This window comes from Danio rerio, chromosome 2 (assembly GCF_052040795.2).
Source record: "Danio rerio strain M-AB ecotype USA chromosome 2, GRCz13ab, whole genome shotgun sequence".
NCBI lineage: Eukaryota > Metazoa > Chordata > Actinopteri > Cypriniformes > Danionidae > Danio > Danio rerio.
The window spans coordinates 9,299,956-9,444,134 of NC_141022.1; the positions used below are offsets into that span (position 1 = coordinate 9,299,956).

Below are 144,179 nucleotides of genomic sequence, written 5' to 3' on the forward strand. Positions count from 1 at the left end.
GTAAAGAGTAACTGCTGGACGTCAGGATGGGTTTCTTCCATTTCTCAAGTGTAAGTACGAGCGGTTAAAGTTGTTGCCTCGTTGACTCTAGCTTGCAAATGTATTTAGTTGTGATTTGTTACTTGTAACCGCGTGTACTGTATCAGGTTAACTGGATATATTATCTTATCGCGTGCAAAGTCACGTTAAAAACGCGACGCGTGTTGTTTGTTTATGGAGCTCCGTGCTAGAGTTCTGCTCCCGCGATTTATTCGGAAATTTATTCCCGCGCCGCAGAAATCTGGCGCGGGGACAGCCGCGGGAATAAATTTCCGAATAAATCGCGGGAGCGGTCGGTAACGGGTTTAATTTGGGACGGGAGCGGGCTGTCTAGCAATATCACGGATATTGCTATGCGAATTAGAAAGAGAGAGTCTGCGTGGTGCTTGTGTGTGTGTGTTAGTGCGCACGCGCGCGTATGAGAGAGAGCGAACGAACGAACGAACGAGCTTTGTGCTGTGTGTATACAGACAGCTTGGCTGTCTGGACTGTATACTGGGTGATTTTTGGTTGTGTTCTCCGCTCTAGCGGGACCGGGCGCGGCGGGCAGAAAACGGAGCGGGTTCTCAGGCTAAAACCTGGCGGAAGCGGGAGCGTTGTCATCCGGAGGTGTGTGTGTGTTTTTGTGTGTGTGTGGTATGGCGAGTACACGACTGTCTCCTTCGTTCGGTTATCCGTGGCACTATCCACTCGCCATAGTGTGGCAGCTAAAACCCACGTCTACACTATCGAGCGTGTATGAACTGTGATTACTTTTTAAATTGCTGATTAGTTATTGGCCATTTCCCTCTCTGACTGAAGGCAGTCGACCAATCGCGACAGACTGTCATCGGTCCAATCAGCGCAGATTAGCTCCGCGCTAAGGAGGGGTTTGGGAACAAATGAATCACTGGACGATTCATACAGGAGTCGCTGGGATAATTAGCTAAAAATAAATGCAGATTATAAGACCATGAAAGTGTTTTTTGACCTTGCATGCATATTAGACTGTTGTTGGAGACCCTTACAACCAGGATATGACCCTATTTCATGTATAATATGGGCTCTTTAAGGTTTTGGTTTACATAGATAGTTTCCCCCCAAAACATTTTTAATTGATGTTTAACCTTATTATTATTATTATTATTATTATTATTATTATAGGTAAGTTCATTCATTTATTTTCTTTTAGGCTTAGTCCCTTTATTAATCAGGGGTCACAACTTATCCAGCAAATGTTTTACGTAGCGGATGCCTATCCAGCCACAACCCAACACTGGGAAACACCCATACACACTCATTCACACACACAGATACGGCCAGCTTAGCTTATTCAATTCACCTGTACCAGGTGTCATTGGACAGTGGAGGAAACCGGAGCACCCGGAGGAAACCCACGCAAACACAGTGAGAACAAACAAACTCCACACAGAAATGCCAACTGACCCTGACCCTGGCTCGAAACCAGCGACCTTCTTGTTCTGAGGCTATCGTGCTAAACCACTGTGCCACTGTGACGCTCCGTTAGGTAAATATCATATACAAAAAAGTAAATTGAATAACAGAAAATGTATGTAAATCTCATTTAGAGTCTTTAAAAATAGTATCCAAGGAGAATAAGGCTCTTGAGAAATTGTACAAAACTATCTTTTTAAAAATGTAAAAAAGAAACATTTTTTCTCTTGTAGCATACCAAAAGTTTTATTAATATATAGGTTATGTATTAAAATACATACAGTTGAAGCCAAAATTATTAGCCCCCTTGAATTATTAGCCCCCCTGTTTATTTTTTCTCCAATTTCTGTTTAACAGAGAGAAGATTTCTTCAACACATTTCTAAACATACTAGTTTTAATAACTCGTTTCTAAAAACTGATTTATTTTATCTTTGCGCCTCACTGCAAGAAGGTCGCTGGTTCGAGCCTCGGCTGGGTTCGTTGGCAATTCTGTGTGGAGTTTGTATGTTCTCCCTGTGTTTCCCCTCTATTTGTGAAGTAATAGTATTTATTTACTTTCTCCCAGGGCCGTTTTATAATGAAATTGATATTTAGCTGCATATTGTTGTTTCGTAACATCTATTTTTTTGGGGGGGGGTGTTCATTATCCCAACGCTTAACCCCAATCTGGAGGACCAGGACATACACATGCACTACGGAAAATTCACCTACATTGCATGTCTTTGGACTTGTGGAGGAAACCCATGCAAATACAGGGAGAACATGTAAACTTCACACAGAAATGCCAACGGATTCAACCAGCAACCTTCTGCAGGTCAAATAAAAGGTTATGGGCCAACTTTGACCCACACGCCCTAGTTTGGGCATCTCTGCGTTTAAGGAAAAGAAGACAGTAGTAACACTTTCCGTGATGATGAGAAACACAAAGTGTCAGCTCAGCTACAGGTTTTTTTCACCTCAGCTCTAAGTAGGTGTTTGTGGTTTGTGGTGTTTGTTTTACATTTCAAAAACACACAAAAGTTCAAGGTAAGCTTCCTGTAAGAGAGAACCAAATTGTTTTGACAGTTAAGAAATTTTTATTAATATTATTTTTTCTTTATCGAGATAAGACAGAATAGACACATAAGATTTTCGTGAAATTGGTGAAAGATTAAAAAAAAGATTGTTGGCAACCTTCATTTTCATAAAGAGAAACCCCCGTTTCCCTTTATTGTTTGTTTTCATAATACATGTTGTGCTGAAAATAAAATAAAATGAGAATTATTCATATTAAATTATAAACAAGTATTATTACAAATGTTTCAAATGTATTTTAACTAATACTTACAATTAGTATGCAGGCCCCCAGTACAGTAGCTTTCATTTTGACTTGCAGGCTGCTTGGAAACTCCAGCACAAAATTGGCTCCAGGATTTGGTCCTGCCCAATATAAAGGATTGATGATCCTGCCAAATGATCTTTCTACTGCTGCCGCGTTTAAAGGCACCAGCTGTTGTCATCGTGAAAAAAGGAGATGTTTTTAGAAAGCAGCAATGGATTTGTTGAAGTTGTAGTTTACCCAAAATTTAATAGGCTATAGCTCATAGACCAATTTAGTTCATCCAATTCACCTATAGCACGTGTGTTTGAACTGTGGTGTAAACCGGAGCACCCAGAGAAAACCCACGAAAACACAGGGAGAACAATGCAAACTTCACACAGAAATGGCATCTAGCCCAGCCAGGACTCAAACCAGCGACCTTCTTGCTGTGAGGCGACAGTGCTAATCACTGAGCCACTGTGACGCCCCTTACTAATATACTCAATTATAATATAATCGCATAATTACACAGTTAACAATCCTGTAGAATCTACACCCTGCTGAAAAATCCAGCTTAAACCAGCCTAGGCTGGTTGGCTGGTTTTAGCTGGTCGATCAGCCTGGTTTTAGAGGGGTTTTGGCCACTTCCAGGCTGGTTTCCAGCCATTTCCAGCCTGGTCTTAGCTGGTCAGGCTGGGAGATGACCAGCTAAATCCAGCTTGACCAGCCTAGCCAAGCTGGAAGTCCAGCCAAAACCAGCTATGTCCAACTTAAACCAGGCTCGTCAAGTTGGTTTTAGTTGGATTTGAATGGTCATTTTCCAGCCTGACCAGCTAAGACCAGGCTGGAAATGGCTGGAAACCAGCCAGGAAATAACCAAACCCCCTCTAAAACCAGGCTGGTCAACCAGCTAAAACCAGCCAACCAGCCTAGGCTGGTTTAAGCTGGATTTTTCAGCAGGGCAGTTACTTATTGTAAATAAAAATTACTGTATTTACATTTACAGCACCTTTTATCTGGCTATGTATTTACAGTATAGTGCAGGGGTGGGCAAACGTGATACCAGAGGGCCGGTGTCTTGCATAGTTTAGCTCCAACACTAATCAAAAACACCTGAACATGCTAATCAGTGTCTTTATGTTCACTAGAAATCTATAAGCAGGTGTGTTTGAATTAGAGTTGGAGCTAAACTGTGCAGGACACCGGCCCTCCAGGAACGAGTTTGCCCACCCTTGGTGTAGTCTATCTTTATATACTGTAAAACCCAGCTATAAACTTTATCAAATAAAATAAGTGTAGTTAACTCAAAATTTACTGAAAGTTGAAAAGCAATGTGTTAATTAAATACCTCATTACTTCAACTTAAATGGAGTAAGTTCACAGTACTCATATAGATTTTGTTTTTTACTTAAATGGTTGGTAGCAATCAGTATCCTAAAATGGTTTGAGTTGCCTCAACTTATTGGCTTTAACAGTACTCAGTTGGTTTGAGTTCTCTTATTATGTTTTACAGTGCTCAGTTGGTTTGAGTTCTCTTATTATGTTTTACAGTACTTAGTTGGTTTGAGTTCTCTTCATTTATTGGGCTTTGCTGAGCTCAAATTGCCTAATTTACTCAAATGGATTAAGCTAACAGTACTCATTAGTATTAGTTTTTGGGCTTAAATGGTTTGTTGCAATGGATTCATTCATTCATTCATTCATTTTCATGTCAGCTTAGTCCCTTTATTAATCTGGGGTCGCCACAGCGGAATGAACCGCCAACTTATCCAGCAAGTTTTTACGAAGCAGATGCCCTTCCAGCCGCAACCCATCTCTGGGAAACATTCACACACACATTCACACACACACTCATACACTACGGACAATTTAGCCTACCCAATTCACCTGTACCACATGTCTTTGGGGGAAACCGGAGCACCCAGAGGAAACCCACGTGAAGGGAGGGAGAATATGCAAACTCCACACAGAAACGCCAACTGAGCCGAGGTTCGAACCAGCGACCCAGCGACCTTCTTGCTGTGAGGCGACAGCACTACCTATTGTGCCACTGCCTCGCCGCAATGGGTTTCCTCAAATGGTAAAACATTTTGGGTTTTACAGTGTACAGTAAGTTTGACAATGCAACTTCAAAATACAGTAACTGTCTAGTACAGTAAAATATGGTTCATAGTATAGTTAAATACTGTGCAATTTACAAAAACGTTAACAGTGTACTTTTACAATAAGTTTACGATGAAGGGTTCACGTTTAAATTTACAGAAACTATCTTCAATTCACAGAAGGAAGCATAAAAAATGTGTCACCTCAAAGTTCACATCCGTGCAACAGGTCCAGAATACAGACGGTCCCATGATCTTAAATTCGGGTTCACCTCGTTCATTCTCAACTGTGAATTTGGGTAAGAGAATGTGCCAGTTTTGACGAATGTAACCAATGGGAGTTCCTGGTGGAGACTGAACCTCCAGCTGAAATATACATACACCATGTCATATACAGCACAGCATAAGAGCTAAAAAAGTGATCACATGCATACCTCATGGCTGCTGCAGCGGGTGCAAACAGACGGGTGCACCAGTCTGATGACCTCACGGTTTAAGTTGTCAGTAACATTCATAACGAAGAAACGTTCAGCGTATTGGCTGCCACAGCAGTCATCGGCCTCTGTGACACTAAAGACTTTGTTCCCACTGTCATCCTTTACTGAATAACTGCGGTTAGGCTGCACTTCACAGCAAACTTAAAGACATTTAAAAATGTTAAACCTATTAAGGGTAGAATATGTTGATCATGATTATCTTGATATTTTATTCAAGAACAAATACCTTCAATACATTCAGGACGGTCTCTGAAGACAAACAACCGCTCAATCTAAATAATAATACAATTTAAGAAAACAACATTAATCCGAAATTAATGCAACTTACTTAGAGACAGTAATGGTGAACATTACACTTAGAAAAAAAACATCTCTTATCTGACCCTGGTCAAGCCTTCCAGCTGAGAAGGATAGTGATATGGATTTGGGGAAGACAGCATGGCGGTGACCTCTAATGGAGACAGACATGTTTCTGGCAGCATTACACAATGAATATTTCTTCCTTCTTACACACCTTCATGTCGACACTTTCAACTTCTAATACACATTTCTAATACACCTTTTCATGCTGATAGATATCACCCTGGACCTCAAAATCAGTTGTGTCAATTTTATTATGGAAATTAGGATTGATATAACATTTAAGATTTATAATTGTGGATAGCAAAATATTTGGTGGAGATAAAACTATTTGAAAATCTGAGGGTTCAAAATTAAGCGATAAAATTGCCTTTAAATTTGTTTGAATTTAGTGGTTAGCAATGCAAATTACTAACAAAAGTCTATACGCATATAGGTAGGTTCTTTTAAACTATATTATTTCTGTATTAAATATTTAAAAACACTTTATACAAAAATGATAAAGTACACTTATTTTTTTATTAAGATAATCTACAGATTTGTTTAGTAAAACAAAACAGCTTACCTGACGAATCCATATCAATGATCTGGAAAAAACAAAAAACAAATAGCAAACAAACAACCAAACAACTGACAGGAATTGGACATAAAAAACAGGAAATCTTTTTTTTACATATGTATTTATAGATCATTAATGGTAAAAAAAATCATAATAAATTCACAATTTAACATGATTTAAAATTACATGGTTTAAAGATTACACTTTACGTACCAGTGAGAGACTGCGGCAGTGGCACTGATGAATACAGAAGTGTTTTTCTCACCGATCTGAACTACCACCACCCCCACCTGAAGTTTGTGGTTAAGCAATTGACCCACTTTTTAGTTGGACTACTCATGGTTAACAAATATAAATGAGTTTTGGTGATCAGTTAAAACTATTTCTTCAACACTATTACTGCCTATTATTATTATTGTTGTTGTTGTTTTTATTTTTTGAAGTGTATATGTTTTGCTCATAGCCTAAGCATTTCAACCACTAAATTCCCACTTCCTAAATGACGAATAACCGTTTTTTAAAACAGTGCCACAAAATAGCATTAGATGATTAGGTTCTGCTGTTTGTTGAAACAAGCAAACAAATTACCATGTTTGATTAGATTTGGTGCTTTTATAATAAACAATAAATTATATTTTTACATGTAACAGGGAATTACATAAAAAACACTATGCTGTGTGTGTTGTGTTGTGTTGAGTTGTTGTATCTGCACTGTAAATCCCAAAAAGTTAAGGTAACTCATAAAACATTTTGCTGGAATAGTTTGCAGTTCATTACACTGTGGTGACCCCTGATAAATAAGGGACAACCCCAAAGGAAAACGAATGAATGAATTTGAAGATAAACTCTAATTGTGCGAACATAACACCAAATTCACCACATACGGACGCACATTTAATGTTTATTTAATCAAAATGATAAAGACAGCTTTGTCAAATATGCTATTTTGGTGTGGTTTACAAAAAAAGATGTGCAATAAGAAGGAATGACTTTTATTTGATTTCTGCCGACCGGAAGTGGGAGTATGATCAAGGCTGCTGCAGTCAGCCCCCTTTTCCTCATTCTCGCACGTAACAGCCATCTTCCTTCAGCTTGAGAAGACTGTTCGTGCAGACATGGCCGACTACTCTAACGTGGCTCCGCCGTCTTCGAACGCCGGTGGAGGGATGAACGACGCATTTAAAGATGCTCTTCAGAGGGCCAGACAGGTGAGTTCTTCAAAAGAGTCCGAATAGTTCTTATTTTCGCGTTTGGTTATTCAAAACGAAAGTGTAGCTTGACGAACTCGTTAGCTGACGTGCTAATTTGCGGCCTCGTTGCAACAAAGAGCTTTCGGTAGTGCGCGTTTTCTGTTTTTATTTACCCTCGTATTTGTTTTGAGTTTAGCTGAAGTACATGGTCGTTTTGCAAGTAATAAGATTATTTAGTACACCTTAATGTAATATTAAGAGTAAACGGTTAGTTATAACTTCTAAATATTAGTTGTTTACGCGAACCGTAGCTGTTAACGTTACGCACAAACATGTACTCGGAAACAAAGTCGAGAAGCTTGCGTTAGGCTTCAAAATATGTGATAAGTGTTTTGGTGTACTATGTATATGTTTTTATTTGTTTAATTTTATTCTGTTATATGAATTAAGCCTAATTCCCTTTTTATTGTTGGAGGGGATTTGGGTGTACGAGTGTTACCTAACGTTAGTTTTGTGTAGAATCAATAAAGATTCATTGTCCAGTTATATTAAAGAGGTTTGATTGTTTTATTTGACGAAATTTAAGAATGATACATAAAGTTTGTTAAGACGTTTCTAAAACCGTCGAAGATAAAACACACAACAACCCACTGTTTTCCATTGTGGTTCTTGATATTAAAAATAGACGAGGGCATCTTAAATGGAGTGCGAACATTTTTTTTTTCTAAAAGGATATGTCCCGGTATAAGATTCTAACGATATGATAACCTTGGATAAACATATCACGGTGTTGTGATACAACACTAAAATATATTCCTTTTTAAATCTCTGGATTAAAAAAAATATATACTTTTTTCCCCACTTTGAAAACAATATTTTTTTTTGACAGATTTGTAATATTTTGGATCAGTAAACATGTATGGCTAAATAATTTAAATGAATCATTGACATCTGCCATTTTCATTAGTTTCAAAAACACAGATTAATTTACAATTTAAAATGTCATCATTGGATGTATATGATACTGTTGTCCTAAAAAGCAAAAAAAAAAAAAAAGTTAAATTAAAAAAAATCTTACTCGTACTTTAGGAACGGCATTACAGGAAGTTTTAAAACCTTCACTTTTCCAAACCGCTGTATACCTTGAAAACTGTTATTGTCCCATGCCTATAGTCCCTATTATTAGTCCATGTAAAATGACCGTGTATCTCTCTTACTAAAACATAATCAAACCGATACTTTGCTACAATCTTCTTGTAAGGCCTAAATGTAGTGACTAATCTAAAAAATAAATGACCCCTTTTCAACTTTAGAATTTTTTTTTGCTATAATAAACATGTAAATGTGTAAGTGGAGGTATGTTAAAAAAAATTTTTCAACTTATTGTGCGCCATTTGCAATTTATTATTTTTAAACTATTGCTATACGTAAAGGCTGCAGCGTAGTCAAATTGTTGTGATCACATTAGGGATGTGCCGGTATAGGATTGTAACAGTAAGATAACCTTGAATTAAAATATTACAGTTTGACAGTATTGTGATTACTGCTCTAGAATATTTTCTTTTTAAATGTCTGCGTATAAAACTAAAAAAAACTTTTTGTTTGATTTGAACGCAATGATTATGTCCGAAATCACATACTTCCATTCTATATAGTATGCGAGCCAAGTAGTAATACGATATCCCATGATACCATACATGAACCAGATATTTCTGGCGTTTTTTCCCGAACTGCAATATACCTTGAAAACAGTTATAGTCTTATGCCTAGATCTCATTTTCTAAAACTCGTTTTAACTCTGTAATTCATAATGTTGTTGTTTTTTTATAGATCGCTGCAAAAATAGGAGGTGATGGGGTACCGCCCTCTCCAGTTTCCAATGACTTTGGTTATGGAGGACAGAAGAGGCCCCTTGAAGATGGAGGTAAGTTCATGGAAATAATGTTGTTGGATGATGGATTAAATGATTAACTAAATTATTTGTTAGTAAAATAATCTTTAAAACTTTAAAATTTAAGTGTCTAATGTGACTAGGCAGGTTACACATTTCAAAGTTAGCATATTTATGGAGTATGATAATGATAAATGGGATTTAATGTTCAAAAGCAAGCAGATTTATTAGTAAACGCATGCTTATGCATCCTTCCAAATGTTCTGTGCAAAAATGAAAATGTACTCACTTGAATGCTTATTTTTCTACAAATACACACACGCACGTAATTATTATTCATTGTGCCCAATTTGTATAAAGTTACTATTATTTAATTATTTAATTTTTTTCTAATTTCACTTTTAACTCATGCTTATTCCTTTTGACTGATTGCGTTTTTGTTTTTAATCTCACATTTCAAATTCTGTTAATAATACAATTATACACAAACATAGTAAAATGACAAGAGTCTACAGGATGGACTTCTTTTTTTTGCGACTATAATATTTTGTTATAAATAATTTTTTTCTTTTACAGATCAACCAGAAACGAAGAAAGTTCCACCAAGTGATCGTAAGCATTGTTATTGTTTTTCAGGCATAGCTTATTACCTTTTAAATGTGCACTTAAATAAAATAACCAATTAAGCGATATAATTAAGTTGTTCGCTGATCTAATAAGTTCATGCTTTCTTTTGTGCAACAGCTTTTTCAGCTGTAATGGGAGGCATGGGTGGCCCACCAAGGTATATTAAATTGTCACACTAAGTTGTAATGTAATAGATAAACTTCTACATTGCCCATTTTTTTAAATGATGCTATCGCATCTCTGTGCAGGTCTGTATCTGAAGAGTTCAAGGTCCCAGATGGCATGGTTGGCTTCAGTAAGTTGACCTTTTTTTATACATTCATATCAGTTGTTGCCATGAAAATAGCCTTGGTTGCTGACATGGCAATAAATAAAAAATACATTACATCATATCAGTTGTTTGTTTTTGGAGAGTTTTTATTTAAAACTTCAAATGGAATGCTTAACTCTTGTTTTCAGTCATTGGAAGAGGAGGAGAACAGATTTCAAGACTGCAACAGGAATCTGGCTGCAAAATACAGATTGCTCCTGGTGAGTCAAAAGTGAAATGCGTATTGGATGGTGTACACTGAGTGGTGTGGTTCACACAGGTCATGTTTATCATGCTTGTGTCTCCACTGCCAAACGGTACCCTTTTGATAGGCGTAGTGTACGACAGTTACGGTCATTGTTATTTTCGCACAAAGTAAAAACTGTAAGCGATTTTCAAACATTGCATAAGAAGCACTTCTGTAAATGTTTACAGCATTTGGTGATTGCTGCTGATTAATGCTAATGAGAGTTACTGAATGTCTGTAATTATAAAATCTATATGAACACATACAGACCATTACAGTCTCCGAGATGTTACCGGTTACTGAAAAGGCCTCATTTGTGTTTAAAAAATCAATTTACAATCAGTACAAACCTCTCATCAATATCTTTATTCTTCTCCTGCACATGTAACCTCTTGTTAAAGTAATTCCATATTTCTGAGTTCATGATAGTCAAAAAGTCAATCATGAATTAACAATTGCAATTAAATTTTTAGGTTGCTGAAAGAATCAATTGCTCAAGCTTTTTTTTTTTTGGCTCTCCAATCTCACGTTTGTATGTCTCACAAAGGATGTGAGAAGCACTTTAATAATCATACGCAAGTTGTTATTATTAGGCAAGTACACTCAAATAGAGAAAGTGAAATCACTCGCGCTTTACCGCACGCTTTTAGATGCCCCCGTAAACAAAAGACACAAAGCAGATTCTGTTCTATTTGGCATGTGAATGTTTGTCACAAGAAGGCAACCAGGTTTATTTGGCTTAGTCGACCATGGCTCGTGTATTATGGTGTCATGTCCTAGCTGTATATTTAAAAATGGGGCTTTCTTTGTTGCCATTCTCCTGGCTTGTTGCTTACATTGGTGATGATTCTCTGTAAACCAATAGCGTTCAACAGTTAGTCTAGCTTCACTTTTTTTTTGGAATTGTTCTGTTGTGCTAGGTACCCTTTGGAATGGGTACTCAAAGTGGTGTGTTACGATTAAATCATTTAGTGCTATTGACAGTAGAAGCAGACAAAAGAAGTGTACCATACTGTACCTTTCCGTACCACTCAGTGGGAATGGTCTGTATGTCTCATTGTTGTCAGTTTTTTGGCCTGACTGCTTTTTGGTCATTCTTTTCCACAGACAGTGGTGGTATGCCTGATAGGTCAGTGACGTTAACTGGTTCACCAGATGCAATCATGTGAGTATCTCCATTCAAATGTTTTTTTCCCCATGATTATGAGCATTGTGTCATTTTAACTGTTTTAAAAACAAATTCATTGAACTCAATAGGACTGCTAAGAGGCTGCTCTCAGAGATTGTAGAGAAAGGCAGACCATCTCCAGCGTTCCACCACAATGATGGACCAGGGATGTCTGTTCATGAGATGATGATCCCTGCCTCCAAAGCGGGCCTGGTCATTGGAAAGGGAGGGGAAACGATCAAACAGTTACAGGTAACCTTCATAACATTTGTGATTTAACCACACGTAATTAAACGTGCACAAAGAGATGATTTGATTTTTGTAAAGCTTTTGTTGATCTTTGTCTGTGCTTTCCATATGTTTAATAATTTAGATGTTGAATACTTTTGTACAATAGGAACGGGCTGGAGTCAAAATGGTGATGATTCAAGATGGACCCCAAAACACAGGCGCTGATAAACCACTCAGGATCTCTGGTGATCCTTTCAAAGTTCAGGTACGCTATATATTACTTTGAAATTGTTGACCTACGTACAGTATTTCAATTTTTTATTTTTTTGAGCTTGATGTGATTTTAAATTTATTTTATTACTATTTTTTTATGTACAGCAAGCTAAAGACATGGTAATGGATCTGATTAGAGATCAGGGTTTCCGTGAACAGAGAGGAGAGTATGGCTCTAGAGCAGGTGGTGGTGGTGGAGGAGGAGAGAGTTTGGATGTAAGTACTGCTTCATAAGACAGAACCTAATCTTTAAATTATTTAGTTCTGAATGAAAGAAATTGACTATTAAACTGTTTTGCTACTGCTGTAGGTCCCTGTGCCAAGGTTTGCTGTGGGTATTGTGATTGGCCGGAGTGGCGAAATGATCAAGAAGATTCAGAATGATACTGGTGTGAGGATTCAGTTCAAACCAGGTATAAGAGGCCATTTACATGTTTTCAGCCAAGAATATAAACTGTTTTATGCCTTTGGCTGTTTGTTTACAACACAACATACTGCACATGTAATACGTGTTGGGTATGTAGATGTGTAAAACATTGATTTTACAGGAAAGCGCAATCGAACTCCTAGGAACAGCAATGTTGTTACTGCTCAAGAGTTTGCTAACATTTTTTCAGCAAAGTAGATTCATTTCACCAACATATACTCCGCAAATAAGACAGTAGTTTTGGCCATTTTTGCAGATAAAGTAAATATGCTGTTCATTTTGAAAAATGCTGTCTTGTATTTGTGCAAGAGAAACTTTTACACCACAATAATGTAGCCGATAACCTAAATGTAGCCTGAAATAGTTTATTATCAGTTTGTAGCACGTGGCAAATAAACTTTTAAATCAATTTCGATTATTGACACTTGCTTGCTTTTTCTTTCAGATGATGGCAGCACACCAGAAAGGATTGCTCAGATTATGGGACCCCCAGATAGAGCACAGCATGCAGCAGATATCATAACTGATCTACTGAGGAGTGTGCAGGCCGGAGGACCCCCTGGTCATGGTGGTGGTGGCGGTGGGGGCGGCGGCGGCAGAGGAAGAGGCCGTGGACAGGGAAACTGGAACATGGGCCCTCCTGGTGGTCTGCAGGAATTTACTTTTACTGTACCTACCATGAAGACTGGCCTCATTATTGGCAAAGGTTGGTTGTTGTCACATTACACTATTACATTCCATCAGGGAGATATGTTTAGCTGTGAACATTAAAACATTGTCGCTGTTCCTCTGTTCTCTTCATACATAAATGCATAATCTTGTCTCTTCTTGTTCTGTAAATTTATGTATTTTTTTAGAAGCTATTATGCCTTACATAATACATTTTTTAAAAAAATAAGTTAATAGTTTTGTTTTTTTTACAAACCTAACCACATTAAATGGACAATGAGAAACACAAATACAAGCCTGGAAAATGAATAAACATTGTTTTTTTTTTAAAATTATTTTCTTTAGGTGGTGAAACTATTAAAAACATAAGCCAGCAGTCTGGAGCCAGGATAGAATTGCAAAGAAACCCTCCTCCTAATTCGGATCCTAATATAAAGATCTTCACAGTCCGTGGGTCACCCCAACAAATTGATTATGCCAGGCAATTGGTCGAGGAGAAGATTGGAGTGAGTGTTTTTTTTAAATTTTTTCATGTTTCCTTATTGTTATTATTTTTATTGTATTACACTAAAATGTATGTTTTTTTTTTTTTTGCCATAGGGTCCAGTTAGCCCTATGGGTGGTCCTCATGGTCCACCTGGGCCACATGGAGGACCTTCTCATGGACCTCCTGGTCCTCAGGGACCACCTGCTCCCATGGGCCCTTACAACCCTGGGCCTTATGGCCAGGGCCCACCTGGACCACAGTAAGGACTTGTTACATTGTTTACTTTGTGACCGTGTTTTTGCTTATTTGTTGGGAGCCAGTTCAGTTGGATGTGAACTTGGTGTATTTTATTTTTATCCTCAGTGGACCCCCAGCACCATACCAGCCTCAAGGCTGGGGCAATGGATACCCCCACTGGCAGCAAGGACAGCCTGATCCTAGTAAGTCTAACTAAAGTTTGTTCAGAATAGCTTTGTGAAGTCCATATGCAATATTAGTCATCCTTTTCCACTTAAGCTGTTTGTTCCCCAGATAAAGCAGCGGCTGATGCTAATGCTGCAGCATGGGCTGCCTATTATTCTCAGTACCAGCAGCAGCCTCAGGGTCCAATGACACCCACCTCGGCAGCCCCAGGCACAACCCAAGCCAATGGACAAGGTGTGTTTTAGCTGCACTTCACAAAACAACCCTCTATTCACTGTTGACCTACAGTATCTTGAACAGTAGTAAGAGGCCTTTCAGTGTAGTCTTAACAGAGCAGTACGATGTTGCTATTCTAACGGTCTATCCGTTGATCTGGGGTGACCTATTTTGGCTAGCACTTATGGACAGGACAGTTTCTCAGACACTCAACCTGCTTGTGCAAAGTGCATAACCTAGCCAGCGGAGGACTTTCTGCCGCCTTTAAAAGAATGGTTCTCAAATTGTACCATTTTTAACAGGTGACCCGCAAGCTCCCGCTCAAAGTGGACAGGCAGATAACACCAAGGCCTGGGAGGAATATTACAAGAAATTGGGTATAAATACTTTGACAAATGTAGCATCAGAGAGATTTTCTCGGAGAGGTCAGATTAAATAGCAGCAGGGCTCGAATAGCCAGTCAGTGCTGTTTTACTTGGAGTCTTGCGAGGAAAACTAGAGGTAGCAGAATTTTCGTTCTAGTCCATAAATATATTGGTCTCCAACCCTGCTGTTCAGAATGAGGTGCTGTAGTGTCTCAACAGACGTAGAATAGGATTAACACAGAAATATAAAACCATGAATGAGATTACACTGTTCACTTTTCTGAATTTCCATAATGGATTAATATGTTCTACTTTCCTAATTTGTGTTTGATATTCCTGCATTTCTATGACAGTTGTTTTCATGAATATTTATTTTGAATTTACTGATATTTTACTGCTACTTAAAAGTTTTAATTGGATTGTTAACCAATAATATTTATTAGCATTTTAGTTAAGTGTAACAATAGGCTAAGTTGCATGTTTCAATCAGAATTAAGTAAATCTGTGGTGTCTTATGTTAATATTCTAACATGTAGGCTTAAGAATAAAGTCATTTTGGTCTTGTCTCTTCAGGTCAAGGCCAGCCTCAGCAGGACTACACCAAGGCGTGGGAAGAGTACTATAAGAAGCAAGGTGAGCTAAGTATGTGAAAGTAGCTTTCTTCATTTTCATTTTTTTTATGATTTTGGGCAGCTGCAGATCTTTCATAGTCCTCTCTGCAGTAGAGCTGCTATGGATTCAGCTGCCCTACAGTAAAGTAGTGGGTTTCTGTCCTGGCACTCGGAGGTAGTGTGATCAGGGTCGTTCCCCCGCTTACAAACATTCATGAATCGTGCAGAGCATGTTTTTGTGTACAGAGCTCCCACAGGTGCTTATCGTTTTTTCAAATGCTTTGTAAATCATTTAGTGTTAATCTAAAAAACTAATTCAAGGCCCTAGAAAGTTTTTAAGTCTCATAGATAGTTTCTTGAAAATGCTTGAATTGATTTTGTGCAAGATATTTTTATTTTATTTTGTAAAGTTGAGTTACTTTGCTTGTTAAGATCATGTAAACCCATTAAGCAAGAAATAACTTAATCATATTTATATATCTGAAACTTTTTGTTACATCAGCCTAAGCTCGTTTCAATAAGTTAACGTCAGATCATTTTAGAAAACTATATAGGATAAACCAAACATTTTTCAGTTTTGCACAGCAGAAATAAGATATATAGAATATCCTCTCTCTATCATGTGGCCAAAAATAAAGGCAAAAAAAAAAGCATTTGCATAGTTGCTTGACATGAAAACTAAAGTGTCTATCAAGGTAACATGATGTAACCTTGCCCTTAACTGTAATTCGACCTCAGGTCTATGAATCTATGAGGCTATTGGAGCTGGTAATTCCTTGAATTAGAAATTAACTAAATTCATAAAGCAGTTCTGATGTAAACTTTTGGATTTCTGAAAGTTTTCATATTTTCAAAATGTTAGTTGGTATGAAAGACATTTAAACCTGCTCTGTACTACGTGAAAATGCTGTAAAAAAATATTTTTGACAAGCTGATTACTGAATTGATGCACGTTCATTTGGTGTCCCTTTTATTTTAATCTTTCATCTTTTTAAACTTTTTGTTGATAGCTACAAGTTTGGGTGTTTACCCTGATGTCCAATAATGTTCTATTGTACTTGTATAATGACTAATTAACAAAGGAGCAGATTATATAACTGCATTTATGGCTCGTTTCCACTGACTGGTACAGTTCGGTACGGGTCACATTTATCAGGCTTGCGTTTCCACTACCAAGGGTACCCTTTTAGTGGGCGTGGTGTATGACAAAGTTTCAAACAACGTCATTTTCACTGGAGAAAATGTCTACAGTAAAGCTGTACGGGTCGCTCTGATATCATATGAGAAGCACTTCTCACAAAACAGACACTTTATACACAAATAGTTCTGTATAAATGTTTATCACTAACTTTTATGAACATGAGTCGATTATAACTGCAGATCAACAAAATAGCCTACTGTAATGTCTGCAATTATAAAAAATAAATAAATAAATGCAACATATTTGATCACATACAGCCCCTTACAGTCTCCGATATGTTACCACCTACAGAAGAACCACACACAGCACACATTTAGTCTTTTTTAGGTTTAAAAACAACACAAAATATAGCCCACAGTTAAAGCAGACCTCTCATCTGTGTCTGTAATCTTCAGCAGCACATGTAGCCTCTCTTAGAAAGTAACTCCATCATTCTGAGTTCATTATAGTCCAAAAGGTGATGATAATGGTTAAACATGGCAGTTTGTTCACGATTGCTGAAAAAATAATGGGCTTCTTTTTTCTGGCTTCTCCTTTGAAAAATGTGAGAGTGAAACACAAAAAAATAGTATATAACAGGATCAGGTTTCAGCAGCACGTCAATAATCGAGCGCACGTTATTATCATGAGCTCAAGAAGTGTGTTCTTTCAAATATAGACGCGTGGCTTGCGCAAGCAAGAAAGCGGAACCGCTAGCGCTTCAGATGGGCTCGTAAAAACTACAGGGCACAGGGTAAATCTGCTCTTCTTTTTTGCTTTGTGGCTGTTCATTAAGACAACGACAAGGTTTGTTGCCCAGTTCGACCATGGCTTATTATATGTATATATAATTACGCTGTAATCTCTCAGCTGTGTAGTTTAAACATAGCGGTTCCTTTGTTTTCATTCTGGCTTGTTGCGCAAGTGAATAATGTATCTCTTTAAACCAATAGCGTTCAGCTGCGTGTCTAGCTCTGCCTTTTGGTACCCTTTTGAAAAGGTGCCAAAAAAGTGGTTCGGTTTAGTACGCCTTTTAACAGTGGAAACGGCCATAAAAGCGTACCGTACTACTCGGTGGAAACGGGCCATTACATTCAGTAATATTCCTTACATGAGGTAATGGTAATAATTTACTCCCGTGGATTCCATATTATAGTAACCTAAGTGTCTCAACTGGGAAAATGCTATGCCATGAGTGTTAAGCGCCACTAGCTGGAATTTTTTATTTTGAAAAGCTTGACCTTCCGTCATTAATGGTTATGATTCTCTCTTCTAAGGTCAAGCTGCTCCTCAAGCAGCTGCAGCAGCAACGGCAACACAGCCCGGAGGTCAGCCGGATTACAGTGCAGCGTGGGCCGAGTATTACCGCCAACAGGCCGCCTACTATGGTCAAGGAGCCCCTCAGGCAATGGGTGGTGCACCCCAGGCTCAGCAGGTACACTCGCAATTAAATGCCTTTTGAGCTGTTTACTTGAGATGTGTGCATGTTTTTGTTTTTGTTTCTACCACACCATTCCCAACACCCCCCTCCCCCCACCCTTCTTTCCTCCTAACGTTTACTTCCACAGGTTCAGCAGGTTTCCAGACGAGTCGTCAGTGCAACACTTAACCAAACACTTTTCTCCTCAAACAGGCTATTTTTTTTTTCTTTTGAAGGGTGTTGCATAAATGTTTCTGTTCTTAACATGTTGTGTATTTCTTATGTATTTCTTCTGCACAGGGCCAGTAATGTGAAGTGGACATAAAGTAAATGCTACATTGTCAGAAAAAAACCTTTGTTAAATGTTTGGATGCAGACGCCATGATGAAGATCTTTATTTGATTGGTTTGAGTGTTTAAGATAGATCGCAGACCGGCTCCGAAGTCAAGTATAAATATATATATATTTTTCCCTTTTGTTTTGCCACTCTTGTAAATGAACGGTTTGTTTTTAGTCAGGTTAATATTTGGTCATTCCAGCTCCTGTATCTTCTGTATCTCATGTAGATTTGAGACTAAAGTCATTTCCATGTAAATCATCTCAGTTTTAATATGATATGCCTGTTGTGTTTTGCAATAAAACAATGAAACCTCCTGTGTTGGTAAGTGGGGTGCAAAGGTGGGGCATGTTTTGTGAACTTAACTTTGTTTTGGGACGGGGTGGGAGCAAATTTCCAAAACGACAAATGTGTCTCTCGTTTTGTTTTTTTCTCTTCTTTGACCTGTCTATACAAGCCTTTTTTGATTTTAGTTCAATTCCTGGTCTTTAAATGTCACAAGAGATCATTGACTGTTTGACAAATGGACAGCTCTGTTTTTATACTGCATTCTTGTTGTTTTTACTGGTCATTGATGTGGATGAGGTGTAGGCAGGTTATCTAAGGCAAAGTGGCTTGATGTTGGCAAGGTATGCGACTCATGCAATAACTCAGTGCTGTAGTGTTGCTCATTTTTGTACTGCATTTCACCTGGTTTGTTGAGGTTAATGAGAGCCATTTCCTTCCTCACAGGCAAGATTAGGAAGGCGGTAAGCAAGTGTGCGTCTTTACATAAACTGTTCTTTTAATATTGTTATTGCAATCATGCTGCAAGCATTTTAGTTTTTCAGAGTTTGCTGCTTTTTTTACAGTGCAGGTCAAATGTTCTGATCAAGTTATGCTTTGCGAAATTACTTGTCCCCATCTTATATATATTTTAAATGTCTAAATTCAACCATTTGTGTATATATTGACTATAAATATTGCTCAATCGTTTTGATACCATTAAAACACGAAAAGCTCAAATGCGAACATGGACTACTTGTTTTGTCTGCTAGCATATAGGTTTTTGGGAGACTCTGGCCTTCCACACCAGTGAAATGAGCTCTCCACTGTAAGTACAAAATGTACATGACTCTGCGGCTGTCAATGCTTTGTCTTTGACCGATTGAAACGCATTGTATTTTTTAATATTCTCTAAATGTTGCCCTTTTTTGGGTAAGTATGTCAGGGCTGCAATTGATTTGACATGCATTTAAGATAATGACCTGACCCTTTTCCACATTGGACTGTTTCTTTTTGCCATTGTGATATGTACATATTGAGTCGTTGCCATGTTGACACTGCTTTAGTCATTTAGGAGTTCTCTTCTCAAACTGTATCACTGTGTTCAGGCCAGAACAGCTATAGCAACTTTATCCCATTGACTAGACATGTCAAATGTCATTTTTTTCTGCTTTGCCAAGTGTTTTATACTGCAAAGGCTATAAAGACCCATTGTCTCAAATGTCAATTCGCATTATTGTCTAATTTCTAAATTTGTGCCTGACCTGTTTTTCTGATTGAGGTCATCGATTTGATGCACGTTTTTCTTTGATTTGACTTTATTAGTGAGCAGTGCAATGTCTAACTTTGCAGTGCCATCCCTGACCTTGCACCTTAGGTTCTGCAGCAATAACGCACAGGTAAGAGTATCCTAAAAAGTCAAAGCGATTGAACCTGTGATCTCTAGTCTAATGCTTTTCATATTTGAAACTGAGGTCAATATGTGCTGCATAAACGATGTCTCTCGTAGTAAATAGATTGCCGTACGCAACAAATGTTGGAGTTTAGGTCTGCTGGAAATGTTTTTTGTCCATTTTGAATTGCATGGCATTGACCTGTAGCTCATAAAACAATGTTTTTATCTTAATTCTATTAATACCTTTAACTAGGATTGCTGTTTTTTTTCCTCTCTAAATGAACCCATGTTAATTTAATATGATTGCTCATTTGATAACTTGCCGGTAAGTGTTTAGTGTGGTCCTGTTCTAATGTTATACAAAATGCATGCAGATGCAAACTGATTCAGCGTTAGCCCTATGAATGCTCTCAATTATAACTGACGTATACTGTATGTATGCTCATGTTTCACTGGTTTGCAAGCTATAATGATGCCCCTCTCTAGTGCTAACATTTGTCCCACATTGCTGCCTTCATTCTCGCTCACAGTGTTGAAGATGCTGCAGGCGTAGTTCGTAGAATCAGGTCCTGAGCTAGTTTGTCCGTATGGAGGATTCCTTTGAGTCTGTCCCTCCACTGAATGTAGACTGTTCGAGGGCTCCAATTATAAGGTAAAAATATATATATTATGAGGACTGTCATTGCAAAGTCAATGTTTCTGTTAGTTTAGGGTGATGCCGGTTAGTTTTGATTTTAGAAACATGCCATACATTTCTGTATTATTGGCTGTCAGTGCTATGAAATGTTCTTTGAGTACATGCTTTGCCTTTTGTTGATAAGTGTAGGGATTTAATGTGCATCAATGCTGTACAGATGGACCAGGAACGTTTTTTATTTTTTTCTTTGAGTAGACATTTGCCAGATCTTTCTAATTTTCTCTTTTGGTTTGACGGTTAAAGAATATTTTTTAAAGCTAGTCTGTCCATTGCTGCATATCGTTTGTATGCATGCTAGATGTGCTTTCCTTTTTGAGCAAATTGTTCACAACAGAATTCGTGGGGGTCTTTAAACGAAGAGAAAATCGGAGAAATTTGGAGCATGCCTTTTGAGGTAAAAACAAAAAATCAAACAAAAACAATGAACTGTTAAAGCTGTTGAATGTACCTTTTTTCTGAGAATTGTTGGTCTAAATTGACTGTTGCCATTGTCATTAATAAAATTGTAATCATTACGAATGGCTTAAGTTTTTATTGTCCACATAGTGTTGCTTTAAATGATACATTTTTTGTACTGGCGTAACAGGTGAGTTATGAACAAGTGTCATCTCCAAAAGCTTATCACAGAACACAATTTTTAAAATGCCTGTTGCATGGCCTTAGCTTCACATGACTTAAATATCTAAACAATTCATGGGCAGTGTTGGAATATTAATTTCCATAACCCCTAACCCCCTACCTTTTTTGGGAGACTAAGTTTCTTCATCCCTTTTCAAACACATTAAAATACTCTCCAATATGGTTACAACTTTTAGGTTTCAAAACATGGAGGACCCTAAAAGATTAGACCATTCATTGTGCAAATCATTCCTCAAGTCAAAACAGAAACTTGGATAAAAGAACACTGAAAGGCATATTAAATAGACATCTGTCCTTTCTTAACCACTTAATTTTGAACATACATTACATGGCACTAATAGTGACTCTTGGAAGACGAGTCGTGATGAGGACTAGAATCAGCAGCTGTAGGCAGTGAGTGAATGACTGACAGAGGTATGTAGTCACTGAACTTGTGCTTCCAGCAAAGCACTGTGTACCAGATGCACCGAGGTGTCACTACAGCCGTTCAGGTGATGGATCACATCTGTTGCCAGATAGGCCATAAGCAGATCAGATCGTCTGTGAAGCAGGTGTAGGATGTCCTCAGCCAGTGTCTCCAGACTAAAATAACGTACTTTGTCGAGGTCAAAGATGTCCTTAAGGAAGAACAACACCTGCTCCTGTAGGGCAAAAGTCTGAATCAATGTAGTTTACAGCTAACAATGAAGAGTAAACCCTGGCAGTCTAAAAATGACTACCAGACCCCTGATCATTCGTACTAAAAATCTGAGATTGAAATAAGATTTCAGAATTGATTATTGACAGGTAACAGCTGTGAACCTCCAGGGCCACATCTGAAAAAAATGTACCCAGTATTCCAAATTCTTGTCCTGGAGTTCCCCAAACACAGCAAACTTTTAGGTCACCCGAAAATTAAGGTTAATTACTTTCCCTCATGTTCAAATTCCAAGACCTTAAAAAGCTTTCTAATGTTACATAGATGGTTAAGAGACCATCAAAGTCCAGAAAAAGAACCAAAAATATTCCATGTGACAGTGGCTCAAATGTAATCGTATAATGCTCCAACAAAAATTTGCAAAAATATATGTAATATTGTAATGTTTTGTTTCCCAATTTTTATTTATTTTTGTCCATGTTCACTGCGGAGAGTTAGCAGTGCAACACGCGAGCATCATATCTGTACACTACACCTGACAAAAGTCTTGTTACCTTGTCACATGGAATATTTTTGGGTTCTTTTCTGGACTTTGAACTAGAGATCTTCACAGCAGGCACAGAGGGATTCGGGTCTATATTTTAAAAGGTCAGTCAGGACTGTAAGTAATACCAGAGACGATCGGGCTCAGAGAACACCCCATCCACCAGTGATCAATCAAATGCCCTTAGCATGTGTTTTGAAACTTGCAACTTGTAAAATTAGCATGGGGATGTAAACAGGAAATGAGGTGGTTAAAACATGTGCATTACCTCAGCCACACAAAAAAAAAACATTTAATTTTCAAGTGGTTAGATAAGAGATCTAGAATGTAATACTAAGGAATCAGTCATTGCCTTCGTGTAATGTCAACATTGATATGGATGATAATCAGATATTTCTGTTTTTGGGACTTCTTTTTCCCTTTAATAAGTGAAGCTTCACAAACTAATTTCGAGAGGAGCAGGTGATATGAACGACTACAGCTGATCCTTATTGCTAATCATTAGCTAGCCTATCTGATCATTCTAAAACTACTAGAAATATCCTCCCTAAACTTCATTTCCATCTTTGTTTTTGGAACCCCTCCCCCTCCTTCCCCTCTCCTTCCTCCTCAATTGAGCCAGTCGGCATGGAGTTTGTGTGTTCGCGAGGGTTTTCCCCGGGTTCTCCGGTTTCCTCCCACAATCTAAAAACATGCACATAAGCGAATTATAATAACAGTCACAAGCACTTAAGGTATACATACTGAATCAGTCAGAACCACCATATTAGCCATGTATAGCAAGTATAGAACTGGGGGCTCTTAAGAAATACACAATCTCGTATTCTTCCTAATGCTCATTGATTAGACGGTAACCTTGGGCTTATTTATCTCCAAGCTCAGGGTTCTCTCCTGGGACAGCATGCCAAACCTGCTATCACAGTCAAGCATTACCCGAGTGAGAACTCTTGAAATAATCAGTAGATGCCAGTCCTCCGCTTATAGCTAGATGATATGGTAGTCAGGCAATAGTGGCAATGTCTTGCATACACAGACAACCAGTAATAGAGAATAATTCTAACAGTAGTTTAGCAACATAGTTATTCTTGAAAATAGCAGTTTGTGGTCATCATGTGGCGATTGTGTGCAGTCGGACTTGCGTCTGGTTTGGTCTGATACAGAACATTTATTGTCTCCTTAGAAAGACCTTTACTTTAAACATCTCTGGACCGTTGCCATCTATGAAGCATGAATAAGCTCTCAGACTTCATCAAAAGTATCTCAATTTGTGTTCCTTCAAAAGTTCACTCTTAGCTGATTAATTGATAATAAAGCGTGTTTGGCATGCTGTCCTGGGAGAGAGCCCTGAGCTCAGAATATTCTCGAGCTTGAGGCTCCCTCCCGTTTGAAGGGAGTATGAGCTCAGGTAGGTCTCGAGAACTCCCCTGCTTGTGATTGTGTTAGGAATAGCTGAGATTTAGTTGGCTAAGAGTTTGTCCTAAGATGCTAGTTTGGATTAGTCGATTTACTTATGTATGTCTTTGGACGGTGGGAGGAAACCAGGAAAAAACGGTGACTGGCTCGATAAGGGCTCAAACCAGTGGTGTTCTTGCTGTAAGGGAACAGTGCTAACCACTAGGCTGCTGTGCCACCCTAACAGGAGAGGAGTAGGGGAGATTCTTCAAGACGAAGATGACTGAAGTACAAAACTCCGGTTATTTGTAGCGCGTCAGTATTAATCTGATTGACGCAATATGCGGGACCAACCGTGATCAATCATAAGCTTGTAAGCCTCTTGAAAGTAGTTTATAAATTAACTGTGCAAACATAAACTAAGGTCTCGGGATTGGAACAACATGAGGGTAATTAATAACAGAATTTTTATTTTAAGGTGAAGTTTTTCTTTAAACTTTAGATCTAAAGTGATACTGTCCACAAATACGTTCTTGCACAGTCCAAAAATCAGGCAGTTAATATTTGTTGAACTTACTTAAAGGTTACACCAAATTATGCCTTACCTTGAAGAAGCAGCAGAAATCTTGCAGAGTACATTTAGGGCCTAGAAACCCCCAGGCCAAGACAGGACTTATGTGCTCACACACTGCATAGAAATGTGCAATAAAGCCATCTTGGACCTGTGCACACACATCAAATATTACTATACAGAGTGGAGATGAAAATTACAGAACACATTTTCAAAATGTCACTTAGTAATATTTGTATTTATCCTAAAATTAAATGTGCAGATCTGTAAGCATATTTCATGAGTAACTCATTCTGAAGCACAGTATAAAAAATGTAACAAAAAAAACAACACTTATCAAAATTAGAGAACTCTTCCAGATACCTCTGGTACCCCTCATTTACACAGGGCATCAGCGTTTGCGCTTCCCTTTAACTTTCAATTGAGTGACTTGCTGTACCGAATTGCGGATCTGTTGAATCATATTAGGTCAACACAGATATCAGCCAATCAGATTTCTTAATGCAATACAAGTGTTGTCACTAGCCAATCATGTTTGTGCAACACCAGAGAATAGTGATATATCAAAATGGAGGAAACGCGCAATATAATGGTAATCACCCAGTGCTTTGATCAATCTAACAGTCTTCAGCATGAAAAAAAACTTTGAAAGTTTTTAATATTTAGATTAAAAAAACATGTACATTTATAAAGTTTACTTTGTATTACATCATCTGATGTTTGTAAAGCAGAATCATGAAGGGGGTCAGACATTAAATGTGACGTTCTCTCTTCTGGCTGCTCAAATCTCAAATTTAGTCCTTTTTCTTGATAACACCGTTGAGTTTATGATACTCTACCATTCACTGTGTTCTAAGTTTACACAACTACGACAACAACTGCTGCTGAGAATCCTGGAAATGTGAAATGGGTCCATCCTGTGCTTTTATGTTGTGGTCCAAGCTTGATGTGATTGGCTGTTGTCCTTCAAGCGTTAACGCCAACGCCCTGTGTGAATTACTGATGTTAATCTAGCATCTGGTGGTAATTGAATTATCTGACAAACCCTATCTATCTCTCAGTCTTAGGATAGGTCAGGCTAATCTCAATGGTATATCAGTTCAATGCTGCAACTGGAACTGCATGCCATTTCAGAGCTGAACAGGATAAAAGGATTGCTGAGAGGCAAGTTGAAGAAGGGTATAAACAGAGGTCTGAGCCAACATCAACTCTAAACCCAATCTCGCAAAAACCTTGTGTTTTATTAATGTTTACTACACCTACTCAACCCTAAACCAAACCTCACAGTAACCTGTTGTGTTTTGTCTACTACACCTACACCATCACTAAACCAAACCTCACAGTAACCTGTTGTGTTTTGTCTACTACACCTACATCATCTCTAAACCAAACCTCACAGTAACCTGTTGTGTTTTGTCTACTACACCATCTCTAAACCCAACCTCACAGTAACCTGTTGTGTTTTGTCTACTACACCATCTCTAAACCAAACCTAACAGTAACCTGTTGTGTTTTGTCTACTACACCTACATCATCTCTAAACCAAACCTCACAGTAACCTGTTGTGTTTTGTCTACTACACCTACATCATCTGTAAACCAAACCTCACAGTAACCTGTTGTGTTTTGTCTACTACACCTACATCATCTGTAAACCAAACCTCACAGTAACCTGTTGTGTTTTGTCTACTACACCTACATCATCTGTAAACCAAACCTCACAGTAACCTGTTGTGTTTTGTCTACTACACCTACATCATCTGTAAACCAAACCTCACAGTAACCTGTTGTGTTTTGTCTACTACACCTACACCATCTCTAAACCCAATCTCATAGTAACCTGTTGTGTTTTGTCTACTACACCTAGACTAATCCTATACCCAATCTCACAGTAACCTATTTTATTATTGTCTACTACACCTACACCAACCCTAAACCCAATCTCACAGTAACCTGTTGTGTTTTATTTATGTCTACTACACCTACACCAACCCTAAACCCTATTTTACAGTAACCTGTTGTGTTTTAATAATGTATACTACACCTACACCAACCCTTAATCCAATTGCACAGTAACCTGTTGTGTTTTATTAATGATCCATTACACCAACACCAACCCCTAAACCCAAACCCAACCTAGTAAAAACCTCTTGTGTTTTATTGACATCTACTACACCTACAACAACCCGAAACCCAATCCCACAGTAACCTTTTATTTTTACCTACTACCCCTACACCAACCCTAAACCCAATGTCACAGTAACCTGTTTAGTTTTGCCACTACAGCATCTTACACCAACCCAAAACACAACCTCACAGTAACCTGTGTTTTGCCTCTACTGTATCTTACACCAACCCCTAAACCCAAACCCAACCTCGTAAAAACCTCTTGTGTTTTATTGACATCTAATACCCCTACACCAACCCCAAAGTCACAGTAACCTGTTGTGTTTTGTCTCTACTGCATCTTACCAACTCTAAACCCAACCTCACAGTAACCTGTATTGTTTTGTTTATTGCACCTAAACCCAACCTCACAGTAACCTGTTCTGTCTACTATACCTACCTTAAACCCAATCTCACAGTAACCTGTTGTGTTTTATTAATGTCTACTACACCTACCACAACCCAAAATCCAACCTCACAGTAACCTGTTGTGTTTTATTAACATCTACACCTACCAAAACTAAACCTCACAGTAACTTGTTGTGTTTTACTAATATCTACAACACCTACACCAACCCTGAATCCAGCCTACTTGTGGCATAAGTCCCTTCCACTTCGAGGTCACCCAAACTACTTGCAGTCTAATCCCTCCCACTTGGAGGTCTGTGGGCTGCAGAATTCCCTACTTGGCATGTAGTGTGGATAGAGAACTGTTCCAACAATCATTGGTGTTCTCTAATTTTGATCAGTGTGTTTTCCAGCACACAAACATATTTAGTTTGAAGTGTCTTTCTTATTTAGTATGACAATGTTTTGCTAGCATGGTGCGGCTAAAATTCCTTTAAAATAAGTCTTAATTATTTCCGACAAAAAAAAAATGTACAACTTGTTTTAGTGTATATACAATTGTTCAAGTTTGATCATTTGAAACGATTAAACTATTCCAGCTTGTACCAGTCAAGATATGTGCATTTCCAACAGTACCTTCATATGCTGTCTCTTCTGCTTCAGAACAGACCAACAACTTGATGCAACTGCCTACATAAGAGAAACAAAGCCTTGCTGATAAATGGTCAATTTAAATGATATTTAAATGCTAGAGATCCTGCACACACACCGTCTCTTTGAAGGAGTTGCTGAGCCAGCGATTGTTGACCACAGTTTGGATCGATAAAGGTGGATTCTCTAGATCCTCGAATGAGTCCATAAGGATGAAGTCAAGAACAACATCATAGAAGTTCATATGTTTAACCTAAAGATAAAAAGATTACACTTTAAACAACATAATTAGGTGGTTACATTTAGATTTCAGGGAGTGATTTTCTTAAATTATTTCATATCTATAATGAGATCTCTTACCCCTCTTGAGGAAAGCTCATTTTCTGTGTTCTCCCAGTGGTCTGTATGCTCCAAAAAGGAGATCATTTCTTCGAACACCTCCTCGAATCTCTTTGGACTCTGCAAAACACAAGCAGCCATTGGGGACTGTTCAAATGTGACCATTAGGGAAGAAAGAAATGAGACTTACCTTTCTTGCTTTAGCAATTATTGCAGACAATATCCTCTTCCCTGTGTCAGCCAGAAATGCTCTAGTTGCCCTTTCACACAAGATGACCTGAATTAAAATACAAAGTACACTTTAAAAGTATATCTGCAAATCTTACCAACCAGCACCACAGGTATGCACGTTAAAGGAACAAGCTAATTTACAACTTCCCTACATGTAAACAGTCAAGTTTTACCATTTTTGAATCCATTCAGGGTCTGAAGGAAGCACTTTTAGCTTAGCTAAACTTTTAGTTACCAAAACTTTTTCCTATAAAGGGTCAAAAAACCAAAGTTGATTGAAGGCTGTGAGCTGAATACACACCAAACCGTATTACATTAAATTTGCCAAGGGGAATTTACTCATTTATTAAGTAATATTTAAAAACTAGTAAACTTGAAATCATTTACATTTAAATTAAATGCAGCTCAGCAAAAAATAAAAAATAATAATAATAATCAAAAAAAGATTACGTTAAATTTAAATTCCAAATCGACGATTTCTGTCAAAGGTCTTCCCTGCTGAAAAATCCAGCTTAAACCAACCTAGGTTGGTTGGCTGGTTTTAGCTGGTTGACCAGTCTGGTTTTAGAGGGGTTTTGGCCATTTCCAGGCTGGCTTCCAGCCTGGTCTTAGCTGGTCAGGCTGGAAAATGACCAGCTAAAACCAGCTTGACCAGCCTAGTTTAAGCTGGACATAGCTGGTTTTGGCTAGGCTGGCCAAGCTGGTTTTAGCTGGTCATCTCCCAGTCTGAACAGCTAAGATCAGCCTGGAAATGGCCAAAACCCCTCTAAAACCAGTCTGGTCAACCAGCCAACCAGCCTAGGCTGGTTTAAGCTGGATTGTTCAGTAGGGTTTGCCCCAACCACCAACATTCTCCCTCTCTTTTTAGATGGGATGGCGTGCCAAATAAAAACAAAATACCATGGGCCAACCTTGGACATCTATAGATTAGACAATAAGGATCTCGATCAAAAAAAAAAAAAAAAAAAAAGGTGATAGTTTTCTAATTCCAGCTTTCCAACAAGCAACTTACACGTTAAGACAATGCAAAGATCGAATGAGTTGAAAAATCGAAAATTTTGTGGACATTTGCGGTGTGTTAACCAATCAGGAGTTTGCTCTAGTAGGGTTGTGATTATGACTTAGCGCCTGTTGTGGGTATCCTGAAGGGTAATCCTTTGGCCAAAAATTCATTAAACTAGTACTGGCTTAGTCAGAAGTACCACTGGAAGTGGATGTTTTTTTCCCCTCGAAAATGAATGAAAGTGTCCATTTTTTGTCCCGCTCTTGAGTTCGAGATCGTCGACCACAAACCCCCACCCCCTTTCAGTTAGCGACCGCCCCCCCCCCAACTTCTGTTTATGATTGTCAACAACCGCCCAGCCCCCCGCTCTGCAGTTCACGACCATCCCTTCAAAACCACCCCCCTCTCTTTAGTTCGAGATCGTCAATCAAAAAAACCACCCACCCCCGGGGCATCACTGAGTACATGCACCTCCAAACTTGAAAGGTCTCTGCACGGCTTTGGCCTTCGCATTACGTTAACGAAGCTCCACGATCAATTCTGTGTGCAGAGAAACTTCAAAAACAATCTTGTTTGCCTTTGTCCCCTGAGTCAGTTTAAGATGTGTTAACTACAGGTCATATTGCCTGTATTAAATGTGCCCCCTAACCTGATGCAGTAGAGAAGATACAGGTAAACAAAGTCATGTTTACAGTTCTTTTTGCCACATAAAAATGTTCATGGAGCTTCCCATGATTAGAGTTGGACAACTGAAATCCCTCGGAAAGTTTTGACGTTGTTTTTGGTCCTTTTTCAGGAGTTTTTTCTGAATGTCTCAATGCTCAATGCTGTCTAATGCCTAGTTCACACTAGAGGATTTTAAGCCTGATTTGAGGCTGATTTGGAAGTTAACGAGCTCGCCGACAGATCGGGTTGTGATCGGGAAGAAATCTGCGGGCCGCTCTTTATGTGTGAACTACTGAGCAACGCATCAACGAGGCTCGCTGACGCGTCGCCGACACCTCTCAGACGGAAATCCAACATTCAGCATGCTAAATATTCCACAGCAGTCGGCCGACTCAACCCCACGTGTGGTCAGATGTAGTGACGAGCTACAGCCAATGAGAGAGCATTTCAGCATGAGCTGAATGGCTGTGTGTTCAGGAGCTCAGCAGAAACATCTGTGATTGGTCAGAATGGGCATCAGTGCACTCGCTTCATTCTGCGTTAGCACAGACATGAGAGTAGGATATATTAACAGTGGAACTAGAATTCTGTAACTATTAGAATTACCATACTGCTCATTCTGATCGTTCTCATATGAAACGCCATATTGTCACAACATATTTACATTCAAAGCTATTATTGAGATATTAAAATTAAGCTTTGAATGTCTGGCATCATATTTAATGACACCATTACCCTAAAAATATAATCTTTTTTTGGTAATACAGCCTATAAATATGTAGTTAAGATACTAAAACACTTAAAGGCTTGGCTTTCATTTTCACTTTCAAACAGGAGCTATTTCACAGCACAGAATATGCTGTTTTGAAAGATATCTGAAGTAAATTGATGTTTTTGCCATCAGAAAGTTTTGTTTATGTTAGCAGGAAGTTGCCAGGCAAGAAAATGCACACATATTTAAAGTCACAGTGAAAAGTATCAGACATGCATGCAGTCATTTTAACCAATATGGTAATTTAAGGCAGAAATGCTCAGTTCTTTACTGTTTTGTAATAAAAAAAATAACAATGTCAGAAAGAAATACACTGACAGTTAGAAAGCGGCAGGGTGTTATAAATATGTTAGTTTTATTTCAAAGAGTTATAAAATTACAAAAATTAAAAACTCTGTGTATCTATCCACTCAAACTTTGCAGATGAGTGATTAATCCGCTGATAAATCAGCTGATTTGACGATGTTTTTAAATGCTTTCTCCAAAGCTTGAAAAGCTGTCAGTGATGTAATCAGCACACAAGCAGCCAATAGTGTTCAGCTTTTTTCTGACGACTCCTCCCTCAAATTTTCATTGGCTGTGGTTTGGTAGCTTGAATGAGCTGATGGGGAATGAGATGTTGTCAGATCGTGTAGTGTGTGACCCCCCTCTTGTGGATCGTTCACGGAGTGTTGCGTAGTGTGAACACCACAGAGATCAAAAGACACAAGCACAGCGATCTGCTGATGTTTAAAATCCTGTAGTGTGAACTAGGCTTAATGAAGGACGAAAGAGCTCATTGGATTTCATCTAAATTAACTTACATTGTGCTCCAAAGATGAATGAAACACTTTGAAATGATATGAGGGTGAGTAATTAATGACATATTTTAAATTTTGGTTTAATGAACACTTAAATAAACCCAGCTTTCAAATGTTCAGTTTTTTTATCAAAACAGTTGCCTAGTAACATTATAAACAGGCCAAAGAATATTTTACCTGACATGCCTGCCGTACACAGTGCAGCTTCGCCAGGAAATCGGCGTCTCCAAGACATTCAAGCATTTCTGTTCTGATTTTAAAAGAAAAGGCTATTACAATGAGGGCACCCAGCAGTTACTTGGCTATTCATCTGCACACTGATTAATATACCTCATCGTTGAGCTACTGAACTCACCGTAGCACTCGACAGGAGATCTTTCCCTCTTCAGCCATCTGCAGGGCATCCTCATAGAAGGGGTGAGGACACAGTGACCCCAGCGCATGACCACTCCTCATCTCTCTGTGCTCAGATAACTGGAACAGATGGCAAAATTGAAAAGATTTGATTTCTGATATATAGTGGTCCCTTGTTTATCGCAGGAGTTATGTTCTGAAGATAACCCGCAATAGGTGAAATATGTTTTATACAAAGGCTGCCCTTCCTGCTGCAACCAAGTATTGGAAAAAATATCAAGTCTCAAAGACAATCAACAGTTAAGCAGCACTGAGTAGTATAATCAGGAGATGCAATTGAACCCACAGTAGCACTTTAACATAACAGCATTTTCTCACAGAAAGAGCAAATATTGAATTCACTATCTGTGTGCGACTCACAGAAATGGACAAATCACAAGCAGTTTCAGTAGGGAAGTTCACTATATTTTCATTATCCAAAATTGTTTCAGATCTATGTATATTCAGATCGGTTGAGATTCCTTTTTTAAAAAGCGACAATGACTTTCAATCACGATATTTAGATTATTAACAATAACAGAAATTAGAGATATAACGGTATCAGAATTTCACGGTACGATAATACCTCGGTATGAATGGCATGGTACGGTATTTTTTGAATTATTTACAGGAAAAACAAAACTAATGAAAAGACTCGAAAAAAGTGCCAAAAGTGTTTATTTACCTTAGCACTGAACATATCAATGACATACAAATTAGCCATCTATCTGTAAGTTTCGAAACAGGAACTTCAATTTTTGAAGTTCAATCGTTGTCCTGTGGCTGCTGTCGCATCATCCAAGTGGATGCTGCACACTGGTGGTGGTGTGGAGAGACCGCCCTCATGATTGTGAATCGCTTTGGGTGTATGGCCATACACAATAAATGCACTATATAGACACACATTACAAGGTGATTAAACGTTTAAGGCCGTACTCGCACTATGTACAGTTGCCTCGAACCGGGCCAAAGCACGCTTGTCCCCCCTCCCGTCTCCCCCGACAGCCCACACTCACACTACAATCCGGCCTGGGCGCGCTTACGTCATCGATGCTGCGCTGTTCACTTCATTGAGCGCTCTCGCTCAGCACAATGGAGATTTCTCTAGTTATATCGTTTCAGTTGTTTGTTATGCAGTGACATGCAGTCAAATATTTTGCCAAACAGTCCATAGGGATGCGGTGACACGCAGTCAGATATTTCGCTAACAGATCCGCCACTTTTGGCGCTCATAAACAATCCTAAAGCCCTCGTGCTGCAGGAATGAGGAGGTTTGTTGAAGGTGCACAGCTGTCGTGCAGTGAGGGGTTTGCGTCTTTAATAAACTACGGCAGTTTGCGTTCTTTGAACAGTAAGATTGATTAATAAATCTATATGAAACAGTCCCTTAAAAGTCACGTCTCGCTTTCAGTTTCGGGGTTTGGCGCGGTACGCTCGTATGTGAGTGCAAAACGCGCGCAAAGCCCAAGTGAACCGCGCTCACCTCTTTCAACCAGGCCAGGGCTGGCCAAGTGAACCGTGCTTGAGCCCAATTCAGCGAACTCACACTTCTCAAATGATCCGGGAAACGGGCCTGGGCGCGGTACAGATGGCATAGTGTGAGTACACCCTAAAAAGCAAGTGATTGGTCCATATTTTAAATTCCTGTCTAGAGGAACATGTTTTGATCTTCAATTGGTCTCACGCAGTCATGTAATGTGATTTCGCAGGTCAGAGTTTATCAAGCTTGAATTTTGCGACAGCGAACTGCGAAACTTGTCACACACGCTTGCTTTTTAGGTCACATTCACGTGCATATGAATGAAAGTCTATTGGGAGAAAAGTGCAGTGTGATCACGGCTTAAGTAGGATCTGAAGGAGCGCTTAGGAATTAAAGACATGTGCATTTGATCAAGGTTGCAGCTGAACTCTGCAGGAAGGTAGATCTCCAGGAACAGGATTGGGCACCCCTGATGTACCGTGTCCTGTTAGGGAGGTTAGACTGGCACAAAGACATCCCTCTCACCTCTGCAGCAGACACGAAGGAATCTGTCGAGGCGATGCTGATTGAATCTCTGAGACAGGTGTCCTCCAATTCCTCCCGCACGGAAAGATCCATGTGCTTGTCTGCCAGAAGAACTAAGGGAAGATTAGACTTAAGTGCACTTTTTTCTTACATGGCTGAGCAAACTGGTCCGATTCCAAAACTGCAGAGAGCATTAAAAACAAAGTCACGTGGCAAAATTCAATGGCATTAAAGGAGAAACGTGAAGGTTAAGCCTGTCTACAGGTTGGCACAGGATGCTTTGAATGGTGGGGAGGTTGTTGAAGGTACAGTACCGTAAACACTTCTCATGAAAACACTTTGGACTGAGGCCAGCTTCTTTTTTTAGACTGAGAACACGAGATGAGCCTCAGTAATATGCAGTACTTAAGCCATCAAAACAAAGCAGGATGTGCACACTTTTACATATAATGATAGGTTCTTTTTTGATAGAGAACTAATAAGTTACTTAATTGTGTCATGTGACACGATAATCAGTGTTCAAATAACTCCAGACTCACTTGTATTTTATCATGATTGATTAAGGCAACTTTGGCAAAGCTTGTAGGTGCACATGTACTGTTTTTAATAATATAAACATGTCAAGAAAGCCTTTTTAACTTTTTTCACTTATTTTGTGTTTCGAAATAATTATTGCCAAAAGAACTGTACATGCAGGTGGTTGTTTTTGCAGAATAAAGTCCAACGCTTATCTAAGATATGTTGTATAAGACTAAAGGGCTTTATTCTGGTAATACAACCAACTGAAAGTACTTTTTTACCGCTTATTACAAGGCTACTTGCCTCAAAATGTAAAAATTAGACTCAAAACATTGTTTTGAGCCATAATATTTTATTCTTTATTTAAAGCCAAAGCTGACAGAAAGGAAAGTGGTTAAATGGAGCATACACTAATCTCCACATTATTAGTCACTTAGATTAGTGGTCATCAACCACTAGGCCGCATTTCATTTATTATCTAAATCTGAACAAGCTTTTATTTTAAAAAATCTTTTAAGTCTCGTAATCTCTCGCTTACATTTCCGTCACTTGAGCACCCAAATTTAATCCACAAGCAGCGAAATGAGTGAGAAACAGACGTCTTTGGAAAGTTTCTTTGCTAAAGGGAAAAGGCCCAGTGAAGGAACTGCCAACTGCCGAGGAATAGATCCGCAACCCATTTGTCAACCAATCAGGTGAATCCACCGTGTCCAGGCCCGGATTGGCCAATTGGGAGGACCGGGAGAGTTCCTGGTGGGCCGGTCTGTTTTTTTGGCCGTGAGGGCCGGTGTTTCTAGCTGCTTGCACTCTCAGCAATCACACTTTTTTTTCATTTATTTATTTATTTGAAAATAGCCTCACTCTTTTTATTCATTATTTTGCTGCAGCTCCGCTCTTTTTATTTATTGTCTCGCAGCCCCAATAGCAAAATGCAGCCTGCAGGGTAATGATGATATAACTATCATTCCGGCCACTCAAGTATATCAATGCCAATGTGGTCCAGTGGTCAGCACGTTGCATTACGACGTTGTCGATCCGTGTTCGATCCTTACCTGAGTTTTTTCTTTTCTTTTCATTTTTATTGTTAAGACATATAAAACTGTAAGGTTGTTGAACACATGAAGTTTTAAGCAACTGTTTTCTTGAAAAAGACGTCATACTGTAATTAGAAACTGAATTGGAAATCACTTTATTTTAATATAGTAAGTCGTGAACTGAGGTGGGCCGGTCTAATGCTTAAACTCCAGGGCTGAAAAGGAGTCCTACTCCGGCCCTGACCATGTCCGTGCAAGAAGGTCAACTACCGACGATTGCAAATGCCTTTTAGTGGCCATTTCCATATCGCATCTTTTCTGGAGTTTACGTTATTTCCAATGGAGGTGCGCGACTTGCGCGCTCAAGAGGTGTTAACGTGCTCACGCCTTCTAGATGCACACACCTGAATGAATGCCAGGAGTGCACTGCGAGTCACATGACAAGAACTGACCGTATAGAATATACACGTTTCAATAGACTTAATTATCTCAGACAAACACAGAACACCCAAACACTGAAGTGCTTTGTAATTTCCTCCATAAATAAGACTTGCATCAGAGTGTCAGCAATGCTGTCAGCTTGTCATCCTCTGAGAAAATGGTTGATGGTTGCCCGGGTCATATAAAGTTTGGGGACCACTGACTTAGATGGCGTCAACTGCAGAGGGTTGTATATAAGATTGAAAGCCTTTATTCTGCTAAAACAAATTAACTAATGTACTTTATCATGCTCTTTACGTGGCTTTTTACCACAAAACAAAAATACAAAAAAAAATACCCTAACCTACATATTAGTAAGTCAGAAGATGGCGCCAAACAGTCAAAAACAGCAGCAAGAAAGACAAGCTTACATATAGACAAAGACCCTTTAAGGCAAGTCATTTCACTTGGCAGCCATCCTTGAAACACCTCTTGAGCAGTTTGCTCAGACATTCTGTTTGAATGGGAAAAACATCAAATTCTCCAAGCTTATGATAACTTTACATATTTGGAATCACCAATAAAATGAAACAACAACTGTCTCTTCAGTTTTGTTTTAAACATTCGAATAAAAAAAAAAAGAAAAGGGCATTTTCTGGTTGCCCAAGCTAATGCGCACTTGAAAGGAACGAGATCACAACACCAACCTCATTCACGGCAGTTCTACACATGATCATCCTCTGAATAATGACTGTCAGATTGCGCTGCTCTCTAGAAATGACAGTGACTATTTGTTTAAAAGTTTGTGGGCGTTTAAGTAGTTGCTGTCATGTGATGTGCGTTGACAGGACGGAGTGAACCTCGCGTTCATTTTATACAGATTACAAAATCAAAAAAACTTTTGTTTTCATATGCACTTGGTTCATTCAAAAGTAGAGATTTCAAGCTTTAATTGAATATTTTTCTAATGTCTGTGAAGCAAGTATTCGTTGAGATTTCAGTGTGTTTGTTGACCACCAAACTGTCCTAAAAAGAACCTGTCTGATCCAAGCTTCTCCCCTGGACAAAGTCAGCCTATAGTGACTGCTGATTGGCTCCTGTACTAGTAGGCTGGATTTCATTCTCCATATTGACCGTTACACTTTTCACCATTTAAAAACTATAAGAGTGACATTCTGTAAATTCTATAATCTTTGATATAGATCTGAACATTTTTACTAACGGTCAAGATGCTTTGAAAGTGCCCGGATGAACCTGTGTTATTCAACGGTTGTCACCTTGAAATAACATACCATGGAATTTCACCACTGACCAATTACAATAAAGTATTCCAGTCAGCCATGTAATAAGAATCAATAAAAACTAATTTATAGAGCCCATAAGACTATATGTTTGACTCTCACCATTAGTAGGATGTGTAGTAGGGTCTGTCACTCCCAGCGATCCTTCAAACTCCTCCTGGAGGCGATAGGCTCTTTGTAGCAGAGACTCCAGCTTTTGGATGAAATCTGCACTGATGATGTCCTAATAGACAATAAAAATAACCACAAGCATATTCCTTTTAATGAACATTAGCATTGTTAGCTTGACCAGACACAGACCAGCATTAATAATTGACATTATTAGTGTTACCTATTAAAATAGTTTATTAATCTAAATGCAAAAATATGGGAAAATAGTGTAGAAAAATAAATGAATACATCAGTACATCATTAAATAAATTATATTTTAAATGATCACCATAATCATGGTCACACTGCCTTGTAGCAGCAACAGTTGTAATGTTTGCTTTACATTATCATGCTTGTAGTTATTTACCTTCAGCGACTAAAGAAGCAGTCATTGTACACATTCACAGAAAACAAATTGCTACTGAAAATATTTTATTACAGCTACTGTAGCAGTATATATATATATATATATATATATATATATATATATATATATATATATATATATATATATATATATATATATATATATATAAAGTGGATTAAAAACTAATAAAGATGTTAAAAAGAGACCAAAAAAACCCAACAAAACCTTAACCTTTAAAACCTTAAACCTTAAACTTTAAATAAAATTCTAATTATACTGGAATAACACTTCTGAGGACTAAAATGGCTGCTGAATAACACCAAAGTCCTTCTAAGGCAAGTCATTTCACTTGGCGGCCATCTTTGAAATGCCTCTTGGCCAGTATACTCGAACATTCTGTTTGAATGGGAAAACATCAAATTCTCCAAAACTGCTTGCCAAGCTTACGATTAAACTTAATATTAATAATCACCAATTACATTATACATCAACTGCCTCTTTACTTTCATTTCTAAACGTTCGAATCGCACAAAACCTGTAGAAACTCATATCTGGTCAAAGCCCCTCCCCCAGAGAATCGTCAGTCTATAGCAATCATTGATTGGCTCCTGTACTAGTAGGCCAGGTTTCATTTGTCATATTGCCTGTTATACTTTTCCCCAATCAAAACTATACAGATGACGCATCTTGTGTACTCTATAGTCTTTGATACCTCCATGCTTTCCTCTGCAATGGCGTCTCCAGCTCCAAGCTTCACGGATACGCAGCTACCCTCGTCTTCTGCTTGTCTGCTGCGGAACGTTAATGCCTGCTCCCATCGCCGCAAGGCTTCCTCGAACAACTCCATTCCTGTGAAAGATTACATGCGTCCACACATCAGACATTTGTAATGTAATGTGTATTTATAAAGTGCATTTATTGTGTATGGCCATACACCCAAAGCGCTTCACAATCATGAGGGGGGGTCTCTCCACACCACCACCAGTGTGCAGCATCCACTTGAATGATGCAACAGCTGCCACAGGACAACGGTGCCAGTGCGCTTACCACACACCAGCTACAGGGCTGATAGTGGAAAAAATTCCTGAGCCTGAACTTTTTTTCCTTGCCCCTGAGGTGAGTAGGGGTAGGGGTACTATGTATGCAACGCACTTTTAACACATAACTTGTGGGCCCCTGGGCCCAAATATATTAACAGCCTATGTGTAACCCTGATCATCATTATTGTCAAGTGGCTCTTTTTAGACATGCCAGTAATGTCAGTGACACATGCCAGTGTCAGTGATCTTGTGACATGTGCCAGTAGGTGTCAGTATAAGCACGTTATAAGCACATTAATCTTATAAGTCTCTTTGCTTTAATATTTAAAAATCATTAGGCAAATGACACCTGTTATCTTACATGCATATATGTTATGAGTTTTCAACATGCATTTTATTATAACTTTTTAAAGGATATTATTTAAAATACCTTAAAATGAAAATAAGTTAAATAATAAAATAAATGAATGAATTAAAAACATAGAGAAGTCCATATTGTAGGGAACAAAGGAACTGCCAGGATGCAATAATATACAGTACAACAGATAAGTGTAACCCCTCCCATACATAAGCATGCCACAATAAATTTGACTGACATGTACTGTCAAATGACTATATTACGTACGGAAGTATGACTACGAATACATAAAATAAATGCGTTTAAATTAAAACATCGTGGAGTAGCTCAGCAAATAAACTAACTTGCGACGCGTTAAATTAGGTTAAAAGTCGCGTAATGATTAAATATAGTTTTGCTCGTGTTAATTAATGTCATAAGCTTCTCAGGGTGTTGATGTCTCTGCAGTGACATGCAGCGCGACACTCTGAGTGACACAGGTCGCTACACATGCCACTAGCGAGTGACACATGACAGTGGAAAACCGGACGTGCCACCGGAAGTGTCACTACACTCAGTGGCATGTGCCAGTGTCATCTGTACGTCAGATGTCGTGTCACTCCATGTTAAAACTGCCACTGTGAATCCGCGTTCAAGCGCACACAATAAGCTAAAACTCGCCCCAAGCACCGGCAAAAACAAATAATAATGAATGTGTCGAGGGAAGAGTAATGACATATCTTAATTATTTATTAATAAACTTATTCTGAGTCAGTGTCGCAAAGATCCTGACTGGCAATCTCCTCTTGGACTCGCCTTTAGAAATTCATCTTTACGGATTACATGAATGAGTTTTTTTGTTTTCGATTTGTTTTATTTCGTTAAGTAATAATTTAAAGCTTTCTATAAATATATTTATTATGTCTGTGAGGCATATACATTTTGCTTCATTTTGTTAAGTGCTCCTGTTCAAAAACCAGACGACAGAAAGCGCATAGTTTTGGTTTTCTTTATTTTATAAAAACGCTGTAACGTTTTTTGATGTATTACTCGTACTTTGTGAGCAAAAATGACGGATAACTTTAAATTGCTCCCACTGAAAAAATGCAAGTGATTGCTCTGGCGCCGCGATGTCCTGCAAGCTTTTTATAAGCAAACTATGCGCCTAATAGCACACATTCTTTAACGTTTAAGCTACCATTGTTTTATACTTGAACTGTTTTATATGTTTTATTTTAGGCAAGTCGTGATGATCTGAGAAGGCAAACTGATCAAACAGACAATGATGGTCTTCCGCTGGGCGCTGTTCGTTAAAAAAAACTTATTTTTAAAATGCTTCAAACGTTTTTCTAAATAAGCTGAATAAAAAACGAAACTAAATATAAACACTTTGCCATTAGGCTACATACAAAACTGAACTATTTCATAGAAACACTAAGTTGTTTAAGGAGAAGGGGTAAATATATTTTTGTCCCGTCTATTGCTTCACCGTTATTTCGAGAATAAACCCAGCGTAAATATGCAGATGTCATTCCCAAAACATATCAGCGTATATGTGCCGAAAACGAAAAGTTCTTACAAATTCTGAATGGATTATTGCCTGGAAAGTGCAAAGCACGCTCCTCTTATTATCACTAAAAAGCGTCACTAATCTTAGTTCATAGAGATCTCACAAAGATCCGTTATAATTTATAAATCTCTCTAAATTACACAATTAATCTTTTATTTACATGGCGTCTACACTCAAAAGATGATTCACGAGCACACAAAATGGCACTTAATAAAAACCAATCCGGCGCTTTCAGCAGTGAGTGAATTCTGTGAATCTAGAGAAATGACAGATCAATATCCGTGAACCTGATTTTTTTTTTCCCCGCAGGAACAGTACGCCGGAAATCCGGCGTGGTGCCGGAACGCTATCACCCCTGCAGCTATTGGTGGAGAGGAGAAACAGTGATAGAGCCAATTCGGTGGAAGGGGATGATTGGGAGGCCATGATCGTAAGGGCCGATAGAGGGACATTGGCCAGGACACCGGGGTTACACCCCTGCTCTTTCACGAGAAGTGCCATGGGATTTTTAATGACCACAGAGAGTCAGTACCTCGCTTTAACGTCTCATCCGAAAGACACCACTCACTGACAGTTTAGTGTCCCCTTCACTTTTACTGGGGCATTAGGACTCACACAGACCACAGGTTGAGCGCCCCCTGCTGGCCTCACTAACACCACTTCCAACAGCAACCTAGTGTTCCCTAGTGGTCTCCCATCCAGGTACTGACCAGGCTCAGCCCTGCTTAGCTTCAGTGAGTAAGCGGTCTTGGGCTGCAGGGTGACATGGCTGTCAATTCAATTTATTCAATGGATGAAATTATTGGCACATTTCTTAATATTTTCCAAAACTATTCACACAGAACACTCAAAAGCAGTTTGTGATAGCAAAAACTGATGACTTATTTTCATTGATTTAACACAATATGTATTAAATGACTACCCATTTTTTCATTTACACACAATGAGTGTCAAAACTGTGGGTTCCAGCAGGCCTGTTTGCATCTACGTAACGTGCTCTTTGTAATGTCTGAACGGTTTAATGACATTAATTGTAAAGGAAACAAAAGCTTACTTATATTTTCAGATATTCCTATGCTTACAAAAACAGCTATTAGCAATGAGAAGAAACATAAAAGACGACAGATTCGCTTTCGACAGAGAGTACGAAGAGGACAAAGATGAGGTACTGAAGTGGGTCAATTTTCTGCTAACCATATAGGAAGGAATGGCACAGATGACCCTTCTGACCAACTATTACAATCGAAAACTGGAAGAAACCTGGGAGCGTTATCTCCACAAAATATATTCTTTGGCAACTAGGAGCTCTGACCTTGGAGGATAAGACTCCTGGAAGACTGCCCAAATTCTGATGTAATAGTAGAAATGCTTTGATATGTTTGTATTCAAATATGTCTCCCTAGAGAGTGAACACAAATGGATTTCTTCTTTGTGTTAACAGATATACTCAAGTATATCAAACTTTAGATATTGTCTAGTATATTAGAAACTAATCGCAACTTTGCTGTGTATTTACTCAAAGGGTTTTCTATGTATTAACAGATATTCTATATATAGTAGATCAGAACAGACATTCTCTAGTATATCAGACACTAATTGTTACTTTGCTGTGTATTTACTGAGAAAGGATTTCTACGCCTGTAATCTAGGCTGGAATACTGTATAAAAGACTGGAGCAGACAGCCCAGCAGCACGCTTGAACTGACTTCTGTAAACTGAACGTCTTAGGCCCTTTATTCTATGGAAAATCATTCCAATTTGCTGTTCAAGAAATGAACTATTTTGTTATGTTTACATTTTTAAATGTTTCTCATTATTCTGCACATTTATATATGTACATATATAATACATATGTATGTACTTAACATGCAGCAGCATGTTATATTTAATCCTGTAATATATATTTTGCTGTATACACTACTTTTGTCCTATACGTGTGGTTAGTGATGTGAAAACCAAAAGCTAATCTGAGAAAGATATGAAACATTTAAGGGGTTTTAGAGCATTCGGAAAGTTTTACAAAAATCACCGATGTACTGTATAATCTGTGCTAGTGATAATAAATAGAATCGGATTTGACCATTAGCATTTCATTTAATATATATTAAAAAAAAGTCATTTTCCTATTTAGTCTGATGTCAAATCTTTATGCTAAGCTAAGCTAAAAGTGACCCGGTCAGTACAAGAAATCTGCTGAATGGAATAAAAAAATGGACAAAGTCAACTGTTTAACTCAGAGACTTGTAAAATTAGTATTTTTTTTAAAAGTGTTCCGTTATGACAAACATACTGATACTAACACCTAAATTTTTTTTTTAATTCACAGGGATATTTAAAAATTAAATTCAATGCTTTTTGAATCTTGGGCTGCCGCTTGTTTATAATGAGGACAGTGTCAGTTCTGCTGCGTGCTGAATTTACCCATCAGGTAGAGATTCTCTGGGGTGGCGACAGGGAGGCTGAGCAGGTTACAGACGTCAGCGGCGTCTCCTGCTTCTTCCCAACAATTGGAGCCATTAGCACACGTAGAGCTGCTAGAGGAGTGCCTGCTCCTCACCTGAAAGAGCACGTGCCATTATAACCTCTCACTGTGAAACTTATTTTACTCAACATTCCAAAAATAATAATGTTGCTTACAGAAACCAGACTTGGCAGTGAGCCTGAAAGCTTGTTGTACAGGGCCCCGGACACCACATTACACGTGTAGGGGTTCTCTGAGTTCTGAGGCACACTTTGACTGTCACTCTCTGAAATGAAAACAAACGACAGGCAAAATTATATTACATAATGGTATTTTATTTCATATTTTAAAAACATACTTCATTTTAAACTTATTCCTTTTAAATATGTGACACTGGACCACAAAATCAGTCACCAGTGTTGCCAACTTAGCGACTTTTCAAACCCCTCTAGCATCAAATTTTCACAAAAGCGACAAGCAACAAATCTAGCGACTTTTTTGTGTGTTACTGGAGATGGTTAGGCCAAAAACTCTTCTTAGTATGGAGCCTCATGCCTTGAAAGCAATGTCAATAAGCTTAGGGTGTAGGTTTGTCGTTTCCAATGGATGCACATGACAAATACGGAGCGGTGTGCACATTATGCATGTGCATTTTCCAGGTGCACCTAGGTGAAAAACATCAGAACTTTTCAGAATGCTGCGTGTGCACCATGGTTCATGTAAGTAGAACTAACCAATCTGCATCACACTTGGTATGGAATATAGACATTTTAATGTTCTGCATAAACTTCAGCATATCGGAGCTGCAGCAATGGTTTGTCCGTTAAGAGAGATTGCTGCTTAGTTAAGAGAGACGCAGGGGAGTGCAAAGCACATTGAAAATGGTGAAGGAAAACATGCGCTCGCACTTTTCACTTGCGAGTTTTTAGTTGCATCATTGCCACTTCAGGTCAGAATAACAACAAATGTCAAAAAGAGTGCCATGGCTAGCAGCAGTGAGAAAATTGTAATTAAAAAGGATGTAAGTATGTTGCCAGAGTGGCTTTTTTATTTATTTTCTTGCATCCCAGCCACTAGCTCCCCATCTGAAAGTTTTTAGCAAAGGGGTAATGTAGACATTCAACTTCACAATGTGTAATATTGCAGTTTGTATTTGAATTTGATTGTCCAGCATTTAGACTTTACCATTGCGCACACTTTGTAACATTTTATTTATCAAGTAGTAAGGGTGTCACGATCCTCCAAATCCTCGATTCGATTACATTTTCGATTCTAAAGGCACGATTCGATTCAATTTTCGATTATGAATAATTAATTAATGACCAATTAATTATTTGTAGCCTACCGTTTAAACTACCTGACCTGTATGGTCTTTGTTTTACCCATAAACAAATCATACAGTAAATGAATAAAGGCAAGATACACACATAATTACCACCTGTCAATCACTTTTTTCCTGCGGGACTCGTGAATAGGCAGTGATCTGTGTCGTTAAAATGGCGTCGGTAAAAAAGACGCACAACCAACAGGAACCAGCCAACAGTATCTGAGCTGTTCGCTAAAATGACAAAGTACAAGTGAGTGAAAGATTAAAGCAGTCCTCTGCCTGGACCTGCTGTCTCAAGCTCATATGGCTGTGTGTGCATCAGAGGTAGTGAGGAAGGAGGGCTGCTCAGAAATGCCACTGTGGATGTCAAATCGTTGTCGTTCTAAAATGCCATTTAAAAACAAAGACAGTGTAAACAGGGCCTGAGTGTGTACTTTTCGCGAGCGGATTTGCAACGGGGTCGGGCGGAGGATCGCGATGCCGGTGTTGTCTATCGGACGAACCGTACGTAATACGAACATAGCAGAGCTTGCAAAACTGTGTTTTTTTTGTCGACAACACAAACGTTGTCAACATAACTCACTGGAAATCCAAAATGCTTACACAACGGCGACTTCATTGAAAGAGCATCGACGATTCTATTTTTTGATTCGATAATCGAAATTGAGCATAAATTTCGATCGATTTCGATTAAAAATCTAAATCGTGACACCCCTATCAAGTAGTGATGGGTCGTTCATGAACGATTCGTTCATTTTGAACAAATCTTCAATATGACTCGTGAACTACGAATCCTCTCAGGGAGTGATTCGTTCATCCGCGCGTGCGCACATTTGTGCAAGTAGTATCGTTAATTTCAAGTCTTCATCACATTGGCAGAAGCCAATCATATGTGTTTAGAGCCGGAAAAAGAATTGATCCGCTCACCTCTCGAGTCCTCTATTGGGTCTGAGTCATTCGTTGATCACGGGCCAATCATACGCTTTTAGAGCAGGAAAAAGAATTGATCTGTTCATCTCTCGAGTCCTCTATCGGGTCTGAGTCACTCGTTAATCACAGGCCAATCATACGCGTTTAGAGCCGGAATAAGAATTCATCTGTTCATCTCTCGAGTCCTCTATCGGGTCTGAGTCACTCGTTAATCACGGGCCAATCATATGCGTTTAGAGCTGGAAAAAGAATTGATCCGCTCATCTCTCGAGTCATCTATCGGGTCTGAGTCACTCGTTAATCACGGGCCAATCATACGCGTTTAGAGCCGGAAAAAGAATTGAACCGTTCATCTCTCGAGTCCTCGGGTTTGAGTCATTCTGTCACGTGATGAACAAACAATCATGGCTCCTATCGGTTTAGACTGTGCATGGATTAATATTATTTGTGACTGTCAGTGTAACGTGAAAGAACCCCTGACATTTGAAGACATGAAGAGGTGAGCTGAGCAAAGAGACAAAAATGCCTTCATAGACAAAAGAGCAGGTAAACATTGAATTATTATTTTCTCCTTCTTATATTCTATTTATGATTTATTTGTCGTGCAATCAACCTTTTGGGCTAGCTGTGTTTGGAAGCAATTCGTAACATTTTAATAATATTTTGGCAAATTGAACCAAATGAACTAAATGACTCGAAAAAAGATTTGTTCATCTTGATGAACGAGACTCAAAGATCCGAGTCAGTAAAATGATCCGAACTTCCCATCACTATTATCAAGTTTAAGAGTCTCTTCAACACTTATGTTTATTTTACAATAAAGAGATCAGATATTTTGTTTAAATATTTTCCTTAGTAATGTTGGTAAATTATCCTTATATTCTAAAATGGATTGTTAATCAATATTCAATAATTATCGATACTGAATGACATGAAATATGATATTGTGATTTTTTTTTTGCGGTATCGCCTAGCCCTATTTCAAACCTTCAAAACAGTAGAATAAAATAAGAACATTTTGAAGAATTAACAGCATCTTGTTTTGTTTTTTTACCCATACAATGTATTTTTGGTTATTGCCAAAACTATCCATGTGCAACACCAAACATAAAACAAAGAACCGGGGTCACATATTTCAAATGACATTTTAAAATAAATCATATACAAGTTTGGTGTCATCTTTTAAAATATCGTTCCGTCACACCCAAACATTTTAGTAGCCATTACTTCAGTCTGCACTGTAAAATAACATTTAGGAAAGAACTAAAATATACTAAATTGGTATTTTGATGAGCACAAAAAATGCAGCATTTATCTGAAATATAAATATAAAACATTTATCTTGCAACATTTATGTTGCTTTTTACCCGTAAGAATAGTCACACTGTTTTCTTTGGCATAAAATAATATCAAGTTGCTTGCATGTAATGTTTTTACCTTTACTCAGGTGGATGGTGGTGAGGAACTCAAATGTTTCCTGTTCTACTGGAGAATTGGCTTTCCTCCTGCCTTTTCTCCTCCTGAAGCGTCGTGCGATGATGATGAGGGAGACGGCACCGAAGGCGGTAGCGGCAAAAAGCTTCTTGGTGCCGGTGCTCAGACTCACCTGCCCAGAGAGGGATTGGAGAGACATAAGGCAACGTTAAACTTCGGATCAACTGCTCAGCTGACGGCACACCGAGATCAGCGTGAGAAATGCAGATAAGGAGAGAGCGAGACAGTCTAACAGGATGACAGCCAGGATTACATGACTGGAGCTGACTGGCTGGCATTTGGATTTGTGTGCCATCATTGGCTTGATCTGATCTTCAGGCACAAGATTGATTAATGTAGTATCAATAAAGTCCAATATTGTTTGTTTAATTGACATAAACAGCTAAAAGACAAAATTTATTGTTTTTGTTAATTCTAAACAGCGCTGTGTGACATACATCAAAAACTATGTAACGTCGGTGCCAGTGGTGTAGTGGTTAGTGCGTCGACACATGCACTCCGGTGCTCGCGGCGACCCGGGTTCGATTCCGCCTCGTGGTCCTATGCTGATCCTTCCCCTCTCTCTGCTCCCCATGCTTTCCTGTCAATACTCTCTACTGTCCTATCAAAAATAAAGGTGAAAACCCCGAAAAATAATTATATATATATATATATATATATATATATATATATATATATATATATATATATATATATATATATAAAAAAAAAAACGTTTTATCTTTTTTTTTATCGTTTATCTTGGCTGCTACACGATAGCCATCCATGACTGCCACAAATTTTCCTATATGTAATAATATTCCCTATATGCAAGTAAAAATTTAGTTGCCGTTATCAGGCACGTGCAAACATAGGGCTCAACCTGTGCAGTGCACATGCCCTTTTAAGTCATTAATAGAAAATAGAAAGTGCCCTTCCATAATGATCTGAAGTGCCCCAGCGACACACCCAAACCCCCCACCCTGTCTTCAGTTCATATCACCAGACACCCCCCCCCCCCATTCAATTCGCATGCGACATCCACCCTCTTTAGTTAGCGCACGACTTTGTGTGGCTTAGTAATTTATGCAATTCCTACATGCCGCCAGCCAAACACTAACTAACTGGCGAATGACATGAACTAGTGGGTTGTCTGCTGTTGTGACGCTCTGCGCAGGTTTGCGATTTCAGGGGGCGTGGCTCTGAATCACAGTCCCTCCCCGCCTTCCAAAGATAATATGCTAAGCAGTTAGCATATTGGCAGATCACCTACTGCACCTTTAAGTCCATAACACAACACACAACACAAGCCCCTGTACAGGTTAACAACAGACTAAAATGCAATAGACGGAGCAGCGGAGCACGCTATACGATGTTCTTAAAGCTCCGACTAACACATTGGCATTAATTCAAGCATCCTTAGACTGTAAGTTGCTAATAATGGATTTTCTATTTAGAACAACAAAGTATTATTGAGACCAATCTAAATGTGTCTAAACCTTTATCTCTAAACTCTAATACTTTTTAAATCATATGGTGATTATTCAAAGTTACTAATAGTTTATGTAAATCAGTCTGCTTAATTCTATAGTAATGATGATGGTGTGATTAAATAGTTTTGTCTTGATTTAGTAGATAGCAGATCTATGGGGATCTATACATCTATAAATGTCAAACCCCACCATTCCCTATACTAATATCCGGGGTTTGTAACAACCACACAACAAATATTCTAATCTGAGTAAGTAGGGTCCTGCCTTTTTAGAATAATGGTTAATCGCCTCTGTTTAATGACCAAGACTGACATGCTTGTGTTTAAGAGATTGTATACTCGGCCGGGACAAGACTTCAGGATGTTAAAGAAATCTGAATGAACAAGAGTAATACACAATAACGAATCAAAGAGAGTATTGAATCATAATCTAAAGTAACATTAAAAGAAACAAAATAATCATCAATGTTTTATGATTGGAGTCAGATAAATTGAGGATAAATATTTAACAGTCAAGATACGTTTAATCTTTTTCTTTTGCAAAATTCCTGTATTTTTTCTTCTGCAAATTAGATTTTTTTTTTAAATCTGCTTGATTCTTTTAAAACCAAAAGTGCCTATGAATTGGCGTTTTTCCATAAGATACACCTTTGTGAATGCTTTATTTTATGTGTATAGTCTTTAATGTGCTTTTTAATAATTGTATTCTATTCAAAGCAGCACTCAGACGTAAATTTATTCTCCATTTATTATTGTAAATAATTAAAGTTGTATCAGACTGATGAAAACCTGTACATTGAAACTATTGGATACAGTCTCTTCTGTCCACATGACAAACGTGTAAAAAAAAAAACCCTGCTGAATCTCCACGAATATTTGGTTAATTTGGAAAACAAATGTTGTCTGGTTTAGTGATGTTAATATTGCATAGAAAAATGCGAAGCAGAATTCTCCTGAGCTCATTAACCTACTGATGACAGCCACGTTGTGATGACTTTTAAGGTGATTAATGAGTTTTTTTTTTGTTACCTTGGGAGGTTTCGACTGAACAGGAGCAAAGGCTAGCTGATCAACATTGCATTTCTCGAAAAAAATAAATAAATAAAAACACTTGCAATGTAGATGCAGTCCACTCATGCTTGTGATGCGGCATAATCCTTAAACTCCACCCATTAAACTAACGGCTTAATCTTTAGACTGTAAAATTGCGTCGATATTTAATTATTGATCGTGGGCCACAAATATTGTTATCGTGATAATTTAAGATTAATCATGCAGCCCTACTGTTTTTAATAATTTTTCAATAATTTTCTGTTGGCAAAATGATCTCTACGCTAACAATCCTGGATTCAAAAGCATAGTCAGGATGATGGTCAGTTTACCTGTGGAAGGGAGTAATAGACCGACAGTGGAAGGTCCAGAAAGTGCAAAGCTGCCAGCTTTATTGGCAAGTGTGAGCTTCTGAGCACATCTTCATTCATGATGCCACAATTTCTCAACAACAGCCCATTCTTATAATGTCGTTAATACAACCTGAAACAAAACAAAAGAACTTTATAATATCTAATGTCTATGTAGTGTAAAGGAAAAATGACCAACTAGCAAGAATCACTGATTTAAGCTGGGACTTGAGTCTCTCTGTGTGTCTTTCTCTTTCTCTCTCTTTCTTTCAATTCAATTCAATAATTGCTTTATTGGCATGACAAATGTTAAAAAATGTACTGCCAAAACAGTTCTAAAGTTTACATAAAAAATTACATACATATCTAATAAAAAACAGTAAAAACAGTAAATACTAGTAGTAAAAAAATAAAAATAAAAAAGATGATATTTATATATAATAATTAAATATCAACGACACATCATATTATTCAATGTATCATAATAGTATTCAATATATCACATTAATATTCAATATATCATATTATTATTCAATATATTATGTTATTCATACAAATCAATACAAAATAATAATAGAGCAGAATAAACTGTACATTTAACAATCAACATTTTAGGATAAAACAGTAATCAAACAATAATAATCAGTATATTTACAATGATTCATTTATAATCTAGGTGTGTGTGTGTGTGTCTCTCTCACTCACTCACACACACAAATAAATAGTTTTTTAACAATTAGTTTCTTATTATTGTCATATTATAGTGATGGTTCATTATTATTATTATTATATCTCAATCAAATATCAAAAATAGTTTGTTGTAAAACAGGCTTGTACGTAAAGCAAGTGTTTTAGAGGGTAAATACCGGTAAATTTAACAAGGTGGTATATTTGTTTAAAACACAAAGCAATCATGAGAGGCGAAAACAGTCTGACCTTTTTCTAAAACTAACCTGTTTTTTATCGTATTTCGAATCAAATTAAAAACAAGCAACGTCATGTATTCTGACAGAAACTATACTGAATGTGAGTTATAATGTGATCAAAAATATAAACGTGCTGTATTGCTTACATTGATCCCCTTTTTTCGGGAACACAGCATATGTCCTCTACCAGAGTACAACAACTGCGTGTGTCTGGCTGTGAGCTCACGTGGAAACCAAATCTGGAATTCACTTCCGGTGACATAGCTAGGATTTCAAAATAAAAGTTAACTAAACTGTGTAGAGAGCGCATAGGAGTACAAGAACTCATCCAAGAAAAAGAGAATTCAGGCATACAGTGAAAGTAAAAAAATATAATTATATATTTATATATTAGTATGGAGCAAGTAAGCTTATTATTATTGTAAAATTTTAGTAAAAAACATCTAACAGCATTTATTCATCAAAGACCACCACAGCGGAATGAACCACCAACTAATCCAGCATATATTTTACGTAGCAGATGCCTTTCCAACTGGGAAACATTCATACACACTCATTTACACACACACACACTCATAGACTACGGCCAATTTAGTTTACTCAATTCATGTATAGTGCATGTGTTTGGACTTGCATGAACGCGGGGAGAACCCAGCTGAGACTCGAACCAGCGACCTTCTTGCTGTAAGGCAACAGTGCTAACCACCATGTAGCCCTTACTTCATTATTTTGTCAAACTTAACAATAGACCCTTTTCATATGGCGTCACCCAGTGTCCAGTTTGACTCCATGTGTCTATTTGTCTAATGTCTGGTATTTTATTTATGAACATAACACATTTATATCTATTAATATTCCAATTAAATGACATAGAATAACAATATGGTATGTTAATCTAACCAATCAAGCTAAATTAATATAAAAATATTTTATAGATCTATCTTGTCCAGTACAAAGATGGACCCAAGTGTCTTTAGAAAATTTAATTAATGTTTTAACCCTGTATTTACAATTGCAAAAAGAACACTAAGACTGCATTTTTTGCCAAATATATTTATTAACATTTTTGTGCAGATACAATATCATATACATACAAAAAAGTAATACGCTGTTCTGCTTTTTCACAACTAGAACCAATGACCATAAAAATAATATAGTTATTAAATTACAGTAAATGTAAAAATAAAAAATAAAAAAACAAGACTGAATTTTAATTTAGTCTTAAATTATGAAATTATTTGTAATTTATTAATTAAAATGTAGTAGCTACAGATTAAATCCACCCAGTAGGTGATGACAGGACACTGTCTTAATTCATTCAAAAAGAAAAAAAAAATAGATCATTAATTATTAATGATGAAACTGTTTCTCAGTACTGGGATGCAACTGGAAGGGCATCTGCTGCTGTGTAAAACATATGCTGGATAAGTTGCCGGTTTATTCCGCTGTGGCGACCCTGATGAATAAAGGGACTAAGCCGAAGGAAAACGAATGAATGAATGATGGAACTGATTTCTATAGACGGAAATTTACCAAGTAATATGACATTAGATAAATAATTTGATTCATGCAGGAACATTTACATATAATAGTATAAATTTATATTCATAGCAGCATCAAACTAAAAATAAATTAATTATTGAGGAAATTAACCGAATTAGCAAGTGAAACGGTTGCAAATACTTCTTTAATAAACAACAAGCTCATATTCGTATAATTTAAACAATTCTGTAAACAAGGAGGGATTTAAGGATTTAAACAATAGGCTCAGCAAACATTTAGTATTGAAAGAGAAACATTTGGACAAATGCCTAATTATTTAATAGTCTTAAATCACAACGTGCAATGTTAATATTTTCGGTAGTAAATTTTACCGCGAGGTATCCCATTCATTCAAAGGTAAACCGGAACTATCAATTACGTTACGAAAAGGCGAGGTGGTAGAGAAGTGGCATCATTGTGAAGGGTCGAGTTAAATTTGGCAGTAATTAATTGATCAAAATCAGACTGCATTATTTAACATGAAAGCAAGGTAATGATCAATAAAATAAGCGATTTTCATAGTTTTTTATTATTATTACTATTTATAAAGTTTTGTTCATGCTTGGTTCACGTACGTGATTTATTGATTTGATTCAAATCATAATCCGATATGACGTCAACATTCCTGGAACATGTTCCACGTTCTAAAACAGTTAGAACGCGCACAAGCCGAGCGGCCATTTTCTACAGTACTACCGCGATTAATCTGCACGATCGAGGAGTCGGGGTTCAATCTTCAACTGGCTGGCAGGAGCCGCCAGTGGCGGGTCACATGACCTGCCACTGGCTGGTGGCAGCCGCCAGTGTCCAACTGTCAGGTAGCATGACCTGCCAGTGGCAGCCGCATTTTACCCGGCAGTTGACAACTGGCAGCCAGAGCCTGGTTGGTGGCCTTCAACAACTGGCTGGTGGGTCAGGTGTCCTATTAGTGGCTGCTTGGTGGAAATTAACAACTGACTGGTGGGTCAGGTGTCCTACCAGTGGCTGTTTGGTGGACATTAACAACTGGCTGGTGGGTCAGGTGTCCTACCAGTGGCTGTTTGGTGGACATTAACAACTGGCTGGTGGGTCAGGTGTCCTACCAGTGGCTGTTTGGTGGCCATTAACAACTGGCTGGTGAGTCAGGCGTCCTACCAGGGGCTGCTTGGTAGCAGTTGGCAACTGGTAGGCCATATGACCTTTCATTTCATCAAATGTGTTAACAATAAACAATATGAACATTTTTACAGATTTATTCTTAATGATGGTAATTTCTGAATGTTTATTACAAATAAAGTGTGCTCAAATCTACAAAATATGGAGGTCTGAGTTTGCTTCCCTTGCTTTTTTTAATTTCTCTGAAAGTAATATAATGGAGCTTTTCATTTAGGCATTGGGCACATTAAACTAGTTAATCAGACACAGCACTGAAATAGCTGTCAATACAACTGGCTGGTACTAACGTCTACCCAAGCAGCTCAGTTTAACAGTGCTTAAGCCCTCTGAGTGTGGCGTCTAATTAGCACTCTCTTTCTGGGAAATCAAATTATTAATTTATGAAATGTATAGTCTTCATGGTATTCTGGTTTACATACCTTATATTTGCAACAAAAAAATTCCAAACAAGGTTTTCAAATGACCCTTTAACAGACTGGTGGGATATTGACGCTAATCAACTTGCAGTCACCAGCCAGTTAGCTCAGAGTTTAACGCGTTCACTTTCTCTTTCTCTGCAGCTGTTTACATTGATTTACCATCATGAATATAATCTTCTGGACCCTTTCTATTATAAATTGGGCATATTAGTCAGGTTTATTCCAGATACAGTGCTCAAAATTGCCATGATTACAACTGGCTGGTCACGCGCTGCTCCACCAGCGCACGCGCAGGTAATGCGTAAGCGCGATCACTATCTTAGTCTGGCGCGTGTCCTCGCGCTCTCTTCCAGATGAATTACATCTTTAATTCATGAAATGTGTATTCTTTTGTGTACACTTGTTTAGACATTTATAGCAGTGTTTCCTCAAAGAAACGCTTCAAACAGCCCTTAAACTGACCGGTGGGTTTGCAACACTCGCTGCGTCACCAGCCAGTTAGCTCGGAGTTTTACGCGTTCACTTTCTCTTTCTCTACAGCTGTTTACATTGATTTACCATCATGAATATAATCTTCTGGACCCTTTCTATTATAAATTGGGCATATTAGTCAGGTTTATTCCAGATACAGTGCACAAAATTGCCATGATTACAACTGGCTGGTCACGCCCTCCCCATGCACGCGCAGGTAATGCGTAAGCGCGATTACTATCTTAGTCTGGCGCGTGTCCTCGCGCTCTCTTCCAGATGAATTACATCTTTAATTCATGAAATGTGTATTCTTTTGTGTACACTTGTTTAGACATTTATAGCAGTGTTTCCTCAAAGAAACGCTTCAAACAGCCCTTAAACTGACCGGTGGGTTTGCAGCACTCTGCGTCACCAGCCAGTTAGCTCGGAGTTTTACGCGTTCACTTTCTCTTTCTCTGCAGCTGTTTACATTGATTTACCATCATGAATATAATCTTTTGGACCCTTTCTATTATAAATTGGACATATTAGTCAGGTTTATTCCAGATACAGTGCTCAAAATTGCCTTCATTACAACTGGCTGGTCACGCCCTCCCATTGGTCCACCAGCACACGCGCTGGTTATGCGTAAGCGCGAGCACTATCTTAGACGGGCGCGTGTCCTCGCGCTCTCTTCCAAAGATATTATATTTTTAATTCATGAAATGTGTATTATTTTGTGTACATTTGTTTAGACCTTTGCAGGCTTGCAGCAGTGCTTCCTCAAATAAGCGCTTCAAACAGCCCTTAAACTGATCGGTGGGTTTGCAGCACTCTGCGTCACCAGCCAGTTAGCTCGGAGTTTAACGCGTTCACTTTCTCTTTCTCTGCAGCTGTTTACATTGATTTACCATCATGAATATAATCTTTTGGACCCTTTCTATTATAAATTGGGCATATTAGTCAGGTTTATTCCAGATACAGTGCTCAAAATTGCCATGATTACAACTGGCTGGTCACGCCCTCCCCATGCACGCGCTGGTTATGCGTAAGCGCGATCACTATCTTAGTCTGGCGCGTGTCCTCGCGCTCTCTTCCAGATCAATTCAATTTTTTATTCATGAAATGTGTATTCATTTGTGTACACTTGTTTAGACATTTGCAGCAGTGTTTCCCCAAAGAAACGCTTCAAACAGCCCTTGAACTGACCGCTGGGTTTGCAGCACTCTGCGTCACCAGCCAGTTAGCTCGGAGTTTTACGCGTTCACTTTCTCTTTCTCTGCAGCTGTTTACATTGATTTACCATCATGGATATACTCTTCTGGACCCTTTCTATTATAAATGGGGCATATTAGTCAGGTTTATTCCAGATACAGTGCTCAAAATTGCCATGATTACAACTGGCTGGTCACGCCCTCCCCATGCACGCGCTGGTTATGCGTAAGCGCGATCACTATCTCAGTCTGGCGCGTGTCCTCGCGCTCTCTTCCAGATCAATTACATTTTTAATTCATGAAATGTGTATTCTTTTTTGTACACTTGTTTAGACATTTATAGCAGTGTTTCCTCAAAGAAGCGCTTCAAACAGCCCTTAAACTGACCGGTGGGTTCGCAACACTCGCTGCGTCACCAGCCAGGTAGCCCGGAGTTTAACGCGTTCACTTTCTCTTTCTCTGCAGCTGTTTACATTGATTTACCATCATGAATATAATCTTTTGGACCCTTTCTATTATAAATTGGGCATATTAGTCAGGTTTATTCCAGATACAGTGCTCAAAATTGCCATGATTACAACTGGCTGGTCACGCCCTCCCCATGCACGCGCTGGTTATGCGTAAGCGCGATCACTATCTTAGTCTGGCGCGTGTCCTCGCGCTCTCTTCCAGATCAATTACATTTTTAATTCATGAAATGTGTATTCTTTTGTGTCTACTTGTTTAGACATTTATAGCAGTGTTTCCTCAAAGAAGCGCTTCAAACAGCCCTTAAACTGACCGGTGGGTTTGCAACACTCGCTGCGTCACCAGCCAGGTAGCCCGGAGTTTAACGCGTTCACTTTCTCTTTCTCTGCAGCTGTTTACATTGATTTACCATCATGAATATAATCTTCTGGACCCTTTCTATTATAAATTGGGCATATTAGTCAGGTTTATTCCAGATAGCTGGCTGGTGACGCAGAGTGCTGCAAACCCACCGATCAGTTTAAGGGCTGTTTGAAGCGCTTATTTGAGGAAGCACTGCTGCAAGCCTGCAAAGGTCTAAACAAATGTACACAAAATAATACACATTTCATGAATTAAAAATATAATATCTTTGGAAGAGAGCGCGAGGACACGCGCCAGACTAAGATAGTGATCGCGCTTACGCATTACCTGCGCGTGCGCTGGTGGAGCTGCGCGTGACCAGCCAGTTGTAATCATGGCAATTTTGAGCACTGTATCTGGAATAAACCTGACTAATATGCCCAATTTATAATAGAAAGGGTCCAGAAGATTATATTCATGATGATAAATCAATGTAAACAGCTGCAGAGAAAGAGAAAGTGAACGCGTTAAACTCTGAGCTAACTGGCTGGAGACTGCAAGTTGATTAGCGTCAATATCCCACCAGTCTGTTAAAGGGTCATTTGAAAACCTTGTTTCGAATATTTTTGCTGCAAATATAAGGTATGTAAACCAGAATACCATGAAGACTATACATTTCATAAATTAATAATTTGATTCCCCAGAAAGAGAGTGCTAATTAGACGCCACACTCAGAGGGCTTAAGCACTGTTAAACTGAGCTGCTTGGGTAGACCTTACCTGCTACCAAGCAGCCCCTGGTAGGACACCTGACCCACTAGCCAGTTGTTAATGGCGACCAAGCAGTCACTGGTAGGACACCTGACCCACCAGCCAGTTGTTAATATGTCTTCCAACCAGGCTCTGGCTGCCATTTGTCAACTGCCGGGTAAAATGCGGCTGCCACTGGCAGGTCATGCTACCCGACAGTTGGACACTGGCGGCTGCCACCAGCCAGTGGCAGGTCACGTGACCCGCCACTGGCGATCGAGGTAAGGAAGGACACGTTTATTTGTTGTTTTATATGTATTTTAATGTTTACGACTTTGTATATTGCATATTTGATTACTTTTTTTATTTGTAGACTCAAGAACACAGGTGAAAATAACAAACATCTTAGTAGTTTTGAGTATTGCAAAGTCGAGCTAAACTTGTTGGTTGTGTTTGTTTCCTTTAACCAGCTTCACACATCTGAAAACTGTGACCACACAGGACATCTCACCATTGGGAACGGACCAGTGGGTCCCTGTATCCTTTAATTCCTTTCCACTGAGTGGTACTGTACAGTATCCACTGCCAAATGATAGGCTACCAATGGTACCCTTTTGGTGGGTGTGGTGTACGACAAAGTTGCAGTCTCCGTCATTCTTGCTTGAGGAAATTTCAAAGTAAAGCTATTCAGGTCGTTCACATATCATAAACAAAACAGATGCTTTATACACATTAATAGGCCTACTTGTATGTGAATAACTAAACTTTCTATGAACATGATTTAATTAAAGCTGCAGATCAACGATAATGCGAAATAGTACTGTAAATGTCTGCTATTTTATATATAGTGCTTCCCATAGGTTTAAAAATATACTTGCAGTGGTAGCCGGATTGAAACAAACCATATAGTTAACTATATGCGACAAACAAAACATAATTTCATTTTTAATAATACTTATTTATTATGACGCTGTTTCTTTTCAATGGGTTAAAGTAAAAAAAGACAGTTAAAAAAAGACTTATATAAAAAAGAAATACAATTATGCCATTAATGACCCATGTGCACACACTGACAGATAAAATCTGCTTCTCTCTCTCTTTTAAGTTCAAAATAAAATTTGAATGCCAAATGCATTTTAGATAGGCTATTGTATATACATTTGTAATATATTACAATTACCATCATCAAATTAATAAAATAATCGGCAAATGAGAACTAAATGACAGAAAAGTTAATAAAAACACATATCTATAAATTATCATAATTGCATGATTAAAACGAGTTAATTTTTTATATTAGGCAAATGCATTGATTAACCATTACTAATGGTGTACATATATTTTGCAGCCAGTTTAGATGTCATTTTATCCTCTCTGAGTATAGTAACGTTTTTTCTGATTCCTTTAGATTTTAAGAATCTTAAGAATCTATTATTTACTTTTTTTTCTCGTTATTGCTGTTGTACGTGCGCTGTCAGCTGTGAAACCAGAAGGAAAGTAGTCTTTAATAATGCAATTCTTTAGTAAGGCAAAACAAATACTAACTTTAGAAAGCGAAAGCAAAAGTTGAATTTCTGACTGTAATAATGTTCGTTGTTGAGGGAAGAAGAAAACAGGGTCGGCGATTCAGGTAAGCAAATCTTTTATTTATGTTTGGATGTCACCACACATGTATCGCTGTATGTGTGTGTGTGTGCTCTCTCCTCTCTCGACTGCTCCTCCCGTTCTCCTTAAGAAGGGAGTCTCTCCGGCCCAATCACTAGAAAGACAGGTGTTATTTATCATTTCTGATTGACCCGCTGATTAGCCGCCGGGCTCCTAGCATGCTCTCCCCCCTGATTGGGTGTTCGATCACGCTTACCTCTCCACATACCCCCACCGCCCGCGTCAGGCCGGGGAGCCGTCTGAAGTGCAATAGCTGCAGTCTTATCAATTTGGGGCTGCACCTGCCCGTGACCTAAGTGGAAGCCCAGATACCTTACCTCCACTCGCCCAATTGCGCACTTCCGTGGGTTGGCCATGAGCCCGGCCCGTCTCAGCGCCGACAATACCGCCCTCAAATGTTGCATATGCCACTGCCAGTCATTACTGTAAATGAGGATATCATCTAGATAAGCAGCGGCATATGCTGTGTGAGGGCCGAGTATTTTGTCCATCAGGCGCTGAAACGTCGCCGGTGCCCCGAACAGCCCGAACGGAAGCGTCACAAATTGGTGCAATCCAAACGGCGTAGTGAAGGCTGTTTTTTCGCGGGATATTGGAGATAAGGGGATCTGAAGCTGTTAAATCCAATGTCGAGTAATATCAAGCAGCACCTAACCGGTCGAGCAACTCGTCAATACGCGGCATTGGATAAGCGTCGAATTTCGACACAGCATTCACCTTGCGATAATCCACACATAACCGAACCGAGCCGTCCGTCTTAGGTACCAAGACAATCGGGCTGGCCCAGTCGCTGTGGGATTCTTCTACTACTCCCATTTTCAACATATTATTTAATTCTTCCTGAATCACTTTTTTCTTGTGTTCAGGTAGGTGATACGGCCGGGTCCTAACGACCACGCCCAGTTCGGTCTCGATATGGTGCTGAATCAGGTTGGTACGACCGGGCAGGGGCGAAAACACGTCAGAGTATTCACGTTGGAGGTGCCCGATGTCGAGGAGCTGGCTCGCTGAGAGATGATCGCCCCCGGTGACCAGAGCGCTCGGCCGTTCACGGCCAGAGCTCTCCGGCCCCAGGTCATCCTCGTTAGTAACAAGCGTAGCCAGCGCCACGTCCTCCGGCTCCCTCCACTGCTTAAGCAGATTAATGTGATAAATATGACGCGAGTCAGCCCTGTCCGAACGAACCACCTCGTAATTTAGAGCTGGAAGTGGGTAGCAGTACAAGTACTTTATCTCCCTGTGAAAATTTATGGAGTTTAGTGCCCTTATCATATCGCCGGCGTTGGTCATCCTGAGCCTTAAGCAAATTCTCTGTAGAGAGCCGCCCCAGTGTGTGGAGTTTTGCTCTAAGGTCCAGGATTTATTGAATTTCATTTTTACTTTTAGAAGGCTCGTCCTCCCAAGCCTCTCTAACAACATCCAAACCCCTCTGGGCTGTCTGCCATAGAGAAGCTCGAAGGGGGAAAACCCCGTGGAGGCTTGGGGAACCTCCCGCACAGCAAATAATAGAGGCTCCAACCACTTATCCCAATTTTTCGCGTCCTCGTGAACGAATTTACGGATCATTGATTTAAGCGTGCGATTAAATCTTTCCACCAGCCTGTCTGTTTGTGGGTGATAGACGCTGGTGCGAATAGATTTAATGCCCAATAATCCGTAAAGCTCGCGCATCGTGCGTGACATGAACGCGGTGCCTTGATCAGTGAGAATCTCCTTGGGGATTCCCACACGGGAGATGAGGCGAAACAGCGCCTCCGCAACGCTCTTTGCTGAGATGTTACGGAGCGCGACTGCTTCCGGGTAGCGGGTTGCATAATCCACCAGAACTAATGCAAACCGATGCCCGCGTGCAGATCGCTCTAATGGCCCGATGAGATCCATACCAATTCTCTCGAAGGGGATCTCCATAATTGGTAAAGGGCGCAACGGCGCTTTTGGGGTGGCCGGTGGATTTACCAGCTGACATTCACTGCACGCCGCGCACCATCTGCTGACGTCACCGTGAATGCCCGGCCAAAAGAATCGGGTCATGAGGCGATTTAGTGTGGCCGCCTAACCTAAATGTCCGGCCATAGGATTAGAATGAGCCGCCTGAAAAAGCATTTCCCGGCTCTTTGGTACTAATAGCTGGGTTGTATCTTCTTTTGTCTGAGCGTCTTGGGTCACTCGATACACCCTATCATTAATCACCGCAAAATACGGATAGGAGAGGGGTCTATCAGGCTGGAGGATTTTCCCATCAATAACCTGCACTCTTTCGAGTGCATGTTTTAGCGTGTCATCACGCGACTGCTCCAGGGGAAAGTCTTTACACCGGGAAATTCCCAGCCCTTCCCCTGAGTCAACGCGTGACGTCACTGCCTGGGATTCCCCCAGCTGAGCGACAAGTCCCCTATCCGGAGATTTCTTCTTCCAAGAAGCACCCGCACATAAGACTCCCAATAATCTATTAAATCCAGGCCAATTAGTTCCCAGAATTAGCGGGTGTTTGAGGTGCGGGTTAACTGCTACCTCTACTCTATGTTTTTTCCCCCGAAATTGAATGTCTATTGCCGTTAGCGGGTAGTGAATTATATCCCCGTGCACACACCTTACCCTTACCGTGCGGCTCATATCCAATGCCGGGTCTTGAAGCAGGCTTTGGTGGATGGAAGTCTGGTTACACCCCGAATCCACCAAAGCTTGATATGTACCTCCTTTTATACTCACTGGTACCCGGTATAGCCCGTCGCGACCGGGGGCGACGATTGGCGTGGCGGGGACGCGAATCAGCGCACTCGCCTCCTTCACGGAGCAGATTTTTGGTGCGCTATCCTCGTGCCCGCGACGCGAATGCATCAGCCTGGACCTTCCCACTATACCCCCGGGGCCAGCAGGAGCAACCGATTGAACCGGAGAGAATCCTGGCAGTGTCTGGGCAACCGCCAGGGGTCGTTGCTCCACCCCTCTGCCCGAATAGGGCCCCGCCCCTCTTGGGACGTTTGGCAGATCCGCCATTGCGCACCGCCGTCTGGGTGCAGGTGTGGGCGGTCCCCGCAGTCTGGGCCTGGGAACAGGAAGAGAGAGAGAGAGAGGGGGAGAAGAGAGAGAGGTTATTTCGCCGACCCTGGACCTCGCCATCAGGTGATGCCAGTCCGGATGGCCGTCTCCAGATCGTCAGGCCGGTGGCACTGGACCCACTCCGATGTTCGGGAGGGGAGGCGGGTGATGAATTGTTCCAGCACCACGGCATCCACCAGTTGGGCGGTGGTTCGGCCATCCTGTACCAGCCATCTGCGGCAGGCGTCACGGAGCTGCTGGGCGAACGCAAAGGGCCCGCTGGAGAATAGCTCGCTTCAGATGAGCGTATTCCAGGAGATTCTGGGCCGGTAGCTGCTGTACGGTGATCTGGGCTTCGCCCGAGAGCAGCGGGATGACTCGTACCGGCCACTCAGCCCGCGGCCATCTTTTCAAAAAGATCCAGGAACACTTCCGGGTCATCCTCCAGCGCCATTTTCTGTAGCATAATGGGAGGGTGGGCGGTAGATGTTGAAGCGGGCTGGATCTCCTGGGTCAGCAGACTCCGGATTACCTCGCGGTCCTCCCGCTGGGCCTCCATGAGGACTTGGAAACGACGTTCTAGATCTTTCTTCATCTCCACCACCGCATGATGTTGTTCCTGATGGAGAACCGCGAGCGCCTGGATGACTTCCGCACATGGATTAGTAGACGGAGTAGACATTCTGGCAGCGAAGTTTCTTCTTCTTCCCGGGCTTTGGCACCACTGTAATAATGTTCGTTGTTGAGGGAAGAAGAAGACAGGGTCGGCGATTCAGGTAAGCAAATCTTTTATTTATGTTTGGATGTCACCACACATGTATCGCTGTATGTGTGTGTGTGTGTGCTCTCTCCTCTCTCGACTGCTCCTCCCGTTCTCCTTAAGAAGGGAGTCTCTCCGGCCCAATCACTAGAAAGACAGGTGTTATTTATCATTTCTGATTGACCCGCTGATTAGCCGCCGGGCTCCTAGCATGCTCTCCCCCCTGATTGGGTGTTCGATCACGCTTACCTCTCCACACTGACATTTTAGGAGATTTGAAAACTCGGGTCAGACAAATTTTTTAAGTGCCAAAAATGTGGGTCTGAAGAACATGTGAAACTGTCTGCACGATTGTTGACAGGTCTCGTGGGCACAGAACAAAACTGATAAACGAGAGAATATTTTCCACTACTTAATTGATCGCGGATGTTTGGTTATTTTGAGCAGATTCAAAAAGTGTAAAAGCATGTTAATAAGTGTAAAAACAAATGTGTCACTAAATATACTTGGGCAGCAGTTAATATACCTGGGTGGCCCACTTAAGTAAAGTCTATGTGTGGGAAGCACTGTGCCACTTTGGCACGTTGAAAATAATGTTTGAATTGTAGTTTTCTTAAAGTTTTCTTAAAGCAGGTTCGACAATAAGGATGGCCCAATATGCGTGCAAATGTGATCTTAGAATCGAGAAGCAACACGACTGAAAACAATAACTGTGCTCGCGAGAGACAAAGCAGGTGAATACCGTATGAGAGGATGATTATTACTCGCGCGCACAGGTGATGTGATGCGCGTGACTGTTAAAAAGTGTGCGCGCTCCCGTTCACTTGCGATTGGGTTCTCTTTGAAAGACTAGACAAAAAACGATGCTCGTGTACCCACAGACCTGCTGCTTTTAAGAGCTCAAGATTGAAAATGTATATATTTGTAAGCAACAGCAGCAGTCACTGATTTCGTTTTAATTATTCTCAGGCACGTGATCATCCTTTCATCATCACATGGTATGTTTTTACCTGCTTTCTTTTGCTTACAGTTATTTTTGTTAATATAGTTTAATTATTATCCTTTACAATAACATTGCTTTAATAGGAGATTAACTCCCTATTTATGTGTAGTAACTGCTGATCTGGGACCTTTAGCCAGGACAGATTACTGTGCATATTTAAGATACATGACAATAGATCTTTTTAAATGTAAATTAAAAAAAAAAGAAATGTTTTGTTGAATATAAAGTTCATTATTCTGCTTTATTCTGAGCCCTACAAAGTCATGTTAAATAAAAACCATTTGTAATGTGACACAACCCATTTGCTCATGCACAGTGAGCAAGCTCATACACAACACACACGAAAAGTGAAATGAATGAGAAGCCATGTGGACAACACAACATGTAAATCAAGTCATTTTAGCATGTCAAAGTCACATTTACTTTTATAAAATATATTTTCCAAACAATAAAATTGTGGCTAGTGAAAATAGCAAGTGGCTAGTAATGTTGGAAATCTACTAGCCACAGTGGCTGGTGATCAAAAGAGTTAATGTAAAGCCCTGTATATATATATGTGTATGTATATATATATATATATATATATATATATATATATATATATATATATATATATATATATATATATATTTATATATATATAATTAAAACATGTGAAAGCATACAGAGACTGATGCTGCGTTCAACCCAGAAACGGAACATCCTGTGGCGCGATTCGTGCGAATGAAGTGGCGCCAGTTGTAATGATTTGCACAAATTACTCGAGTTGGAAAATCTGAACTTCAGCGGACATTTGCACTGCGTTAACCAATCAGGAGCTTTCTCTTGTAGGGGCGTTTTTAATAGCGTAGCGCCTGTTGTTGGTGTCCCATGGGGAAATCCTATTGCTGACACTGGACAACAGTTGATCAAACTGGCCCTGGCACAGTCTGAAGCACTGCTGAAAGCTTCCATCATCCAGGTTTCTGGAGGATGTTATGAACTCACAGAGCTAGGTGCACCTCTGAAAGGATGTAGTGGACTTAGACACGGCTCCAAACAAATTGACGCTGTTTTTCAGCCTCATAAAGCACATAAATATAGCTATTTTCTTAATAAAATCCATGTTGGCCATTTAGCAACAAAGCTAGAGTCACCAGGCAGACAAAAGCCCTGCTCATCATGTGAATTTGTTACTATTGTGAAGTAAATTTGACGTGCAAACAAGCATGTGCACAGATAGGGTTTAACCTGTGCAGTGCACCTTCCCTTTTTCCTCTTGGATAAAAAGTACCACTCAAAAATGAATGAAAGTGCCCCTCTCTTTAGTTTGCGATTGCCCACCCCCTTACCTGCCCCCTGCTCTTTAATTCTTTCAGCACATACCCCTTGTAAAGTCTCGGCACGGTCCTGCATGCGAATGAATTGGATTTGCCGCGCGTATGAAGCGAGTAAACTCAAAATGTTCATGCGCCTGTTTACACGCGAATAGCGTGATGTATCCATGCGTGCCGCATCTGATATGAACACAGAGTCTCTAAAATGTTACAAAAACAAAAATACTCAAACATACATTTAGGCCTTATTTGGGTTCATATACAATATAAAACATACACAGTCAGTACAAATCTCATCTTTATTACTCACTAGCACATGTAACGTTAACATCTTGTTAAAAAGTAACCGTCATTTCAATCTCATTGGGGGGTGCCAGTTTTAATCCCTTAGGGGGACGCTAGACATGGTGACTAATTTGGTCCCTCTTGTTCCTTTCATTTAGGCTATTTATTAACCTATTTATTAAAACTTTGCATTACTGCCTTAGTTACTGACATATAATTTTAATAGTAATAACATTATGCTGTAACTGATTTTATCAAAGAAAGTTGATGCAACACTACCGTTAGTTTCTGATGGATAAATTATATTTTTTTTCCTTATTTCAGTTTTATTTTGAATAATTTAAATCTTCAAAGTTTAGGTACAGACATAGAAAACTATGCAAACTAACTCACAGTTAGACTATTTGAATACCCTGTAAATAAATATGGTGAAATCAGCATAACCGAGTCATCGCGCTTCATGTAGCTGTTAGGAAAAATTACAAATTAGGTAATGCAGTTAACACTCAGAATTTATTTTTGTAGTTCAAACCAAAAAACACATGAAGTAGAGGAAAAAGAGAAAAATAAAAAGTTCAAAGATCAGTATTAATGATACCCGGAGGAGACCAGTGGAACAGTTCCCAAGGTTGGCCACACGGTGGCAGACTTGCAGAGTGGTGAGTGCCCGTGCTCAGTGGGCAGAGCGGTGTGATTAAACTCCGCGTTAGGCAGACGAAGCGGCAGGCAGGCGGAGGTGAGTAGATGCTGGTGGGCAGAGGATTGCTGATTGTGGCGGCTAAACACCACAAAGGATAGGTGGCGTAATCTGACACCAACACGGAGGTTCTGAGATGACAGAAGAGAGATAAGCAGAAAGGGCAGGAACGAAACAAAAACTAAATAACTAGGAGTCTAGAAGCTTGACAGGACAAGACAGGAAAATGATCAAACTATACAGATCTGGGGCGAGTTGCATAGACAACACACAAAGACAGTCTGACAAAAGGTGAGGAGACAAAAGGGATTAAATAGGGGATGAAATCAACAAACTGCAGGTGACAACCCTGAACGCTAATGAAAAGATAATAGGATAACAAGAAGGCGGGTAAGAAACACGCTAAGGATGAAGCACATGGTGAGCTGTCATAACACAAGGCACGTGCTCCTGAAAAACATGCAGACGACACACAGGGACAAAAACAACACATGGAAACAGGTCAGGACACACTCTTAACAGTACCCCCCTCCCGAGAAGCACATCCTGGTGCTCCCAGAGGGGGCTCACCTAGTCGTCGTCTAAACTCCCCAATCAACGACTGGTCCAGAATATCCTGAGCCGGAATCCAAGACCTCTCCTCCGGACCATAGCCCTCCCAGTCCACCAGGTACTGAAAACCCCAACCCCGGCTCATCAAGGAGACGTTTGAACGTATAGACCGGAACGCCATCCACTTGACGAGGAGGCGAAGGGGCCGGGGGGGGGGGGGGGGGGCGGTTTGACCACAGGATTGAGTTAGGACCTAAATACAGGCTTGACCCTGGATACATGAAAAACACGGTGAACTTGACCAAGCATATCAGGAAGCTTGAGCTGTACTGCCACCGGACTCAAGACCTTAGTGATCCGGTATGGCCCTATGAACCTGGGTGCCAGCTTGCGTGAAGGCACCCGAAGAGACAGGCCCTTAGTGGATAGCCACACCCTTTGACCACAAACAAAAGGAGGGGCAGGAGTCCGGTGACAGTCAGCCGCCCTCTTGGTCTGTCTGGAAGCCCGAGCCAAGGCCTCCTTAGCCTCTCTCCAGGTGCGGCAACACCGACGAACAAAGCCAAAGGCAGACAGGACCGCGGCATCGGTTTCCTGAGCAGGAAATAAAGGGAGTTGGTAACCTACAGAACATTAAAGAGGGAACATACCTGTAGATGCTACTGGTAGTGTGTTGTGGGAGTATTCAATCCAAGACAACTGCTGACTCCAAGAACCAGGATTCTGAGACACCAGTCAGCGGAGAGTTCTTTCGAGATCCTGGTTGGCTCGCTTAGTCAGCCCATTGGTCCGGGGGGTGAAAACCTGAAGACAGACTCGTAGAGGACCCGATCTGTCTACAAAACTCTTTCCAAAACCGGGAGACAAATTGTGGCCCTCTGTCAGAGACTATGTCCATCAGAAGGCCATAGATCCGAAAGACATGGTCAATTACCACCTGAGCAGTCTCCTTCGCAGATGGGAGCTTGGGTAAAGGGATAAAATGGGCAGCCTTGGAGAAGCGGTCCACCATCGTCAAAATCACGGTGTTGCCTCTCGACGGAGGTAAGCCAGAAACAAAGTCAAGAGCTATGTGTGACCAGGGGCAAGAGGGAATGAGGAGAGGTTGTAACAGACCAATGGGCGGCCGATTGGAGGTCTTGTTCTGAGCACACACTGTGCAAGCCAACACAAACTGCTTGTCTTGGGCTATGGATGGCCACCAAACCGCTATTGAATAGTTGCCAGCGATCTCCGGGTCCCTGGGTGACAGGCTATTCTGGATTCATGACCCCACTGGAGGACCTCCGGTCGTAACCGGACGGACACGAACAGACGACCCTCTGGGCACCCCTCTGGTGATTCCTCCTCTCGTCCGGCCTCTCTCACCCGTTGCTCAACGTCCCAAGAGAGAGACCCCACCACCACCTCCCTAGGTAGGATGGTTTCTGGGACAGCATCCTCTTCGGAGGCGTCAGAACAACCGGGAAAGCGCATCAGGTTGGACATTTTTGGAACCAGGCCGGTACGAGAGGGAAAAGTTGAATCGGCCAAAGAAGAGTGCCCAGCAGGCCTGACGAGAATTTAATCTCTTGGCTAAACGGATGTATTAAAAATTTTTGTGATCCGTCCAGGCCAAGAATGGATGTGCCGCCCCCTCCAACCAGTGACGCCACTCCCCCAGGGCTAGCCTGACCGCCAGCAGCTCTCTGTTTCCTATGTCATAATTTCGTTTGGCTGGGCTCAGATGGTGGGAGAAGGCACAAGAATGCACTTTTCCATCCCTAGGGGACCGCTGAGACAGGACCGCGCCGACCCCCAACTCTGAGGCATCCACCTCAACAATAAACTGCCATTCGGGATCTGGAAGAGAGAGGACAGGAGCAGTGATGAAATGGGACTTAATAACATTAAAGGCCTCCTGAGCCCGACTATTCCATGTGAACGTTACCTTAGTGGAAGTGAGAGCCGTTAAGGGTGCAGCGACCGAGCTGAAGTTTCGGATGAAACGCCTATAGAAGTTGGCAAACCCAAAGAACCGCTGCAGAGCCTTTCTAGAGTTGCGGGTTGGCCATACAGCCACGGCCCTTACCTTAGCGGGATCAGCTTTGATCTCCTCCGTCGAGACTATATGTCCCTGGAACGAAACTGACTTGGTGTGGAACACGCACTTCTCCGCCTTGATATACAGCTGGTTCTCCAGCAGTCGCATCACCTGACAAACATGCTGAGTGTGTACCTGCTTAGATGGGGAAAAGATCAGTATATCATCCAGGTACACAAAGACAAATCTTTTTACCATGTCCCTCAGCACATCATTGACCAGGGCCTGAAAGACAGCTGGGGCATTAGTGAGCCCAAAGGGTAAGACCCGCTATTCAGAGTGTCTCGTGGGCGTGTTGAATGCCTTCTTCCACTTACCCCCCTCACGTATCTGGACCAAATGGTAGGCATTGCAGAGGTCTAGTTTAGTAAAGACCTTGGCTCCCTGCAATAACTCAAAGGCAGAAGACATCAAGGGCATAGGGTACTTGTTTTTAACGGTGATGTCATTGAGACCTCTGTAGTCAACACAAGGACGCAGAGAGCCAGCCTTCTTTTTAACCCTGCTCCGGCCAGAGTAGAAGAGAGGTGGAGCTGAGATCAGCTTTAAGTGATTCTTGAACGTACCAGTCCATGGCCTCTCTTTCTGGACGAGAAAGGGAATACAATCGACCCCTGGGCGGAGAAGAGCCTGAGAAAAGCTCAATGGCACAATCATATGGCCAGTGGGGAGGCAAGGATGTGGCCTGGGACTTACTGAAGACTTACCCGACGCTGATTGTGGTATTCCGGCGGGACTCCAGAGAGATCCACTGCTTCAGCTTGCAAGACATGAGAGACAGGACCCAGACACGGAGCAGAACCCAAACCCAAAGCAAGACGAAACGGACTCCAAGATAACACAAAATTACTTGACCAATCAACGAGAGGGTTATGTTTGGTTAACCATGGGTGCCCCAAAACTATGGGAGAACTTGGGGAGTCAAAGACATACAAACTGATAACCTCACAATGATTGCCAGAAATAACTAGACTTACGGGAGGAGTGGAATGAGTGATGGAGGTGATGATAAGACCATTCAAGGAACGAACAGAGATGGGGGAGGAAAGGGGGATGGTAGGAATGCCCCAGGCTTCAACAATACCGCTGTCAATAAAGTTGCCTTCGGCTCCGGAGTCAATGAGAGCAGAACAGGAGTGGACAACATCTACAAACTGAAGTGCAGCTGGCAGTGAGGTGCGGTATATGGGGGTGTCAGAACAGGGGAGTGTGCCCACCAGTATCCCCCTCTTTACTGGTGAGCGGGGGCTTTTAAAGTACACCGGACTGCCTGATGGCCTGGTCTCCCACAGTACAGACACAGCCGCTTAGACAGACGATGCCGCTTCTCCTGGGTGGTTAGTCGCAGGTGTCCTAGCTGCATAGGCTTCTGATCTGAAGCCAGTGAAGGTGGATGGGATGAGCTTGAAACTACCTCCTCCTTCCCCCAGGGAAGACGGGTCATGCGCCGATGTTGGCGGCGATGAAGACGCCGCTCCACTCGAAGAGCCAGGTCAACCAGTGCGTCAAGATCATAGGGAAGATCATGAGTGGCAATCTTATGCTGAATATCATCATCTTGGCCGTCCTGAAACCTTGCTCGAAGAGCTGCCTCGTTCCACGCACAGGCAGCAGCCAAAGTCCTGAATTGGATCGAGTAGTCAGTTACAGAACGTCCAGCCTCCCACACCGCCGTGGCCCAGTCGCGGACCCTGCCCTTCAGAAGAGTTATAACGAAGGCCACTCTAGACTCCTCCATGGCATAGCGACGTGGCTGGAGTGCAAACACCAGTGAACACTGGGATAAAAAGGACCGACAGCAGCTGGGGTCCTCGCTGTAGGGAGGTGGATTGTTAGCATGTGGCTCATGCTCTGGGTGGAGAAAGGAGCTGCCTGTCTGCCGACTCCGACATTCAGCTGGAGCTCCTGGACTAACTTGTTGAGTTCGGCCACCCGTGCAGTCAGAAACTCAACCTCCTGTGACGGAGCTGTTAACTGGGTGGCATGTTGCCCCAGAAGGATGCCTTGCTGGGTCACCGCGTTCTGGACTTGATCGGCACCCGCTGAATCCATAGTCTGGTCAGACCGTTCTGTCAGGAGAAATCTCGGATTCAGTAATGCAGGTAACATTCAGAATTTATTTTTGTAGATCAAACCAAAAAACACTTCAAGTAGAGGAAAAAGATTTTTAATAATAATTTTTTAAATAAAAAGTTCAAAGATCAGTATTAATGATGCCCGGAGGAGACCAGTGGAACAGTTCCCAAGGTTGGCCACACGGTGGCAGACTTGGAGCGTGGTGAGTTTTCAGGTAAGAGTGTTTGCCACTGAATGTACAAATTTTAAGCACAGAATGTTCTAACATTATTTAATCCTTTATTTAATCGTCACGATGCTGTCAATCGTGCGACTGATACTGCGTTCACCATCAATAAAGAGCATACTTTCACTGAGATGAAACTAATATTGCAGCTCATGAAAAGACTGTTACTGCTATTAAGATGACGTATGGAAATAATAAGTTATATGTGAATATCATCTGTGCAATATCAGAAAGCACTGAAGATAAGGTGGATGCAGGTCTTTCTGAAAATAAAAAAATACCTAAAAAGTTATTGAATTATTAATAAATTAAAAACAACTACAAATAAAAAAAATTGTGCATCCGTAATATTACTGAATTACCATAATATTGCAAAAGTCAATCACTTTTCTAGTTATTTAAAGTTAGCATTGCAAAACTGACAAACAGCTGATGATGGCACGTTTGAAGTTTAGTCGACCAATGTCACAATCACCAGAGATCTAATCCTTGTAGATCGATGGTAAACAAGCAGATCGCCATAGTAATACAAGTGCTCTATTATATGGACTACAGATTCAGTCATGCACCGCTCACATGCACCGCTTTCGGATTCTACTGATTGCACACACAAAGGATTGTCAAGGATTGATTACATGGACTTTAAAAACAGCACACACATACATCAGTGCTAAGTCTTGTTTAACTGTCTGTAAAACAATGCGTTTTTGCCTTGCTTTGTCTTTCCGTTGCTGACCTTTGCCTTGTTTTATTGTTTATACTGCCTGCCGTCTGTAATGACCATAGGCCTATTTGTGACTATGCCTTTTGAATGAGCTGCATATACCCGCTTGCCGCCTGTTTTGACCGTTGCCTGTCTGACCATTCTTGTTAAGAAAGCTGCAATTAAATCTGCACTCCTTTGTCAACATCACCTTACATGACAACCAATCAGCAGAGAGGCATAGTGTAGTTCCCGGCCACACAGAGAACAAATTTTAAAGCTGTGTATTCATTTTGGTTTTATTGCATTTTCATTTTGTATGTAACAACAAAATGTAATGAAAACAAAAAATAAATATTTAGATTTTTATGTTCGTGAGAAGGTTTAAATTCGGTATAAATAAACCGTTTCATTTTTTAGATTGTCTGATCGCAGTCTTGTCAGGGATCTTATCAAGGTAAACAGAACAGACAGAAATGCAGGTCCTCCACAGTTTATTCAAATAATAGCAAATGGCAGACTAAAAGGGGAAAAAAGTTATTCTACAAAAACTGCTCCGAAGAGGAAAAATAGATGTTCAATAGTTCTCAGTAAGGAGGATTCTCAAAATTTCAGAGGGAAAAAAACTCTCCGTAGAGGAAAAAGTCTTAGAAAACTAAAGTTAGTAAAAAAGGGCAAAAGTGGAACAAAAAAGGTCAAAAAGATCCAAAAAAACCCAGGAACAGAAACCTCTCCGTAGAGAGGACAGGCTTCTCACAGGGGTGTAATAATAATGACAGCCGACAGGGGGCTATACCGTTGAGTGGCGTTTCCTGGGCCACGACAACTGCGAGGAAGAGTGAGCGTTTCGAGGCTGGAGGAAGCCCAAAAATGGATTGCTGAAGTGGAGAGAAGAGACAGGCGAGCAGCAGGACTGAAACTAAACAGGAACGGGCCTGGTAGCAGAAAAAGGCAAAATCAAAGATGCTGACCAGCAGTCAGATACAACAGGAAAAAGGCTGACTGGACAAGACCGGGAGATCGTGGGATACACAAGAAAGGCAAATAACAATCTGACTCAGGACAACAATAAGGGAAGGAATAAATAGAGGGAGAAAACGTAAACAGGAGGATGGGCATGGAAGTAGAGAGTAAACAGAAGGCATGTGGTGGAGGATCAAAACAAAACATGTTAGGGAAAGACACATAGACAATACAAACAAGATAACAGCAACCAGTGGCCCAGATGATTAAACCGAGGACATGACAGTACCCCACCCCTACGGGCGCCACTAGGCGCTCCAGGAGGGGGCTCACCTCGTCGCCGACGGAAGTCTGCGATCAGCCCCCCCGTCAAGAATATCCCGGGCCGGAATCCAACTCCTCTCCTCCGGGCCATAGCCCTCCCTGTCCACTAGGTATTGAAATCCATGACCCCTACGTCTGACATCCAGTAATCTTCTAACAGTATAGACTGGAGAGCCATCCACTAGATGGGGGGAAGGGGTTGGAATAGAGGGAACAAGAGGGGAGGAATACACAGGCTTAACCCTAGAGACATGAAAAACTGGGTGTACCCGACCAAGTGTAGGAGGAAGCTTGAGCCGAACTGCCACATGACTCAACACCTTTGTGATCCTGTATGGGCCAATGAACCTGGGAGCCAACTTGCGGGAAGCAACCCTGAGAGGCAGGTCCTTCGTGTAGAGCCATACCCTTTGACCACATACATAGTGAGGAGCCAGATAGCGATCAGCCACTGCTTTGATCCGTCTTCTAGCCCGGGCCAAGGCCTCCTTAGCTCTTCTCCAGGTGCGCCGACACCGTTGGACAAAGACCAAGGCAGACGGGACAGCAGCATCGGGTTCCTGTGAGGGGAATAGGGATGGTTGATAGCCAACAGAACATTGGAATGGTGACATACCTGTAGTAGATACTGGTAGAGTATTATGGGCATTCTCTACCCAGGACAGTTGTTGGCACCAGGAGCTAGGGTTATGGGATGCCAGGCAGCGGAGAGCACATTCCAAATCCTGTTTTGCTCGCTCAGACTGCCCATTGGTCCGAGGTTGGAATCCCGACGACAGACTCGTAGAGACCCCAATCTATCGGCAGAATTCCCTCCAGAACCGGGAGACAAACTGGGAGCCCTTATTGGAAACCGTGTCAACCGGAAGACCATGAATCCAGAATACGTGGTCTACCACCACTTGAGCAGTCTCCTTGGCTGAAGGGAGCTTGGGGAGGTGAATGAAATGGGCCGCTTTGGAGAATCGGTCCACCACCGTAAGGATCACGGTGTTACCCCTCGATTCTGGCAAACCAGTGACAAAGTCAAGGGCTAAATGTGACCAAGGATGGGAAGGAATGGGTAGGGGGTGAAGCAGACCAGTGAGAGGCGAATTGGAACTTTTGTTCTGGAGCCCAAACTGAGCAGGCTACCACGAACTGCCTGATATCCATGGTTATGGATGGCCACCAAAATCGCTGACGGATGGCACCCAGCAATCTCCGAACTCCTGGGTGACAGACCATTCTGGATGAGTGACCCCACTGGATAACCTGAGAGAGCAGAGCAGTAGGAACAAATAACTTGCCTGATGGAACCCCTCTAGGTACTTGGCACTCTCGCAAGGCCTCTTTTACCTGTCTCTCTATATCCCAGGAGAGAGAGGCCACCACTACGCTCTTGGGCAAGATGATGTCATTTGAAACCTTCCTCTCTGGGATCTCGAACAAGCGGGAGAGAGAGTGTCAGGTTTGATGTTTTTAGACCCAGGCCTGTACGAGAGTGTAAAGTTGAACCGTCTGAAGAAGAGGGACCAGCGAGCCTGTCTTGCACTTAGCCTTTTGGCTGAACTTAAATACTGCAAGTTCTTGTGGTCTGTCCAGACCAAAAAAGGCTGATCTGCATCCTCTAACCAGTGGCGCCACTCACCCAAAGCCAATCTGACTGCCAACATCTCCCGATTACCAATGTCATAGTTTAGCTCTGTGGGGGTCAGGCGGTGGGAAAAGAAAGCACAATGATGCACTTTCCCATCCCGGGGAGACCGTTGTGACAGGACTGTGCCTACTCCGACCTCAGAAGAATCCACCTCAACTATGAACTGTCGTTTAGGATCTGGAACAGATAAGACAGGAGCAGAGATAAAACGATGATGTAACAAAGGCCTCCTGAGCCTCATCGCCCCACCTAAACAGTACCTTTGGAGAGGTGAGCGCAGTTAAATGTGCAGCAATAAGATCAAAGTTCCCGATGAATTGCAGATAAAAGTTGGCAAATCCCAGGAACTGCTGCAATGCTTTACGAGATTCAGGAGTTGGCCACTCGGCAACAGCCCTTACCTTAGAGGGGTCAGCTTTGATTTCACCGGCCGAAATCACAAACCCCAGGAAAGACACTGACTTGGCATGGAAGACGCACTTCACCGCCTTAACAAACAGCTGGTTCTCTAGTAGTCATTGCAGCACCTGGCGAACATGCCGAGTGTGTACCTGTAGAGATGGAGAGAATATCAAGATATCGTCAAGGTACAAAAAGACAAACTGGTTTACCATGTTTCTCAGCACGTCGTTGACCAGGGCCTGAAAGACAGCCTGAGCATTGGTCAGACCAAACGGAAGGACCCGATATTCAAAATGTCCCGTGGGTGTGTTGAAGGTTGCTTTCCACTCATCCCCCTCCCATATGCGAATGAGATTATAGGCATTACGAAGGTCAAGCTTGGTGAAGACCATAGCTCCCTGCAGGAGTTCAAAGGCTTAAGACATGAGAGGCAAGGGGTACCTGTTCTTAACAGTGATGTCATTCAGCCCTCGATAGTCAATACAAGGTCAAAGGGAGCCATCCCTTTTCTTAACGAAGAAGAACCCAGCACCAGCAGGAGATGAGGAAGGGCGGATGAGGCCAGCCTTAAGGGATTCGTTAATGTACTTGTCCATAGCCTCTCTTCTTGACTGGAAAGGGAATATAAGCGACCGTTAGGCGGAGAAGTCACTGGGAGGAGCTCTATGGCACAATTGTAGGGGTCGATGCAGAAGACTAGAGGTGGCCTGGGAATTACTAAACACCAGAGACAGATCACGGTACTCCGTCGTAACCCCTGTTAGATCATCCGGCTCCACCTGCAGCACAGAAGAGACAGAACCAGGAAACGGGGCAGGACGGAAACAAGACTCAAGACAGGAATGACTCCAAGACAAGACAGAGTTTCCGAACCAATCCACGTGAGGACCATGCTGCACCAACCAGGGGTGACCCAAAACAATGGGAGCACTAGGAGAGTCTAAAAAGTACAACGTGGTGACCTCACTGTGATTGCTGAAGACAATAAGACTTACACTGGGGGAAGTATGGGAGACTGTGGCAATCAGGGTGCCATCTAGGGACCAAGCAGGAATGGGTTTAGGGAGAGGGATGGCAGGAATTCCCCACTGAGAAGCCATAGAGCGGTCCAAAAAATTGCCCTCAGCCCCAGAATCAATGAGGGCTGAACAACAGTTATTTGAGTCCCCATACTGGACTGACACAGGATGTAGGGTACGGGAGGAGGGGGAATAAAAGAGTGGGATAGCGCTCACCAGGATCCCCCGTTTCACTTGTGAGCCTTGACTTTTGCTGGACAGTATGCCGCAAAATGTTCAGGCTTGCCACAGTAAAGGCATAGGCCCCGAGCCAGTCGTTGTTGCTTCTCCTGGGGTGTGGGCAGAGGCGCCCTACCTGCATGGGTTCGAGGTCTGATAGAGAGGCAGAGGCAGCGAGTGAACTGGGATCATCCATCCTAACTGAGGAATGGGCCAGCCCGTGAGAAAAGTTGAAACAAAAGCCACTCTTGTCTCCTCTGCTGCATACGTGCGTGGTCGAAAAGCAAACACAACAGAACATTGGGACAGGAAGGCCCGGCATGAGTTGGGGTCCCCGTCCTAGGTGGGTGGGTTGTTTATAGCGGGGTTTGGGCTCATGACAGGGAACACGGCCACCTTGCGCTGCTTCTAACTGAAGGTCCTGTATGCGAGCAGTGAGGTCAGCCACCTGTTAGTCTGGTCTCATGCTGCTCGAGCAGGACTCCCTGCTGAGCCACGGCAGATCTGACAGGGTCTTGGCCTGCTGTGTCCATCCTGGTCAAATTGTTCTGTCAGGGATCTGGTCAAGGTAAAGAGAACAGACACAAATGCAGGTCCTTCACAGTTTATTCAAATAATAGCAAATGGCAGATTCAGAGGAAAAAAAAGTTATTCAACAAAAACTGCTCTGAAGAGGAAAAATAGATGTTCAATAGTTCTCAGTTTATTTAAAAAAAGAGATGTATTTGCTCTCTCTTTTCATGTTTTTCAGTGTTTCGTTCATGTAATCGTTATGTTTTTATATATACTGCATATACCCGTTTGCCCCTGTGTTGACTCTTGGCTTTCTGACCAGTCTTGTTAATAAACCTTTGTTTTGATCTGCACTCCTTTGTCAGGGTAGAGTGCGGGGTCTTAAAAGCATTAAAAAAGTCTTAAATTTGATAATCTCAAGTGCACCTTGCGCTCCACGTCATAGCAGAAAGCACGAAAACGTGCTCACCCGTTGCTGTGGTTACTAGGCAAGTGAGGTACTGAACAAGATAGGCCAAAATTAGAAAGTGTCTGTTTAATTTGCTGTGGCCAAGGAATCCGATTTATGTTTGGGTCAAGCCTGTGTTAGGAAATAAACGCGACGCCTACTGCTGTTGCTGCCAGAAATGTTTTAAGTTTTTACAGCACTGGAACACACCGCGTGAACAAATTTTAAAACCATTTATTCATTTTTTTTTATTAACCAGATTGTCCAATCTCGCAGTCTTGTCTTGCGTCTGTCACTGTTTTACTCTATGTTGTTGTAATAATAATAATATAAATTATATACGCAAATGTAAAAATTTATTTAAGCTGTGATTAAAAATAAAGTTGTCCCCCAGAGAGGGGGGGTGGTGGTGGGTTTATTAAAAAAAAGAGGTGTATTTGCACTGTCTTTTCATGTTTTTTAGTGTCTCGTTCATGTTATTGTTGTGTTTTTATATATATTGCATATACCCGCTTGCCCCTGTGTTGACTGTTGCCTGTCTGACCATTCTTGTTAATATACCTGCGTTTGGATCCGCACTCCTTTGTCAGCGTCCCCTTACATGACAACCAATCAGCAGAGAGGCATAGTGTAATTCCCGCCCACACAGAGAACAAATTTTAAAACCCCTTGTTCGTTTTGGTTTAATTACAATTTTCTTTTATATGTAACAACAAAATGTAATGAAAACAAAAATAAATATTAGAATTTTATGTTTGTGGGAAGGTTTAAATTTGGCATAAATTAACCGTTTCATTGTTTTTCAATTTTGATAACCAATTATACACAGGTTCATGAACCCTTTATGATTTCAAATTCTGAGTTTATATGTTAGAATTGTGTGTTCGTATGATGCAATTCTGAGATAAAAATTCACAATAACTTTTTATTTTTAGTAAGTGTCATAAATTGGCTTCTTTACACATGAGATCAAAATTGTTCTGCGTTTTCATAATGTTTTCCACATGTTGTTCATGTGCAATTTCTTCATCTTATTATTTTGCATGTATATTTGACTAATATGGATGCCAGATTGTTCTCCCACACATGACTCAACATGCCTTATATCTGTGTATTTGACCAGATTGTCCATCCAGTCTCGCAGTCTTGTCTTGCATCTATCACTGTTTTATTGTTTACTCTGTGTTTGTGTAACAATAACATAAAATGGATATACAAATGTAAAAATTTAATTAACAAGCTGTGATTAAAAATAAAGTTGTCCCCCAGAGAGGGGGGGTGGTGGTGGGTTTATTTAAAAAAAGAGGTGTATTTGCACTCTCTTTTCATGTATTTCAGTGTCTCATTCATGTTACTGTTATGTTTATATATATATATATATATATATATATAGCTCTTAAGTGTTTGCCTCTGTGTTGACCGTTGCCTGTCTGACCATTCTTGTTAATAAACCTGCTTTTATATCCGCACTCCTTTGTTAGCATCCTTTTACATGATAACCAATCAGCGCAGAGGTGAAGTGTAATTCCCGCCCACACAGAGAATACATTGTAAAGTCGTTTATTCATTTAGTTTTATGTTAATAATAAGATAAAATGGATATGCAAATGTAAAAATTAAATGAACAAGCTGTGATTAAAAAATGAAAAAAAAAATAAATAAAGTTGTCCCCCAGAGAGGGGGGGTGGTGGTGGGTTTATTTAAAAAAAAAAGGTGTATTTGCATTGTCTTTTCATGTTTTTCAGTGTCTCGTATATGTTATAGTTATGTTTTTATATATATTGTGTGTATATGGGAGTCAGATCATGCATTATACTTGCTTGTTCTCTTCATCTCTTTCTTTTTTTTCAGCTTCTTGTGCTTATGTTTGTGAGACATGAGAGAGCATTGTTCCCACTCTGATGCCTGAGTCATCAGTTCCTTATGTTCGCATTATCTTTTATTGTATTTTTAATACCACATAGTTTATTTTACATGCAATAATATTTTCAGTCAAGCTTGTAAAATGCCTTCAAATATATGATGTGAAATAAACAAATAAAAACTCATTTTGTTGTCCTGTGTCATTATTTAAACATATTAATTCTGAGTCTGATAGCAGTCTTTAAAAAATCTAGTGATTACATTTTTGTAATATTTATTTGATGCAGTTGCAGTGAAGAATAAATAGAGCACATGTGAACATGTGAACAGAAGCTCAAACAGGCCCGTGGAAGCACATTTAACTTGTTCAACGTTAAACAGAAAAGTGCTTTAGTGCTGATTCTAAATTATTCTATGAGGTGCATTTTAGGGCTGTTTCATCATCAGATGAAAATCAGGACTGATATAATTAAACTAGTGTTGTCATTCACTGAGAGAAGGAAGTCTTCTGAGCAGATTTGAAGGTAATAGGATTTAGTTGCAGACAAGAATTCATCAATCAGTCACAAAAGAGTGGGCCATCTGACCAATCAGAGCAGAGCAGGATATTGGAAAGGTGTTTAGAAAGATTTAACCTTCAAATGATTACTCTGAGACTCTTTGAGAAGTGAGGTGATTCATTCATTAATTTTCTTTTCGGCTTAGTCTCTTTATTAATCTGGGGTCAACACAGCGGAATGAACCGCCAACTTATCCAGCACATGTTTTACGCTGCGGATGCCCTTCAAGCTGGAACCCATCTCTGGGAAACATCCATACACATTCATTCACACTCACTACAGACAATTTAGCCCACCCAATTCACCTGTACCACATGTCTTTTGGACTGTGTGGGAAACCAGAGCACCTGGAGGAAACTCACGTGAATGCAGGGAGAACATGCAAACTCCACACCGAATCGCCAACTGAACCAGCCGAGGCTCGAACCAGTGACTTTCTTGCTGTGAGGCGACAGCACTACCTACTGCGCCACTGCGTCGCCAGATGTGAGGTGAAGTTGGGTGTATTAAAGTGTTTTTATGGATGCATGTAAAACAGGACTAAGTGAGGCTATTTTAAATATCAGAATGATAGCAGAATAAATAATGTAACTTTTTATAGTTATTTTGATTTTGTATGACTCAATAAAACCTGCTTTAACCCTTTAACTTTTACCATTCTGCAGTATGTTTTTCAGTATATTTATATATTTATTGTTTAGCCAGTATAGAAGCATACGAGTAGCATAATTCATATTTAAATGTAATATGTAAAATGGCAAAGCAATATGTTAAACTAAATTACATCGTTTGCATTTCTCATTTCAAACACGATTTTAATATGTAAATTGTATCCTTAATTGTGCCAAAATGATTTTTTAAATTATCCTTATTCAAAAGCTTTAAATAATACAAATAATTAAATGTTTAGTTAAAAATGTTTATTTTGCATTTTATGCGAGTTGCATACGTTGGCACACACGTTATATTCAAAATCATTTAACACAATAACATGCAGTCACACAGCCAAGTGTAAAGTTTTCATGTAGATGTAACTTTAGATTTTTTTTTTTATCAAAATAAACTGTCAAATCATTTATACAGTACAGGTGAAGTCAAAAGTTATGATTAATCTGAAAGAAAAAAAATATATTATTTATTAATTAATTATTTTGCCAAAATAAGAGGGATCACACTAAATGTTTTACATAAACAAAGTTCTCATAAACAAAGTTTATGTAGGTACAGACTTCAGTATATTTTAGAATAGAAAATAATATTTGGATTAAAAATTTCCCTCTATGAATTTCATATACTTGATTATAATGATTCTTAACCCTGTTAAAACATAAACAGTCAGAATATTCACATTTATTTGAAACGGAGATGTTTATTAATTCTTCTTTCAAAATTCATTTTCATACCATATACATGTTTTTATAAATGTATGTATCGTATTGACACATCCGGCCTTTTGGTAGCTTTTTTTTTTTGTTTTTTTTTTGCTAAAAACTATTTTTATTTAGTTACAAAAAAAAGTTTGCCCATAACATTTTGATAAAATAGAACATTTTAGGCAGTTTGTCTCTGTTTATTTTTATACTCAACATTTTACAGTGTTTTTTATTTCACTTTGTGAGAGGTGTAAGTGCAATTTCAGTCAATTGTTAACAAGTGGTGCTCGCTGCAGAGCCATTTGGGCGAGCTGAGCTCCAGCGAGGGGGAGCTTGAGCTTGAGCTCCACCTTTTTTGCACTTCTTCTACGAGTGATGTCACTGGGGGTAGGGTTAGGGGTGGGGTTGGTGTACGCATTAAAACAGCTTACAGGAGGCAGAGCAAGAGCTCATGCTCCCCCTCGCTGGAGCTCAGCTCTGCTCAAATGGCTCTGCAGCGAGCACCCTCTCATTGTTAATGCAAAGACACACCTGCACACTCTCAGAAATAAAGGTACATGAGCTGCACTGGGGTGGTATCTTTTTCAAAAGGTACAAATTTGTACCTAAAAGGTCCATAATAATATCTCAAGGGTACATATTAGTACCTAAATGGTACAAAAGTGTTCCTCTTAAAATGTGTAGGTACTATTATATACCATTGAGTTATCAATATGGACCCTTTAAGTACAAATGTGTATCTTTGGAAAAGGTACCACCACCCCAGTGACAATACCAGCTCGGAGCGGGTTGGGTGGCGTAGGACCGGCGGGGTTACATTGGTGCCGTGACCCGGATGGGAGTGAGGCTTAGGGGGGTGAGTGTAATGGAGGCCAGGTAGTGTGTGCTGTGCAGGTAAACCTGCCGGTTCGATATCACCTCGATATCACCTCGGAGCGGGTTGGGTGGCGTAGGAACGGCGGAGTTACATTAACAGACTCTTACACTTTTACTACTTCACTATTTTAGTTGTTTTCAGAACTTCAACATGTTGATGAGGAAAAAATATCTTTAATATATTCATTCATTTTCTTGTCAGCTTAGTCCCTTTATTAATCCGGGGTCGCCACAGCAGAACCGCCAACTTATCCAGCAAGTTTTTACACAGCAGATGCCCTTCCAGCCACAAACCATTTCTGGGAAACACACACACACACAAACAATTTAGCTTACCCAATTCACCTGGAGGAAACTCACACAAACGCAGGGAGAACATGCAAACTCCACACAGATACGCCAACTGAGCCGAGGCTCAAACCAGCGACCCAGCGTCCTTCTTACTGTGAGGCGATTGCACTACCTACTGCGCCACTGCTTCGCCTCTTTAATATTGCTGGAAAATTTTAGCACTGTCACTTGCCTGTTCAGTGTTGGATGTGTTGAGGGGGCATGCAAAACTTGAACCCGCATACCCCTTAGTAAATGTGTAGTTGCGCCCCTTTAAGGGGGGTAATAATATTGACCTTAAATATATATATATATATATATATATATATATATATATATATATATATATATATATATATATATATATATATATATATATATATATATATATATATATATATTTTAATTAAAACTGCTTTTATTGTAGTTGAAATAAAAAAATAAGACTGTGGAGAGGATGTGAAGAGACTTCCAAACATCATAACAAAACCTGAAAACACCATCTATCATTTCTAAACTGAGAACGCCTGACAATAGTGTAGTTCAGTGTTTGGCCAAAGGGTGGCGGTTGGGTAGGGGTTGATCCATGGGGATCAATGCGCATCTACGAGTGGTTCCGCGCGTCCACACTAGGAGGCGTCGCCGCTACCAATTCCCCCATTAACTTTCATTCACAACCGGAAGAAGCAGTTTGAATGTGTCATACCATGTAGCTCCAGTCTGAAGTTGAAGTGTCTGGTACCAAGCGTTGGAAGAACCACTGTCTGCAAACCGAGGAACACTACAGAAATGTAGCTGAATGACCGAGGGACGTCTTTAAACCTCCGCTATCCCCATCAGCAGATTTGAAGCGATAATCGGTTAATATTTTAAACATCGTGCATTTCCCTAGAGGTAAGCTAATATTATATCATCGGCTGTTTGCTTATTTTAATGTGGCGTAATTGAAGCTTTCCTTCCAACTTGGTGTTTAGTTTATATGAAGCGGTGCCTTGATTGAGCTATCTTGTAACTGTGGTGTTGTGAAATGAGCTGATGCAGACAGAGCTGTCAGATGATGTGCAGCGCACTGACTTTAGCTTTAGCCCGCCGCACATACACACACGCCTCCTTTCTGCAATATCTTCGCACTAAACACGCTATTCAGTGACAGTCTACATGGATTTCACCCGTTCTTGTGCTTGTGACGGTAGAAAGATTTATAATCCTAGGAAAAATGTATGAGGATGTATGTGCGTGACAGCCTGAAGCTAGTTGCTAACTAGCCTAGCGAAGATTCTGGCTTATGCTGACGCGTTACTGGACTGACGTCACGCACAGCTGTAGAGGCCTTGACGGTACATTACAGCACCATGCTATGCGAGTGTACTGTACAGCATGTTTACAATAATAACGAGCATATTAATCATTGTCAGCAGAATAATAATTACTTTGAAGCATTAATTTTTACTGCTAACAATTACTCACTGAAATGTTCTTGTAACTTACTTGGTGTTTTGCTTTTTCTAGAAAGTGTCATGTAATAGTTGAGTTATCTTGGTTTATTGGAACTTATCTGCAGCGTTTTATTTGATTGTTTTGTGTACAAAACATCTCTGCTGTCAGTTGCTGTGTTTTTAAAGATAACATTTTGATGACATTGTTGCAATTGGATTATGTAATGTAAAAGTGCTATGAGATTGCACAGTATGTGCACACCATTTAACATTTCTATTATGCTTATGCATTGGGATTTTTTGTTTATTAATTTATCAGTTCCAAAAGACAAATTCAAATTAAGGTAAAGATGGTTATATATTTGCACATCTTAGTTTGAACAGTAACAACTTGTGACACATTCTATACCAAACTATATACATTCTATATCCAAACTCAGTTTTGGAGGGCCGGTGTCCTGCACAAGTTTAGCTCCAACTCTAATCACACACACACACAACCGTTTATAGATTTCTAGTCATCTTGAAGACACTCATTTGCATGTTCAGGTGTGTTTGATTAGTGTTGCAGCTAAGCTATGCAGGAGACCGGCCCTCCAGGTAAATGTTTGCCCACCCCTGGTCTGATCAGGGTTCCCGCGGGGTCTACGGGTGCTTTCACATCTGTGAATCGATTCAGTTGTTCCGAAACAGAGATTACAATTGTTACGTTGTTGCTCTTTGCTCTTGAAGCGGTTTGCTTTCACATTGCAAAGTTTCTAATTGGACCAAAAGAGCTAAAACAAGTCACGTGCGAGTAAACTCTCCTCACATTGGTCAGGGTGTCAGGGTTTATTTTGCAGAGTCCCGCTAAGCTGTCAGGAGAGTTAGTGGTTTGATTGTGATTGACAGGGTGCACGCGCGATGTGTCTGAGGAGAGAAGCAGTGGGGAGGGGTGAGAAGGGTGCGCGACGTAACCTATTTGAGGACCGGGAGGGAGACGGGAGATTACCGGGAGATCATCACTCGTTAATTTTCATACTCATAATTTTCTCTTCATATAGCCGTATGCCTATTAAATATCCATAAAACACTGTGATATTACCGCGCTTGGATCGGATTGCTTTCTCACTATAATCGAACCGCTCCAGGGTTCGTTTCAATCGAGCCGAGACCACCTTATTCAAGCGATCTCAGAGCGATTACTTTGACGCGGAACAGAGCGCGATTGCCCTGTTCACATATGCCAAACGAACCGCGCTAACTGGGCAAACGAGACGCGTTCCGAAACAAAAGTGTAGGTGTGAAAGCTCCCTCAAAAAGTCTGAAATTTAAACATCGAAATTTAATTTAAAGTCTTAAGTTTGCTGTTCTAGGTCTTAAATATTTTTGCACAGGTGTTATTTTTGCGATGTCCATGTAGCGCTACATCTAATGCTCATTTAAATTCTTTTTTTGTAATAAATTCTTTTTTTGTCTAATTGTAATTTGCGGTATGAAGCTGCGGTCACACTGGGCTTTTCCTCTCATAGACTTCCATTCATACGCATGCGTTTGCAGCAACGCAGGGTCTTGCGTCAAGTTTCGCAGGTTGCTGTGGTGCAAAGTTTAAGCTTGGTGAACTCTGACCGGCGAAATCGCATCACTTGACTTTTTTAAATGTCTAATCATCTTGTTTAATCCCGCCCTATTTCGCAGAGCCGTACGACAGAATTTCGTAAACTCAAACTCTGGTGTGACCGCAGCTTTACAACTACAAAAAGGTCAACTTGTAATAGCCAATCAGCTTTCTGTTATTAAATTCAGTGCGAAATTATCTTTTTATTCGTCTGACTTTACTGTACTTTACTGTCAGTTTCTTTTGACCGCCCCTGTCATTTAAAAGAATATCTCAATGGTGAAAGCGTCGAGTATAAAAACCCCATCCATTCCGTGAGGTGTGCGATGCGGTGCCAGGCGAAAGTATTAATCAGCATTAAGATGTTTGTTTTTTTTTCTGTAGTTCAATGGTGCATCTAACCTGTCTTTAGTACTGTTCAATTTTAATACATTTATTTTAGCCCTAATTTTGTGATTTTGCTTTTTCTCTTGCGTGTTTTTGATATTGTGATATAGGTCTTAAAACTTAGTCGTCCTAAAAAGGTGTTTAAAAGTCATTTAAGTCATGTTATCTGCAGAAACCCTGCTGTCAAAAGTCTTGTCGTTGATACCAGTTGTATGAGCAACAAATAATAACTTTACTTTGGTTGATTTTTCTGATGAATCATCTGTTGAACTGCATCCCAATCATCACAAATACAGCAGAAGACCTATCGGAACCAACATGAACCCAATATTCTAACAGAAATGTAACCCCCCAATCTTTTTTTGCCATTCCAGATGACTTTAATAATGTGTTATTTGAGTCCTTGCAGAGATGTATGGATGCAGTCCTCTAAGCTCATGGGGATCATGCACAATATTCATTCTTTTCCTACTGCACCATGACTTTATATTCTATACTGTACATTATTTCTCTTAAGTGGCAAGACTTTTGTCTAAGCAAAGTCAGATCTTACTGTTCTAATTAAATCACTATAAATCCAGGCACGATCATATTTTTATTTGGTAAAATAAGCGTAAACTAGAGAGGCCTTTGACTTTCAAGCCACTTCTGATACCAAATGATCAACTACAAGTAAAGTTATTATTGGTTCCTAAAATTTGCACAGATGACAAGACTTTTGTTAGGTAGTGTATTTTGTATTTTGAATATTCGGTCCGAAATCCAATGCAAGTATGACATCAAAACAACATTAGCGCTACTTGGTTGAATGTGAACAATGTTGTGCTTTGATAGTCATTGGTAATCCCACCGGGAATCTGCGGTTGCAGATTTTCGGCAGAATTTTAGCCCATCATTAATTCTGTTTATTTACTTGAGTAAATGTGTTTAAATCTATAATTATTCAGTGATTAAATACAAGTTAAAAATATATTATTTTTTATTTCATATATTAAGGTTTTAGTTATGATACTCCCAAAATAATTTCGCAGAAATCCGCAGACTTTTAAAAAAAATTCTTCACAGAAATGGCAAAAAGCGATTCATTTGTTCCCAAACCCCTTCCTTAGCGCAAAGCTAATCTGCGCTGATGGGCCGATGACAGGCTGTTGCGATTGGTTGACAGCGTTCAGTGCTAGACAAATGCCCAGCGTGAGACAAATGCCCAGCTCAGTTTGTCAAGCCCCCGGCGGATGAGCCCGTCATAACCCCCGCACGGGAAGTATGAACAGCACTTAGCAGTGAAAATTAATTACTTATGCACATCATTTACTGAGCGTGATTTCCGTGACCAACTTTTCTCCCTTCTCAGCTGTAACTTAGGCCCCGTTTACACTAGTGCGTTTTAGTTTTAAAACGGCGTTTTAGAATGAAAACGATCCGCGTCCACACTTGCGTTTTACCCAGCGTTTCTGAACTGCTTTCCGTCCACACTAAAACGCTGAAAACGCACATCACGTGACCACACACACACTTTGGCAAGCGCTGCAGCCCATCTACCCAGATGAGAGCTCTGCTGGTCGGACTTCTCATCAAGCATCTCCCGCTGGATCTAATCTCACTATATTTATTAAACGTGATATTTCATTCATCTTGTTGTCTTTATCTAACGACATATTCCCTGACTTTGGTCATTGGAATCTATTACTTGTTCTCAGGTAACGTGTTTTGGCTGAGCGCAAAGATAAGTTATTGATTAATGTAACCACGTAGCCTGCATTCTGTATATTGACTGATCGCTTGCCTTTATTTCCTATAATGTATAAACTTATTGTATGTTATACTTTTATAATGGCCATTATCGTTTATTAAAACTGATATTCAGTAAAAGAGAGGGTATGTTTTATATTTTCACTGAAATTGAAAGGAGGCAGTTGTTATCGGCTCCGTTTTGTTATAAATATCCCCACAGTGAAGATGACGCTCATGCAGCATGACGCCTCAACATTTCTGCTGTCTGTTTAGTTGTTAATATTAAAATAAAAATAGGCAGTTCCTTATATCAAGTTTACATTTTATTGTTGAGAAAGTGAAACAACGTAGCCAAGGTGATGTGAATGAAGTTATAAAGTACACGGTTCCCTGTGAAGACTGACGCGTGTCCTCGGTATGTTTTCCATATCAAACTGAGAAGAAGAGTTGTAGCCTTGATCAAACTTGCGAAGGCTGAACTTACACGGAGAAGATTCAGGACTGAACTGTGTGTTAGGCTACTTTATATTCAGGAAAAGCCCCAATCAGAGAGGCAAATGTCAGCAGTCCCGCCTCCATTTTCAGATGTCTCCGTCTTTCCCCATCCACACTGAGACGGAGCAGCAGCGTTTTAGAATGAAAACGGCCTCTCCAGCGTTTTCGAAACGCTCCGTTTTTGGCGCTCGAGAACTCCGGCGTAGTGTGGACGGATGGCGTAACCGTAGCAAAACTTATGCGTTTTCAAACTAAAACGCATTAGTGTAAACGGGGCCTTAGATCATTTCTATTTGCAATCATTGCTGTGGCACCTCTTGCGTGAAGTGTTATATGTTCTCAGGGCTTACCTGTACTCTGCTTTGCCCAAAGATCCCATCCCCAGCCAGGGGGTTGTAGGGCTCACCAGCATGTAGCAGGCTGCCTTTGTGCCTAATATACTGGCCTTATTTTGCACGCACCCCTGGTGTAATGTCTGCCCATTCTCACAAGTCTCATACAACAGTCTTTTCTGATCCTTTCTTTAACAAACGAATGAATCGCCCACTGTAAGCGTGTAGACTGCTGAATGAATTATTTCCCCTCACACTTCCAATAATATCCAGGTAAGCACAGTTTCTACTTGACTCATGACTTCAGGATCTGTTTGTCTTCGCGGCTGTGTTAGTGGGCGGGGTGCAGGTTTAAATTTTCCCGGGTTTGCGCCCATAACAACTATGTTTCGTAGTCTCGTCACGCCGAAACGGCTAAAGACTCGTTATGAAGACAATTCATTCTAACCACTATGAGTCGACTTTTTTTTTTTAGATGAATCAATAGTTTTAAAAACTGTCCACTTTCAGATTTAAGCCTTTGCTGGATATTTCACTTCACTTAGATCTGTGTTACACACTACATGGAAGCTCATTTTCGAAAACCCACAATAGGGGCTCTTTAAATTTGACTTGATGAAAACTGCAGAAACCCTGTGTTACTGTTATAGTAGTTTACTAACGTGTTCCTCTTACTATCTCTTTCCAGAAGAGCGATGTCTGGAGTGTCCAGCAATGACTGTCCACACTTGGAGTGTGTGGGGGAGATCACCAAAGAAGAACTCATCCAGAAGTCTCATGTGAGTGAGTTCCTACTAAGACTTGCTCACAGTATTGTGAGCTTCAATACTTTTGTTCATTTCCTTCAGTTCAAAAGCTATGCATGAAGTATACCACATTTCTAAGTTTTTGAAGTTCGTAATATCTTTGTAAAATCGTGTGGCTTCCTAGGGTTGCAATATGTATTGCAACATGAATATCATATCGCTTTATGATTTGAATAGATCTATTTGGAAATATTTCATTCATTTAGATCGACTAGGGTGATCAAGTCTTTTTCTATGCCTTACATCGGCATTAAAATCGAATAAATTAAGCATATATGAATACAACAGAGGACAATTAAAGGTTGAATAAACAGTGCGTTATGGTTATCTGGCCTAACAGTATTCTAATATTAAAATTGAACAATAAAACATCAACATTGTATTAAAACTGCATGATTCTGGCTAAAATGAGAATCGCAATTTTTTAGTTTTTTTTTTGCTTAAAATAAAGATCACGATTTTCTCACGATTTTGTATATGTAAAATAAAGGTATGGTAAAAACAAACATATGGCACAACATCGATAATAATATTATTTGGTCTACTGGTTTTTATAAATAATTCTATTCTACTTATAATAATTATGATGTTGAATTATTATGTTTGAGATATATGCTCTTCTCTCCTGAACTTGAAAATATGATTGGCAGAATCATAGAAATGCTTGATTAAGATTGTCTAGGGGGTCGAATCGAGATCGCAATCTTTTAACGATTAATTGTGCAGCTCTACATTGTATGCAAAATTGTCCATTGTAAATAATCTAATCCTGCGATGTGACTATTGCGGATACTCGTATTACGATATCGACGCTCAAATTATATATTATTCCGGCCCTACCATAGACCTGGATCTTTTTGTTGGTTTGAAATCTAAGGGTGCTTTCACACCTGTGAATCGATTCAGTTGTCAACGTCAATCGCCACTGGCTTGCATGGTTCGAGACCCGTGGATCTGCGTATCGATGGATTTTCTGTTCAGTGTTTGGACTCTCAGCAGTGAATATTAAAACACACTTTAACACTTAAAAAAAAAAAACCTTCAAAAAGCCTAATCCAAATTAATTGATTCACCTTTCTCGGTCGGCACGAATCCAAAATGTTCCCAGATGTAAGATTTGGTTTTCTAACAAGATTCATGGTTGACCTTGAACTTGCTGAATCGCGCCTAATGTTATATTCTAACAGAAATTTAATACTTGGGAACATAAAGGTAATTTGTGTTTTGAAGTGCGTGACTTCACGTACTACCGCCGGAGGCAATGGACAACGGTGACGCAGTTGTCACAGTGACCGTCACAGCTCTAGGTGTGAAAGAACCCTAAATGGTCACTCCCTATCTGTAGTTTTGTTAACTGGTTTTGTCGCTGATCTATATACAGTTGAAGTCAGAAATTTTTGCCACTTTTATTTTTATTTTAGTTTTTTAATATCTCCCAAAAGATGTTTAACAAAGCAAGGACATTTTTACAGTATATCTGATAATATTTTTTTCTTATTTGTTTTGTTTAGTCTAGAATAAAAGCAGTTTTAATAGTTTAAGGTCAAAATAATTACAATTTTTAACCTATATTTTTTCTTCTGTAGTCTACAGAACAAACCATCGTTATACAATAACTTACCTAATTACCCAAACCTGCCTAGTTGACTTAATTAGCCTAGTTAAGCCTTTCAATGTTAAGCTAAATAGAAGTGTCTTAAAAAATATCTAGTCAAATATAATTTACTGTCATCATGGCAAAGATAAAATAAATCAGTTATTAGAGATGAGTTATTAAAACTGTTATGTTTAGAAATGTGTTAAAAATTGAACAGAGATTGGGGAAAAATAAACAGGGGGGCTAATAATTCTGACTTCAACTGTATATCAGAGTAAAACAAAATACCGCAACATCTGATTTTTTCCCCCAATACCGTGCCCTACTGCACATGGCATATAGACTTGGAAAGGCACTCATATATAAATGTGTTTGTTTTTAGGGTCAGTGTCAGGACTGCAAAGTTGGGGGACCAAATCTTTGGGCATGTCTAGAGGTAAGCTTTATAAAAGTATATTATACGCTTTATAAGTATCTTTATAAGAATGATGCATCTCCATCACTTGTGTTTTATGTTGACATGTGTTGAAAGAAATACTTCCTTCATATAAAGGGATGTTTCTCAATAAATTCTGTCAACATTATTAAAATACTCCAATGATAGTGATTTGGAGGAAATTACTTTTATATCTGATAACCAATGAAAATGCGTGTTTGTAAGCAAATAAAAAATGACTTCCTGTCTTTCTGGATAAAATCTTCTTTTAACAGTAATTTTCTAATGAAGTCTATGGAAAATAATTTTATTATGCATTTATTTCATGCAGAATGGCTGTTCATATGTTGGCTGTGGAGAATCGCATGCGGATCACAGCACTGTTCACTCTCAGGTTAGTAATCTTTGTCACTGCTTTTATAATGTTTTAGCTATGATTATGGCCTATGGTTGTACTTATGGTATCAGTATTGTGCCAAAACTGTGCTTATGTACCTATACTTAAAATGTTCCAATACCAAAAACAAACATACCAGATCAGAGACACTGGAGCGTTTCAAAGCCACAACGATCATTGGATCCGTCAGCGGATTTCTCGTCTTTCAGCTTACAGACAGACCTGCTGATCTTCTTGGCTTTGTTGCACAACAGCGATGAACAGATGACTTTATGGCCAGTCACGGTCATTTCTGTTGAGCACATGAACACAGTGGCCAATCATCGGTGTTTAGGAACATGCTTAACAGCACTTGAATGTTAACGGGAAATTAATTTGTTTTTAACTTGCAGTACTGATTGGTAAAGAAATTCCTGTATTCTTACATTCTGTATTCTTAAAATTCTTATGATTAGTTTACATAAAATTTTTTAATTCTGTCATCAATTAGTGTGCTTTCACAGTAGAACTTCTGGTCCATAACTGAGTTTATTTGATGTCAGAGTTCGGTATATTCAAGGCTGATTTCTATTTTTCATCGCGGACCTCTAAGTGCGTGCACACCTTACGAAATGGACAAGGCTTTTATACATGACGCCTTTTGCCATTGAGATATTCTTTAAACCGTTAGGGGGCGGTCAAAAAAAAGTGACTATAAAATTGGACAGATAAACTTAGAAGAAGCAAGTTTTGGAAATACGTAATATCATTAATATCGTTCAAGATATTTTAAACTAATAATTTTTATAGATAATTTTAATGATTATAAAGATTTTTATACCCATTCAATAAAAAAATCTAACTTTGATGCACCACTTGGTTTAACTAGTTTAATAGTTTTAACTATTAAAGTTTATTAAAATATGAATGACAACAGAACATGGGTTAATCTACAAACATATCCACTTTTTATTGTAAAAAGAATAAAAGCAAAAAAAAAAAAAATACTCTGACTAAAAATACTGATGTTTTTTAACTTTAGCCCACTCCACAATTCACACATTACTGTCTGTTTAGTTTGTGCCCTCTACTTAAATGCTAAAAAGGCAATAATGGTCCTACATGCCTGACCATTACCACCAATAAAGCCTAGAGAAACAGGGCATCAGTTTATTGTAAACCGACAGGTTCAAATATTCCGTTATCAAAGAAATAATTTGTTACTTCATTTTAGTTTTGTAACTATTAGATTGTGTTAAATTCAAAATTGTAATATATATACATCGGTGTAAAACCTATGAATGGTGGAAAAACATATTCTGTAATTGTTTATTGAAACCACCTGGGCCTCCACTTTTGCCTTTTTAGTTTTACAAACTTTTCCCACAACTTTTTCTAAACAAACTTTCTTCCTTTCCCACTACTGTTTAAATTTTTTTGCCAAGAATTATTGGATTATTGGCCATCTGGTCATAGCTATGATCATGCATGGACGAATAATAAAGATGTCTGTTCCGTCGTTCCTGTTTCAGACAAAATCTCTTTAAAGTGGTTCATATTCAACTCAAATGAAACATGGTGCCACGCGAACTGTTTGCTCGAGTCTCAAAAAAATTTGTGTGCTCCTCCAGCTAAAATCATGTCACACACTTAAAGCGAACCTCCTCAAACACAACGATGGCATCATAGTCACAGCGCACACTAAAGTGAACTAGCGGACGTGTCAAGTATAAACCAGGCTTTAGCTTGTGTGAAAGATGTTGCCTTAACTAGGGTGCTGGTCTGGGGGACAGTTCCCTCCAACTCTGGTACGGTTAATTAGTTTCTGGTTTGACCGCAATCATACCAAACAACACACAACAAACTAGTTTTTGTAACGTTCATGTGTGTGTGTGTATGTCTGTGTATCACGTACCTTAACCACAAGCACGACTGATCCAGTGCAAACGCTGTGATAATCTCTGCTTGTCTCCTCCAAAAAAGACGTCTGCAGGCATCACAAGATGTTCCGAATGTTTTTAATATTTTTGTGGCAGATAGACGCAAGTGTTATAGACGGAACAGCTTGATAATGCAAGCGTACTGGGGTGCAGAAGGAAAAAAGACAGTGTGAACACAAACCAGCCGAGAAGGTGGCAAGGGGGGGCAATTAAACTTTGGTTCGAACCAGGCAATCGGACCAAGTGTGAAAGCACCCTTAAGCCTGGTTTATACTTCTGCGTCAAGTTAACTGTGTGACCCACGGTGCATGCAACGCGCGTAGCTGTGCATTTTTACTTCTGCTTGCTGTTTCTGTTTTGCAATAACACTTCCGAAACGCTTGCTGGCAGTGAGGTGTTAATGTTCCTCTGTGTTGAGTTTCTTCGCTGGTGTTTTGTTTTTTCTGAATGCTTCCTTAATGTACAAGAGGCTCAAACTCGCTCATTTTGAGGCAGGAACTGGTGGACGTGCAACAACTTTAATCATGCGGTAAACGCAAAACAAAACTCTTCATCCGGAGCTTCTTCATGGGACTCCACACTTGTAAACATTTGCTCCATCAGGCTCGCAGTGCTCTTGGTCCCGCCCAGACCCGTCAGCGATACATAGCCGACCAATCACAAAGCTTGCACTACATATCGTTTCGATGTATAATTACATTTTTTGAGAGGTGCGCGTCAGTGACGGCCATAGTGTAGGGCTATGCGTGAACGCGGAGGCTGCGCCGTAGCATACGCGTGTGCTTGAAGCAGAAGTATAAATCAGCCTTTACCCACTTCATTCCAGACAAGCAAGATTTTGCCTTATCTTCAGAACGTAAAACAAGATATTTTTGATGAAATATGAGAGCACTCTCATCCTCCATAGACAGCAAGGTTTATGAAATGTTCAAAGCCCAGAAAGATACCAAGAACATCATCAAAGCAGTCCACGTGTCATCAGAGATTCAACTGCACTTTTTACAAAGCTACGAGAAATATGTATTGCGCCAAATAACAAAAAGGAAGACTTTATTCATTAGTTTCTTGTCTTGACACAGAATGAAGTCATTATTTTTGTTCATAGCTTCATAAAATGAAGATCAAACCACTAATGCCACATGGACTGATTTGGCGATGTTCTTTCTATTTTTCTGAGCTTTGAAACCTTGCTTTTTATGGAGGATCAGAGAGCTTCAGGATTTTATCTGAAATATCTTAATTTTTGTTCCAAAGATAAACGTAAAGACCTTGTATGTTTAAGTTTGATTGGGGGAGTATTTTTGTTTTAGGGTGAACTAACCTTTTAAGCTACTTGTAATTAACAAAAATCCATGTAACAGATACTGTAAGTGTAATTAAAAACATCTTTATTTGTTTAATGATAGTGTGTAAAGAGAATGTAAATATCGTTTTATAATTGTACAGCTGCTATGGAACAGCTCTAATATTCACTGTGCTATTAAATGTAAAATGAAAGATGACAGAGCAGTACAATGAACAGTGAATGCAACAAGCTCGTACAGTGCTATGCTGTGTGTGAAAATGACAGGACATACTTATTTTCTAAATGAATCCAGGCATGTAATATTCTTTTGGTTTTGCTATCTAACATTTAAAAAAGATGACTAACAAAACTGCAGGTACTTTTACTTTTATCAGCGAGTACCAAGTAAACATGAATGTTTCTGTATGGGGCATATTCAGTAAAAAGTGGTATTGGTGAATCCCTTTTTATCCTCATTCATTATTAACCAATGCTCCAGTGGGGATCTTCTTTTCCCACTAAAGCCAACTCTTATTACCCATTACCAAAGCCGCTTGAAACACCCTGTGTCTGTGAAAACCACAGAGAGAAGACAAAGCAATTGGCCATTATTCTGCCACTGTAACCGTTATTTGATGACTTAAACAAATTATTTACCTGTGCCTTGTTTTTTTTCTTTCTTCTACTAAATGTGTTCCCCCATTAATCTTACAAAATTAATTTTCTCTTAATAATCTTCCCTAGTAATCTCTACAGAATAAAAATTTTATCATCATTTTTTGGATTATTGCAGAAAATACGTTTTGAGACCAACAGGCAGCAAATCAATGCATTTAGGCATTTAGTCATGGTCAAGATGATCTGCTGCAGCTCAAATCGATCATCAGAATGGGGAAGAAAGCTGATTTAAGTCACTTTGATCGTGGTATGGTTGTTGGTGCCAGACGGGCTGGTCTGAGTATTTCAGAAACTGCTGATCTACTGGGATTTTCTCGCACAACCATCTCTAGGGTATACGGAAAATGGTTAGATTAAGAGAAAACATCCAGTGAGCGGCAGTTCTGTGGGCGCAAATGCCTTGTTGATACCAGAGGTTAGAGGAGAATGGCCAGACTGGTTCCAGCTGATAGCAAGGCAACAGTAACAAACACAATGGATGTGCAAATCTGCAGCAATATGGACCAAAATCTCGGAGTAATATTTCCAGTACCTTGTTGAATCTATGCCAAAAAAGATTAAGGCAGTTCTGAAGGCAAAAGGGATATTAGTAAGGTGTACCTAATAAAAGGACCAGTGAGCGTAAGCTAGAATACTTATAAAGAGTTTGATTGTAAACATAATTGTATTTAGTTGTCAAAGCAGAGTATATGACTTAACCTAATTGACATTTGATTTTTAATTTCCCCAACAACTCCTGTAAATTGATCCAGTCACAATTGGTATTACTGGCATATTTTATTTAATAAAATAAAACATGCAGCTCCACAAAACCACAATGGATAAAACATGAATATATCTTGAGCTTGTTTTAACTGCAAACCACATTTCAGACATTAAACTAACCCAAAAAGACTAATTGAGTAACTCTTATATGGGCTTTGGGCTACAAAATATGCCATCCTCATCACAGCCCTGCAGTAATTCCATATTGTCTTTTTTGATAGTCAGATATTCTCATCATGCACTGACCATTAAAGCTATGCTTGTATTATTTTCGTATATTATTAATAGCACTTTCCAATAGAGTGCGTTCCCCTAGTCATAGTTGCAGTGTGTTTGTATGACAGCTCTTAATGTAGACTAGTTTTCTATTATGTTATTCTTTTATGCTTTGAGTCCAAATGGATAGAAGTGTGTATTACAGCCTATTCATCACTGAAATGGTCGGAGTGGTAGATGTTGGCAGGGTTTGTATTTTGGCGCAGCTCTCATTAATGTTTTAACTGCCCCTGTCTGGCCGCAGTTGCACCAGTTCTTATGCTGCAGTGAAAGCCAATCCAGACACTTGAATAATGTAGAGACCCCTTGGCCACAACTGTGTGTGTGTGTCCAGGCCTCACAGCAGCGCCCCTCCCAATTGCACTGACACACTTTTGTTTTGCCCTAAATTTTGAAGATTGACCGCTTTTGTGCATGTATGATGATTATGTGCATGCAGTATGCACACACGCATGCACAGGCAAATCTCTGAAGTAAACTTGCCCATCTGCTTTCTGGAGTTTTCCCTGGTGTTGTTTCTAATATCTTCCAGTTCAGACATAATAATAGTAAGATAAAATCTCTCTTTTTCCCGCCAGTGCATTCTGGAGCTTTAAGCATTGCTTTTTTTAGTGTATTTTTTTTTTCAGATGTGGTATTTTGAAAGGAACCCTCCACTTTTATTTTGGGAAATGGGTCACCTAGAGTTACTATAATCATTTTTAAATCCATTCAGATGATCTCTGGGTCTGGTGGGAGCACTTTTAGCTTAGCTTAGCATAGATCATTGAATTGGATTAGACCATTAGCAACTCATTAAAAAAACTATAATGTTCCTATATAACTCTTTTGTTGGTACATTGTGTACTAAGACTGACGGAATATGAAAAGGAAAAGGATCAAAACTCTTATTTATTTATTTATTTTTGAATGAAATGCTAATGGTCTAATCCATTTCTATGATTTATGCTAAGCTAAGCTAAAGGTGGTCCCACCAGGCTCAGAAATTGTTGGAATGGATTAAAAAAATGATTGAACTCACCTTTTTAACTCTAGGTGAATTGTAAAATGTCCCTATTCCAAAAACGTATTCCATTTATTTTTTTTATTTATGCATTGTAAACTTCAAGATATCCATTGAAATGTTGATCTAATCTCTGCTGCCATTTCGTTTCAGGAGACGCGGCACAACTTGACGGTCAATCTGACCACTTTGAGAGTGTGGTGTTATGCCTGCACCAAGGAGGTTTTCCTGGAAAGGAAACTGGGTCCACATAAACAGTTGCCCAATGCTGCCAAAGCAGTATCCCCAGTGCAGACTCCCTGCCAGGTCAGAACTCTTATGTTACTTTCAATGGAAACCAACAAAAAACAGCATTGTTTTTTATGAACAAACAAAACCTTCACTGCAAAAAAGAAGGGTTTCTTACTTTGAGTTTTTGTTTTGTTTCTAGTCTAATTATCTGAAAATTCTAAAACCAAGATAATTCTCTAGAGAAGTAAAAAATTCACTGGTCAAAAGTTTGTGGTCAGTAGGATTTTTAAATGTTTTAAAATAAGCTTCTCGTGCTTACCAAGGCTGCATTTATTTAATCAAAAATACAGTAAAATTTGTGAAATTGTATCGCAGTATGAAATAACTATTCAAAAGTAGTTTATAATTTAATTATTTAATTTAATAATTTAATCCAGTAGATTTAATGATGAATTTTCATTACTCCAGTTTTCAGTCACATGATCCTTCAGAAATACCTCTAATAATAATTACTATTGTTATTTTTTTATTATTATATTATTATTAATAGTAATAGAAATAAAAGCATTAATAACTGGAGTGATCATTTAATTTGAAACTACATAAAATAAATAATAAATAAATATTTAATAAATAAGTATTTAACAATATTTTTTACATTTAATAAATGGCGCCTTGACGAATGTAATAATTTTATTTAAATTATTAATTACATTTAATAATAATAAATAAAAAAAACTGACCCCAAATGTTTGACTGTAGTGTATTTTTTTGTTTTCAGAAATTATTTGTCAAAATAAAGTGTGTTTTTTCTTAAGATAACCTAAATGATCTGCCATTAATGGGGTAAGTGAAATAGTTTAGTTTTTGGTTTAAAATAGGATAATTTTTTCTTACATTGGCAGATTTTTTTGCTCGTTTTACAGGAAAAGTCAATTAATTTGAACTTATTGCTGAAAACAAACCAATATATTCTCTGTTTACACTCTAGAGGAATGTTTCCTTATTTAAGAATGTTCAGATATTTGGACTAAAAACAAGACAAAAAGTAAGAAAAGCTTTTTATTTTGCGCTGGATTTAGTTGCTGACAATGGTGGAAAGAGTAGTGTCAAGTTATACTCGAGTAAAAGTACCATTACTTGTCTAAAATGTAGTGCAAATAGAGTAAAAGTATCTGCTGAAAATATTTCTCAAAGTATGAGTAAAAAGTAGACCTTTCAAAAGTACTTAAGATTAGTGAGTATCAAGCCTCCTTTCCACTGCACATGACAAATGACAAGCGACAGACTGGAAGTCAATCATTTCCAATGGGGAGTAGTGCGGGAGCTGCGTGGAGTTCATCTCCGATCATCTCCGTATGTGGGAAAATTCAGATCCGATTTGAGCTGCGGATCCGTTGAGATATTTTAACTCCTGCGTCTAGACCGTATGCGACAGGCCGACCGGATGTGATGTATTCCAGTTTTGTCCAAGCAGGTCCATGTGCGCAAGATGAGAAATAGTAGTTTATTTGGGTATTTTTTTTTAAATCAGAAAAAAAAAACATTTCTATTCATGAATGTAAGTAATAAAATATATATTTTTGTGTTGTCTCCACATTCCCTTCAATATTTTTAGTGGTCTATGAGTTTCTAGTATTCATTCATTTATTCAACCATGATAAACCAACAGAGAATATAGGCTCTTTTATTATTTCGGACACTGCGAGAACAGCTTCTCTCCCATGGTGCACGTCAGAACTCAAAATTCTGCACGACTGCCACAAGGCGTAATCCGACAGTCGTGTCAAAATCTCATGTGCAGTGGAAAGGGGGCTTTACTGTGTGAAAAGCTGTTGCATTTACATGTCATTTGTGGATGTGTGTAAACGTAACATTTGTAACTTAAAACGTTAATCTTAGGTGCGATTTAGGTTGTGATGTCAGGTAACCAAAATATATTGTCTAGTCAGCGTCTTAAATCAATGGCATGTTGACGTCAAATAATGACATTTAATTCGTCAGTTGTGGCAACCAAAATTTAACGTCTGATAGACGTCATTGTGGTAGCGTCAACATCACAACGTCAAGCTGTAACGTCATTAGAGGTTGATATTTGGTTGCTTTTAGGTTTGTCATTGGACATTAACGTTTGCCTGACATTGAGTTTTGATGTCAACCAAAGTTGAGTATTTTTAATTTGTTACTTTACACCACTGGTTGCTGATTATCTATCCCTGTCTTTCTGGTCTTTCAGGACCTCAATACTCCTGGGAGTCCTACTTCCCTAAGAGTTCCTTCAGCAGGAACATGTGATGACCTGGACATGGAGACAGAGGAAGAAGATGAACTGAGGACTAGAGGTTCTTCGTCCCTGATGTCTAGAGTTCTGTGCAGTTGCTCCACATTGTATACTGTAAATCTAAACATCATTATCTGTTCCTCTTACAGGTCTGACTGGACTAAAGAACATTGGCAATACGTGCTACATGAATGCAGCTTTGCAGGCACTCTCCAATTGGTAAGAAACCCAGTAATTGCTCAATATTCTAATTGTTTTCCTCAATTATGGGTTTAATCTCGTTTTATCTTCTTCTGTCTTCTTGGATTATCTTCTAGTCCTCCGCTGACCCAGTTCTTTTTGGAGTGCGGTGGTCTGGTGAAGACAGACAAGAAGCCAGCGCTATGCAAGAGCTATCAGAAACTCGTCACAGACCTGTGGCACAAAAACAGGTATGGCCATTTTCTTTTTCAGTCTCATTTTTCCATTTTTGTTTTAAAAAACAAACACGTTTTTTTGTTTTGTGTGTTTGCAGGAACTCCTATGTTGTTCCCACAAATCTATTCCAGGGCATTAAGGCTGTGAACCCAATGTTTCGTGGTTACTCCCAACAGGTATGTTGTGTCAAACTGATTTGTTAAAGGGTCACGAAACACCAAAAACACACTCCCACACTGCTAAAAACACTATGAGGACACATATATTTCACAAAAAGTGAAAATTGTTTTTTTTTTGCGTTATTTTGAGCAAAGTCGTTCTTCCGGTTTGAAGCCGATTAGATCCTTGCATGTAATCCAGCATGTAGACTGGATGTCTGTTGCTGGGAGGACTTCATGACGTCTCTTAAATGTGCAGCACTAATTCATGAAAAAGACTTGGTTCAAACCAATCAGCGCGCTTTATTGTGTATGTGGTGCAACTTCATTATTTTGCATGATAGCTTCGAAGGCTGTTTTTACCTGTACAGTGTTCAGACGGCAGAGAGACGCTACGTTGTGTTGCCAAAACAAGTGGAGAAAAACCAAAAACACTTTGGAGACACTGGTCGTCAGTACATTTTAAATGTGTTGCAACGAACGTTTTGTTTTCATTTTCTCGCTATGAGAGAGCAGCTGACTCGCGTGTGGATTACAGTGCAAGCGACACGTGGCAGAAATACATTTATAAGGAAAAATTTTTTTACCCGAGAGCTTTTCTAATCTGGAAATGGTGAAATCCGGATTTTCTGCTCGTCTCCTTTAAAAAAAGACGCAGCTCCAGTTGGTGTTGATTGTTCTGTTTTTACAGATTTGATAAGTGAGCGATCAGTGGTCTTTGTTTGTGCATTCAGATGGCAAAGTTAGTTTGTATCGTCAGCAGTACTCTTTCAGCTTTTAAAGACAGACCTTAGTCAAAATGATTTAGTTACTAAGTTTACAATACGTTAATATCACTACAATATTATGGGCTGAAAGATCCACTGTAAATGCGGCGTGTTGAGTTTATACACACTTTGTGATGCTACCTACCCAGTGCATCTAAGTTACAGAAATGCGGAGGCTTTTTTCTCTCATACGACTTGCGGTATCAAACATCAAACATTCAGTCCCTACTGTCATTAAACATAGTCACTGTCTTTCTCTCCTTTGTGTGCGTTTGTTTTTCCTCGGTGAAAATCAGCGCATGCCCAAATAGAAACTCCCATTTTTATCCAAATCCTTCCCTCTTTCCCTCCCCCTACACTCCCATCTAAACAGATCTAGACACACCCACTTTCCTGACTTTTTCCAAACTAGAGGTGTGAAAACACCCTGCTGAAACTGGGGGGTTTCATGGCCCTTTAAAAAAGGCAGTATTAATAATATTTTGGCTGATTTTATTGTCTGAAGCACCATGTAAATGGTTGGATATACTGCAAGAAAGCTTTGTTTTTAGATGTAAAATAAAGGTTAATATGAGTAGGCTATTATTATTGTTCATTTTCAAACACATCGTCACCTTGGAATTATAAGATTCTATCTGTGTTCTGAATGATTTTGAGATATTGAGCTTCAATGTTTTTGCTATCCATATAGCAAACAGTATGCAACATTTTTTTTTAAATCTTAAAATGTAAACAATAAGTCGTCATTTAATAAGAATGTCAATAACTCAATTTTGACAAAAATATCAGATAAAACCTTATAGTTCTAAAGTGACGATATGGTAAAACAACAATAATAATATTAGGCCTGTGTGTAGGTCTACTGTTGCTTAAATTGCTAAATTTTGTACAGTTATTATAGTGGACTTGAACAGACTTTCGATATGTCCTGTTTGTTAATTCACAGTAAAATGATGACATCAGAATACAACTATTCATAATTATAAAGTTGAATTATTATATTTAAGACAAGTGCTTGTCATTTGTCATTGACAGCATTATTAAACCATTGAGTGAGTCCATTGTGAGTCCATTGTAGGTTCACAGCTCGCAGTATTCGCGGCACTGAAAATTTTCCAAGATTACCTCTGAAGAACAAACTCTGTTGGAAGGATGAGAGAACTCAGAAACTCATTGTTAGAATGGAGATGTCTGCATATTTGTTCCAGTCTATCAGATGGAATTGCTTAAAACACCTTAATATTTAAGAAAAGGTAGTTATTATTGGATTGATTTATCCACTCGAGACACACCCATAAGTAAATATGCAGCCTATTTTTTCATTGCCTGACCAGCGCATTAACTGCCGCAGCCTATGATATAACCGAGATATTATGTGTTCCTATAGTCCACTATCACCCATGTGACAGAAATCGTCATGAAAAACTGGGAAAAAATTAAACATGCTAGACTTTCTGCAATTGGTGTCGTGAGGCGTCGCACGCATAGTATCAGTTGTCATGAACTATGTCACATTACACGAGAAGAAACAATTGAATCTTGTGTCATGGCGCCCATTTGTCATTTACGAATCTCCAAGAAAATCATGCCGAATCATGTCAAGAAAATCATGCCGAAATTGTGACAAATTTGTGTGATCTGGCCATGGCTTAACACGTTTAGTATTGTATTTTTATTTAAAAAATGCTGAAAAAAATAAAAATAAAAAAAAAAGTTCTGGGACAGGTGCTTTGGGTGTATGAGAGGGCAGCATCTTCTATATTTGGCAGACCACTGCTCTGAGCAGGTAGCTGCTTTTATCATGAGAGGAAGAGAACTGTGTCTTCTGTAAACTGCAGCATCCCTGTGGTTGCAGGCTGGTTATGTTGTGTGAATGAAGAGGCTGTGCTTTGTACACAGCAGGTCGCCACTCAGACAATGGGGGTAGGTGGTAAGAGAGTGGTCCGGAAGGCATCTGGAAGAAAAATGTCACACTCACTGGAACGTTGCAGGGTATTTATCCCCTGGATTGATGCTTTTGCAAATCACAATTTCAACTAGACCACATTTAACTGCACTTTTTAGCAGTTGATTATATTCCCTGTTAGGGCTGCACACTATATAATTTCAGCATCGATATTGCAACTTCACAATTGCCACATCGCATGATATGGAATGAATGAATTAATTGGTATTATAGTTTTATTTATCATGTTTTTGATGCCTGCGATTTGTATTTTATTCAATTACTTTGATTTCTTTTATCTTTCAGTTACTATACTTGAATACTGTTAGACTTAGGAACACTTTTTTGATAACACTTTTTTTCAATTGTATCATTTTCTTGATTGTATTTATGGAGAGTAATGCATGGAAATACAACACATGCAAATACAGTAATGCACTGCAAATAGCACAGACAACATCGAAAATGTGTCGAGGACCCCAAAAAGTTGATTTGATTTTATGGAGATGCAAATAGTAAACATTAATAGGGTATATGTGGAGCTAGTGTTTCTTCCCATACTGATAAACTTCTGGTATATGGTTGCATTTTATGCGGTTCCTTTTATAGCATCAATGTTGTAATGTAATTAAAATACAATCAGTTAAATAGATTTTGGCATTTAGTTGCTCAGGCGTAAAATGAGACAAAAAGCCGTGTACTCGCATGCGCCTGTCAGAATTGGCAGGCTAGTGCAGAAGCTCCATTAATCAGACTAGGATAAAATAAATGTTCATGTTTTAAAGACATGGCGGGGAAAAAATGTCATTTAATACAGTGCTTCTTGTACAATCTGAGTCCCACTTTCCCCGCCCACCGAAGAAGATATTAACATGTCTCTGTTGTAACGCATATAATCATATCAACAAGACAGGACGTGCGCAAAGCAATCGGGATTAAAAGATCTGTTCAGCGCTCTGTGATCATTAATCATCATCAAATGTGATCAAGAATGAGTTTTACAAGTTTAAAACGTTTTTAAGACTGCCTTTTTGTGATAAAGCGATAAAAATCGCTGTAATTCATCACCCTAGCCGCATGTCAGTACAATTATAAAAGAGGACGCTTCAATCCCAGTTTGTGGACGTTAAATCGCATTTATTTTGTACGTTAACATAACGGTTATCCATACAGCAGTAGATATTAGCGTGTATCTGGTCACACTTGAATTAACTCCACAACAAATACATCAAATAATCATTGGGAAAGCTCTTACTATAGTATTTCTCACAAACATTACGCGAGATCTGCTTCCTTCATGTCTGTCACTGTGCTGTTTATCTGATGCAGCTGAAGCAGAGATTGAGGCACACTCTGACAGGCACCTGGGAACAGTGGGCTCTGAGAACTAGCATTAAAGGCACAGGCAACAAAAACGGCTACAGCGCGTTCAAAGCAGAATTTTCCAATATTCTGAAAGATATAATAAATAATCTGATAGATGTTTTGAGCTGAAACTTTACTGACACATTCTGGAGACAAAAAAGACTTCTCTAAAATAGGGTTAAAATAGGTGCCCTTTAAAATATGTTTTTAAAGAACTTATAGAATTAGATTGATTTCCAAATATGGTTGTCATTTATTATTTTTTAAGGCGTAAACCGTCTTAACACAGTATTTTTTTGATTGTATTTTCCAAATTAATTAAAATCTGTCGTCACTTTAAGGACTCTCAGGAATTCCTGCGTTGTTTGATGGACCAACTCCACGAGGAGCTCAAGGAGCTCATTCCTGAACCCGAGGACCCAAATCAGGCTGTGGCCATGGACGACAGTCCCGACGAGGACAACCACAGCCAATCAGATGACTTCCAGTCCTGCGAGTCTTGCGGCAGCAGTGATCGTGCTGATAACGAAGGCCCCAGAGTCCCAGAAGACATCAACGAAGCTGAGATGCTGATGCCTGAACAGAATCAAAACAACCGAGATTGGCAGAAAGAGAAGAATCTCATCAACAACCTGTACCGTGCCGGTTCCCATGGCGACCTGGATAAAGACGTGGACACGACCAGTGATTCAAGGCCAATCATCAGCAGCCAAGGAGCAATCAAAGCTCAGGGGCGAACTTCAGGTAAATATAGGTCTGCTCATTTTGTGCCATGTTTAATGGTAACTTGTTAAACTGACCGATTTAAAGACCTCAAACTTCCTGCAAAGTTTGGTTGTATATTGCTATATTTCTTATGAACAGTCTAAAACATTTTCGCAGGTTACCACTGTTCTGCTCTTTTATGAATGGTGCACACATCATACACCTTGTGCAATGTGTCGCCAAGCATGACGCATATCTTTTATGATAGTTTCAGCCCAGTGCAGGTATACTTCCCTGTTTTGCGATTTAATAGCAAATGTACCCATGGATATGATCTGAAAAGGAGTTGTGTTGAGGCACATTGTTGATATGTTGCTATTTTGAGGCAACTGAAATAGACCATGCCATTGACCTACTAAAAGCTGGTCAAAAGACAATAGCCGCGTTTCCACTGTCACGCCTAAAGCGAGTGAGCCAGTGCAAGCAGGCCTAGTAGCGTTTCCATAATCACTTCTGAGGCCTGATCTGGCCAAAGCACATTGGCACATTGTTCGGTACCCAACCCTACTTATTACACACTAGGGTTGTAACGGTATGAATTTTTAACGGTATGATAATCGTCTAAAACAATACCATGGTTTGACGGTTTCGCGGTATACGGTATGTTACAAATGTTACAAAATAATAGAACAGTGAAGCAAATTTGACTTTTTCCAAATAATATATTTTTAGTTACTATAAACAACACCACTTACAATGAACAAATAAAAATAAGAAAATAATAAATAATGTGTCAAAGTCCAAATAAAGTCCAAATAAACATGGTGCAAATCCTCAGTAAAAAATAGATATAAATATTTACTATACTATAAATAGTTACATAACGAAACTAGATTCAATATGGAACATCCTTAGGTTTTATGTGCCAGCATGGATATGGTTGTCTATCGATATGGATTTGGATATGGTTGTCTGCAATGCAGACAAACAGCTGCATCTTCATTTGCGTCTTTTGAAAACAGCAAGAGCAGCAGTTCGTCTTTGCTGTGTCACTGTTTTGTCATGTTTCTGTGCTGCTGTGCATGCAAAAGTACTTAGTATGAGAATTATTTCATGAAAAACTTTTTTTTTTTTTGCGTTTTATTTAGCCGCGCATAAATGTATGCCTATCTCTCATTCCGTGTTGTTCAAAAAACTTGGTCCACAAACAAAAGCGAAACCTATGCTTATTGGTTGTGATATAGCGAGTTTGAACCAATCTGGGCATGGAGGAGGGACAATGCATCAATGTATCATGTCTGATTTGTCCGGAGACACAGTGACGAGCGTTTCTTTGTCAAATCAGCGTTGTCAAATGTTGATGACGTAACCGCACTGATTCCGGAGCCTCTGAAAGTCCGCGAATGTTATGTGATACAGCACTGGAAAGCTGAGGTTCTCTTCTTTATGTCAATCTTTCAATTGTATGAATCGGATCAGCGGATCAAAAGTTATTAAACATTTAAGAGCAATACTTATTTTTAGCCGCGGGCGGCTGTCTCGGTCTTTAAGGGTTAAAACCGTTGATATGCAATTGTTCATGGTATGATAATCGTGCACGTTCAAATCGTGGTAAACCGTCATACCGGTATATTGTTACAACCCTATTACACACATAGGGATGCACAGCTGTACACAAACATCTTTAAATATGAAAAAATTGAAATATGAAAACTAAACTAATTACAGATTATTCATTCATTTTCTTTTCGACTTAGTCTCTTTATTCATCAGGGGTTGCCACAGCGGAATGAACCGCCAACTTATCCAGCATATGTTTTAATCAGCGGATGGCCTTTCATCGGCAACCACTATTGGGAAACACCCAGACACTCTTGCATCCACGCACACACTCATACACTACGGCCAGTTTAGTTAATTCAATTCACCTATAGCGCATGTCTTTAGACTGTGGGGGAAACCGGAGCACCCAGAAATCCACCCAGAAATGCCAACTGACCCAGTCGATGCTCGATCCAGCAACCTTCTTGCTGTAAGACAGTGCTACCCGGCGACAGTGCTACCCACTGCGTCACCGGGTCGCCGTAACTGATTATTATAGTCTTATTACACCAAAAAAACACACCAAAAACTCATTAAGAGAATAAGCACAACCCTTTTAGACCATAAGCCAGGCACACTGAATGTTTTCCAAAACTTAAAATAGCAATAGTGGATTCGGACACACCCCAAGTGCACCTGCAGATCATGTGCTTTAAACCAGAGATTCTCAACCAGTGGGCCACAGCGATTCTGCATGTGGGCCGCAGAGAGCCTAAAACTAATTCAAATATTATACTAATTATTTGAATTCATTTTGTCATATTAAAATTATAGTAGTAATTTTAAGTTTTCTATTATTTAAACCGGCTAATTCAGACTCAAACAGCCTTACTGTTAATTACAGACATAATTGTGGCTTAATTGTCCAACTGCTGCGCGTCAGCTAGGACTACGTTCTTAGTTATATTAAGCAAACAGTCACGCAAATGTTAAGGTAACAATAATTAGAGTAATAACCAGCTCAACCAGTCTGCAGCTGTATCAGAGTCGCACATGTCTGTTGATTCACAAACTATGCTAATTCTGTTTGTGTAAACACTTGAAAATATCCGCATAGTTGTCCAAAATAACATTTTGAGAGCGTTTTATAACGTGCATGCGTACTGGAGGATCTATTGAGACTCTGGTGTTTCAGTAGTGAACAGCTGTTCACTGTTCCTGTCCAGCTGGTAACCAAACCCCCTTCGATGTGTTTCAACACATTTCAAGGGTTTTTACTGTATTTTACATTTAGGGTTAGAATTAGTTTATTTATTTTAATGGATATACAGTAGATCAATAAATGAAGTCAGTCTAATTCAAAGCAGCAGCAGCTGTTATGCCATCTCCTGTAGTCCTGTCAGGTTCATTTACTGAAGAAAAAGCCCAAATACTCTGCAGTTGTAAAGAATAACTGAAGTAAAGAATTTAGGAGATTTGAAGTCATCTGTGTTTGTGTTTTTTTTTTTTATATATTATTATTTTTTATATTGTATAAACATACATACACAGTGTTTTTTGTTTTTATAAAAATTAAAATAAGCTTCAGTTACAGTTTTATTGATCACTAAGATATGATTGACTTGAATTTAAGTTGCTTCGATTTAAAAATGAAAACTGTAAAAATAGCTTAGATGTAGCTAAGCTACTATTGCCATGTAGCTTTTAGCTTAGCTTGCTACATTTCCCAGGGGGTAGCTTTTTTTGTAGTTAAGCTACATTTTGAGTCGCTAATAGCTTAGCTCACTACATTTTTCAAGTAGATTGCCCAACATTTGTAATGGCCAACAAAAAGACATCAAATGCGTTCAATTGTCAATTTAGCTTGAAGTGTAAGTGGACTAAACTGTGGTTATTTTGCTTTTATTGATCAACGTCTGTGTTTCTTTGTTTAGATTCTGAAATCCAGGTCAGCAGTACTGTCAGACCGCAGAGTCCCACTGGAAATGAGGGCATCACATCTAGACTGTCCAGCAGCCCCCCAAAATCCTCAGCATGGCCAAACCTGAGCTCTACTCACAAGAAAGGTACAGAATGACATTTGGTTATTTATCGGTTTAATGAAATGGATGATTTGAATTTTAATCAATGTTCCTTAATGGTTTTTGATGTGTTGTGTTGGCAGTACCCATGTTCACCCCAACAAAGACCAAGCGGCAGAGGAAATACCACAGCATCATTTCTGAAGTGTTTGATGGCACAATTGTCAGCTCAGTTCAGTGCCTAACCTGTGATAGGGTGAGTGATCTAAGGGTTCTTCACTCAAGCATACACCAAATCATTTTGCTTTGATAGACAAAATGAACACACTTAAAAAGTTAGTTTACCCGAAAATGAAAATTCTGTTCTTAATTATTCACGTCGATCCAATCCCCTGAGACCTTCGTTCATCTTCAGAACACAAATCAAGATTTTAGATGAACTCTCGGACAGCAATTATGACATTTAAAGTCTAGTAAAGGAACAAGAAACATTCCATGTGGCCATGTGAATCAACTGTAATCATGCAAAACTATGTCATATTAGCCCCTTTCACTCAGTGATACCGGTAAATATCTGGAAAATTTCCGGAACGACTTTACCGGTATATTCAAAAAAGCGCTGTTCACACAGGCGAGGACGTTACGGAAATTTTCCGGAAAAGAGCATTCACACATCCATTCCAAAATACTGGTAAATTCTGACATCATTCACCACAAATGAGCTTTAAACGGCTGCGCTTGTGTTTGTAAACATTTGACTAAATTACAAACTCTGTGGATGATCAATATTGTGAACAACTTTCGCAGGATCACTTTCTCATGTCGAGATGTTCATAATATGTGCGTGTGCAGGCGCTCACAGGCTGTTTCAAAGGCACACACAAAGCTTGAAGGTAAACAAACAACGGCTTATCATAAGCATGTCATCGATGATTATTTACACAGTTGGCATAAAGAAGAACATATAAACGTGATCTGACTAACTTCTAGCAGCTAAATGTGTCTGGAAAAATATTCAAAGGTTTTTATTCTCACTAACCGCGCGGACGTAAATGCGTCTGACTGTTGTGATTGGCTAAAGCAGACGTCTCACGTCAGCACGTTCTAGACGTGCACGCGCTTATTACGGTAATCTTTCTTCTGCATTCACACGGCGCAGCATTCCGGCAAATTGCCGGTAATGTTACAACTTCTCTTTCCGGAAAATAGCCAGAACGAATTTACCGGTATTTTCAAAAAGGACCTGTTCACACATACAAGCTTTCCGGAAAATTGCCGGCAATTTTCCGGAAAGGTCTGTATGTGTGAAAGGGGCTATTGTCATTGTAAACAACATTTCAATCAGCCAATCAGAATTTAGGAATAAGTTTACAGTTTATGTTAAGTTAATGCTTACCGTTAGGGTTATGCACTTTTACACGATTGTTATACAACTATTATTTCCTTCTGATTTTGGGAACAATTTACAATTAGGGTTGGGTTTAGAGGTAGGAATTGGGTATGGATTACATTTTTGAACAAAAGTGACAACCAGGATCAGCATAGATGCTAATCCAGGATCGCATTGTACTTTGCAAAATCACACCCACCTTGTAAACGCACTCGAAACAAAACAATGGTAAACAAATGCCACACAAAAGTGTTCTTGGAGCTTTGTATGAATAGAGTTGAACCACTGAAGACACATGGAATGTTTTGATTGTTTTGGAATGTTTTGGTTCCTTTTTTTTTTTTTTTTTTTACACTTTTTAGACTGTTGCTGTCTACAGGGGGCAGAGAGCTCTCGGATTCCATCTAAAATATCCTAATTTAGGGCTGCACAAAATATCATTTCAGAATCAATATTGCAATGTTCAAATATGTCACATCACAGGATCTGCAGTGTCATGTTGGGACTAATAAATCTTAACCTGATCTAATATGTTCTAATAATGTGAAAGACTTTCCTTTTAGTGTCTTTTTAAAGTTGCCCTATACTGCATGGGTTTTATAAGTTAAATTGTTCTCTGATATCTACTTAGTAGGTTTATGGCTTAGGTAAGTTAAAAACAATCTCCAGAAATCTCTTTATAAGCTCATTTATTACTCCATAAAATACCCCTACAATCAGGAGGTCCTTGATTGACCATATACGGTTCATATTGTGAATATTAATGAGCTCCGCTCTGACGTGCCACTTTTACAGACAAACACAGAGCATAGAGCGTGATGCATGTTGAACACGGAATTTTATTTGCTCACCAGATCTATTGTGGATAAAGGCTCTTTAAACTTGACAAAAATGAGTGATAGGGATTTATCACGTTGTATTTTGAAGCTACAGTCAAAGAAAACACAGAAAGGAATTAATATCAACCTACACATTAAAAACGATAAATTCACAAAAGATGCAACTAAACATACCTCATGCCTCTTCAGAGTAGAGATGAATAAATGTGTAATCTGGAAATCTTGCATTTTGCGTCCTGAGGCGACTCTAAAACAGTAAACAATTTGGGGCTCGCGTTTTCAAAATAAAAGTTCCACATACATAGTAAGTGAAACAGTAAGTTATTAAAATAACTAAAGGAGGAAAATTATCACTAGAAAACTTTTGGTTTGTCAAACACAGCCTGAGGCATGCATATTAAAGGGTCACGAAACACCAAAACACATTTTTTGAGCTGTTGACAGTCGTATATGTGTCCCACACTGCTAAAAACACTATTAGGACACCTATATTTCACTAAAAAGTGTAAATTGGTTGTTTTTGCGTTATTTCAAGCAAATTCGTACTTCCGGTTTGAAACGAATTTTTGAAACTGCGTCATGGTCATGAGATAATAGCGTTGTATTCCAGCGTGCAGACTGGACGTCTGTGCCAGAGTGAGTCTTATTACGTCTTACAGTGTGTTGCATTAATGCATGAGTAAAGCTTGATTCAAACCAATCAGCGCGCTCTATTGTGCAACTTCATTAATATTCATTTCTGTCAGAGTGTAGACGGCAAAGACGCCACGTTGTGTTGGCAAAACAAGCGTGAAGTGTTGCTTTTATAGTTTGCTGCCGTTAAGTTTCGTTTTCATTTTCTCTCTGTGAGAGCGCAGACTCACGCGTGGATTAACAGTGTACGCGACGCTCGACAACAATAACTTACGTGTCTAAGGAGGATTATTGTTTACCTGAGAGCTGTTCTCATCTGCAAATGCTGAAATCTAGATTTGCTTGTAGTCTCCTCTAAATAAAGACACGGCTCTAGTTGCTGGTGATTGTCCTGTCTCTACAGATTTGGTAAGTGAGCGACCAGTGCTCTTTGTTTATTCAGTTCGTATTTTATTCGTATCAAACAAACTATTGCACCGAGTTAGCACTAACAGTTACAACCAAACTATAACCTCGTGTTGGATTTTGTGACCGGAAAAACACACGCGGCTTTCTGACGCTACCTGCCGTGTGTATCTAAGTTTCCGGGAAATGCGGAGGTTTTTTTTCTCTCATTCGCCGTGTGGTATCATACATTGCATGAAAAATACACGCTTAGAGCAGCGCCTCGAATCAAATATCACGTTTGTCGGGAGGGACATTAATGAATTCCCTGAATGAAAGAGCCAAACTGCAGTTAAAGTCCACCATTTAATAATTTGGCAAATAATTCAACTACAGATGTCCATGTAAACACAGTCACATTGTCCGCTGTGGGTGTGTGTTTTGACTCTGAAATTCAGCGCGCCCAAATAGACACTCCCATACCAAGCCTCTTTTCTTCCTCCGACACTCCCCCCTAAAGAGAGCTGGACACGCCCACTTTTCTGACTTTTTCCAAAGTAGAGGTGTGAAAACACACTGCTAAAACGAGGGGGTTTCATGGCCCTTTAATGAATTGAGAGCCTTTTTTATGATCTCAGAGCTGCATATGAGTCGTGTTCTCTTGATGATGTGGCTGTTCATCAGGTTCGGATGAATGACCTAAAGTAGGCATACATGCAAATGTGAAGGGCATGGCCCGTGACCATGAGTATGTTTTGTCATTTGATTGGACAACTGTCCACCAGGGTTTTACACTCGTGGAATTTACATGAAAACAAGGAAACATTGGCAGTGTTTCCTCCAGGATTTTTTCCAGCTGTGGCAGCAGACCTCCAAAATTTATTAGATTTGCAAAGAATATTTATGAATGTCTCCATAAGATCTACCTTAGACCTTTATTTAAAAAAAAGTATAATTATGGAAACTGTTCTCGTCATAACTAAAGCTACGCCGTATTTGCTGGCCTCACGCATCAGGCACCCGTCAGTCAGTAAGTCAGTCAGCATGTCACCTTAAAGGGTTAAACAAATAATGCACAGCACTACTACGATTAGTGAAAGTTTTGCACTGTTATAATTCACTCACCTTTTAATTGGTTTTGGTGGAATTATAACCTGCAATAAAACATCAACAACAACTGAATGTTTTGAATGAGAAGCTGTTAATTTAGCCATTGCGGTGGTGGGATGAATTTTGGTGTGGCGCCCCACCATGAAAGAATTAATGTAGCGTAAACCATATGAGGCTCACAGTATTTTCATTTCCATTTCCATATACCATATATTCTACTATGCCTTGGTATACCCAGATTTTCATTATAGGGCACCTTTAGGCCCTGTGACTGTAAGATTTCAAGCAAATTAAAGAATTGAAAATGAAGATTATACATTCTTAATTTATATTTGATTATTGCGTTTGTTATCCATGAACATGTGAACAATGCTATTAGACTAAAACTTTGAAGCGCTGTTTATTTCAAATGAATATTTTTTTTCTATTGTTTTCATCTGTGCTTTAGTTCGTTTGGTATTTTCTTTAATAATTTTGTATATTTTATGCACTGCCCTAAAAAAAAAAAAAGAATTACTGAAGCCATCTTGTGAAATGATATTCAAATAGCTATACACAGTTAAAGTCAGAATTATTAGCCCCCCTGAATTATTTGCGCCCCTGTTTATTTTTCCCCAATTTCCGTTTAATGGAGGGAAGATTGTTTCAGCACATTTCTAAGCATAATATTTAAAATAATTATTTCTAATAACTGATTTATTCTTTGACATGATGACAGTAAATAATATTTTACTTGATATTTTTCAAGACACTTCTATACAGCTTAAAGTGACATTTAAAGGCTTAACTAGGTTAATAAGGTGAACTAGGCAGGTTGGGGTAATTAGGCAAGTTATTCTATAATGATGGTTTGTTCTGTAGATTATCGAAAAGAAAATTAGCTTAAAGGGGCTAATAATTTTGTCCCAAAAATAGCTTTTAAAAAATTGAAAACTGCTTTTATTCTAGCCAAAATAAAACAAATAATATTTTTTTCTAGAAGAAAAAATTATATCAGACATACTGTGAAGTTTTCCTTGCTCTGTCAAACATCATTTGGGAAATATTTAAAAAATATATATATATTATACCGCAGAAAAACAAAACTTTGCAATGTCAGTTTTTCCAATATCAGGCATTTTCAGTTTTTCCAATATCATCAATATTAGGGATTTGACTGGCGTAAGAGTGAGCAATTACTAACAGAATTATCATTTTTGGGTGAACTATTTCTTTATTAAGTTGTCCTACAATAATTATGTTTTGAATCTAGCTAATTTTTCAAATATGTAATCAACACAGGTTACATATGAAAAATTAACTGGACACAGCTTGGCATTCTGACGAAAGTTGTTACAGGAAAGATATTTTCATCACAATTGCTTTAATGGCTTTGTTATTGCCCAGTAGATGCGATTACCTATAAGGGTTTTAAATTAGGCTTGCCTGCTGCTTGTCCTTCCTGTCTCAGGTTTCGGTGACTTTGGAGAACTTCCAGGACATCTCTCTGCCCATCCCAGGGAAAGAGGACCTTGCCAAGCTGCACTCGTCCTCCCACCAGACGGCTCTGGTCAAGGCTGGCTCTTGTGGTGAAGCATACGCCCCTCAAGGCTGGATTGCTTTTGTCATGGAATATATCAAGAGGTATTAAACTCACTGTTCTTTTATGCGGAAAACTTTAGCATTTAATACTTCAAGAACAGTACTTTTTACATTATACTGTGGCTGCTCAATTATGGAAAACATTATTGTCATGATTATTTTGGTCAATGATGTAATCACAGTTATTTTAAATAATTAGTGGGTTATCATTGGGCTATTCACTGTAAAAAAAAAACACTTTTTTTGATGCTGTCATAACAAATTAATTAAATTAAATTAAAATATGGGTAAATTGAACAAAAAAAATTGTTTAAGTAGTTTGAACAAGCAGCAAAAAAAATTTTTTTCAGTGTAGGATCTAAACTTTTTTTGAGATTTTTTTTATATGTATCTATTACAATATACCCTCACCGGCCAGTTTATTAGGTACACCTTACTAGTAACGGGTTGGACCCCCTTTGGCTCTAGAAATGCCTTAATCCTTCGTGGAATAGATTTAACAAGATACTGGAAATATTCCTCAGAGATTTTGGTCCATATTGACTTGATAGCATCACACAGTTGCTGCATATTTGTCGGCTGCACATTCATGATGCGAATCTCCTGTTTCACCACATCATAAAGGTGCTCTATTGGATTGAGATCTGGTGACTGTGAAGGCCGTTTGAGTACAGTGAACTCATTGTCAAGCTCAAGAAACCAGTCTGACATGATTCGCAGTTTACGACATATCGCGTTTATCCTGCTGAAAGAAGCCATCAGAAGATGGCTACACTGTGGTCATAAAGGGATGGACATGGTCAGTAACAGGCACGTGCACACATAGGGCTCAACCTGTGCAGTGCACATGCCCTTTTTAGTCTTGGATAGAAAGTGCCCTTCCAAAATCTTGCGCGACATACAACAACCATTCCACGTTCAAAGTCACTTAAATCACCTTACTTCCTCATTCTGATGTTCAGTTTGAACTGCAGCAGATCGTCTTGACCATGTTTACATGCCTAAATATATTGAGTTCATGCCATGTGATTGGCTGATTAGAAATTTGCTTTAACGAGCAGCTATACCTAATAAGGTGGCTGGTGAGTGTATATCAATTAACACAGAACATCAGCACAGAACAACACAAGGTCTCTTATGTGCTTTTAAAAACACAAATTATTAAAAATATTTAAATAAACAAATGCACATCCCATGCTGCAATTGAGGTAATTTCACTGATTTCCAGGTAAACAACTGCAGAGTGCAAAAAAGGGGGTGGATATGACACAGTAATCATTTTATTATCAATTAATAACTTTTTATTATCTTTTTATTTTGTTACTTTTAACATTAAATGTTATCCTTTTATTATAAAATTGCTTTTTTGACATACTTCAGTAAGCAAAGAAGCATTCTTCTTTTAAATTAATAAATCAAAAATAAAGTGAATGAGTTTTTCCTTAAAACAAGCAAAGTAATCTGGCAATGGGGTTAGAAAATAGTCTTGTTTTCGCTTTGAAATAAGATTGTGTTTTACCCCATTGGCAAATTATTTCCTTGTTTTAGGGAAAAACTCACTTAATTTTGACTTATAATTTCTGAAAACAAAACCTTTTTTTTGCTTGTCTTAAATGCTTTTTGATTTAAGACTTTTTGATATTTGGACTAGAAAGAAGACAAAAGTAAGAATTTTTTGCTGTGGACAAAACAAAAACAAGATTTACAAATAATGTTACTTTCAAATGAAACATTTTTCTGTTCTCTCTATTTTTGTTCATTGATTTTTAGCTGGTTCTGGGGACCTGTGGTGACACTGCAGGATTGTCTGGCAGCCTTTTTTGCCAGGGATGAACTAAAAGGTCAGATTTGTTTTGAGTCCGATTTAAAAAATAAATAAAAAAATAAAATAATAAAAAATAGTAGTAGTAGTTTGCTGCTCATTGACAATAAGCATATTAGTTATACAATTCTTACATGGATTTTTTTTATTCTTTAACAGGAGACAACATGTACAGCTGTGAAAAATGCAAGAAGTACGTACAAACTTGTTATTAACCTTCTAGAAGGTGATGTTTGGAGAAATAAAGGGCTAATATCGACTCTTTGGCTGTTTCAGATTACGGAATGGGGTCAAATTCTGCAAAGTTCAGAGTTTGCCAGAGGTAAGCATACAGAGGAGCTTTTCTGGTTATTATTAGGGGTACAATAATACAGAATTGTTACGGTTCAGTCTTCAGTTTTAGGGTCACGTTTTGGTATGTAATATGTTCAGTAAAAAACAGGATACCCATAAAAATAAAGGAAAAACTTTACATGTAGCAATATAGCAAAGAGATGACTTGAGTAAAGAGTACTTTTCAGTATTTTCAGCTATCTAACCGTAGTTTTCAGTTACATAAACCAATGTAATCAAATAAAACACTGCATACTGTATATAATCTATAATTGCGTAGAGATACAAATAACCAAAACAGCACAAATGAAGTACACCATGTGTAGTCCATGCATCAAATCTGCTTGAAAGGAGCACAAAACCTGCACCGTGAGTTAAGATATGTTTTAAAATACGTGTTATATGAAGTGGTCTTATAAATAAAGGCCTCTTTTGCTTGTCTACTTGCAATCCAATAGATCAAACTGCATCTTAATACTAAGGTAAACACAACCTAAAATGCTCACAGTGAGAACTAATGTTGATTCCTCTTTCTTTCTTTGACCGCTGTTGTCATAATTGCACTTGAATATTATAACAGGGATGAGTTGTCCTAGATTTCTCAGAATTGTTGTTTAAATAAGGATGTGCATTAGTGTGAATGCAGTGTATTAGGCTCATAATTATAATGTCATGGTATAATTTATGCTTTCATGCTTAAGTTGCCATGAAGCATTAATTATGATTGTCTCTTTTTCCCATATTGTGATGTTCATCTGACTGAAACGGTGCTAAAAGGAATAAAAATGTATTGTGGTGCATGATTTTGTCCTTCGGGAACCAATTCAAAATGCTAACGACATGATTGGTGAATGGACTAAAGCAGGGCAGAAACATCCTGATAGCTCTACCCTATAAATATTCCTTGTGACTAGAAGTAAAGAAGAGTCATTTGAGTGGCAAGGAAGGTTATGGTTAGGCTTGGGCGGTAATATGGTATACCGTAGCATAGCAATGCTATCAGTTTCAATATCGTTATTCTGTTATTACAAATCAATGCAGTTATTAAATAATATTTATTTAATGCCTAAAAATGCCTATGCGTGATTGTCATCATGGGACAGTGTGGAGAAGAGCGAGAGTTGAGGTAAGACGGCGGGTCGCGCACCAAGTGACCTGGGACCTTATGTACGAATACTTGCTCTGAAATCATACTAAAACATTGCGTACACACAAAGCTGTAAATGTGCGTACGCAGTAATAAAATTCAGATGTTTGAAACACTGCGTACACGGAATCCCACGCATATTCTCTTTGTACATCCGAATTAAGGTGAAACTGAGCGCACGTGCACGAGTGCAAAACCCCTCCCTGCCTCCTCTCCCTAATAAATATGGTAATGACTCTACTTTAGGAAAACCAAATAAAAAGCAATGACAAAAGCAAGCAAAAAGAGAAACTTTGAACAGAATGTGAAATGGAGGTGCTCCTATCGAAGGTGGACCGGAGAAAAATGTTGCAAGTTTGTCCTCCGGTATTAATAACAAAAGAAAGAAATAAAATAGTGTTGGAGAGTTTAGCTGACGCGGTTAACACATTGGGTCTAAACATCGCACTTTTAGTGAATTAAAAAAAGACATGGTCCGATGTTAAGGTGCAAAATTTTGTAGTGTCTATTTAGGCTAAGTGCAAACACACCTTGTTGTATTGAGCTAGTTGAGTGACGTCCGCCCGTTTAAACGACAGAGGAGTAACTCGTAAAGCACATGGCAACATGTTTTGACACTATCATTCATGAACCCGGTTCGAATCCAGCGTCTGATGAACTCGTTTCTCTTTTTTCCCCCATCACATATCAGATTTTGCCTACTCTTCATCACGAGGAAGACAAGTAGGAATCATTAATTAGTGTTTGATTTATGTTAAGTGCATTTGAGCATCAAATATTATTTGCACATTTATTGAATGGAAATGTTTTTGATTCACTTTTGCAAATTCATCTTGAGATGGCGCCTTTATAGCAATGTGCGTGCAGTCGATCACTCCGATTACATTGGGAAAATCGGCAATCGCTGTTTGGCTGGTCAACTGTATGGTAATGAAACTTTATATACCTGCTAGACATGCGGATGATCCCGCAGCTAGCATGGCACGGCTCAAAGATACTTTGTAGTGTGCAATTTAACACAATTGCCTCAAGGAGTCGCCAATGGAAATAAAGCAAGCACACTCAAGAAATGCACGTACGCCAGACATGAAGTTGGCGTTTACAAACGCACATTCTCACGTTCATTTCATCGTTAGTAAATCCAAAGTTGATCGTGAAACCTGGCGTACGCTAAGTTTTTGTGTGCACGCAGCGTTGATGCATGAGGCCCCTGGTCTTGAAAAAGAACACAAGCTCTGCAGTTTGGCAGTAGTTTGGTTTTCGACCGAATGAAAAGGGAGATGTGGTAAGTACGAACTAGAGGTCTGCATTCTGTACCGTGGGAGCCGCAGGACCCGACCAGATGTCTTGCGGGTGCGGGAATAAATTTCGGGCGCGGTTGGTAACTCTGGTGTAATTTGACCAGGAGCGGGTGGTCTAACAATATCATTCCCGAGCATTCATGCTGTTTATGTGTGTGTGTGTTTGTGTGTGTATAGCCTGGTTCATACTTCTGCATCAAGTGATCAGTGTGAACCACGGCGCATGCAACACACGTATCTGTGCATTTATACTTCTGCGCGCTGTTTCTGTTGTTCTTCAATAATACTTTTTGAGAGGTGCGTGCCACGGCAGGGGCTATGCATCCACACTTAGGCCGCGCCGTAGCATACGTGTACGCTTGATGCAGATGTATAACGCTGCGTCCCAAAAGGCACACTATACACTATGCACTCATGCACTATGTGCTTATGCACTTACACACTCAACAGCATAGTATATGTCTGCAGTGTCATCCCAAATGGAGCACTAAGGTTTTTTTAATAAGCGTAAAATCAAACCGTTTCCCTGATGACGTTTGACGGTTGCCAAATCAGTCAAATAAGGGAGCAAACTATTAAATAATACCTGCCATGTGTATAACCGCATTCACCATCGGGAGGCGCTATAATCACTCTCGCAGGAGAAATTTGCTTTCACCATCCAAAATAAATAGTTATCCAACATGTGTGCCCAATAGCTCCGTCCCTTCTGCTAGTGCGTGAAGTGTCCACATTTAATTTATACTAAAAAATGGCGTATAATAGTGCATACGTATGCAATTTGGGACGCAGATTAAGTCATCCTTATATGTATGTGTATGAATGAGAGAGAGCGTGATGCTGTGCGTCGCTGGCTTGGTGGTGTGTGTGTGTGTGTGTGTGTGTGTGTGTGTGTGTGTGTGTGTGTGTGTGTGTGTGTGTGTGTGTGTGTGTGTGTGTGTGTGTGTGTGTGTGTGTGTGTGTGTGTGTGTGTGTGTGTGTTTCTGTGTGTTTCTGTGTGTTTCTGTGTGCAGATCTGTAATACAAACAAGACAATTTGCAAATTGTGCAACAAACAGGTGACCGCGAACCTAAGGTCGCATATACGGTATTCAGTTTTTGAATGGTTTTGGGCACAAGCCAATAGTTTGGTGACACTGGCTGTCTTACATTATAATTTTTTTATGATGCGCGGTAATACCGGATACCAAGGTAAAATAGGAGGAAGGTTTGACGGTATTAAAATTTGGATACCGACCAAGCCTAGTTATGGTATTTGATTGAGAGCAAATTAATTTTTACGAAATAAAGAAGTACATTGATTCTACACTGCTATATAGATTTAAAAGTAAGATCAATCAATTTTAATTTAATTCCATCTTTATTAGTCACGTGTTTTTGTTGTTGAAACCTAAAAGTCCCTGCTTTGTTAATATTCTTCCTTCTATCTCCCCGACAGATTTTGTGCATTCATCTCAAGCGCTTCAGACATGAACTGATGTTCTCCACCAAAATCGGCACTCATGTGTCATTCCCTCTGGAAGGCCTTGAAATGCAGCCCTTTTTGGCCAAGGACAGCTCTGCCCTGACCACCACCTATGACCTGCTTTCAGTCATCTGTCACCATGGCACTGCCAGCAGTAAGTTTACTATAACTTTAGTATAACTTTTAATATAAGTTTCTAGTCATTAGCTATGTTTCCATCCACCTATTATTATGCACATTTCGGAATATCGCATAAAATGATGCTTGATGGAAATGCCAAGATGCACATCATTTTTGAAAATGTGCTAAAAAACATCAAACTTTCCAATAACAAGAGAAAAAATGTGCATGAACTATGATAAAAACACTTTTACCAAAATTTCAAGTATGCACATCAAAAAGTCAAGATTTTTTTTTAGGGATCATGTGATAAAAATTGGTGTGATGGGATGCCATTAATAGGACAGCATTGACTAAATAAAACATGTCAGATGTTATACAATGAGGTCAAACATTAAACAAATTGTACACATTGTAAAACATCTGAAATGTTGTTTTGGTCATTCTAAAATGCCTTGAGCAAAGTCTGTCATCACAGAGGTTCAGTATTATGATTATTACCCTCAAAACTGTCTTGAGCTGCTGCACTCCCAAAGAGCGTCTCATGCTTCCAAAAGCCACCGTTCGTTCAATGTGTGTCGTATTCAACATCGTCTTTCAAGGTTCAAGTAATTAATTATATGAAAAAAGACACATTAAACTTCTCCCATGCTACTTTTTTTGGAAATCTTTTATGCAATATTCCTTTTTTGTGCATACATTTTTTACTTTAATGGAAACATAACTACTGACAGTAGCTATATAACAAAATAATCCATTTAACTGTTTGTATTATATTTCAAATATAAATAGATGCACACTACATTTCGTAAGTTTGGAATATTTATTTTAGGTTTTGAAAAGTATCATATGTTTACCTAAGCTTAATTTAAAATTACAGAAATATTGGGAAATCATACTATGACCTAAAACTTCTATTTTAATATATAGTTAAAGTCAGAATTATTAGCCCCCCTATGATTTTTTTTTTATTTATTTTTTCTTCCCTCTTAAATATTTCCCAAATGATGTTTAACAAAGCAAGGGTATTTTCACAGTGTCTGATAATATTTTTTCTTCTGGAGAAAGTCTTATTTGTTTTTCTTCGACTAGAATAAAAGCAGTTTTTAATTTTTTAAACACCATTTTAAGGGCAAAATGTAGGCCCTTTGGGCAATTTTTCTACAAAAGAAACCATTGTTATACAATAACTTGCCTAATTACCCTTACTTGCCTAGTTGACCTAATTAACCCAGTTAAGCCTTTAAATGTCACTTTAAGCTGTATAGAAGTATCTTGAGAAATATCTAGTAAAATATTATTTACGGTCATCATGGCAAAGATAAAAGAAATCAGTTATTAAAAATGAGTTAATAAAACTATTGTTTATAAATGTGTTGAAAAAAATCTCTCTGTTAAACAGAAAGTGGGGAAAAAGATAAACAGGAGGGCTGATAATTCTGACTTAAACTGTATATGAAAATGTTGTTTATTTCAGGGATAGAAAAAGAAAGCTGGAATTTCAGCAGCTGTTACTCCCGTCTTCAGTGCAACTAGAAATCATTCTTGTATGCTGATCATTAATTATGAACTAATCAGCACGATTGTTATAGTGTCTTTTGCTGTATGATGTTTATGTGGAACTTTTTTCAGGATCATTAACTGCATTTATAACAGAAATCTTTTGTAAATTAAAACGTAAGTTATTTAAATTATAAGCAAAGTTTAATGCATCCTGATTTTTTATTAATTAATTTATTTTTTTTACAAATCTTACCCTTAAACTAAGAATGCACAATATTGGAAATATTTTTTGCAATATCCGTTATGCTGATATATTTTAATAATTTTTACCGATTTTTAATACCGATATCTAATTTTACACTATGTACTGGAAAAATTTTGGGCTTTTTAATGCAAAATCTGTGTTTGTTTATATACAGTTGAAACTAGAAGTTTACATACACTGTATAAAAAAGGCACATAACCATTAAAAAAAAAAGTCAGTCAGATGTTAATTTGACTAAACTTTTTCTCTTTTAGGTAAGTTAGGGTTATCAAATGTGTTTCTGTTCTGCTTAATAGCGGAATAATAAGAGAGACATTTTTTTAGAAATTGTTATAACTTTTCTTGAAAGTCAAGTTTACATACAATAAGAATAGTATGCCTCTGAAAAAGCTCAGATGATGGTGTCAAGGTTTTGGAAGTTTCTGATTAGCTAATTGACAACATTTTTGGTTAATTGGAGGCACAACTGTAGAATAGTATTTAAGGAAAACCTCAAACACACTGCTTCCTTGTGTGACAACATTGTCAAATCAACAAGGCAGAATTAAAATTAAAAAAAAAAAAAAAAAAGCCAGATTACAATTTGCTAGATTACACTGGGAAATAGAATATTTTTGGAGACATGTCCTGTGGTCTGATGGAACTAAGATTGAACTGTTTGGCCATAATGACCTGTGTTACATTTGGAGGACAAAGGGGAAAGCTTACAAGTCTAGGAACACCATCCCAACTTTGAAGTATGGGGTCGGCAGCATCATGTTGTGGGTCTGTTTTGCTGCAGGAGGGACTGGTCCACTTCACAGCATAGATGGCATCATGAAGAAAGAACATACAACATGTAGAAATACTGAAGCAACATCTCAAAACATCAGTCAGGAAATTAAAACTTGGCAACAAATGGTTCTTCCAAACGGACCATGACCCTAAGCATACTGCCAAATTAGTTCAAATGTGCTTTTAGGACAACAGAGTGAATGTTTTGGAGTGGCCATCACAAAGCCCTGCTGTCAATCCTATAGAAATTTGTGGGCAGAGTTGAAAAAGCTTGTGCGAGCAAGACACCCAACAAATCTGACTCGGTTACACCAATTCTGTCAGGAGGAATGGGCCAAAATTCCTTTTCTTTAACTATTGTGAGAAGCTTGTGGAAGGATACCCAAAACATTTGACCAAAGTTATACAGTTTAAAAGCAAAGCTAAAAAATACCAAGGAAATGTATGTAAACTTTGGACTGTCTAGGAATTTATAAAACATTCTCAAAAAATGTCTCTCATTATTCTGGCATTTAGCAAATGTAAATCATTTCGGTTATTCTAACGGACCTAAAATCGTAAACGTTAAGTATGATTTACCATCAGACATTTAAAAAAAATGATTATGTTCCTTTTTTTTAAGAGTGTATGTAAACTTCTGGTTTCAACTGTATTTAGGCTATGGTTTATGTGAACAATTATTGGTGCCGATAATTATTTATATGCTGATATCAGCCGATTGTGATTACATATTATTGTTCATCCCTCCTTCAAACTTTACAATGGGAACATTTAAAACAATGGTAAAAAAAAAAAAAAAAAAACTCAGCTTTCATTTACATGGATAAATTTCCTTTTGGTTTTGGGTTGTGAATGCTTTTTCGAGTAAGACAGGTCAATGGGAGCAGGAAATGGTACAAGTCTGATAATGCATACATTTTGTGTTCCATATCATGTGTTTTGAGGTCTAGGCTTGGATGAGGCTAACATTTTAATGTGTTTTTATTTTGTTTAAGGTGGCCACTATATTGCCTATTGTCGGAATGAGCTGAACCAACTGTGGTACGAGTTTGACGACCAGAGCGTTACTGAAGTGTCAGAGTCCTGTGTTCAAAACGCTGAGGCATATGTGCTCTTTTACAAGTGAGAACACACACAAACACACACAAATGCACTTATAAACCGTCCATTGTCAGGAAACTATGCTATTTGTGTGTTAAAGTTCTACATTTTTTTTAAATATTTTAATTTAAAGTAGACTTCCTTCCTTTAAACTATGCTCCAGATAATTTGATTAATAGATTGCACATATATATACCATTTTGGGCGCATATGCGCTCGAAATTTTATCTATGCGACCTCAAAATATATTTGGGAGCATTTGTGCGATACAATTGTTGTGTGTTGTTTTTACTGCAAAATGTTCACCGCATGCATGGATTTAGGAGACGTTCACACAGAATGCATTTTTGCACCTGAAACGCAAAACGCAGAGCTCAGAAATGGTTTAAAACAGTTGTCATGTCAACTTGCTGCAGTAAACAAAGCCCGCAATGCTTGCCCCGCCTTCACGCTCTTCTTATTGGCCCACTTCTCTAAAACTGAACGCGAATGGATTGGTTAATATCAGCTGTCAATCACTCAGTCAATGCCTTCTGGCTTGGGATGACAGGGAGAGCTACAACCGTGAAAATGTAAAGCGCTAAGGATGAAAATGAAAATAACACTGACAGATTTTGTTTTAGAAACCATGGCATCTAAAGTTACACATAATGACACATCTTAGTAGTGATCATGTGCAGAATGTTAATCCATCATCTACACTTTTAAAAGAGTGGATATAAGACTTCATTTAGCTTCAAGTCCGCTATGAAAAGACTGTGGGATGGAATTTTCAGGTAACTGTTTGCCATATCTAGCATGAGAGCTTCAGTTTAATCCTTCATATAATCGCCAGATGCTGTCCGCCGTGCAAGTGGCAGCTTTATGTAAAATTTAACACCACGTATACCATCACAAACGGGCTTCCACTGAGTAAACTAATATCGCTACTCATGAAAAGACCGGTATTACTATTAACTTGACGTAAGCATATAATAAAGTACAGTATATGTCAAAAGCATCAGTGCATTATCAGACAGCACCCGTGAGAACAGCACAGTTATATCGTTAACAAATTCATTCAGGTCCAGCGGTGCGTGCAGGGCCGGCGAGCGGTCCGTGTATCTTTTGGTCACTCAGTTATGTTATAAAAATGTATTTTCTTGTGATAACAGAATTTCGTTGAGACATATTTTCCTCACGCATACATTTATCTATATTTTTTGCTTGTTAGTTTGATTACTGTTGATTTCTAATGCAATAAATATGTTTGTATAAAACTTGTATTAACGGTGCTTTTAGTTGGTGTGTGCGACATAATTTTGGCTGATGTGCCTACATTTTTAAAGTTAGGAGCACCAGAGCTACAGTTTTAATTTGGAGCCCGTATATATACATACACACACACACACACACACACACATATATACATATATATATAGACACACAGGCACAGATATATATATATATATATATATATATATATATATATATATATATATATATATATATATATATTTATATATTTATTTATTTATTTATTTATTTATTTATTCTCTGAAATGTCTGCTTCTTAATATATTACCACAGTCTTCACATCATTATATACGCATTATTATATATTATGGATACAAGAAAGCATATTGATGTGTTTCATGTTTTGTAGGCCATGGCATTCAACAATTGAAAACCCCTGTTCTGTATAACCCATTGATGTGTCAATTGTTAATTGCCATTAATGAAGAATGGAAAATGAAGGTCAAACATTCTTTATTAAGATAAAACAAATGCCATACATTCTTTGTTAATGGGTTTCCGTTTTGTTTGAAAGACTTTAAAATTGTGTAAAAAAAAAAAAGATCAAACCTGCTAAGTTTAGCTTGTGGAACTTTGCTCTTCTGCTTTTGAGCACCGCAGTCCAAACAGATTTTTCATTTATTCATTGTAACGGTTATTTAAGATGTTATTATATGCATGTATTATAGGATATATGGATATCAGAGTTAGTTTTATGTGTTTTGAAATTGCATAGATTTAATCAATGATGTTTTCAAATTAATTTAGCTTCTGATAATTAATTTATCCAAGGATGTAATGATCAGTCAGTCAATAATAATAATAAAAGTAATAATAACAGTAATAATAATGGTAATAATAATAACAATAATAATAAAACTAATAAATAAGGGACTAAGCTGAAAGAAAATAAATTATAATAATAAAAATATCTGCTTAGACTTTGGTGCATGGAAAATAATAGATTTTAGGTAGTAAAAAATAAAAATGCCATAGATTTATGTAAACAAATAGCAATTTAAATGGTTACATTCTCATAAATGAATTAATTTTTGGTAGTTATCATCAGGGCTGCTGCCTTTAAAGAAAATATGTCGGTGAAAGTATGTGAAAATGTTAAAATAAGATGTTTTTTGACACTAACTTTACACTTTATGTGCTTTATGGGCCTATTTGTGACTTATTTGATTGAGGTAAATGGTTAAATATTGTTTTACATGATTGACTAAAGAATATTACCTATTTATTTTCCCTAAGTATTGCGTACAAGGTAAAAACAATGATGCAGCTATTTAACAAAAAAGCTCAAGGTTGTTTTGAGCAGGGAAAATGGCCTTGAGTCTAACTGTAAATCTCTGTGCTATGAAGCATACGCGCTGACGGTCACTAAGTGGAACTGATATCATTCATTTGTGTGTGTGTGTAACAGGAAGAGTAATGATGAGACTCAGAAGGAAAGGAGGAAGGTGACCAGTCTGTTCAACATGATGGAGCCAAGCCTCCTGCAGTTCTACGTCTCCCGCCAGTGGCTGAACAAGTTCAAAACTTTTGCTGAGCCAGGACCCATTTCCAACCATGACTTCCTGTGTGCCCATGGAGGTGACGACTCCTCTTATTAAGCCTTTTAGCATTTTTCTCATTTTAAAGTAATGTAATTGCAAATTCCACGGATGTTACGGAGGTTAAGTGCTCCAACATCCCTTTCAGTGATTATATGTGTTTTTCCCTTGCTTTCTCTTGAATGTAACTTGAAAGTCTGAGATCAGGGAATTTCTGTCTGTGAAAGCATTTCAAAGGCCTTTTCCATCGCTTCTTCTCATATGTTTGAACAGATTCAAATGAATTTAATGTAAAAGATGTGATTAATTTTAAGCCAACATGCTTATATATTATTAAAACATATTATTATTGTTCCGTCTACTGGGATGAACTTTAATGCTACAAGCCACAAATTTGACCAAAAGCTGTGTTCTGCATTGCAAGTTGTTTAAGGATGTTCTGATACCTTTTTTTACCCTCCCTATGATGATTCAGATACCTGAGCTCAGGCGGTGCTTAATTTGTAATTGAATAATTTTCGCTACAAAACCCCGAAATAAAAGTTACCGTCACAGACGTCCACCAAACAATTTCAGTTTTCCCAGAACATGACTTTCTAAGCGGTTATAACAAAAAAAGCATCACATTTCAGAACGGTCTTTAATTATTTTGTGCAGCATAATGTTGTGGGTCAACCATACATAAAACAAACAAGCATAAATCGTTTAAAACATTACTATCGAGTTTAATAACACCACTGGCATATCTGACATTTCCTGGAACAGGATCTGACAAGATCTGGCTCATATTAAGCACTGAGCTCAGGGTATCGACCAATACTGAGTAATAAACCGATACCTGAGTGTGTATCTGTAGTAACAGTTGTGTATAATACTAGCCCTGTATAAATTGACAGATTTAATTTATTGTGTGCTTCAGACTTATCCATTAATAAAACATGAACAAATACATACAGTGAACTAGAGACTTTTTATTATCTGACATTTTTATTATCAGACATTCAACAGTAATATTATTATCTGTACTTTACTCACCCAAATCAAACACCGTAAAAGAAAAACAAATCTATTCATGTTTTAATATATAACTGTATACAAGTCAGTGCTTAATAAAATAAAGAAATATAAAAAAATATATATATATGAATAATAGTGACACGGTGGCTCAGTGGAATAGACATCCTGCGGTGCAATACGCGCAGATGAGGTGATTTGTGCTAATGAAGCAGCGCAAGTTGAGCGGTTTGTGCAATTTATTGAATCGCTTGAGTCGGAAAATCTGAACTTCAGCAGACATTCGTGGCGCATTAACCAATCATGAGCTTTGTTTTGTTGGGAGGTTTGATTTTGGCATAGTGCCTGTTGCTGGTGTCCCGGCGAAAATCCTCCTGCCGACACCAGACAACAGTTCATCAAACTGGGCTGGGCTCAGTCTGAAGCATCGCTGAAAGCTTCCATCATCCAGGTATAGTTTCTGGAGGAGTTGATGAACTCAGAGAGCTGGGTGCACCTGTAAATGGATTTAATTGACTCAGGCACGGCTCCAAACAAATCAACGCTGTTTTTCAGCCTTCTTGAAAACACAGCTATTCTCTCAGTAAAATCAATGTTCACCATTTAGCAATGAAGCTAGAGTCACCGGCCAGACATGACGCGAATCTGCTTTTTTGCGTGTCTATATATCCACGCATGCCACGTCTCATTGGAACACAGCATTAGGGGTTTGATAGCTCAGGCCCCCGAATCTGGAAAGCAACTCCAAAAGTGTTTACCATGTTGACGCAACTAATTAAGCAGGTGAACTCGTTAAATAAAATTTGGGCAAATTAAACTAAATGACTCAATCCTTAAACAAGATTCAAAGGTCTGACTCACTCAAATGACCTGTCACATTCTCATCACAACAAAGAACTTAAGCTTCTAGTTATTTGTGAATCTTCTTCAAAGTAGTTTCATGATGACTTTTATGGAAAAGATCCCCAATTGTCATATTGAGTAGCAAAAATCTAACTCAAAACGTCTTGTTTTATTTTTCTATTTTAACAGGTATTCCGCCAAATAAGGCCACATACATTGATGACCTTGTTTTGATGATTCCCCAAAACGTGTGGGACCATCTCTATAGCAGGTAAGAGTTGTCACTGCTCTTTTTCCTGGCTTCCTTTGCGAGTTCAGGTTTTTATTAAATGCTGATTGTTGGCTCGCTGTTGTTTAGGTATGGAGGCGGACCTGCCGTTAATCACTTGTATGTCTGCCACACCTGCCAGAATGAGATTGAGAAGCTGGAGAAACGACGCAAGAATGAACTGGACATGTTTGTTCGGGTAAGAGCCGCAGCTGCTGTTGTTAATGCTGCCCCTTTTTTATATATATATTTATTTATTAATTTTTTTATACAAGATCTAAAATGAGTCTCTGATATCCCTAGAATGTGAAGTTTCCACTCAAAATACCACACAAATAATCATTTATAACTTTTTGAAACTGCAAATTTTAGGCTGATGATTTTTCTCAAAAAGAATGGTTAAAAACTGAGACTCATTTTCCTTCAAACCATTGTACATTTTTTTTACAGGAAATTTTTTTTTATTTGTTTTACAATTATTGGTTTTGTTTTATTTTATATATAAAACATAAATATAAAAGAAAGTTGTAAATTCTGTTAATTTTTTTTTTTTATATAAAGAAAAACTACAAAAAGTACCAATAAGCAAACCGTTAAAGTACCGAACCGATAAGTGGTATCGATATTAGTAGTATTTTGGATACCCGAGCTAGGTATTTTACATTGGTTAATTTTTATATTTTTCATATGACACACGTACAAGTTATAGCTCAAATGAAAGCTCTTGCCGGTGCTCATACGTTGCTAGCATTCTTTTTACTGATTTATATTCACATATCAAACAGTTGTCGAATGAATTGCGGTCTTTCCATGGTGCAGAAGTGAAAACAATATATTTATGATCAATAAGCAGCCCCAGATAGCACAGACAGCTGTCATCTCTTACCTTTTGCTGTGCGCTTCAGGGCCATTTCTCCTCTGTGTTTGAGGTGATGTGCATAAGTAATCCTTTTATATGTCTGACGTCCAAACACGGTGAATTATGCTTGATCAAACAGAAGAATAGTGAAATATGAAAACATTGATCGATCCCTGTGGCTTGTATAGCACCTCTCATCAGTTGGAATACAATAACTTTTGCATAGATTATGCTAGAGACATTTTTCTTTTTTCCTATGATTACAGACATGTGCATGAACCACCAAAATTAATAACAGCACGCTAGACCACACAGAACCTAAAAGGTACACTTTCAAATTTGAGTTTATAAAAAAATACAAAAAGTGCCTCTTTTTTTAGGTGTTTATTATAACACAGACGACATATACAGTTATTTTAAACACTTTCAATAGTGTTTTATGAAAATTCATACGGTTTTCTTTAAAATTATACCAAATTTTAGCATTTACACCTCTGCATGTGGATTTGGGAAGCTTTTGAATTTGGGTAGGCAAAATCCAGACGAAAATTTCAAAATAACAGCAGAGTTTAACTGGTTAATAAACTACTAATTAGCTGTTATTAATAGTTAGTAAGGTAGTAGTTGGGTTTAGCTATTGGGTAGGTTTAGGTTTGTAAAAATAAGATCATACAGTATAAGTGATAATAAACAGTTAATATCTTAATAAGGTAATAAGTAGGCCCATACGGAATCTGTGCGCACAGAATTGTGCAGATTTTTAACCCATTATTGATTCTGTTCTCTTGTGTAAATGAATGTAAACTTATATTTATTCAGTTTTTAAATTAATTTCATTATAATTATTGACTAATATGAAAATGTTCATGTAATTTATTTGCAATATTTGTTTGTAAAGTCATATTTTCTGTCTTTTAGTAGATATATTATATGAGAGACTTGCTTTGTTTACCAAATAAAGTGGATCTAATTGGATTTGGATTGTAAAAATAAATAAAAGCTAAAAAGGTATTACTTTTTATTTTAGATATTAAGGTTTTAATTGTCATACTCTCAAAATAATTCCGCATAAATGCGCAGATTTTTTACAAAATTCTCAGCAGAAATAGCAAAAAATGTCCGCAGATTCTGTCTGGCCCTAGTAATAAGCCAGCAGTAAATGGTGTGGAGTGTCACCCGAATTTCAATCATAGCATTTATGACAGACTAAGAATAGAGGTTTGCAGTACTTGAAAGTATGTAATGTACATTGTGTGATAAATAATGTGTTGTATAACATTAAAGCATGTTAACAATCTATTTGACTAAATTATTTAGGAGCTTTTTACAATTTCGCCTTTAAAGTGTGCACCCACCCCAGCAGAACAACCCCTTTTGGCTGAGATCAAAAGTGTGACCTTTGCCCATCCCCCCAAAATGGCAGTCATTATTAATGCATGAAAAGTAAAGTACTTGATTTCAACCAGACACACTAGGTGCTGTTTACACTGGAGTGTTTGCGTTTTGGTTTTATAATGAAAACGCTACTCGTACAGTCGTTTTCATTGCATTACAGAAAAACAATCTCTATTGTGGGGTGGAACGATGGCTGTGTGTGGGTGTGAATGTGTGAGTGTATTGGTGTTCTGTACTGGGTGGCCGCTAGACAGGCATCCTCTGTGTAAATCATATGCTGGAATAGTCAGCGGTTCATTCCGCTGTGGCAATCCCTGATAAATAAGAGACTAAGCAGAAGGAAAATGAATGAATGAATCTTTGTTGTCACTACGCAGCCTAAGATACATGATACGTGACCAGTTACCCTCACTGGGCACACACATATTTTGCAAGCATTCATATAGGAGCACAAAATTTATGTGAGAGGAAAAACATCCTGTGAGTAGTTTAAAGCAAGTGGCACAACACAACTGGTGGGAACCCAGAATTATAAATGGTCTTGGTCATGTAGATATTGTGAGATATTTTGTGCAATGTGATTTGTATACATCAAGGAGCTGCTATTAACCACTTTTTAATTTGCATTTATGCCAGCTCTGCGTGCATAAAGCAGCAGTGATAAGTAAAATTGTCAAATGCTTAGACTTTTGTACAAAATCCTCCAATGGTCTCAGTCATTAGTCCTGACGCTCATCACATATTCAGTGATATCTGTACTCCTGCTGCTCTCCTCATTTTCACCCTCACACTCTGTGTTGCTGATATTGTGAGACAGCTTTTCACCTCAATGAAGTCACATTTTAACATCACAAGATCTTGTATCTTCATTTTTTTTTGCATCAGTTGTTTATGTTCATGCTCTATAATTTGATTATATGATGCTGAGTTTTGATTTGAAAGGAATTTAGTATCTTCCACTTACTAGTTGGCTAGCTCAGACCACTTGGAAATTCACAGATTTTTTTTTTTCATTTGGGAACAGGGATGAGGTTCTGAAAGTGAATGCGTACCTTAGCACTAAAGGTCAAACAACAACAAAAATAAGGTCAAGAATCTTAGTGTGACTCTGGAGTCAGATCTGAGTTTCAATAGTCATGTCAAAGCAGTCAGTAAATCAGCATACTATCATCTCAAAAACATTGCAAGAATCAGATGCTTCATTTCCAGTGAGGACTTGTTCATGCTTTTATCAGCAGCAGGGTGGATTACTCTAACGGCCTCCTCACGGGCCTTCCCAAAAAGACAGTCAGACAGTTGCAGCTCATCCAGAACGCTGCGGCCAGGATTCCGACCAGAACCAGAAAATCAGAGCACATCACACCGGTCCTCAGGTCTTTACACTGGCTCCCAGTTACATTCAGAATAGATTTTAAAGTATTATTACTTGTCTATAAATCACTAAATGGCCTCAATAAATTACAGCTATGCTCACTGAATACAAACCTAATAGATCACTCAGATCTTTAGGATTATATAAACTAGAAATTCCAAGAGTTCAGTCAAAGCAGGGTGAATCGGCTTTCAGCAACTACGCCTCTCACTGCTGGAATCAGCTTCCAGAAATGATCAGATGTGCTCCAACATTAGGCACATTCAAATAAAGACTGAAAACACATCTGTTTAGCTGCGCCATTACTGAATGAGCACTGTGCTACGTCCGTCAGATCACACTATTATGTTTTTCTCTTCTTTTTCATTCTTTTAGAACCTATTTTAACACATTTTATCTGTTTTTATCCATTTTTTTAATCATTTAATCATTATTTGTTTTTATTTTTATTTTTATTATACTTGTCTCTTTTATTCCTGTTTATGTAAAGCACTTTTACGAAGGGCAGGGGGTGTAACTTAATATTGTAATGCACTACGTTAAAAAGTACGTTTCCCCAAAAGTGGTGACAAACCTGTTTTTCTGAAACGCAATAAACAACAGACGAGTTGCGTTTTCATTATAAAACAAAACGCCAACACTCGTGCAAACGGCACCCCGTGTGTCTGGTATATACAGTTGAAGTCAGAATTGTTAGCCCTCCTGAATTATTAGACCGCTTGTTTATTTTTTCCTCAATTTCTGCTAAACAGAGACAAATTTTTTAACACATTTTAAATGATGATTACCATGATGACAGTAAATAATATTTTACTAGATATTTTTCAAGACACTTCTATACAGCTTAAAGTAACATTTAAAGGCTTAACTAGGTTAATTAGGTTAACTAGGCAGGTTAGGGTGATTAGGCAAGTTATTATATAATGATGGTTTGTTCTATAGATTATCGAGAAAAAATATAGCTTAAAGAGGCTAATAATTTTGTCCCTAAAATGGTGTTTAAAAAATGTAAAACTGCTTTTATTCTAGCCGAAATAAAACAAATAAGACTTTCTCAAGAAGAAAAAATATTATCAGACATAATGTGAAATTTTCCTTCCTCTGGTAACATAATTTGGAAAATATTTAAAAAAAAGAAGAAAAAAAAATTTGAAGGGGGGCCAATAATTCTGACTTCAACTGTGCGTGCGTGCATGTGAGTTTCTCACAGAAATAGCAAAAAATGTCAACAGAATTAGTATTATAAGCTTTATCACTTTTGTTGATATTAAAATGAGGTTTTCACAAAGAGCCAAGTTTTCCTCTAGCACAAACTAGACACAAAGCAGTGAAATACATTTTTTATTAGTTTATAAAATTTTTAATAGGAAAAGAAACCTAAATAAAATAAATGTGCTCATGCAATAGTGTGCTTTTTCCTGCTTGGTCTCATGTGCTGTGTTCTCTTTCCCTCTCTCTGTCCTTCATGTAGCTCAATAAGGCGTTTCAGGAGGAGGAGTCTCCTGTGGTGATATACTGTATCAGCATGCAGTGGTTCCGGGAATGGGAAAGCTTTGTCAAAGGCAAGGACATTGGTAAGTCGTTTCTCATCCAATATTTCTAAAGCCTCCAAAAGAGTGAAATCGAATATTAACATGATTCTTCTGTGGTTATTAATGGATACGGAGTTGATAAACCGATAAAATGATTTTGTGATCAAGTAAATACCGCAGACAAAACAAATGCAAATAAAATCTGTGCTAGTAATTAAAGTCCCCATGAGATCATAATAAAGTTTTTTAGATGTTCGCATCAGTATGTCAGTCTTAAGGTTATGTGTAAGCTAGTGTGCTCCAAAACACTGACAACATTTGCATTTAGAAGATATGAGCATCCAAAGCTAGAAGTTTGTCACTTCCTCCTAAATGGATTGTTTTTCCTTTACGTCACCTCATATTTTACATCAAATCTTCTGACCAATCAAATGCTTTCTATTATCTGACATGTCCCGCCCTCTATTTTAGAAGGTCAACCATACTCACTGGCAGACATTTCATTATAGCAAAAAGGGGGAGGGGCTAGTCTGTCCTACCCGTTTTTCAAGTTTTAGTTGAAATTACGTCACAAATAGAACAAAACCGCACATTGTGAGATTGTCAATTCAAGCTTATAGAAGACAAATCTTAAACCTTCAAGTTTTTTTATTCGGAATTGTTTGGTATGCTTACAATTATGATTGGATTAGATATTGGAGTAGTGAAATGAAGTAAAATCTTGCTAGTCTTCCCAAATCTTTCACTATTTTCCAGTTTTGTTTAGCAGGGGTCTGTTCTTGTACCTCGCTTAAAGGTGCAGTAGGTGATTGTCTTCAGAAACATTTTTTGTTGCGCTGGTTGAAAGTCTCTTCACATTCCAATAGTAATGATTTAAGTAAATGATTGAAATGTGTTTATATGTATTTTTATATTTGGCGTAATTCATAAAAGAAAAAAAATTTCATACAATTAAATATTGTCGGGCCGACATCTCCCATAATTGCGATTAGTAGCTCAAACTGTCTGTCAGCAAATGTAGAATCGGACTTCTGCGCATCTGTTCACGCAGATCCACCTTTCGCGAGTGCCCGCCTGCATGAGCGATGCGTGTTCACGGGACAATCACAGACGCGGTGAAATTTAAACTTAAAAATCCTGAATCAATATTGGAGTTACTTTTGCACGCTGGAGGAAGGACGACACTATAGCTGAGGTATTACTGTTAGACAGGTAATGTTCTGTTTTAAAATTATTTTAGTCAGGCTAAGCTTATGTTAGATTGTGTTGCGTTATGAATAGCTTATATGCACAGACGTGAGAAAGACATGGCGGGCGAAAGATTGATGTGACTATTTTCATTTTTATAAGGGCCTTTTACAGCATTGATAATGTAGATTTATTTTTTGTTTATCAACAAAACATCAGTAAAATAGCGCTATTCCGCCTAACCTGCTTTATTGAGCTGAAGTTGCTTTTATATTCACATTGGTTAATTTTTTAACAATGACAGCCTTCCTATACTGTTTACCATGCTACTCTGAATATTTGCTCTGAAATAGCATGTAAGTATGGCTTAGTAATAAATGTAATTCCTGCATGCCGCCGGCCAAACACTAACTGACTGGCGAATGACATGAACTAGTGGGTTGTCTGCTGTTGTGACGCTCTGTGCGCGTTTGCGATTTCAGAAGGCGTGGCTTTGAATCACAGTCCCTCCCCGCCGTCTAAAGATAATATGCTAAGCGGTTTGCATTTTGGCAGATTACCTACTGCACTTTTAAATGATCTAAGATGATTTGACAGATCCTGGATCTTTTAATCTTGATAACTGATCTCTGGCTAATTTGGTTCTTCAAACAAATTTGCGAATGTTTTCTGTTGTGAAGGACTGATCTATCGATCCTCGAAATCATGATTAGCAATGCAACGATTGGCTGACGGCACAGCAGCGTAATGACATCATCTGATTAATATTCAATTATCCAAATGAGCAAAATGACATAAAATTCATAGTAAACGGTTTGTTAAATATGATACACAATAACTTTCTACAGTTGTTGTGGCCTGCAGGCTTTACACTTTCATCTGTCAAAAGTATTTAGCAATTTGTTTAGTTTTACAGTTAGAGCAGATGTTCTTTATATATAGTAGTATTATAGTAGCCGGTTTCTCAATCGGTGTGAAGAATAACTGAATGTTTAAATTAACTTTGCACCACAAAATCATTAGTGTTGAGAAAAGTTTTGATTTTGCATTTTTGGCAGACGCTCTTTCAGAAACGATTATTCTTTTCATGCATACAAGCCCACGATGGTCTTTCAGAAAGAAGTTCAGGTTGATGCAGAGTTTGCAGGATGACGTCTCTCTGTCAGCGGTAGATGCGTGCTTCACATGTGCGCGCGAGTGACGTATCTGTCTACTTAAAGATGCTGCACAGAAATTCAAATTTAAATTCATTGACATTTGAGAGACCTGTCGTAATTGAGTTATTTGTCAGTTTGACAATATTTATTTGTATGAACGCTTTTTAGTTTTATGCCTTATCCAGAATATAAAAATACATATAAACACATTTACATAATTTACTTAATTAATTACTATTGGAAGGTCAGTGTTTCCTATAGGATTTTTTCCAGTTGTGGCGGCAGGCCTTTTTTTTCACAGATCTACCTATGTCGTTATTTCAATGACAAATGTCGTGCGTGCAGTATTACAAGTCGAAATCTCATTTATGTAATACGAGCATGTGAATCTCTGCTTGCGCACTAATTTCCTCTTCCTTCTCGCATGCCTCTAATAGACGCTGCTCAAGTGCATTTTCTTGTGCGCTCTCAAATAAACGCTGATGAAGTGCGATTTAGTGTATGTATGTAGCAAATACGTCTCCAACATTTATTAGATTTGCTAGGATTATTTATGAATGTCTCCAATAGACCTACTGAGCGGCATTAGTGTATCCTAAAGCAAAACGGCTATAAACTCCGGCTAAATAAAGTCATTAAATGCAGAGCCCTAGACCTTTATCTATAAAGTATAAGTATTGAAACTGTGTTCATCTTAACTGAAAGCTACGTCGTGTTTGCTTGCATCACGCACATGTCAGTCAGTCAGTCAGTTAGTCAGTCAGTCAGTCAGTCAGCACGTCACCTTAAAGCATGGGTGGACTAACTCGGTCCTGGAGGGCCAGTGTCCTGCACAGTTTAGCTCCAACTCTAATCAAACACACCTGCTTTCTAGTGATCTTGAAGACACTGATTAGCATGTTCAGGTGTGTTTGATTAGTGTTGGAGCTGAACTATGCAGGACACCTGCCCTCCAGGACTGAGTTTGCCCACCCCTGCCTTAAAGGGTTAAACAAATAGCGCACAGCTCTATTATGTGACAGAAAAGTTTGCGCTGTTATATTTCACTTAACTTTAAATACGTTTTGGAGCGATTATTACTCGCTATTAAAAAAAAAAAAAAAAACACGACTGAATGTTTTGAATGAAATGCTGTAATGTAGCTGTGGCAGAATTAATTTTGGTGTGGCACTCCGCCATGGAAGAATGAATGTATCGGAAACCATGAATGTGAAGAGACTTTCAACCAGCACTACAAAAAAAAATGTTTCTAAGAACAATCACCTACTGCACCTTTAAATTTAGGCTAAAAATGCAAAATCTAGCGATAGATAAATAGAAAGTAGTAAATTTGATTTCTTTTCAGTGTTCTTGACTAATTTTTGGTTTTCTGTTGCGTTTCATGTTTGCTTTTGATGCAGAAAATGCTTTGTCTTTTGATGATGGATGATCTTGTGTGTTTCAGACCCACCGGGGCCAATTGATAACTCCAAGATTGCTGTAAATAAAAATGGACACATCACATTGAAGCCAGGTAATCCAGATTTGTTTTCCTTTGAAGTCAACAAGAAGTAGCATTCATAACCCATGTTATTTCCTCAAAGTAATTGATTTCTGAGTGAAAATGAAAAACCAATTATATTATCATTTATTTACAGTCAAATGGTTCCAAAGCCGTCCTGTCTTCTGTTAGATTTAAACCTCAACAATCTTATGTTTAGTTACCTGCTGAAGGATAGTCATTTTTGAGCAATTTTAATCAAGTAAATAAACTGAATGTTAGCTTCAGGTTTTGATTAGTACTTCATTAAAATAATTAAATATCTTAGGAATGTACATTTCATCAGAATTGATGAATTGATCTCAGCCAAAATTGAGTAAATGAAAGGATGATTTATTTTACAATATCTACATTTTTTTTTTAATTTGTAGTATGCATTCTACATTGCGAAACCTTATCTTAAGAAGCTTCTCAAATGCTAAAACTGCACAATTCCCCTTATTTTTCTATGAAAATACACACTGAATAAAATAACCTGTCATTTTGGCAGAAAAATAATAGTAAGTTCTTTTGTCAGACAGGCTTTCAGCAAACACAATCACTAGTGACTTTATGCAGTAAAGCAGGCTGGCTGTATTGCAGTACCGCAGTAGGGATCTCCAGCTTTAGTGTCAGAGTTTTCAGATCATCAGCACTTTTTTGCTGCGCAGAGAGAGTGTATGTATAACAGAGCAAATGTTGGAAGAGAAATGTATCACATTTACCTAAGTCACATCTAGTCATTTCCTTAGGAATTCACATGTTGGAGAGTTTTGCATATGGCCAACAATTTCCACTTGCCGATTGTATGTTCAAAGTTATGTGACCACCACACTGACCAACAGAAAGCTTTAAGACCAATTGGTTGTATTTATGTATATTTGATGAAGACTATTGACCTTATTCTCAGCTGACGAGTGGGCGCTGCCATTTGAATCTTTTTGTCTTGCGACATCCGGTCACATTCACTTCCATTCATTTTTTGACGTTAACAACTGCTCGTTACGCTGCTTGATGTTGCAATTTAATATTTTCTTATTATATTATGCTACTTGGTCTTTGTAGTCATGCAAACATTTGTTTGTTGAGCAAGTAGTTTGGCCATTTTCTGCCGTTTATTATTCCTAGTCATTTCTCCCATAGGCGACTGAATCGGAAGTTCTAAGACAATCGCGAAAACAGGCGCACTTCCGCATTTTAGAATAAGGTCAATACACTACCTGACAAAAGTCTTGTTGTCGATCCCAGTTGTAAAAGTGGCATACGGTAGATTTTTCTGATGAATCATCTGTTGAACTGCATCCCAATCATCACAAATACTGCAGAAGATCTATTTGAGCCTGCATGGACCCAAGATTTTCACAGAAGTTTGTTGAAGGAAAAGTGATGGTTTGGGTTTACATTCAGTATGGGGGTGTGTGAGATATCCGCAGAGTGGATGTCAACATCAACAGCCTGAGGTATCAAGACATTTGTGCTGCCCATTACATTACAAACCACAGGGGAGGGCAAATTCTTTACCAGGGTAGCTTCTCATACTTCAGCCTCCACATCACAGTTCCTGAAAGCAAAGAAGGTCAAGGTGCTCCAGGATTGGCCAACCCAGTCACCAGATATGAACATTATTTAGCATGTCTGGGGTAAGATGGAGGAGGAGGCATTGAAGATGAATCCAAAGGATCTTGATGAACTCTAGGAGTCCTTCAAGAACGCTTTCTTTGCCATTCCAGATGACTATTATTAAGTTGAGTCATTGCAAAGATGTATGGACGCAGTCCTTCAAGCTCTTAGGAGTTATAAAGAATATTAATTATTTTTTCACTGCACCATGATTTCATATTCTATACTGCACATTATTTCTGTTAAGTGACAAGACATTTAAGCAGTCAGACCTTACTGTCCTAATTAAATAATTAAAGATCAAGACATGATCATATTTTATTTTGGTAAAATAAGTGTAATCTAGAGGCCTTTGCCTTTCATTTAAGCCACTTCTGATACCAAATGATCAACTAGAAGTCAAGTTATTATTTGTTCCTAAAACTTGGATAGGCAACAACACTTTTGTGAGATAGTGTACATGCTATTTTACATTTGATTATTCAGTTTGTGTACCTGAATACTCCTTGAAAACCAGAAAACCCATGTCTTTGCTCTACAGTTTTTTTCAATGCTTGTCATTGGTTTAGTATGTTTTATGCCAGGGGTTCCCAAACTTTTCAGCCCGCGACCCCCAAAATAACAATGCCAGTGACTCGCGACCCCCAATATCCTCTGAGGTGGTTATAAATACTGAAACCTTGCATGCAATGACGCAGACACACCAGTTAAATTTGTGTCAGTGCTTTAAATGTGCCAGAAAGAATAACCTGATGTTATAAAATCAAAATGCATCTGACGCTATTGCTGCCTTTAATATAATGTAATTACCCCAGGGGTCGCAATCCAATAGAACTAGTAACTATAAGCTACTATAGTAACTATATAGTATATAGTAACTATAAACGACTATTTTTATTTTCAGTATAGTTATGGATAAAATATGTTAATTCTTATGGTTTAATAAAAATAAATAGATTTTTGGAAATCACCAGGTAACCCCCCTTCATTGCCCTGCGACCCCTCGGGGGGTCCCGACCCCCACTTTGAGAACCACTGTTTTATGCAGTAGTGAAATTCTAATCAAAATCCTGATGTGTATCCCAGAAAAATAAAATATCACAATGTCAGTTTTTTCCAAATATTGTACAGCTCTAGTTTACATATGAACACATTTTTGTTCAAATTAGTTCACAACAAATACTTTAAACTTAACAGCAGACAATACAATGTTGTGCATGCATGTGCATGTATGTGACATTATCTCCTTTTCAAAGATCTTCCAATGGCTGTTGAACAGATTTTTTTCAACACATTTTTAAACATAATAGTTTCAACATTCATTTAATAATTAATTTATTTTGTCTTTGCCATGATGAGAGTGCGGAATGTTTTAGTAGTTACTTTGAAACTCTTATTCAACTGCAATTTGAAGGCTTAAAGGTGCAGTATGTAAGTTTGACAACCAGTGGTTGAATTAGGTATTGCACTCCCACTTCAAAACACACGCAAGAGCCGGTTGCCAGATTGACGACACCAACAAAGGCTGATTTAAACCATGTTCAAAATAAAAGCAGCGGCACGCGATAAAAGGAACATTTTCCATATTAAAAAGAGTTTTTGTCCTAACAAACACCTGACATTTGTATTGTACAAACGGCTTTTTGGCACCTGAACAATAGAAAACTGACAGTGATCACCTCGGGTACACCTTATGTGCTTTATTCAGTGATAAATGCTATTTATGTGAGTATGAATGCTATTTTATATGACATTTATTGCCATACTACTGAAAGCAGCAGTGGATAGTTTACCTCAAATCTTGAAAATAAAATAAACCGTTTGAAATTTAACTTTAGGACTGTGACTCCGTGCAAGCCAGCACATATCAGGGATTCAGTATCTACATGTAATTTTCTTAAAGAGGTTTAATTTGAATTGATTTGATTATAAACCTTTCCATTTCACTGGAGTGCAGTAAGTGCACTATTCTGTGCTTCTAAATGGCTGTATTTACATTTCTGTCATGTTCCATCTGGTGCAAACAGCCCAATTGCTTATCACTACAAATCTAGTCACATATTGTGTTGTTAGGACACAGGGTTACAATTTAACCTGCTCACCTAATGTTTACATTCGTAATATATTTATATTATTTGCTAATTAATAACACCTCATGTGGAACTCTGAATCTGCGTCTCATTTCGAAGGCTGCTACTGTCCACTGGAGGTCACATTTTGGTCAAGGGTGCATGCTTTGAGAGCCTTTCTGACTGAACGAATCAAATACACTGTTTGATACGAATCAAACCCGGAGTGCTGAAATATAATCGGCTACACTGGCGAGTAAAAATGACCAAAACAATGACAGATGTTCCGGCATGAAACGCAGAATATCTAGCTTCAGCATTGTTTTTCAGATAAACAAGAATGTTCAATTAGCATGTTTCTGAAATATCTGCAAGCATATGATGTTTTTTTTTTTTTTGCTTTAGAAGAGTCAAAAACTTTCAGAAAGCACCTTTAACTAAGTTTATTAGGTTAACCAGGCAAGTCATTAGACAACATCAGTGTTTTGTTCTACAAAATATTTACAAAATACAAAATAGTTTTGTTCTACAAAATATGTTCTACAAAATATATAAGGGCCATGAAACCCCCTCGTTTTAGCAGGGTGTTTTCACACCTCTACTTTGGAAAAAGTCAGAAAAGTGGGCGTGTCCAACTTTGTTTAGGGGGGAGTGTCGGAGGAAGAAAAGAGGCATGGTGTGGGAGTGTCTATTTGCACGCGCTGAGTTTCAGAGTCAAAATACACACACACAGGGGACAAAGTGACTGTGTTTACATGGACATCTGTAGTCTAATTATTTGCCAAATTATTTAATGGTGGACTTTAACTGCAGTTTGGCTCTTTCATTCAGGGAATTCATTCATGTCCCTCGCGACAAACGAGATATTTGATTTGAGGAACTGCTGTAAGCGTGTATTTTCATGCAATGTTTGATACCGCATGGCGAATGAGAGAAAAAAAACCTCAGCATTTCCCAGAAACTTAGATGCACTCGACAGGTAGCGTCAGAAAACCGCGTGTGTTATTCCGGTCACAAAATCCAGTGAAAATCCTACACAAGGTTAAAGTTTGGTTGTGATGCTAACATGTTTACACTCAGTGCAATAGTTTGTTCGATACGAACAAACTGAATAAACAAAGAGCACTGGGTGCTCACTTACCAAATCTGTATACAGGACAATCACCAGCAACTAGAGCTGCGTCTTTATTAAGAGGAGACTACAAGCGTATCCGGATCTTAGTGTTTGCAGATGAGAACAGCTCTCAGGTAAACAATAATCCTCCTTAGACGCAAGTTATTGTTGTCGAGTGTCGCGTACACTGTTAATCCACACGTGACTCCAGCTGCGCTCTCACAGAGAGAAAATGAAAACAAAACTTAACTGCAGCAAACTATAAAAGCAACACTTCACGCTTGTTTTGCCAACACAACGTGGCGTCTCTGTCGTCTAAACACAGTGACAGTAATGAATATTAATGAAGTTACACAATAGAGCGTGCTGATTGGTTTGAACCAAGCTTTACTCATGCATTAATGCATCACACTGTAAGACGTAATAAGACTCACTCAGGCACAGACGTCCAGTCTGCACGCTGGAATACAACGCTATTATCTCATGACCATGACGCAGTTTCAAAAATTCGTTTCAAACCGGAAGTACGAATTTGCTTGAAATAACGCAAAAACAACCAATTTACACTTTTTAGTGAAATATAGGTGTCCTAATTGTGTTTTTAGCAGTGTGGGACACATATACGACTGACAACAGCTCAAAAAATGTGTTTTGGTGTTTCGTGACCCTTTAAAGGGGGCTAAAAATATCGAATAAAAAATTACTTTTAAAACTGTTTTTACTCCAGCAAAACTAAAAGAAATTAAATTTTCTCCAGAAAAAAAAGTAAATACTGTGAAATGTACCTTACTCTGTTAAACATAACCTGAGAAAATATTTGAAAAAGAATTAATATCACAACAGGGCTAATAATTTAGCATACAATATAGTAATTAAAAGAAGCAGAAACTGATTAAAATACATATAGTCATTATTAACTGCGTCAAGTAACTCTCAAAACTGTTTTCTTCTTTTTTTGTTTTGGTCACCCAGGTGCTGATTCAGGTCAAATATCCGAAGAGACCTGGAACTTCCTCCATAACATTCACGGAGGAGGGCCTGTAGTGACCGTGCGGCCCAGCGTCAGCCATCAAGAGTCCGAGACTTCACAGTCAGAGGAGAAGATCGAAGTGGAGACGCGCACAGTGTAGTGTACCGAGAAGCTGCTGGACCGCCAA

General features: G+C 38.8%; 4 protein-coding genes across 28 annotated transcripts in view; 2 read left to right on the forward strand and 2 right to left on the reverse strand.

The window, feature by feature from the left end:
- Positions 1 to 1,697: 1,697 nt before the first annotated feature.
- si:ch211-71m22.3 lies at positions 1,698 to 7,220 on the reverse strand. Of its 2 annotated transcripts, XM_087238550.1 has the most exons (8): positions 6,507 to 7,220; positions 6,300 to 6,321; positions 5,758 to 5,825; positions 5,601 to 5,646; positions 5,312 to 5,514; positions 5,082 to 5,243; positions 2,803 to 2,964; positions 1,698 to 2,712 (listed from the first exon to the last, which is right to left on the reverse strand). In XM_087238550.1, the coding sequence occupies exons 2-8, from the start codon at positions 6,310 to 6,312 to the stop codon at positions 2,683 to 2,685; spliced, it is 684 nt and encodes a 227-aa protein (XP_087094676.1). In that variant the 5' UTR covers positions 6,313 to 6,321; positions 6,507 to 7,220; the 3' UTR covers positions 1,698 to 2,682.
- Positions 7,221 to 7,345: 125 nt separating this feature from the next.
- fubp1 (far upstream element (FUSE) binding protein 1) lies at positions 7,346 to 21,241 on the forward strand. 10 transcript variants are annotated; one of them, XM_087239156.1, is made up of 20 exons: positions 7,354 to 7,501; positions 9,314 to 9,407; positions 9,951 to 9,986; positions 10,119 to 10,158; positions 10,250 to 10,296; positions 10,461 to 10,532; positions 11,666 to 11,723; positions 11,816 to 11,978; positions 12,124 to 12,222; positions 12,336 to 12,446; positions 12,541 to 12,643; positions 13,103 to 13,363; positions 13,672 to 13,832; positions 13,927 to 14,072; positions 14,177 to 14,253; positions 14,330 to 14,470; positions 14,755 to 14,829; positions 15,391 to 15,459; positions 17,886 to 18,043; positions 18,329 to 21,237. In XM_087239156.1, the coding sequence occupies exons 1-20, from the start codon at positions 7,409 to 7,411 to the stop codon at positions 18,335 to 18,337; spliced, it is 2,013 nt and encodes a 670-aa protein (XP_087095282.1). In that variant the 5' UTR covers positions 7,354 to 7,408; the 3' UTR covers positions 18,338 to 21,237.
- miga1 (mitoguardin 1) lies at positions 21,235 to 50,833 on the reverse strand. 9 transcript variants are annotated; one of them, XR_015477703.1, is made up of 17 exons: positions 50,772 to 50,833; positions 49,682 to 49,832; positions 46,772 to 46,940; positions 43,254 to 43,363; positions 43,038 to 43,173; positions 38,382 to 38,518; positions 37,255 to 37,375; positions 33,879 to 33,979; positions 31,836 to 31,954; positions 31,658 to 31,730; positions 28,199 to 28,285; positions 28,030 to 28,128; positions 27,788 to 27,922; positions 26,828 to 27,708; positions 26,233 to 26,768; positions 24,540 to 26,042; positions 21,235 to 22,002 (listed from the first exon to the last, which is right to left on the reverse strand). XR_015477703.1 is itself a non-coding variant. In XM_087239285.1 (16 exons), the coding sequence occupies exons 2-16, from the start codon at positions 49,778 to 49,780 to the stop codon at positions 21,784 to 21,786; spliced, it is 1,776 nt and encodes a 591-aa protein (XP_087095411.1). In that variant the 5' UTR covers positions 49,781 to 49,832; positions 50,772 to 50,833; the 3' UTR covers positions 21,235 to 21,783.
- Positions 50,834 to 82,567: 31,734 nt separating this feature from the next.
- Positions 82,568 to 144,179, forward strand: part of usp33 (ubiquitin specific peptidase 33) — a 62,557-nt gene continuing 945 nt past the window's right edge. Inside the window, exons 1-24 of one of the 7 annotated variants that reach the window (XR_015477660.1) lie at positions 82,568 to 82,792; positions 88,565 to 88,655; positions 90,662 to 90,715; positions 91,047 to 91,109; positions 97,192 to 97,344; positions 99,506 to 99,611; positions 99,700 to 99,769; positions 99,868 to 99,981; positions 100,065 to 100,143; positions 104,544 to 104,946; positions 108,384 to 108,515; positions 108,614 to 108,726; positions 114,108 to 114,449; positions 116,178 to 116,248; positions 116,389 to 116,422; positions 116,506 to 116,551; positions 120,449 to 120,629; positions 124,133 to 124,259; positions 126,943 to 127,112; positions 129,119 to 129,200; positions 129,288 to 129,396; positions 134,295 to 134,397; positions 138,145 to 138,213; positions 143,995 to 144,179. The exon at positions 143,995 to 144,179 is cut by the window's right edge and continues 945 nt beyond it. Coding sequence is in view for 4 of the 7 variants with exons in the window: in NM_213227.1 (NP_998392.1) it covers positions 88,572 to 88,655; positions 90,662 to 90,715; positions 91,047 to 91,109; positions 97,192 to 97,344; positions 99,506 to 99,611; positions 99,700 to 99,769; positions 99,868 to 99,981; positions 100,065 to 100,143; positions 104,544 to 104,946; positions 108,384 to 108,515; positions 108,614 to 108,726; positions 114,277 to 114,449; positions 116,178 to 116,248; positions 116,389 to 116,422; positions 116,506 to 116,551; positions 120,449 to 120,629; positions 124,133 to 124,259; positions 126,943 to 127,112; positions 129,119 to 129,200; positions 129,288 to 129,396; positions 134,295 to 134,397; positions 138,145 to 138,213; positions 143,995 to 144,152 (2,694 nt within the window). In the remaining 3 variants the exon portion in view is untranslated. Of the gene's footprint in view, positions 82,793 to 85,706; positions 86,672 to 87,809; positions 88,656 to 90,661; positions 90,716 to 91,046; positions 91,110 to 97,191; positions 97,345 to 99,505; positions 99,612 to 99,699; positions 99,770 to 99,867; positions 99,982 to 100,064; positions 100,144 to 104,543; positions 104,947 to 108,383; positions 108,516 to 108,613; positions 108,727 to 114,107; positions 114,450 to 116,177; positions 116,249 to 116,388; positions 116,423 to 116,505; positions 116,552 to 120,448; positions 121,632 to 122,020; positions 122,910 to 124,132; positions 124,260 to 126,942; positions 127,113 to 129,118; positions 129,201 to 129,287; positions 129,397 to 130,322; positions 133,972 to 134,294; positions 135,936 to 137,640; positions 137,806 to 138,144; positions 138,214 to 143,994 lie in introns of those variants that run through there. The other 6 variants (NM_213227.1, XM_087239164.1, XR_015477658.1 and 3 more) reach the window with 6 other exon arrangements.

What these genes read in the sequence shown, in the direction of transcription:
- fubp1 (XM_087239156.1), top strand. Translation starts at nt 7,409, where the DNA reads ATGGCCGACTACTCTAACGTGGCTCCGCCGTCTTCGAACGCCGGTGGA. An exon ending in GAAAGTTCCACCAAGTGATC is followed by an intron (nt 9,987 to 10,118) that starts GTAAGCATTGTT and finishes TTTGTGCAACAG; the next exon opens with CTTTTTCAGCTGTAATGGGA. An exon ending in GGCATGGGTGGCCCACCAAG is followed by an intron (nt 10,159 to 10,249) that starts GTATATTAAATT and finishes ATCTCTGTGCAG; the next exon opens with GTCTGTATCTGAAGAGTTCA.
- miga1 (XM_087239285.1), bottom strand. Translation starts at nt 49,780, where the DNA reads ATGAATGAAGATGTGCTCAGAAGCTCACACTTGCCAATAAAGCTGGCA. An exon ending in TTGCAGAGGAAAGCATGGAG is followed by an intron (nt 37,376 to 38,381) that starts GTATCAAAGACT and finishes ATTGTCTATTAG; the next exon opens with GACATCATCAGTGCAGATTT. An exon ending in GTGTACGGCAGGCATGTCAG is followed by an intron (nt 28,286 to 31,657) that starts GTAAAATATTCT and finishes ATTTTAATTCAG; the next exon opens with GTCATCTTGTGTGAAAGGGC.
- si:ch211-71m22.3 (XM_087238550.1), bottom strand. An exon ending in CCCGCTGCAGCAGCCATGAG is followed by an intron (nt 5,244 to 5,311) that starts GTATGCATGTGA and finishes TGTATATTTCAG; the next exon opens with CTGGAGGTTCAGTCTCCACC. An exon ending in TGGGGGCCTGCATACTAATT is followed by an intron (nt 2,713 to 2,802) that starts GTAAGTATTAGT and finishes TTTTATTTTCAG; the next exon opens with CACAACATGTATTATGAAAA.